The sequence below is a fragment of the Ciconia boyciana genome, chromosome 4, assembly GCF_034638445.1.
Source record: "Ciconia boyciana chromosome 4, ASM3463844v1, whole genome shotgun sequence".
Classification (NCBI taxonomy): domain Eukaryota; kingdom Metazoa; phylum Chordata; class Aves; order Ciconiiformes; family Ciconiidae; genus Ciconia; species Ciconia boyciana.
Genome location: NC_132937.1, coordinates 83,470,967 through 83,615,145, shown reverse-complemented (window position 1 = coordinate 83,615,145; position 144,179 = coordinate 83,470,967). Strand labels below are relative to the sequence as shown.

General features: G+C 39.3%; 2 protein-coding genes across 4 annotated transcripts; one reads left to right on the top strand and one right to left on the bottom strand.

Moving 5' to 3' along the window:
- The first annotated feature begins 36,013 nt into the window (after positions 1–36,013).
- SRFBP1 (serum response factor binding protein 1) lies at positions 36,014–120,644 on the top strand. The gene is made up of 8 exons (XM_072860433.1): positions 36,014–36,219; positions 64,638–64,726; positions 65,691–65,763; positions 93,728–93,799; positions 114,959–115,040; positions 115,984–116,722; positions 117,146–117,183; positions 118,057–120,644. The coding sequence occupies exons 1-8, from the start codon at positions 36,031–36,033 to the stop codon at positions 118,242–118,244; spliced, it is 1,470 nt and encodes a 489-aa protein (XP_072716534.1). The 5' UTR covers positions 36,014–36,030; the 3' UTR covers positions 118,245–120,644.
- Positions 120,645–123,075: 2,431 nt separating this feature from the next.
- Positions 123,076–136,756, bottom strand: LOX (lysyl oxidase). 3 transcript variants are annotated; one of them, XM_072860424.1, is made up of 7 exons: positions 135,712–136,594; positions 135,136–135,244; positions 133,704–133,841; positions 131,222–131,378; positions 128,715–128,810; positions 128,459–128,574; positions 123,076–126,910 (listed from the first exon to the last, which is right to left on the bottom strand). In XM_072860424.1, the coding sequence occupies exons 1-7, from the start codon at positions 136,457–136,459 to the stop codon at positions 126,904–126,906; spliced, it is 1,371 nt and encodes a 456-aa protein (XP_072716525.1). In that variant the 5' UTR covers positions 136,460–136,594; the 3' UTR covers positions 123,076–126,903. The 3 variants fall into 3 exon arrangements, with proteins under 3 accessions (XP_072716525.1, XP_072716526.1, XP_072716527.1); XM_072860425.1 differs by lacking the exon at positions 128,459–128,574; XM_072860426.1 differs by lacking the exon at positions 123,076–126,910 and having other exon boundaries at positions 128,455–128,574; positions 135,712–136,756.
- Between the last annotated feature and the right edge of the window lie 7,423 nt (positions 136,757–144,179).

The window sequence follows — 144,179 nt, the reverse complement described above, 5'->3', positions numbered from 1 at the left end:
TGCCTACCCCCAGCCTCCTCGCTGGTCGGGCAGAGTGAGAGACAGAGGAGGCATTGACACTGTGCAAACCCGGCTCAGCAATAGCCAAAACATTAGTGTTATCAACGCTGTTTTGGTAACAAATCCAAAACACAGCACCATAAGGGCTGCTATGAAGAAAATCAACTCCACCCCAGCCAGATCCAGAAGAGTTGTAATTCCAGGAAAAAAAAGAAAGAAAAACGTCCAATTCACAACACATAGAATTAAAATAAATGTAAAAAATAGATTGTGATTGCTTATGCATCAAAGCACTGTTAGATAATTTTTCAAGTAAAACTGAGCCTGTCCAATAAAAACCAGAAAGTGTGAAGAGGAGGCTGCACCAAGACCTAGACTCTAATATCTTTCCACGGACTAAGACTCATGATCCAGCAGTTTTTTTCTAGTCTTACTTCCCATGAGTAGTACCTGTTCCACATATTGTTTATTTCAGTGGGAGTACTTGTAAAGCTTTCTTCTTTCAATCAAGGCAATAGAATTTTTCCTACATGGGATCCAACCTAAGATCCAAAATCAGTTGTGAGAAATTATTTTTTGATCTGTGCCACAGTCTAGCATGAACTATTACCAACCTACAGCTCAGTGAGTGGCCTCTGCTAAGTTAATCAGATCTGATCAACACTGTTACACATTAACAGACCACATAATACCTCCTCTGATCAGATCTGAAGTACTCTAATAACATAACATTGTCTTGTTGCTTCTAATTTCCTATCTATTCAACTCATATGCAAGGCTGTTTGTCAATGATGCTGATATAGAACCTCTTTGCAATATTAAATTCTTTTAGAGAAATGTGAATTAATGCCTGACCATTTAGTTGTTATTCTGTTTGGTAAACCTTTATGGGATTCTTAAATAATAGCTGAATGAATAATGGAGTTCATCTAGAAAAGAGTAATTTGCTAATTTATTTTAAAGTGGCATTTACCAGAATTATATTAGTGAAAAGCACATTATTGTATTAGTTTTTCCTTGACAGTATACTGAAATATAAAGTACTCTTTGGAGAGGTCAATAACATTTCACTTTGTTCAGTTAAATTGATTTGATTTCTGATTTGACAGTTGCTCTCCACGCCTTAACAACTAAGCTTATCCAACTGTATCATAGCAGGCAGGCTTTTAAACTGACAGTCTAAGGAACAGAATGTAAATATCTTCATATTTTCCATTCAAACATACACAGTGAGTGATATACACGACTGCCGAGATGCAAGGATATTCTGAGAAACATGTAACAGAGCTTCAGTACCAAAATTGATTTGAATTCTTGTCAATTTATGTAACAATGTATATAATTTATGCTTTATATAGTATTTCATGAATAGGGGAATAATTCTGGGGACATTCTTGTTTACTTGCCAGAGCTGACCTACATACTACTATCCTCAAAATCCCCAGAGCATCCAAGTGTAGTCTCAGTTATCCTCATAAACAGCACTGTTCCCTCTGAACACGATTTGTCTTAATTGTCTTTGCTTTTGAAAACTGTCAGGTATATAACAAATGAACATCATTATTAGCATCATAACTCTGCCAGGATGATTGAACACTGAATAATGTAGAAATATCATGCATGAGTCTCATTTAAGTCTCCATTTATTACATCCAGTCTGCCCAAGATCTATTTGCAAAGACTGTATGAGCCATTTCCAGTGTTAGGGGGGAAATGTCAACCTTTCTAATTGCCATTTAGAAGCACAAAAGAAGCAGGGGTGGGGGGAGGAATGCCACCATAGAAATCTTGCTATACACCTATCCTCCCAAATTCTGGCTGCTTTGGAAAAATAGACTTTCAGACTCTCTCATCTCAGTTATTTAAAGTGCATAGAGACTTCAGAAGTAATGAATATTCTTCTCCAAGTAAAGCCAGCGAAAGTTGAAGATGTTCAAAGATGCAGCCTAGCATTTTATAGGATGAAGCTGAAGGGCACCTCACTGTGCAGCAATAAGGCAGGCATCCCTCTTGGAAATGGGTTACTGTAAGCTGACTCCAAATAACACAAGCAGCTTTGTCAGACCTGTCCACATTCTCTCTTCTACCTAAGATTCCTCACTCATAAGCTTTGGCAATTTGCAATGGGACAGTTTAAGAATTTACCCTTCTTGTTGTTTTTCCCTGCCCCTGTGCCTTGCCAGAGCCAACAAAATGGACAGTCTGTATGAGGACCACAGGATCATTCTGGTGGGAAGGAAATTCAAGACTCTGTCAGCCTCCTCGTTGCCCACCCTGACACTACACAGTCTGCTCACCTCTTCCACAGCTTCCTCCTCTGCAACTCCACCAGGACCAGCATCTCCTCCAGAGGAGGAGAGGCAACAGGCAATTCCTGAACCCCAAGACCTGGACAGCAACATCCTCCTTCCACAGCTCCAGCTAGGTAAATGCCTCTGATGTGTCAGGACAGCTTCTCTAGCTGGTGCTGGGATCATCCTGGCACATCAGCACTGCATCACTGCACAGTGTCAAGCAATCCCATGCTGTCTAAAGCAGAGTTTCTAGTGCCCTTTACATTGACCTTCACTGCCAAAGTCACTATTAGTTGTTCCTGTTTGCTGGACTCCTGTTAACAAGAGAAATGCTCCCACACAGCCAGTCATCTGATATATGCAAATCATGCATTAGCTAAGTCTAAAGATGGAGACTTTCCTTAATCAAGAGCCAGATAATCAGGAAACACCTAACAGGAGCCATTAGATGCAGATTCACCCAGAAGCAACTAAAAGCAGAAGTCCAAATCTAAATAAAGCAAGAGCTAGTGGGCTGCAGCATGGAGCATGCCCCAAACCCTTGCAGAAAGGTTGGAAGTTCCTGGAGGAGAGATCCCCCTCTGCAGCCATCCTCAGCCCGGCACCTGCCTATCCTGCACAAAACATTGAGACTTCAGTGAGGGCCAAAGCTGTGTGTGGGCTCCAGCAGGGCCCACAGTTCAGGAGAGATGCCTGCAGTGGACTTTGGAGGCAAGCAGCCTTGTGTAACCATTGCCAGTCTTTCTCACAATTGGGCAGATCCAGGTTGAAGGCCACTTCCAAGACGGTCAGTCTCTCATGTTGACTGCAACACTGTGCTTTCCAGGTAGCCACTCTGCCCCTACACTGAGAGGGCTGCCATCCTGTACCTGGCCTAGTGTCCACCTCGCTGTGCAAGCAATGCTGGCCCTGCTCCTCCCAGGACTCCATGTGCTTGGGCTTTTGCAGCCAGACCCCAGGAGGGCTCTGCCCATCCCTTCTTCCATCTCCTTCCCTTCTTGTTCCTGGCCATCTCCTTTCCACCGTCTGCGGAGCTGAGCTGGCTATGTGGCAAACTGGCTACATGGCAAGTAAAAAAGTCAGATTACTTTATTGCTTACTTAGTGAAGAAGGGGATGGGAAGACGTGGCTGGTATCAGAAAGAAGACAACAGTAAAGACAAAAGGAGCATCATCTTGGGATCTGTTTCATGGCATTACACTTGTGAATCTTCTGTCTTCCTTGTTATCCAAAGAGCATCTGCATTTTTCAACTCAGACCTGGCAAAAACTTTGCTAGTTTTTTATTTGCGACGGTGTGCTTCCCCTGCCCCAACCTTTGTCTCCTGCAACCCTGCTTAGGTGATAATCACCAGTGATGATTGTAATGGATGCATCTGGTCACCATCGGCTCAAAGTGGATTCAGGAGACAGATAACAACACAATAGCCTAGGGCTATTGTGCAATGCATCCACCGAAGAAACTAAAACCTGTGGTCGGCATGCAAATATGACTATGGGTCAATCATCTTATCCCCCATAAATAGTGAGCAGCCCAAGAGCCCTTTGAGCTCTCCTGCACAGCAGCGGGCTGCACGCCAGGATCTCCCCTTGAGCAGGGACACCTCTCAAGGTTATTCCTTGAGGTTGAGAGATTCCTTGCTGCAACAGATCCTCGGTAAGTGACTAACAGCATGCTAAACTTTGAAATCTTAGCTCAGTGATATAAAGGATTGATTGCGCACACATATAATCCTTTAGATATAAACCGTTGACCAAGTCTGGGACTAGGACTGGATCTAGCCGCACCTAGACTCCTCTCTGAGAAGGAGTTTAGAAAGCAAGGGGATCTTTTTCCAAACCTCATGACTCAACGGGAGGGTCTCCCTGTCAGTTTTGTCTGACTCTGTCCTCTATGCAGTAAATAATCAAGTGTGCCTCGCCATCGAATCTTGTTAAAACACTGTCGCATTGAACTTTGTTAACTCCCTATTCTGTATCAATAAACTATATTTTTACTTCTCTCTTACGAGTGAAGTGTACCCTCACTCCATCCGCGACATTATTACACCTCACATGGCTGTTGTGGGAGCAGTATGTATGAAGTATGGAGGGTTAAACATTTGCCCCTTTTGCTCTGACTGTGGTTACAGCCAAATTTTTGTGTTCCATGCAGAAAAAAATAGTCAATACTTACCATGAATCTGCAATGCCCACTTAGGAATACATATCCTAGGGCATTCTTCTGCAAGAGGTTCTTCATGCCTCCTTGTTTCCGATACATAAGAAGAAATTACATTGGAATTTGCCTTGTTCTAAATTTGATAGAGATTTATCTATGTGTGAATGAACAAATGAAGAAAACAGGGTGATGTACTCTTTCCTAGTGAAATCCCTGCTTTAAAAAAAAGTGTTTAACAAATTTGTATACAACATTTATGCATTAGTCAATATTCGGTCATGGTGACTTATGATGAGAATCATCTGTTAACAGTCTTCAACAGCTATCAGAAACACTAGATTAGGTGGCTTGACATAATACTGTTTGTGTAAATACATAATTAAAGAGCACTAGAGATTTCAAGAATGTATAAATCAGCTTTAGCAGATAACTGGGACAATTATACCCTCAGCAAAAGATGAATTGAGAATATAACACAAATTATTTAATGCTGGTTTTGTGAAGGGTTTTGGTATGTCAATTTGTGACGAACAAAATACTTGAACAAAATACAACAAAGTTTCTCTCTTCAGGCTGCACAAAATTGTGTATCAGTCTTAGATATTTGTTTCTTAACATCTCCCTTCTAGAGATCTGATTATTCCTGAAGCCACAGTCTCCATGCAGATCTAGTGATTTTACCAGATTGGCGACATAGAGCTTCTAATTAAATTCCAGTACAATCAAAATCTTTATAACCATAAACATTTGATAGATGAACTCAGGAAAAGACATTACTCTCCATAAACAGAAACATGCCGATCATCTGTAGTTTAAGATCTGATATTGTCTATCCAAAATAACTGGCTCAGCACGTTCCTTGCCAGTGAACACACTAATAGGCAGTGCCCATCTATCACTCCATACTTTCAGTGCTTGCATAAAGCAGTCACCATGATTTTAATTGACAAACACCACTTGTAAAACATCCAAGTTGCACTGATGTAGCAGTACCATTATAGCTGGAAAAGGAAAATCTGCCAAAATATAAATGCAGTTTTATGGTACAAAAGGTTTTCTGAGTGGATGTGTATTCTCAGAACACAGAGGGATAAAGCACTGCATTCATACTAGCGATCATAGTTGTAACTGAGTAAAATAGCACATCCACAACTCTGATAATCACACCAATCTAAAATGTATACATTATCTCAAGGACTAAAAACTTTTTGATTATTTTCATATATAGATTAAATTTGGGTGCAAAACGTACTGTTCTGCAACATGAGAGGAGACAAGCTGGACTAATTTCTACAGAAATTTGAATTGAATGCATTGGTTCCACCAGCTGCTTACAAGAAATAAGGAAATTTGGTCCCAGTTACTTCTTTGTTTTCTTATTCTAACTTAATGGTATTATTTTTAAAAGTAGAGTTAAAATGCAGTTCTATTCTGAAAAGGAAATCTGTAAATATTATTTTATTATGTTTCTCTAACTGCAAACTATGCTTTTATTCTTTCTAATCAACAGCAATAATATAACCTATCTGAGATTCATTTTAAGGCAAAATAGGTTTGCTGCAAGGTTTGTATGCTGCTAAGTTACCATTCCGCAACTGAAAGTTAGTCAATACCTAAGACGAAATACAAACTGATTTGCAGATCCACATCACTCCAGACCACTTCCCTGTAGTTTTAACTATGCATTATTAGCAAACATTAAAAAGCCCTTATTTCTGTAAATAAAGAGACAAAGCTTAGAACTCATGTAGATAATAAAAAAACATTGCTTTACTGAGACTTAATTTAGAATAGAAGTATACTTAAGTTTACTCAAAATGGAGCTAATAATGATTTGTTCATATGTGGAGTTTCATGCAGTTACACAATTGCAACTTCTTTATTTATTCAGCAGAGCGTCCTCTACAATGTCTAATGGCAATTATAACTGCTGGAGGAAAAAAAGACCTGGGGGTTGAGCATGAAATGTGTGAACACATGAGAACCATAAAGAGAAATTGAAGCACCATGCAAAACCAGCAATGATGAAAACTTAGCAGTCCATATTTCAATGAAAACAGCTTGCACTCTACACTTGTCCTTGGGATATACATCTAAATACACACTTGAAATCAGCAAAGTGAACAAAGACCTGACACCATATCTGAATTTATAAGCTTGCGGTGTCAGAGCCCGGGCTGAGGTGCAGAGCAGCCTCTACCCTCTCCCAGGGGTTCGTACTCACGGCCAGCCCTGGCAAGGTGCAGCCCCATGGCCTTGGGGCAGCCTGCTGGGAAAGAGCTGGGAGGAAAAACCTGCGAGGAACCTCCCTGGGGCCTCCCTGACTTCACTCAGAAGATGCATTTCAGCTCAGGCCCTCATTCTTTGCCTGCTTGTTCCCAGCCTAGTGCCTTGCTGACCCCGACCCGCTGGCTCGGCTTCCTGGCTTGGCCTTGGACCTGCTCCTTGGCTGGGGCTGGTGTGGTGGTCACAGGTCCCTTGGCTGTCCCTGGTCATTGTCCTGACCTCGCACCGCTCTCCTCGCTGGGGTGGTGGGCCTGCACCCTTGTTGGTGTGGCATGGCGCTGCCGGCCTCCTTGTCCTTGTGGAGCTGCCAGCTGTCTTGCTGCCTGATACCTGTATTCAAAACAGATCTGGTCTTACATGCTCAAAAGCAGTTAGGTCTGGACTTTTTATTTATGACTGTTAGAGATATGACAAGTTAGGATAAAATCCAAAATCACATGCTGGAAGTACACGGGTTTAAATTAATCTCCCATATGTCAACATTAAACACAGGCCTGTAGTCAACAGAAAAAATGTGTACAATTTCAACTGGTCCACACTTCCAGTATCTACAATAACAAGAATCAAAAAGACCCTTGGGGCTCACAGAAATGCAGCATGTTTGCTTGCGCCACTGCATGTGTTTTTGCTGCCGCTATAATGAACGGTGAGAACTCAAAACCCATGACAGGCACAGGACTTTCTTAAGCAAACTGTGGACCTTTTCTATGGCATTGTCAAAATTCACTATACCTTTAATTCAAGAAATGTTTTTATCTAGACTATTCTAGAACTCAAAACTTGCCAAAGTGCCAAATGATAACGAGCCAGAATTAATGCACATAATTCATGCACTCTTGTTCAGTTCACATTTTCACTCGTGGATCTCAGCTACCCAAAGTGGGTAAGTAACTATTTTCAGAATCATGGTGTCACAACTAGGTCAGGGCCCAGGATCTCGGAAGAAGAAGAAATCAAACCCAGTAGCTTTGTAGGAAAAAACTCCACAAATGTAATAAAGGTCAAATAATGCAAATGAGATTAATATCATAACTTCACAAAGATTTAACTGACCGTTGCAGCACAGAATGTCACTACGCTGTCACCCAAGAAAATTCCTGTGACTGATTGGAAAAGAAGTTCATTTTTATCTCCTGCCATGAACTATTAAAGCATTATAATAAGCTATGTAAGCAGTAAAGAGACTGTTCAGCTTTGTCAGTTTTGACAGCTAAACCCAGGAAGCGTTTGCTTCCACGATAATTGGATGTTCTCATTACTTTGCTGTTTATACAATTTTTTATCTTAATCAGCTCTCCCTGAGCTCTCCAAAGGTGCCACCTTTACAAAATATCAAATATATTACAATATGTAGTCAGTATTTAGCAAGAGTTTGCAGTGTTATGCCTAATTCAAACAGAAAGTTTTAACATGTTTCAACAGTCAATAGAGCTCTTCTGTAGAGCTCCTTAACTACAATCTTTTTGTTGTCTCCTCTCCCATATCCAGTCTGCTGTTGTTTGCTTTTAACTTCCTCAAAACTCAGGGTATTTTGTAATCTCTACGATTAAAACTCTCCTGCCAGATGTTGGTCATCTTCTATAACAATTGTACTGCCACTTGTCTAGGTTATTATTACCTTTGTTTGTCCCTTTTCAGTTTAGAAAGTCACTATCAGAATTATCTTTCACACGTACAAATCAGAGGACATCTTTCTTTTTACCTGTTTATTGGCTTCTTACCTCTTGTGATACAATTTCTGACTTCTCATAAGCCTATGTCATCCTCCTTAATTTCCTTTCTTGTTTGTTCTTCCCCAGTAACATCACTATCTTTCCAATTCTTCAGGGTTACATCTTTGCCTGCTTAAGCCTTCATGCCTTCCAACACATGGCTCCAACACCAGTCCTAATCTACTGAAAAATGCCACCTCAGACAAATGAGTGCAATAGTACATATATGATCTATAACTGTCTGTGCATGACAACTGGCCATTAAACCCATTCTGCATATTTGAAATGTGCCAGATAGCACATCTGTGCTTCAAACACCTAGAAGAGTCAGCCTGTTCTCCTGTACCTTGCAAACTGACTGCACATCCTCATGTTCTTCATTGCTGTTCTGAGTTATGTAGCGAATTCTCATGTCTTGTGTAAATCACAAAATCTTTGGAACAAGAAGCACACACTTTACTCACGTTGATAAAAGTATCATTTATAATGGCCCTACACAGATGTGCTGATCGTGATTATTTACTAAGGTCTTAGGTGAGATCTTCAAGCTTATGTCATTTGCGGTGAGCTGTAATGCAAAATTTAACACTCACTGTAAGTTCCTCTGCTGGCTTTAATCAGCATTTGATTCTGGACTTGGCTATAGACATGAAAGGATTAAGTTCTTTTCTAACCTACCTTTTCTATCTGAACCTCTGTAACTACTGCTAAAAAATGACTCTGCATAAATCAGCACAGTTTCACAAAATGTGAATTTGGCCCCTAATGTTTTGCATGGTCTTTTACTCAGGATGAACATTAAGCAAGTGGAAAAGTTATTCTGTCATATGCTTTCCTAGTTGATATTCTTGCCATGACTCATTCTTTCTTACCTTCTAATATTAAATCATAGTAAGCAAGCCTAAAATACTAATTTTTTATTCCATAAGTACATATATACTTTTTTTAAAAAAAACCCACCAATTTAAAAAAGTATATGCATTTACTGACATTTATGTTACTCTGTTTCACTGTACCTCCTTTGTCACCTATGCTTTATTACCCACGAAGCCAGTATGGTTTAGTCATGTCTTCCCTCTGGGGAAAATTAGATTTAATACTGTAACCATTTAATTTTTTACTATCCCCTTCAATTTAATTTAGATTTCACCTTGAATTCTTACTAACTTCTTCCCTTTACTCATTTGCACTTAAATAATGGCAGAAAGTTAACTGGCAATGTGATGTCATTTCTTGACTTCTGCCTTTGTTCTTTCATTTTAATCTGCTTCACTTGTTTTATTTTTTTTACTTTGAAACTGTTTAATATTCTTTTTCAAGGCTCTGTTTAGCTAGCAATTAATAAATAAATTAATTAATTAACAATGTTTGATGGTGTTTTGGTTAATGTGTTTGCTTTTTGCAGTAGTCTTCTTAGTGAAGAAAAAGAATCCAAATGAATGAAAGCATACAGGGAACAACTTGTAGTGGATTTACCTTTTATAGAAAGGTGTTCTTTGAAAGGAGTGATACACTCATTAAATCTCATACATGACAGTAAAACAAAGGCTGAATTAATCCCTCAGCAAAGACTGCCAAGAAACCTCTAAGATTAGTCAGAATTGAGCATTTCAAAATAAGAAGCAAAACGCAATAGTTCCTCCACTGCTTGAGTTTATTCCCTATGTAGCATGTTCAGAGTCTAATAACTCAGAGAAGACTGAATGGATTTGTATTTAAATTCATCAGCCAGAAGTGAAATATGCAATCGCTAAGATACTACAATTATGTTCAAAAAATTACAGGAATTTAAACTTTTCTTACAAATTCCATGTAGATAGATGGAAAAAATAGATAGATATAGCAGCATGGGAGTTTAGTTTTCCAGTATCCATGAGATCATCAGCTATTTTTAAAGTAAAGTAGTGTCTTACCGGGACTACTGGCAATGGTAATTAGCTAAAATTGACAAGGTACTCATTGTGACATATTATGACAGGGAAGAATTGTATCACATGTCTACTTTAGCACTTCAACATATTATAATAAATTAGCCTCATGGCCTCAAAAGGATATTCGAGTTTCCTCTCTTTTAATGTTTTGTAAATAAATCTATAATTTTTTCTAGTGTATTACTATAAGTTTTATACCAGCAAGCTGTTTATAGGACTCTTTCCATAAAATATGGTTTACATCTCCTAACCACTGACTTGATGACTTTTACCTCAATACACAGGTACATACAAGAGTTCTCGCTAAAGCAGAAAAATATTGCAGCATAATTTCCTGTTTACCTTGAAATACAAGAATTCTTTGACACTTCAGAAGGAGTACTCATTCTAAGTATTGGGCTTTTGATTTATTATTTGTTTGGGAATTATGAAGTTTTGATCTTTTTGCTTTTGTTAGTACTGCATTTTGGTGCATTTCTGAGAGAGAGAGCAAAAGAGTTTAGGAGCACGTTAAAACTGACTCAATACTTTATAACCTGTGCTTGCTTGAAGCTATTAATGACACATCATCAGAAACACTAGATGCCTGCCTAAACTTTACACTAATGCCTCCTAGATGAAAGGATTTTTTTACATGCAAAACAGCACAGGCACGCAGCCTAAGAGTAACTGCAAGAGAATACTGCATTTTGCTTAATTTTTTTTTTTAAATTGGTTTCTAAAGAAAAATGTGTCTTCCTGACTTTGATAATTATGCACCAGTGGAGGGACAAGTGAAAAGTGCTCTTTCCTTCAACAGTAGTCACAAATCCTATTAACATACACACTGTGGAAGTCTTCAAAACCTCCTATAAGCTACTGTTATTCAAGCAATAGTTCAGTGTCCTTGGCTGAACTGGAAGCTCTCCAACACAGGCAATGTGCAATCAAGTATTTAAGGAAGTTAATAAGACAAACACATCTTCTGCTTTTTAAAACTTAGAGCCCATGGAACATGGATACATCTTTGTTCTGTGCCAGATTTTTTATAATTCAACAGCTTTCTATGAAAATTTCCACTTAAAAATCTTGATAGATATAAAAAAATTACAATTCATAACTGTAAACATACAGCATGTAATATCTAAGAGTTTATTTTGGCTCTATGCAATAGTCTAGCCCAATTATAAGAGAATTGCTTCAGTGGTACTTTATGTGCTCATTAAATGCACAGGAACATAAATGGAGGGCAATCTCCTTTTAGCATTCGTTTGTCTTAATAATAAATCACAAACCCTAGATTCTCTGAATAAAAAGACTGTACTTGGGTAGCATCAGCACTATCTTTTCATGCACACTCTGCACAGGGCTGTCAGTTCATTTCTTTCCAAAAACTAGTAAAGCAGCTCTTCAACAGGAGGAAGGCCAGGAGAAATTCTAGGTGATGCTGCTAAACCTCTTTCCATAGCTCTACCTCACAAAAGTCAGCTTTGCAACACATATCTTGTTTTAAAATCACATTCTTCTCCATGGCATACTAAATGCTAAAGTAGAAAAAGTCACCATTTGTGTTTCAGATCCTGTGTGAGAATTTTACGTTTCCAGTGATACGACTGGCACCATCTGGAAAGCTGTCATACAACAGTCTGAGCAGAACTGCTGATGGGGTCTCTGAAAACACTGCTAGTCTGCACTAGGCAGTAATAAAATTCAGAATTTCAAGATGCTAAGTCTGATAACATTACACTTACAGCACTGAGCAAGGAAGTTCCTGCACACAATAACAGTAGCCTCAATGGCACATGCCACTAGTTTAGTCTGTGGTGTAGTACGTCCCAGACTTTGATCACATAGTATTTTCACAACAGCTACTGAGACCTGAACTATTGAAGCAAGTTTTCTTTAAAAGTCTTTTTACTCTTTCTTTACTGTATCCTTCCAGTGTTTTTGTCCTGATGTCCATCCAGTAACACAGGATGTGCAAGTCGGCCCACACATTACCTTCAGGAGATTCAGACCTAACAGAAAAAGTTTGAAGTAATTAACTAATCAAAACAACTTTTTTCTTTCTTCAGCTCTGTACTAAGAAAACACCCAGAAGTAGGAGATACAGTCTCAGAAAGATCTTCCTCCTGTTAAGGCAAAGGACTGGAATTCAACAAATTTCAGTCTTTTCCCTAGCTCTGTCTCAGATCCTTCATAACCTTGGGATGTTTTCCACACCTGAACAATGATGATCATAACTGCCTAACAGCCTCAAAAAGTACTCATGAGGTTTTATTCTTCAGTGCTATTAAGAGCAATGAAGTGTTTCTCAGAAGGCAATGAAGTACACAACACTATCCTTTCACATGGAGTGGACTGTAAGAACCATGACATCTGGCAGGATGACCACTTTTCCTTCTGGGTTCATGCCTACTAGTATTTGAGACTGACGCCTTGGCCTCTCCTATTTTTAACAATTTTTGAAATACCACTTCAGTTCTCTGCTTCTCTGAGCAGAAAATGAGAAGGCCCTACCTGCTCTCCACAGGATTTTCTCTATTTTATAGCAGTAAGGTAGGATTACTGACCACTGGTAAAATCATTTAACCTTGTCTGCTATTGTTTCCAAACTGTGCAGATGACTTTTAATATACAGTTGTTGGCACACCTCTACAGAGGACAGTATTGTCTTGCTTGCAAGACAGTACTGTGAAAACAAAGTTGCAGAGTGTAGGTGTATAAATTGGTCCACATTTGAGCACGAAACTAGGCAGATGCCATCTATGGAACTGACTGAGTAGCAGTTCAGAATCTGATTATTGCCTGAAAAGATCAGCTTCTAGTTAAAAACACTTTCAGACTAAGTAGTTGTAGAGGAAATAATGACTACAAATGCTTCAAGATCAAAATTTGGAAGAACTGAATTCTGTAAGTAGGGGCTGAGAGCAGGGGGGAAAGGAAAGGCTGTGATTCATTGGTTTTGCATGTTTATGGTTGACATGCAAGACTCTTCTCTTTTCCATGCAGTGTAAGTATTCACAATGCTCATAGTATAAACATGTCTATGACAGAAATTGTATGTAGTCTTTAGAAATAAGTTCCTTATTGATTTTTACTAGAAAGAACACGACTGATGTTAGATCACCAGTTTCTACTGAAATGTTGATCTTCCTGAAGGCTGTTGGATTCAATTAAAAATTTACTAAAGCTACCACAGCTCCATGTTTAGTGAATAAACAGGTTTTTAATTAATATTAATACTAAAGCTCATTGTGAATTTTTCACATGAATGATTTTACCTAAAACCTGATTTTCTGATGTAAAGTCAAAATCAAATATTTCATTGTAGGTCTCTCTGACTCATACATTTTATACTGCACCAAAAAGGACATTCTTATTTTTGAAATAACAAAATATTAAATAGCATTTCCCAGGCACCATACTGCGTTACGGAAAGTATATGTCAGGCTTCCATTCCATTTTGGCAGAGGCTCTCAAAATAACATTTCCCACAATGCAATATGAACTTTTCTGTTTGAGCTGTCTGGTGCTACATGAGAGAAAAATTTGAAGTCATTGTAGAAGGAACTGGAAAACAGAAAAGACCCTGGATGCAAAGGCATTGCATAATGTGTTCAAATTAGTCTTTTCTTCCCTTGTTGACTACTGGAACACTGAAATACCACCATATAGTAGTTTGAAAAAAAAAGCTGAGAGCTGACTGGTATCTCTCAAAGCAGTGTCTATCTGAACAAAACAGTTGCTAGCCTCCATTTGTCTTCTCTTACTATACTTTGTGCATAGTACACTCTTTTAACTCCTAGTGCAGATTTCACTTTCTGTGTTGGACCATGCCGCAAATACACCAACTTTGCTATCACTTAAGTGCATTCTTAGTGTCAGAGTAGTTCATGTCAGACTCCCAGTGTCAGAGTCCTTTTTCTTGGCAGCCCATGAGTGACCTGACAATGTGCTTTAAAGAAATTTCAGCTTCACAGAATTCTACGAAAAAATTTCACTCTTTTAGAAAAATATCCTATACAGTTTTATTCTTGTACCCCATTTATATGTAAAAACTATTTAGAATTTTCTGATAATACTCATCTGCTTTTTTTTTTTTTTTAAGAAAATCCAGAGACATGTCAGTTTCACAAAATCTCCTTGAGAAACAACATGTTCCTAAAATGTTTCCACTGGACACTTGATGAGGTGGGACATGGGTAGTACTGCAAGTTCTTTTCAGTGAAACCTGGACCAGCTCTAGCAGAGTGCCACGTCCTGACAGCTCTTCGGAGCAAAAGCTGGACCAGCTCTAGCAGAGTGCCACGTCCTGACAACTCTTCGGAGCATCTTGGCTCTTCTGAGGTAAGCGCTCTGAAAAGGATTGCTGCCCACTGAGTCCTGGTAAGTGATTTTCCTGTGAAGGATGACTTAGTCCAAATCAATAGACTGGCAGATCTATTGGCTAGAGTTTTTCCTGAGAGAAAAAATGTAGAAAAAAAGATAAGCACACATTCGCATGTCTGGTGGTGTGAAAAGAAAATATTGCAGAACATTGTTGCCTGACCACAGTTTCAGGGGACCAGAAACTTCTTTTTATTTCTTTTTCCTTTTGGCAGCTCCATTTCACAGTGAGGCCCAGACGGGGCAGGGAAATAAGGGAGTACAGAAAGTTCAAATAAGAAACAGATGTTGGGAAAAAGTGTTGAAACAATATTCAATGTCCCAACAACTCTTTGTTTCAGCACCCTGAATACCCCAAGAATGTCATGAAAATATATTATAACAAAGCATGTATCAGTATGGTGATGGAAATTAGTAACACATCAGTGTTTAAAAGTAACCTTATGAAGTACTGAAAACAGTATTCCGTATGTAAGTAATTACTTATTAACTAATTAATTTATGATTTACATAATTACATTATAATCTAATAATACAGAGCTTGGTAATACAATTTTGAAAGTTATTAGACAGCAAATCATTCTGAAATTAAATTCATAGGCAAAAACATAACTAAAATGAGAGTTAGCAATGAAATGCTAACTTTCCAGCAGCTCCAGCAGGAGCTTTTGTGACTACCATGGTTTTAGTACCTGTAAAGTAAACTAAATACCATAATATTAAATCACTAATGACCACTAAGACTTTTCTGAACTGAAAGTCCTATTTTGTTTCAAAAGTTGCAATGTAGACTGACCCAACTAAGGATACTCGTGCACCGTTTTTATACAGGCAAGCTAACTGCCCATTTTAGTTAGATGAATTCAGTGACGTCTCCAGTAAGGATCTCAGAGCATGTATAGCAAGACAGCTTTTCTATCACACCATTATATATACTTCCTGCTCCATACAATACATGAGTTTGGGAAGAGAACATGCCCTATGGAATACTTGCTCCTTCATTTTCTCCCCTTGCAAGAGGACTCTGTTATATTATGTTGCATCCAGGTGACTGCAGGTCATTGGTTAGGCTGTCCTAAGGGGTTTTCAAGGGCACTTTGTCCAGTTATATTTTTCTGAAGGGAATGCCACCTCAGTCCCATTACTGCTTGCTATCATAGCTTCTAAAGAATTAAAAAGGAACAACTGAAGAAACATATTTCTTACCTTGGTTGAGCTGTATCTGGTTATATATCTGACTACTTCATATACACATTCATATATTTATTATACTGGTTAAACTGTATTACAGGATATATCTCACTACTTCATATATTACAAATCTTGAGTTTTGCCACCTTTTCTGCAGTAGTGAAGAGGCCTGCTCTAAAAAAGTTCAAACATTTGAGTAATTTTTAAACTCTACCTTCTAACTTCAGCTGCTGTAATCCGATGATGCAATTTTGCTTTCAGCCCATCATATTCTTTGCCACAAACCATATTGGCAACAATCATTTGTAATAACAGCTCTCCTACAGAAGGCTGCTGCAATAATCACCCTGGTATCAAGCAATTTGGAGTGAATCAACAGTAATATTATTGTTAGTACAATTCTGTTCCTCACATTTCTTGTTGTGTCGAGAACTAGAGATTAGACATGAGCTGGTGTTCACAGCTAAACCTGAATAACAGTGGCTTGTAGATAGAAGGATCAATTTTACATATTTTAGAAAATCCCAAAGTTCTAGCTGTAATTTATTTTTACTTATAAGGAGGTGAATATTAAACTAACCTTTAGACAAACTTTCGTGGACTTTTTAAAGAAAACTTTTCTATTCCCAAGAAAGCACAGGATTTAAGGATGTATATACAAAACTAATTTCTACCAACATACAAAGCTATAAGGCCTTCATGAAAGAAAGCAGTTTTACAACTAAGTCCCTCCCTATTCATAAAAACTGTGAAATACATCCTTAAAGTCAAGATCATACCTAAGCACTACATTACATGCATACATGTATTTTATACATATGTGCTTATATATACATATGTAAATATTATATATTCTAAATAAAACAGAGCCTAAATTTTGGAAGAAAAAATGTTAAACTTGTAATATTAGAGAATATTTACTTTTAAAACAAAGTAAAAACACATGACCGGTTTCTCATAACTTTAAATAATATCAAGGATCTTGTGATTGAATTAAACTTTCAACAAATTATTCATAGATTTTTAATTTACTCAGATATTTTCTGGGTCTCAGATATTAAACAGTTAAGAGAAAAACTCCAGGGCAGTAAAATCAGCTAATGATACACAAGTGTTAAGAGTTTTGTTAACTTAAAAAAGGCATTTCTCGTGAACTGAACATCTCTGCATCTCACCCCTGCTGTCAAGATTTCCCTTGAAGACTGAAAAATAAATAATTCTCTTAAACAGTGTGAACTTTCAGAAAAATAGTGTAAACTTTTAGAAAGCTGTCCCTTCTAGCAGTACCAAGTCCTTGAATAACTTCAACAATAGTCTTAATTTTCTTTCTTATAAATAAAAATAAAAGGCTTTCAGTATCAACACAACAAGAGATGGGACACACCTAAAAGTGTCCTTCAATCAGTGAATATTTCCTTCCCAAAGGTGCTTCCAGGTTTTGGTGGTAGAAGACAGGCTGTTTATTTGTTAGTGGGCAAAATTTATAAGAACAGCTGTAATACATGATTAGATCTGACTGTTGAGTGATGTCTGAAGGCATTGCTCAGTGATATTAAAAGCTGGAGAACTTCTCCTTCCATATCCACCTTAATTAGTAGTTGCATAACATAAAGTTACAAATATCAGCTTTACATTTTTACTCTATTTTGTAAGAGAAATAAAACACATACTGTTCCAGTACATGTGGTGTGCCCCATGGCCGTACCATGCAGCTAACTATTTTCACAAGCTAATATTCCTATCATGTAGAATTACCACACATCAGACACGTGACATAACACCTGTTCACCATATGTTAACAAGCACTTTCATGGATTTGTATTCATAAAGCAGACAGAATTTGGCCAGTATTCCTTTAAAATTATTATAAACTACATTCTCTCTGCTGACTTAAGCAGACTGAAAATCCATTGCATCAAGGCATCAATAAAAATATGCTACAAAATGTATCTGAACATCCATGTAAATGAATGTGGGTGTTTTTTGGACCTCCTACTGATAATAGCCAATAACAAACTCTGTAGGATTTCTTCATTTAGATGCATTATCCTAATTGCAAATCAGCCTTCTGGGAGTCCTGTAAAATAAGTTTTTGCAAGATTTGTGCATTTTTTCAGCTTTTAAACCATTAGAGGAAGTACTGACTTCTGCTGCCAGTACAATCATTCTTCAATTTACTGAACATGTTCAAAATGCATTTAACACTTCTTGCCATTTGAACTGACAAACATAACAACAAAAGAGGTTTAGTTACAGAGGCTCTAAATGACATGCTGCAGGGATGACCAAATTTTAATAAATTATTTGCTGAAAAAATCCAGCTGTAGCCAACTCGGAGCTATCAAAAAATTTGGGTTAAACTTACTTATTTCAAATAAGAAAAATGGAGGAATAGAAACTGGAGTTCAGAAACCAAGGGAGAAGAGATTGTATCGTTTACTCAAAGTCCAATGGTTGCATCTATTTCTACTTTATCCTTCACCACAGGCACCAGAACAGCTATTTCCTACGATAGTATTCTAAACATCATGTTAGGATACATTCCAAAGTGGACTTTTTTCTTTTTGAAGTTGCTCCATTATCATGGTCTAACCCCAGCCAGCAACTAAGCCCCACACAGCTGCTGACTCAATCCCCCCTGGCGGGATGGGGAAGAGAATGAGAAGGGTAAAAGTGAGAAAAATCATGGGTTGAGTTAAAGGCAGTTTAAGAGGTAAAGCAAAAGCTGCACATGCTAGCAAAGCAAAGCAAGGAATTCATTCACTACTTCCCATGGGCAGGCAGGTGTTCAGCCATCTCCAGGAAAGCAGGGCTCCATCACACATAACAGTTCATTGGGAAGACAAACACCATCACTCCAAATGTCTCCCCTTCCTTCTTCTTCCTCACCTTTATATACTGAGCATGACATCATGTGGTATGGAATAGCCCTTTGGCCAGTTTGGGTCAGCTGTCCCAGCTGTGCCCCCTCCCAACTTCCTGTGCACCTGGCAGAGCAGGGGAAGCTGGAAAGTCCTTGGCTAGTGCAAAAATTACTTAGCAACAACTAAAACATCCCTTTGTTATCAACACTGTTTTCAGCACGAATCCAAAACATAGCCCCATACCAGCTACTATAAAGAAAATTAACTATCCCAGCCAAAACCAGCACATCCATGAATGTTTTTATTGGGTCAGAGAGACAGAGAAAGTGAGAGACAGAGAAGACTCTATAGCCCATTCCTTAAGGAATATAGCACAGAGAATACCAAAACCTGGACTCTAGACCTTGCTGTACTGAACAGTAAATTTGTATCACTTCAGAAGGCAGATACGAGATCAATTCATAGAATAGCTTAGAAGTTCATATACAAGAACTATGAGGACAAGCCAAGAGAAACTGCAATTCCTAATGCATGATCAAATAAAAAATTAAGTTGCTATAACAGACTTGATGGAAGTATTCAAATGACTGGAATATTAATGTTATTAATATTAATGTTAACGAAGAATGTGAGGAGATATCTTCTTGTGTATCAAGAACACATATGCTTTCTCTAATGTTCAGGATGCAATGGGAAACCTGCTGAAAATATCTACATTTTGATAAAATCAGAAAATGAGAATTTATCACTCAGTAGTGACAATGTTACAAGAGCAATCTACCACAAACAACCAAAATCAGGGACCTCAGGTGGAGCAGGCATTTTATGAGTCAATAATAGAACCATTCAAAGCATCACACATGGCAGCAACTGGGGAATTTTAACCATTCAGACATCCGTTGCGAAAACAATATGGCAAAACAAAGACTGTACAGCAACATCTTTGAACAAAGTGGTGGTAATTTATTGATAACTTTTCAATAATTTGTCAGACAATAATAAAAAAAAAGGTGTAGCAAGAAAAAATTTTCTTTTCTAGATGCTCTTCCAAATGCTATTCTACACAATAGGAAAGATGTAGTTTAAATGGGGAGTGCAAAATTGATGTAGTTGACCACTATTTTAAATTTATAATCAGGTAATTTTGAACTTTTTTCCTTTGAGTTCCCAGGTTTGACATCAGGCCACAAAAATAAATTATTCACACAGCATTTTTCAGGCTGTGCATGCAAGGTGAATCTCCTCATTCCTTTTGCTGTATTTGCATAGTCCATGGAGGCTCATGTATTACTTTAATGACTTTATAATCATTCAAAAAGCAGTGTGGAAATTGGCTTCTGGTCTTTTTCACCGATTTTTCATTTTAATGGTATCATAAACAAACTCATCATCTCTAAAAGAAATACCTCCTAGAGATAGTAGAAAAATCCCATCGGTCAGGTCATTATAATGAGACTAACCTTCTGCCCCTCCCAAACCACTCAGGATTCTAGAGTAATCTTAATCAGTGAGCTTTAACAAGAGACTTGAAATTAATTTGTATAAAAAAGGTCTGGCTAAGTGGATGAATTACTTACATGAGCTGAAGCTAAACTCTTTATGTGTGAAGCCTACGCACAAGGGTGCTTATGCGCTGCAGATTTCAGCTACACTGATTTCAGCCTAGATTTTCTGGTTCCCAGTTGAGCTATGCTCAGCAATGAGTTTTTGCCAGTTTTGAACTTCCAGCAGCCCTGCAATTGGCTTACTTGACCCTCACATAAATTAAAGCATCCTGATAGCCTGCTGCCAGTAACTGCAGAGAACAATTCAGTGGCTAAGGACTATCCTGACCTTTCTTCCTTTCCCCAAGAGCTTCCATGTCAGGGTGAAGAGTACAATCAGAATCCATTAGCATTCTTTACCCCCCTAGAAGTCATGCAGAGAAGTCATGGAGGCTGAGCAATCAACTTTCTATCTACTTTCCAAAACAATTGCATTGTACAACAGTCATGCAGAGTCAGGCCTTTCACCTATAAATAAAATAATGAGGAACCGGAAGAAGGACTGACATAACCTTCCTTTGGAAACCAGTGGTTCAAATGTTGTTAATGCAGTAGATAGGCCATGAAGCTGACAAAGAAAAACCAAATTTATTTCCTTGGCTTGATCAAAAATTTGAGCAAGAACTTTGAACAAGCCACTGAGGACCTTAACAAGTTAAATTCTTAAACCCTGAGTAGTCTGAAAAGACCTTCTTAACATGTCCGTTATGGCTGTCCTTCTCTCTAAAATTATCCCAGAGGTGGGTATGCATCATTGGACAGCAAGAAATCAGAGGATGTGAAATAATTTCACAGGATTTCTTATTCATATATTCATTTGAAAATTGCTCTTGAAATGTGCTTCTTTCTGATTGGAACAAACTGAATATACTTGTTCATTTTCCAGGCATGACTGCCATGAATGGAAGAATTACGATCAGGTATTAATCAAGATACTATTACAGGCTGTAAGGATTTTGTACGTTCATTGGCAGAGAACCAGACAAGATCACTATGTGCATGCATTTCTTCATAAAATAACTGCTATTCATTCAGAGCCTTGTATCACCATAACTGCCATCCACATATGGATATTCACTTATGGTGACCATTTTCAGGAGAACTTATATGCTTATTTACTTACTATATCAAGCCAGTCACTGGTTTCCAAAACTAATAAAAACCAAAAGCCTACAACCAGTCCCAAAATATTGTGACTGAACAATTGCCTGCCACTGTTGCCAACACTTTTGGGAGTTTTCTGTTGCAACAGAAGCAACAGAGAGGCCAAGGAATTCACTTAGCTCCTCTCCTATTCTATTTGCTTCAAAAGAAAAAAAACCTGAGCAGAGCCGTGTCTGCACTAACTCAGCTACGCAGATGCTGCTGAACCAGCCTTATGAAGACCTTGTGAATGAATTCCTGTAAATTTTTCTCAGTAGTACAAAAGACTTTTCTCTTTATTCTCTCATGTAGTATCAAAACAAAGCCACGGGTCCATGGGGCACATGTGCACACATACACAGAAGTAAAACAGTGATAAAAAAGAAACACTAATGTATGATAACGTATTTATTAGCAGGCTTAACAAATTTGCTAATGCTACAAAATCAAGAAAAAAAGCAAATAAGAAATTAGAATATCCTTCCTACAGTTATTATAAATTAAAATGAAGAGCTTAATAAACTTGCTGGAGTGCTAGCTGAAAACTTCAATGCATTTGCAAGAGAAAATGAAAAAAACCCCAACAGACGTTACCACTTACACATTCTGTTTCACAGCTTATTGCATCAAAGACAGGGTTCTGTTACAGAAATGAAAGATAGAGCAAGTTAGAACCAAGACCAGATGTGTATAATTTAGGCTATTTGAAAAGACAGGAAGAAAAAGCAAGAAATCCCTGACAATCACCAGGCAGAGCCTGTACTCAGTCTACTCTTCAATGACTGAAAAGCCAGGCCTAATTCAGAGAATGTGAAGAAAACCGTGGCAGGTGCCCAAACTATTTATGCAGTAATACTGTCCCTGAGTCTTACATGTTCTAGCATATTCCTCCACTCACTTGCTACAGAAAGGAAAGTCCACCTTCTTAGAAAATTATGTGTCAGAAAATGAAAAATCAGAAACAGGAATGCATTCTCTTTTGTACAAATCATTCAAGTCTGTTGACTAGCATCTCTTTAACATTCTAGCAGAAAGCCAGATGACCAAAATACTAGATTCTACCTCTGATGTGTTCCCCCAATATATGACATTAAAATTGCTCAAAAAACCCCAAAGAATTGAGACTTGCATCATGAACACTGATCAGTTAGGAACGGCATAGAACCTTTTTTCCATCACTTACCTATGCTCTGTTACAAAATAGAAAAATAAACACCTAAAACTTACTTATACACAGGATTTTGTTATTATTACCAGTTTGTGCCCACTGTCTCCTATCCTATCAGTGGGCACCACTACTTCCATCAGGTATTTATACACCTTGATAAGATTCCCCTGAACCTTCTCAAGGCTGAACAGTACCAGCTCTCTCACCTGCTCCTTGATGCTCTAGTCCCATAATCATCCTCATGACCCTTCACTTGACTTGATCTAGGATGTCCTTATCTTTCTTGCGCTGGGGAGCCCAGAACTGGACCAAGCACTTCAGATGTCTCTCACCAGCGCTGAGTACAGGGGAAGGATCACCACCCTCAGCCTACTGGCAACACCTTCCCTAATCTAAGCCACGAGAGTGCTGGCCTTCTTTGCCATGAGGCTGCATTGTTTGCTCATGGTCAGCTAGTGTTCACCAGGACACCAAGGTCCTTTCCTGTACAGTTGCTTTCCAGCCCGTCAGCCCCCAGCACAGATGGGTGCAAGGGTTTACTGCTACCCAGGGGCAACACTTGACATTCTCCTTCACTAAACTGCATGAGATTTCCGCTCTGTCCATTTCTCCAGCCTGTCCATGTCCCTCTGAATGGCAGTACAACCATCTGGTGTACTCTTCCCAATTTTTTATCTTCTGCAAACTTGTTGAGCACGTGCTCTGTCCTATCCTTAGTGAAGACGTTAAATACTATTGTCCCCAGTATTGAACTCTGCACTAGACCACCAGTTACTGGCCTCCAGTTAGGCGGTCTTTGTGCTGCTATCAAAACCCTTTTGCTCAGCAGTCCAGCCAGTTTTGATCCACTTCACTGTCCCTCTGCCTAGTCCCCACTACTTCAGTTTGTCTGTGAGGATGTTACAGGGATACGGTATCAAAAGCTTTACTGAAGTCGAGATAAACAGCCACCGTTCATCTTGCCCGCCAAGCTAGTCACCTCACTGTAGAAGGCTATGAAGCTAGTCAAACCTCATTTCCTCATTGGAAATCCATGCTGACTGTGCCCAATCAGCTGCCTGTCCTTTATATTTTTGTAAATGGTTTTCAGTATTATTTGCTCCGTTCATCACCTCAGCAATTGAGGAGAGGCTGCCCAGCCTGCAGTACCTCTGATTTTCCGTCTTGCCTTTCCTGAAGATAGGAGTGACGTTTGCTTCTTCCCAGCTCTCAGGAATCTTCCCCCCGCTCCCCCACCCCCCAGGCTGGTCCTGCCAGGACCTTTCAAAAATGACTGAGACTGGTGACAATGGCCACCTTCCTCATCAGCTCTGAGTGCATTCCAACAGGTCCCATGGACTTGCGTACGTCCACTTGGTTTAAATGTTCCCTAACCTGATCCTCCTCCAGCACGGGCAAGTCTTCCTTGGTCTGGATTTTCCCACTGGTTTCAGGGACCCGGGATTCCTGAAGGCTGCTCTTACCGCTAAAGACTGCAATGAAGAATGATTGATTACCTTGGCCTTCTTAATGTCCTTTATCAGAAATCTCCTGTCCACCCATCAGGGGTGGACATTTTCCCTAGTGTTCCTTTGGCTGCTCATATTCCTGCAGAAGTCTTTTGTGTTGCCCTTTAGGTGCCTCGCCATATTCAACTACAGGTGCGCACCTGGACAGTGTCTCTATATTCTTCCCAGACCATCTGTTTCCTCTGTTTCCACCTTGTACGCTTCCCGTTTACATTTGAGTTGGTCATGATCTCTTTGTTCATCCTGCAGGCCTCCTGCTGCCTTTGCCTGACTTCCTTTGTGTTGGAATGGTTCATTCTTGAGGTTGGAGGTGGTGATACCTCACAAATCAACCTCTCCTGGACTCCCCTCCAGGACTGTATCCCCAGGAGATTCTTCCAAGCGGCTGCCTGAGAAGGCCAAATGCTGCTCTCCTCAAGGCCAGGGTTGTGATCCTGCTTAGTTTTTTTGTTCCCTTCTCTCAGGATCCTGAATTTCACCATCTCGTGGTCACTGCTAGCAACGCTGCCCCGACCTTCAGCTTGCTCACCCGTTCTTCCTTGCTGGTGTATATCAGGTCCAGCAGAGCATCCTCCATCATTGGCTCCTCAATCACCTGTGTTACAGAATTAACATCAGCGCCCTCCAAAAATCTCCTGGAGTGCTTGACAGCTGCGGTTTATATCGCTGCAGCAGATAGTGGGGCAATTCAAGTCTGCAAGAGGCTGTGGACATGAGGCTTCTTTTAGTTGTCTGGAGAAGGCTTCACCTATGCCCCAGGGAGGGTGTGCGCAGCCATGGGGGAAGGCTGGTGGTGGGGAATGCAGGGCCAGGGCGGGGTGGGGGGGCTTAGGCCAGCACTGCTGCCAGCACTGGCAGGGGACAGTGTGTGCAGCCACACTACCCTTAATGTGCCCAGTCTTGAAAACTAAGCAGGGTCGGGCCCAGTTAGTACTGGGATGGGAGACTGCCTGGGGACACCCTTTTGGCTCTGCCTCTTTCCACTTGGGGTTCTTCCTCTTCCTCTCGTGTCCCGGATTTTGTTGTCCTCCTTCTAAAGCCTCCTCACACATGATGTGGGAATTGGCCCGATGGGTGCTAATGGGTGCAGGGCCATCTCCCACCTCCTTTTTGTCCTGCCAGCATCGCGGTCGGCAGCATCGGTGCCTCCAGTGCTGGCCCGTAGGCTGGCAGACGCATCTTCCACCTCCTTGGGGTGGGGTGGACGGAGGCATGAGGAGGTCTTTCTGCCCCGCCAAGGTGGCAGGGGGGGCTTCCTTTGTCCCCTCTGAGGGGCTGGAGCAAGTCCCCAGACCTGGGCCGGATGGAGCAGGCGATGTCCTGGGAGGTGGTGGGAGGCAAGGGCAGGAGGAGGCAGGCAGGGCACTGATGGCAGAGCGCCAATGCTGTGGGTGCTGGTGGGGAGCACAGGGGAAATGGGACACTAACCAGGGCTGGGCCTTGCTGGTACACGGCACCCTGGGAGGGCAGCCTGCTACGGTGCTTTGGCCCGCAGCGCAGGGCATGCGCGCACCGCCGTGGGCAGCCTTTGCGTGGCAGGAGCTGTGTAACATGGGGAAGTTGTGCTTTGCGGAGGGGATGGGGTGTGTGAAGTCATCTGGAAGGGGGTCCTCATCTTGTATCAGAAATAGCGTGGCCAGCAGGACCAGGGAAGTGATCGTGCCCCTGTACTCGGCACTGGTGAGCCTGCACATCGAATACTGTTTGGTTTTGGGCCCCTCACTCCAAGAGAGACATTGAGGTGCTGGAGCGTGTCCAGAGAAGGGCAGCAAAGCTGGTGAAGGCTCTAGAGCACAAGTCTGATGAGGAGTGGCTGAGGGAACTGGGGTTGTTTAGCCTGGAGAAAAGGAGGAAAGGGTTCTCAAGGGTTCCCACCAAACCCACCAAAAGGGTTCTCAAGCACTGGAACAGGCTGCCCAGGGAAGTGGTTGAGTCATGATCTCTGGAGGTATTTAAAAGACGTGTAGACGTGGTGTCACCGAAATCTGGAATCAAACTCCTTAACACCAATGTAGTATTAAGAAGCAGGCATTCTTTATTACGGCGCCAGATGCACGGGGGATCGTTCCACCTAGCGTGCATACCGCAGGTTGCATCAGACGAAACTTATATTGTCCAATTACATACATATGCATCAAATTTCCCGGAATGACCATACATATTCACTCTATTTCCTGGAACTAATTATCATATTTGCATGGTCATTGTGCATGCGTCCTTGAGCTCTGAGGGGCTTCTGTGGGGGTCTCTGGTGGTCCTTGGTGGTCGTACAGGTGTGTCCTTTAGTTGACCCCTTCTTCTGGACAAGCGCAATCCCACCCTGCTTATGTAACTTGCTTCCCTTCTTCATGGTGCGTGGTCCTTAACAATGATTTGGCACCCTTAACAAACCAGTTATTCTAACCTCCCTCGACTCGTTGTCAAGATAGGCTGGGGCTGTACTGGGATAGCAGCATGACCGTACTACTCCTCATCCAATTGTCTGTGGGCATAGTAGCATATCCATAGCCACAGGTGTACAAACACAACATTAAAGTATTGTCTAAACTGCTCCTATCTCTATGCTGCTTAGTTACAAAGAACGAACTAATCATTTTGGTTACATCTGGTTACAGTGGCCCTTGGGGACATGGTTTAGTGGTGGAGCTGGCAATGTTTACTATTGGACTTTATGATCTTAAGGGTCTTTTCCAGCCTAAATGATTCTATGATTCTATTAATTACCTAGAGAACAAACCCCAAAACTGAAAAAACAATGCTGCCTACCTCAGGAGTCATGTAGCTATATTCAGAATCCATGCTCCAATGTTCATGAATCCCAGAACAGTTCTCTCTTTGTGACATTAAAGAAGTTTTTTTTTTCCTAATTGGAAATTTCTGAAAGATTCTTTTAAAAACAACTCTGCATTTTTTGGTTTCTGCTGGTAATACTGAAAGTGAGTAAAAGTTTAGTGAGTTTGTTAATGTGTGACTTTGCTAGATTCTCAAAAGCAGCCAAATCCAAAAGAAAAGTATAACCAAAAGATTTAATTATCTCACCAATTGGAAGTAATCAGTGGAACAGATTAAGAAATACAAGTTGTTTATTGCTAGAAATTTTGTACATAACTTCCCACAAAGAATTAATTTTTTCAGTGAAAACACAACAAAACTGAAACATGAAGTCACCACCATAAATTTCCTGGAAGCTCAAAAATAAGGAATATCTGTGTCTGTAGCATAAATATTACAGCAGTGATTCCCTTATCATCACTTTCAAACCAAAACCACTTCTACTCAAACTGAATACAGAAACTAGCGTGTAACCACTGATGTTACTTTGAAACATTGCTGTAACAGAGAAAAGATGTATTTGAAGTTAACAATAATATATATTAAGTCTTCGGAATTCAGGAAATTATGTCCAGTTTTTACTGGTTTCACAGCAAACATTCAACAATTGCTTCAACATTAGAAACACAGCAGATTTTTTCCATCATTTTGTGGCTTGAAAGCTCAGTAAGTTTAATCTTTGCCAAAGGATCACATGTTACATAAACTCTGGGTATATCACATAATGTACTCTTTTGCAATGATACAGAGTGCTTTTAAATGAAACCCTTTTTGCTGGTTCGACAACCTTGTAAATTAAGAAGACATTCATTTTTCATCTGTATTTTTCAACTCCATTTATAAAAACCTCAAAACACGATTCTGCTAACGCTGCTGCAGTTACAGATTCATCAGTCAGCATTTCCACTACACACTGTTGCTCTCAAAGCTACATCATGAAACTGTGTTTATGTATTAACATTAGCTTCAGATTGCTTTCTAAGACAAATTGTAAACTACTTCTAAGCCAGGACCACACACAAAAAAATTGAAAGCATAAAGTCTCCCAGTTTTTTTGTTCCTGTAAGTTGCATAAAACAAAAAGCAGCCTGTTTTATAAACCGCATTTTGAAGAGAGTTTATCCAAAATTTACTTTTAACCTTTTGCTCATTTTAATGAAATAAATTATGCATTCATCTTTGAAAACTTGTTACTACAAATGAGTATCCATTGATTGGACTCACATGCTTACAAGTAGAACTTACTGCTCTGAAGTTGCTACAATCCATCTGTTATATTATACATATCTTTGAATTGACTAGTAATGTACTTTCCTATTCAAAGTTGCACCAGATGGCCAGGTGAAGACATACAAGGGCAGTTTATGAAATATGTATGAGAACATAAAATACAGTATGCACCTAATACTGCAACTTTTACTCATGTCCTTAGCTAATCAAATTTTTTTAGAACATCCTTTAGTTCTGTGATTATGCTCAAAAGTGCTAGCAGCTGTTTCTTTAAAGCCAGAAGACCAGTGACAGAAAATGTGATCGTTCCAAGAACTACTGTGAATAACTAATTACTTTAAGAAGACTTATACTGCATTCTAGACTTTTATTTACATTTTGCTGATTTTTTCTTTGGAAAAAATGTGATTTTTTTTTCTAGTATAAATTTACTTTGAGAACAGCATATGAGGTAACAATCCCTTTAAGAAGCTTAGGTTAAAATGCAACAATCCTTTGCACATTCTGGTAAAAGCAAGTGTTAATGAGTAGACTGAAAGAAATTCAGGGAACTTACACCATTACAAATTTGTTCTTGTACGGCTGTTATCGATATAGTAAAACTATTCTTAGCATATTGTGCAAATACACAATTCCAAAGCAGTACTCCTCTAAACTCTGATTATGAAAAACTCTAACAGTTTGAGTTACCAAACTAAGGCTTCACTTAAAAAGCGAGCAGGCTCCACCAGACAGCTTTAAGTCACCTTCTAGTCTGTGGAGTTTGATGAGTTCCTTTGACCCAACTCCTCTGAGGGAGGAATCTTGGCTGAATTCTGCTCAGCTCCACAGACTTAACTCCTAGACCAGTTTTAAAGGGGAAAGAAAACAGAGAGCAAGCTTTATTAGTCAGATGCCACTTGGATTACACTGTAAGACTCCAATCCCCCAACTGCTTTTGTACATTAACCTGATGAAAGATGACACTGACTCAAACAGTGACTTTTAATTACCACTGGGAGTACTCAAGAAACACCTTGTGATATCTGGAGTAAATCATATCTGTTTAGGATTTCAGACTTAGGTAGACAGTAAATATCAACAACACTTTTCAAATTTTTGAGCTTTTCTTCACAACTACAAGTATATCCATGCCACCAAGATTCATCCTACCTAACTAATCTTTAATTGAGGCATTTAAGTTAAGAATCTAGTCACCCTAGACTTCTATTATCCTCAGCAGCAAGATCTTAGATAAGCTTAAGTGCTCTCTGGAAGTGTCCCTCTGTCTCCCTCTGAAGGGAATAGAAGGGACAATTAATGCTGATTTGACTCCTGATTAAGCATCCTGTTTGAAAGCCTAACATTGGGCGTGATGAACTTTGGCCTTCGGACTTTTCTATACAGAAAATTTATGCTTATAAAATTTAAATTCTGGAATAAAATAATTTCTGAATTGTCAGAGTACAATTAAACTATGACGCTTTGCTTTATATTTTCACATAAGTAACTAACATTCTATGGATGCTAAATTCGCTTTCATTTTATCCAAGAAGTTTCTCATCTACTCGCCTATTCACACCTCTACATTTGCTCTAATGACCCTATGCTATTCCCGATACCACTTACTTTCCATTTCGTACTACAATTTATCCTTTCCTTGCCCACTCATTCTCTGCAGCTTTTTCTTTACAAAAGTCAGCAGACAGCCCCACTAATCCCATCAGTCACTCCAGCTACTATCCCATAGACCCTTTCCCCATCCATCTCCAAGCTCCATCGCCCACTTCCAAATTCCCTTCCAGGGACTCAGTATTAGGACTCATCCTATATAGCTTTCACCCTAGATGCCACATACACTCCCAGTGCATCTTTTACTATGAATTCCAACAACCTCTCTCTGAGCAAGTCAGACCCACTTCTCCACTCTCATCTTTCCCAGCTTGTCAGTTGTTTGTGTGCTGTGACCCACAGTTATTGTTTGTGCGCAAGACCCACAGTTAATTTTGACCCTGTATGCTCACGCAGCTTCTGCGTATGGGACCTCTAATTTAGAGTGCTTCTGCAGCTTAATTTTCAAGTGATCCTCCTGCAAGGCACTGGAAAGAACTCGGTCTTTTGTCCTTTTCTCCCCCTGCATCTTATCTTTGAGTAATCTTTTCTGCTATCACAAATTCAGCAGTCTGACTGAAACATACATCTAGACTGAAACGTACAGATGTAGCTTTCTACTCCAAACTTGCCCCTCAGTCAAACTCAGGTTTCAGCCTGTCTTCCTGCTATCTTGTCAGGTCTAATCATCAACTAGGCTACTACCCTAATTTTACCCTCCGGCCATTTCTCCCACATCCTTCTCGAATCAACAATGACAGCAGCACCATCCTTTCAATAGACATATACTGGGCATCAGAGCCCATATACTGGGCCTTGAATATTCAGAGACCTTTGTTGTCTAAGGCATAATGATTCTTCCTTCAACATATGGTCTTTCCTATCCACTCATGGAGCTGGTATGCTCATCAAGGTTTCTGTTACCACTTTTGTATTACAGTTATTGCCACATCATAGTCCATGGCTTTGACTAATACAGTTCTGTACCTTTGCACTGTATGCATAGATCATCTTCTTAGAAGGTAATTTTCACCTTACCACTCTTCTCTTTTCAGCCTTCCTTATGCATTAAATACAAGCTTCTTATCTTTGCTTTCAAGATCTTAATATTCTTTCTAAGACACTACTGGAGTCAACAGAAAACTGTGTATAGACAGTTATCACGTCTATACATAGGTGAGGTGAGGGAGCAAGCAGTGTCAAACCTGAAGGCTGTCTCTCAGTGCTGCTCACTAGTGCAAGCAAACAACAGTGCCAATAAATATCACATTCACATGGCTTCTGGACAACTCAGAGCAAAATAAGCTTGAGTCTGCTTTGAATGTGAGCAAACAGTATTTGAAATGGGGGAACAGCACTTTCATGTCTGTTCACAATGCATTGTGTATTTACAAAGTAGTATGAAAAGGAGGACAAAGATACTCTAAAATGGCATTAAACTAGGAAATGCAAGAAGGCAATAATCCTTTGCAGAAAACCAATCATTATATGCTCTTTCTTCTCTGTCAAATGTCAAACTACTTTTATACGTCGAAGATTCTCGATTTGTTAGTATTATTTGAAAAAGCATATTAATATATTTTGAAATAGGCTTTTTACTGTCTTGGAAACATTATTAAAATGCTGGCATCTTTCTCTGAAGAAGTTTTGCTCTATGCCTTTGCAATCACTGCCACTGTTCTGGAATACCTTTTAACAGCAGCTTCAGTTGGATACACTGACAGAATCCACCCTTCGCAAAGCAGCTGCAAAAACTGCTATACCAGAAAATGTACCTCCTCTGGTGGAGTGTTTTAGACTCTCCCGTATTTAATATTTTAAACTTTTACAAAGTCTTAGCCCATAATATAAAAAAAAGAAGATTATGCTTAACATGTGAAATGCTTTCCATTTAGGTTTCTTGTATGATATTCTCAACACACAGAATCTACCATGCCGTACATGTATGTATGAGCCCAGTTATAGCTAGATCTTATTCCAGTCAAGCCAACATGCCACAAAATGCTCGTTTCATTATTTCTGTAAGGGTGTGTTTTGTGAATACCATGTAGTTGCTGTAATATGGGTGATTTAATGACACTAATTCACACCAAAAATCCAGTGAACATGCTCTTTAGAAAAAGATTCATCAGAAAATGCAACTGACCTTGTTTTTAAAACATTAACAAGCCATATATGAATATATCATTAAGCTGGTTAATAATTTAATTATTGTATTAAAATGTGAATTCTTATTTACATCAGAAAAAGATTGAAAAATATATATTAAAAAATTGCTTGGTAGTCCATAAAAATGTTTTATGAAATTAGTTATTTTGACTTTTAGGACACAATAGAAAAATTGCCTCTTGTTATTGCAGACTCATTTTCTTATTACTTTCTTCACTTCTAAAAATTTTTGTGTCTTCATACAGGCCTACCAGCTACTGCCCTTGTTATGTACACACTAGAACATGCTCTTTAATGAAATTCGCTGTATTTCAATCCTAAGTGATCACATCCTTCTGTTATTAAAGAAACAGAATTAACTTTGAGATTGCTTCCTACTTAGAATCCATTCAATGTTCAGACACACTGTGAGCACTTAAATTTCAAAAGTATTTCTGAATTTAATGAATATTTTAATGTATATGAAAAACAGAGCCTGCAAAGATGATTTTGTGGTGAACTCCATCCTGAGACATTAAGTTTAAACGAGTAATGCACATTGTTTTCTTCTGCAGCCCATCATAAATCACTTAATAATTCCTATATCCTATATTTTCCTTTTATAATAAGCAATTTCAGTAGTTCACCTGGCTATTTCAGTTGCTTGTTGTGTGATGCTGAAATTTTCTCTTACTACAGATACATAGAGAGGTATGTAAAAAACAGGATCCTAATGTCAGCTAGATCCTTTAAGTTTTATTATAATTTCAAAAAAATAATGTAATTTCCAATAAAAGAAAGGGAGCAAGCCCAGAACAGATGCCTTGGTATGAGTGAAAAGAAACTCCTCTGGGAAAAGTCAGAGCACAAGCTGCTATACAAGAAGCTACAAGTTGCAGAACACCTTCTGGTTTTGTGGTCCTCAACATCTAGTTAACATGATTGGCACTTTCATTCTGTGAAACTTCTAAAATTCTTAAATTTGTTTCACCAAACATGAACAATTAATTGAAATTGCTGAAATTTACTTATTGTCATTTTCAATACAAAACACAATGCATATTTCATTATGTCTGTACTGTGCAAGTGAGTGCAAGTGCCTGCAATAATCACAAATTTCAGTAAGTACTCAAAAAATATTACCTACATGCATGGCCTCTGGGATCAAGGCCAGATGTATCTCCAAGATGGTCTGCACAGCTGCTACCACATCACGTAAGCCTGGAAAGTGCCAAAATAAAGGGAGGGAAATGGGACCCAGTCGTAACCTCCTTTTTCCTTAAATAGCTTACCACTCCAACTCCCCTGTATTGTTCTGCAACATATTACGTCCTACAAATACATGCTGCCCTGCCACGTGCTCACACAGCCAGCTGTTCTCAAAGTAGAGAAGATGGTCCAGAAAAATGTGTTCAAACACTGAGAAAGCATGCCAAAATGTCTGAGTGAAATGCTGACATGAAAGGAAGAAAGGTCAGAACAAAGCATCAAAGTATGAAAGTGTTATATAGGGCAATGCCTGAAAGCATCCTGACTGTGACAAGCTGACAAGAAAATCTTGACTTGAATGAATTTAAGTCAAAAAATAGTATGACAAAGAGCCAATGAACCAGCTGTGAGGCACAGTAATTCTAAACGCTGGAAGGCCACTGAAGTTTAAAAAGATGAAAGCAACAAAAATACATATTTTCATCAGTGACTGACTGAGTAACAAGAAAACAAAATTGTTGGATGAAGATAGGCCAGAAGTATGCCATCAGGGTCTACGAGAAACTTCCAAAGCAAGATATTTCAGTGTCCAGAGGAAATGGAAAGGAAAATTGAAGTTATGACCCAGTAGGCTACACAGACAGGGAACAACTCTAATTGATGTGAGGCCAGGCTGGCACTGGTTCAAGTCACAGAACCGCAGCTGTCTCCCTGGTCCCACTTTTGTCTTTCTCTTTACTAAGATGCACAACGGAATTTAAGACTGGCATATCTAGGAATTAGTTTTGCATGAAAGATCAAGACAAAGGGCAGCACCTCTTTATTTTCCTTGGAAGATCTTTCCTTATTGAGTTTCTGATCCCAATTTTACACTCAGTGCATACAAATCCAATCTAGATATGAGATCATATTCTTTAATTTTTAAAAATATATTGACGGTATTGAGTGCATCACTTCCAAGACTGATTTATATGCAGACATAATCAAATGCAGCTATTTCTCATGTAGAACACTATAGCTGCTTGCCATCAGTGGTACTAAAAAGCAAATAATACTCTATGAGGGTCAGCTTACTTTAGGTAGGCTGGATATAACTGCCCAAGTCAGAATTTTTCCAAAACAGCAGCTGTGGGAAATACCCTTCACCTGCAGTTAGAGCCAAAGCATTCCCAGCAACTATGTATGTTTAACCTGAAATTCAGCTCTGGTTGCAACAAAATACCTTTACTACATTATGAAGGGATGGGTTCAAAGTAGTTTCAGTTGGCTCTTTATTGATCCAATTGAAACCTAGACTGCTATTGAACAACCAGTACCACTTTCTGAAACACCCTAAATGGAACTCGGAAGTTTTACTTTGAAGGACTAGCCTGGCTTGATCCCACTTGCATGTAAGACCTGATAAAAATTACAGCCAAAGGTGATTTAGCTGCAGTTCCTGTACAGCAGATGCCTGAGCACCAGTTAGAAATCAAATATTAAAATGTAACAAGATCTAAATGCTCGATCCTGCAGACAAAATGCATTAGAGACAGCTGACAACAGTTGTATTTGTTTAAATATTCAGACTTCAAAGCAGAAGAATTCCAGGCACAACAGTGCCATCCAGGGGCCAGCTAATCGCTGGTGAACGTTCAAAGAATTTCCTGAAACCGATTTTATTCATATAAACAAAAAGGTTTTATATTTAAAACAATTTCCCCAAATATTTTCAAATATGATCTCAGTTCTTTTGAATACTGCAACAGATAAACAGGAATCTGAAACAATAACTGATTCATTCTCTAGACATGCTAAGACTTGCTTACATTTAGGCATGAGTTTTGTAAAAGTCCTGTTTCAGTAAAATAGAAAAATATTTATAACAATTTAAATCAACAATTCCTTCTAGCACAATAAACTGGAAATCATGAGGAAAAGGTATCATGAAACTTTGCCAAACTTTTCAGACTGAGACCTTGCAAAGTCCAAAACACATGCTCAGCCCCACTTTGCTACAGCTACTTAAAATTAATTGTGTATATATTTTACAGTGCTAAAGCTTCAGACGACTTAACTTCTGCACAATCCATACTCTGCCTTCTGCAGAAATGGAAAAATCAATCTTAAAACTTTAAAGCAGTTTGAAAATGGAGGCCGCTTTTGTGTCATAGGGAAAAGGGGGGCAGGGGCAGAGTCTAGAAATACAGCACTGTTCACCCTTTACTCTTGTCATCTTTTTTAGGCTAGTTCCGTAACGGCAGCAACAAGACGAGAAAAGCAAGAATCCCAGATTATTTCTAAGATTATAAACTATTTGGAGGGGCAGATGACTCTTTAGTTTAAGGATTCCGAGGTGGTCATCTTTTCAGGTCTTTGATTCAGCCAGCTGATGATGCAGTGCAGCAGCATAACATGCAAGACAACAGTGAGAAGTTTCAGGTTTAACCTCATGCGAGGCGAGCTCTTGCCAAGAGCTGCCCCTGACGCGCCTCAGACAGGTCAGGCTCGGATCCTCTTCCTGCCCACGTCGCTTATCACCCGCGAGAACCAGAAGGAACCCTCTTTACCCCCATTTCTAAAGGAAACGGGACTCCAGGCTGGCGGGGCAGGCGGGTGCGGGGCGGCGGGACCCCCAGGGCCTGCCGGCCGCCTCAGACCGGGAGCCGGGGGGGGACTCCGGAGAGACACCGGGCAAGGCCCCGGGGGCGGCGGGGCCGCCGCGGAGCAAGACGTGCACGCGTCACCCGGGTGCCGCGCGGGTAGGGCGGAGTCGGAGGACCAAGGCCTTCGAGGCTCTCCCCCTAGAGCCTAGAGAGGCTCTACCCATTGAGCGTCAGCCTAGAGCGGGCCTGCCACGGCACGCGCAGCGCATGCGCGCAGTTTCGCTTCGCTTTGCCTGTGCAACGGCGTGGAGAGAGCTCGGAGGGGCGGCGGCGGCGGCGCGGGCCAGGCCAGGCCAGACCAGACCAGACCAGGCCGGGCCGGGCCGGGCCGGCGGAACTCTGCGGGCAGGGGCTGGCGCCGGCGCCATGGCTCCCGTACTGAACCTCAACAACGAGGTGAGCCACCCGCCCCCGTGTCCTCTGGGGTGGCGGTCGGAGCAGGCCGGCGGGGGCAGTTGGGGAGGCTTGGGCCGGGGAGGGCCTGGCGGGGCAGGTGGAGGTAGCGGCCGTTGGAGGGGGCCGGGGCACCGGTAGGGGAGGGACGTGGCAGAGCTGGGCGGCAGCGTGTCACCCTGCGAGCGGGCCGGGCCGGGCCAGACCCGACCCTTCCCAGGGCCGGCGTGGCTTCCTGGAGCGGTGGGGAAGGCCCCGGGGCGGCCCCGGCCGCAGCTGTCGCCATGTGGCCTGGGACGGCTGCCGCCGTCCCCCTGGGAAACGCTGCGCACCGTGTTGGCTCTTAGCGAAAGGGTTATGTGATGAAAATAAAGATCTGTGTCGCGAAGATAAACTACTTCTAGGGTGGTGCTACGCAATTGTCGACATGTGTGCTTTGGTTCAACATCCTGTCGTTGAGTGCACATCATCATCGTATCATGTCATGTCTTACTCTGTTTTTGTTTACACTGAAGTCTTGTAGGTGATTCTAGCGGACCTACCAAGCCTCAGCTGCCAGTCTCCTGGATAGCAAAGATATGATGTTCCCTGTTTTCTTGAAGGTGGAGGGGCTGAGAATGAGAAATTAATGGGTTAGAGCTAACTTTTTCCTGTTCTGTAGGAAGTTTGGTATTTTGTATTTCTTGCAGAATTTTTTTCCTGCTCTATAGCATGAGTTAAGTTATTTAGGTGTGTTTCACTTGTGATAGGTTTTGACAACAGATTTGCAAAATCATTGTGTACAATAAGTCTGACACAACTAAACGAGCCTCTTTAAACTGTTGCTGCGATGTCTAAAGAGTAGCTGACAGTTCTGCTAAGTATGTGTTGTATCAGCTTCTGCAGATGGCATTGTGCACTTCCAAGATTCCTAGATAATTCACAGTATGGTTAAAGTTACTGTTTGTTATGAGCAGAGCCAAAATGAGAGATTATACAAGCATTCAGAGATTATCCTTGTATTTAAAGTAAGTTTATGTTCTAGGCATATAGTAACTCTGAGAGAGGTTGATTTGCAAGTCAAGAATTTAGTGAGAGGTAGCCTATTTGTCAGAAAAAACGTAGTTTGATATTACGTAAAATATAGATATTTACTGGGTAATTTGTTACAAGCTTTTGGTCCCTGCTAGTAACAAATGTAAGGTCAAATATGAGTGATTTCACATTGAAATATGCTAGTTAATCACTAAAGAAAAAAGAGAGTATTTCATTCATTGTTGAAGCAGGGATTTTTTTGATTGATCAAGTTCAGGTGGTGATTCATAGTCTTTCACCAAAGAGGTACTTGTATAACAAGGGATGAAAAAAGCAGCATTATTTGACTGAGGAATGACCAAACAGTTCTTCAGAAAAAGATAGAATACAATGAGTTTCTGTACAAAAGATTGAAACATTTCAGTAAGAACATTGGGGATGCTGTTCCTTCTTATAGTTCAAACACCACCCTGTCCTAAGAGGAAACTGAAGGTAAATTCTTAGGTTTTCTGGAGGTGGGAGCTTTCGTCAGAGCTCAAACAAAAGGTAGGCACTCTCTAATAACAGGTCTGTCTGAGACATAAGGTAGTACAGAGACTGAAATCCTGGATGCCATCTCATCAAGCAGGACAGAAGGTCAGGCTGGCTAAGAGTAGGATGGAGACCTAGTGTGAATATATTAAACAATTTTTTTCCATTTCTACACATATGCTTTTTCATAAACATCAGAGCTGTATTAATTACTATGGTGACTAGTCATGAAATCTGAAATAAATATTTTCTTTACCAATACCTGGATATCCTCTGTGTATTTATTACTGAGATGGCCTTATAAGAATGCATTTTACTGGTAAGAAATATTTATATTCCTCTAATAAAGGTGAAATTGTGGAATTTGAGCATGACTAAAGTAATGATTTTAGAAAGTATAATGTTCTAAACAAACTATTGGATTTTTCTTGTGTATTCTTCCAAGTTGCTAAGGGAAAGATTTACTGTGATTGCAAAACAGCTCTATACTATGCACCTTTGGGTTTCCACAATCAACCAATGCTAGGGATCATACGAATTTCTTCCGCCATTAGGCTGTATCAAATAGGCATGATGGTAGTTGTTGCAGAAAGAACTTTGTGACCCTTATATAGTTGGTAAACTTAATTTGTCTGAGGTGGATTTACAGTAGTTCTGTGTAAGGCCTTGTAAATTCAGCTGTGTTATATTTATGTATTCCAGGTTTTAATTCTGGCAAAGGTAGACTTCTGCTATTAATTAATATCATAAACTATAATGGCCTGCTAAATGATGGAGTCTTAAGAAATTCTAGGATGATAGGTTTCAAAATTTTTTTTACTGGTTCATATTTTGTTTACAGGAAGAACAAATAGTTTAAGACCAGTGTTTCTCAGTAACATAAATTGCCACCTTTCTTAATGTTAATTGACCTTTATTTTCATTACTTCCCGTTACATGTTTGATACTAGTAATTAACAAAACAAATCGTTATTAATGTCCAAAAACTTCTTTGTTCTGGAGCGTTGTCATGGTTTAGCCCCAGCCGGGAACTAAGCACCACGCAGCTGCTCGCTCACGCCCCCCCGGTGGGATGGGGGAGAAAATCAGAAGAGAAAAAGTAGGAAAACTCGAGGGTTGAGATAAAGGCAGTTTAATAGGGAAAGCAAAAGCCGCGCACGCAAGCAAAGCAAAGCAAGGAATTCATTCACTACTTCCCATGGGCAGGCAGGTGTTCAGCCATCTCCAGGAAAGCAGGGCTCCATCACACGTTAACGGTTACTTGGGAAGACAAACACCATCACTCCAAATGTCCCCCCCTTCCTTCTTCTTCCCCATCTTTATATACTGAGCATGACATCATGTGGTATGGAATAGCTCTTTGGTCAGTTTGGGTCAACTATCCTGGCTGTGTCCCCTCCCAGCTTCTTCTGCACCTGGCAGAGCATGGGAAGCTGAAAAGTCCTTGACTAGTGCAGCAACAACTAAAACATCCCTGTATTATCAACACTGTTTTCAGCACAAGTCCAAAACATAGCCCCACACCAGCCACTATAAAGAAAATTTACTCTTATCTCAGCTGATACCAGGACAAGCGTCTTCAGCGTTCCTTTAAACTGTATTGTCATAGGTAAAAGTTGCACAGCATCTGCTTTGTACAGATAAGATATACTTGTTTAGCTTATTTCTGACTGGGAAGGATAATTACTTACCACTTGAGTAGGTAGCTTCAGTTCAGTGTACTTCAATGGTAGGAGTTGTTCTGGTATTATGGTCCTGGTGAAAACAAAAAAACCACTTCACACTCTTAACGGAGAGTTTTGTTAGTACAGTGTAAAAATCAAGTCTTTGGTTCTTATATTATAATGAAGTAAAGTGTATACGTGTTTTGAAATTAAAGGACATTTAATTGGGTGATGATTTAACTTATCACCAAAGAAACTTTGGTTGAATATTATTATTATAAATTATTACAGTTGAATATTATTATATTGAATATTATTATTATGAAAATCTAGTCCTCCAAGGAAGTGAGATAAAGGACTGTGATGTGTGTCTCCTTTCTGACAGCTTTTGAATTCATTGGCTAATTTCAGAGAATTTGGAAAGGAGTAGACACCTCAAAAGTTGGATTGGTTGTTTTTTTTTTTTAAATTATCATTTGGTTGAAGAATAGTGCCTCTGAAGTGACATGCTCTCAACTGTTCTGATCTAATACAGAACAAAGAATGAAAATGTCTGTTTAGGTGACTGTATGAATGGGATCTGAAGTTACTGTAGGGTGGTAAGGGTCCTGGGTGGAAATAAGAGGGAATAGCGGTTGTTGTGGTGAGATGAAATGAGACAGAAAAATATAAGAATTCAGTCATAACTATTCAGCTATTCACAGAATAATTAGTTTAGACATTCACTTCATCATTTATTTCATTTTTTCATGTAAAGTTTTTTTATATCAGTGTAATAGCTTCAGAAACTCACATTATTTCCATGTTAACAAGTGAGTATTGTGCCAGAAGTGTATAAATGTTCTTTTTCTCTAATTGCATCTATACCTAGATAATAACAGAAAAAAGGCAAGATGTTGGCAGAACTCACAGTTAGCAAGGTCCAGTAATTTTAAGAAGCCATCATCTTGCTGCTGGCAAATAACGTGGTACAGTTTCAGTGTGACTGCATGACTGAAAAATTAACTTTGAAGAGAGTTAAAACACACAAATGTTTTTCTAATTTAGACATCCCATTCCTGTATGGGATTATTGCATTTTGATTTCTGTGCCCAAGGAAGAGTTGGGGTGGAGGAAGTAAAGACTGTTGAAAGTTAGAACAAAGTGAAACAGTGAAGACTAGAGTTTTTGAGAAAGAAGAGGAAAATGCAGTATTTCTTACCATTTCCTACTCATCACGTTCTTTTATACAAGGGAAAACATAATTTGTAGAATGAAAAAGTTCAGTTTTGCAGTTGTATCAACTGCATATGATCATGCTTTTGCAGGGTTTGTCTGTTTTAAGCCTAATTGTATTCTCATCTCATGCTTAATTTTTTAAGCATGCAGGCTGAAGGAATCTTTTTTAAAAACTATAGCTGTCTTGTATATGTTTCCTACTTCAAAAAGCTTTCTAAGGATTTTCAGATGTCTTGTCACAGAGTATCTTCCAAAGTTAAACTTTTCTGGAAACATTTGCTAGATGGCAGCACATAATAGTCAACTGCCATGGACAGGGTAAGTTTAAAGGGAGATAGCTCATGTTTAGTGTGAAAATTCATTATTGTTGATCAGCAATATACAGTAGTATGAAACTGAAGCTTTTGAATAGGAATCAACTCAGATTTGTATTTTTTCAGAACCCGTGCCTCTTAAATTTTGTTATTCTGTTTTTACATATTCTGCTACCTATATTGTATGATTACAACGAATACAGTTATCTCACAATAAATACAGTTATCTCTCTGCCCCTCTTTTTTCTTTTTTTGGAATTAAATTCTGCTTACAACTACCTCAAGGAATTAAGCTGCAGAAAGCCCATGAAGCTAATGCAAATGATGTCTGTATGAATTGTTTTAAAAATAAGTGTTCTAATGTGTATCTATATGAGTGCTGTAATGGCTGCAGTTGAATATTAGTAAGGCATCATATTATGTAAAGGAAACTTAAGTCATCTTAGAGTTGAGAATTGTTTCTGTCCATGGGACATATGAATTGAATTTGACAAACTTGTTTGGGTATGGAAACTTTGGTATCAGGTGAATTTTTTTCTTAAATTTGTATTTAATAATCAATTGCATGTATCCAAAGTAATTTCTGTCTATAAAAATGTTACTGACCTCTTACTGAATTAGAAAAGGTTGGGCTTTATTTACAAGGCTATGGTTTTTAGGTAGTAAAAGCTGATATCTACATAATGCTTGTCATCCACAATTGAAGCATTCTTTTTTTTTCCTAAAAGGTAGAGTGAAGATAAAAGTGTATCTTCAGAGTAATATGTGTGTACATACATTTTTCAGTCTGCTAAACAAAGTGCAGATTTTAAAAATATTATGTAGGGAGCTTAGTAATGAAGCTCAAGGTGGTGGATCCAGTAGTGTTTTGGGTCGCAAAACTTTGTATTGTGGTAGTCAATGTGACAATACTCAGGCCCTTTTACTCTTTAGATTTAGGACTGATATACTGACCTCTGTGTTATCTGGACTGCAGTTTAGATGAGTAGCATGTTCAGAAAGCAATCTGAACATGTGGCTAAGGATTTACACTGGTGTACAGCAAAGCCAAAGATGGATAGCGTGGCTGATTATGAAAAAAATTGGACAAAAAGCCATGGGAAATAACCCTAACTTGTGAAGAAAGACTGACATACAGTCTCTGAAAGTCTGAAACTGCAGTCTGAGTTATATCTGTAATTCTGTGAAATTTGTGTCTTTTATCACAGTGCAACCAGAAGTAAATGTGTGTTTGGAGATGCTTATATAAAGGCTGAGTTGGCCTGGTGTGGCATGGGTAGGTGTTGTGTTTGTCATTAGGTGGTCAGACAGAGCTAAGATAACAAATGTAATTAGGAAAACAGTTACTGAAATGGCATTTATACGTGCCTTCACTCACAAATTGCTGAAGGGCCAATACATGCTTTTAATCGTAAATCACTTTTGGTGACCAAAGTTTCTGTAGAGCAGTGAAAAAAACATGGTCTGACTGGGATATCAGGTGGAATTGTTAAAGAATGGGGAAGGGGAAATTTTAGAGGGTCATGCTTTCCTCCTGAAGCTGAATTGACTTGTATAGCCAGGAACTGCATCATGATTTTTATAAGGTGCATTAAATGTGAAAAACCTGATTACTTTCCCATGCTAGTCCTTAGTGCATTATATATTTCTGTTATTGATACAGTAGGTCCAGCATGCTTCTGTAAATGTTAATTTTAAATTGATCCCAAATGAAATAACTTAAAAGTTTTTTTTGTCATTGAATGATCACCATTTTTGCAGAGAAGCATTCCATACAAAGTGAGTTAAGACTTCTCCATGGTATTTATTTGCAGTTACTTAAGATCTTCCTTATTTTCAGCCTTATTCAGCATTATGACTGCCACATCACTGAGATGTAATACGCGCCTCTGCGTTTTCATTGACTTATGATGACAATTTAGACATGTATTTCAAGATTGTGTTTATTAATGACTTTTTTCCCCCCACATTTTAGACTATAGGAACTGGGACAGTTTTTAACATTGAAAGGCCTTTAATATAAGGCTTTTTGTGAAGAATTGCTTTGCTTTTCAATGTGTGGTGTTTCAGACACATGCAATGTGCCGCCAAAGGGGTGAGATTCTCCGACTGTGGTTTCGTGGGCAGCTGGACTCACTGCTTCTGAAGCTGGGGCTTCTCACTCTCCTTGCTCCTCACCCGTTCCAGCCACATGGTCCTGCCTCCCTCTTCTGTGAGCAGAATAAATTTTTTGCTAGAGTAGTTTTCTGCTGCTGATTCAAGGTAGCAGGGTCTTACAGAGAGTGACAGCAGCAGAAACATGGGACCAGGGATGAATGGGAGGGGTATGGAGGAGGGGTGGAGACTCGTCCCCCTTCCACCACAGCGAGCAGTTCAGTTGGCTTGTGGGGCTGGTAGAACTGTGCTGTTCTTCATCTCATTTAAGTGCTTGTCTTTAGGCAGTGGCATTTCTGTGAAATGAGCATGAGATTTGGGGAGGGTGTTCAACCAGCAAAACCTAAAGTAGTCAGGATGATTATATGATATGCGATTATGTTGTCTGTCAGGTGTTTATGTTATGGAAATTAACTAGTGGTCAAGGCTATAAGCGCAGAAGAACTAGCGGGTTCAAAGAGGAAGCCAAAGGATCCCTTATATTTATCTGATCTTGTTAATGTTACATAATGAGTTAACTGGAGAGTAGTTACAAATCAGCTTGAAAGAAGAATCTTATAATTTCACTGTTATTCTTAAATAAGTTTATTTTTGGAAAATGTGACCAAGGGTATATCAAGGGGGGGAAAAAAACCTGGTCTCTTACCTGTTGCAAAAGAACTCTTAAAACAAGTTGCAGTCCAGTAATAAGTAAAGCAAAATATAATTTTCAGGAGTTGTATTTCCCACAGTAATCAGAGAAATGAATACTTAGGCCTTATTTCTTGGGTTTTCTTTAAAATTGCTTTTCACTATCATGAACAAGCTGATGTGAGCATTCAATTTTTTAGTGTATTATATCCAAATGGCTAGTGTTACCTAAGGTATGTTCTGATATTCCTGGACCTTCTTTACCAATGATAAAAAAGTACATTCCTGGAACTTCTTTACCAGTGATAAAAACGAATCCTAGATGGAAAGTTTCAAAATAACAGTGACTGAGTGCTGTAGGCATTACAGTGTTTAAAGCAGTCTGAAATACTGGGCAGCCAGCCCAGTGCAGTGATCCAGGCTTCTATTTGAAATAAAGTAGCTACCCCTAAAGATCTATTTCGTGTGCTATCCCCTGGGCTATGTGGGAATCTAGGAGTTCCTGTAGGGCAATTTAATATTCCTGTGTGCTGACTTTATAGCTGCCTAAAGGGGACGTGAGGCATGAGGTGAGGTATCTGACCAGTTATCTGGTATTGGACTGAGCTGTAAGATGTCTTACTGCTCATAATTTGAAATGTCATGCCTTCTTTCAAAGCATGCCTCTGTCTGATGGAGAAAATGCTTAATTTTTTATTTAATGGCTTAGTTGATAGAAAACTTCCTAGTAGTTGAGAAAGCTGGTGTATAGGTTCCCTCAGTCTGAGATGAGTTGAATCCTGTGATCTCAATGACCAGCAGAGTGCACTAATCACAAATACTAATGCTGGGCTACTGTCCACCAAAGAAGGGAGATTTTACGGGGAGAGGGAAGCCTGGTCACGCATTTCACCAGTGGGAGTATTTCCATAGGAAAGGTCATTGGCAGTGGTCCAAAGGCTGCTTATCCAACAATTAGCATAAAATACATGAGCTCCCTCAAAGGAAATACTGGAACTCAGAACTCTTTACCCCTGAGGAAATTCTTCTTGCTGGTCTACAGATGAGTTCCCTTTTGCTGTTTTGTCTCTGGCTTATGAGCCTTGTTTGTTCCAGCACCTATCCAGCATGCTGGCCAAGCCACTCTCTTGAAGCAGAAGCATTTGTCCTAGACTCCCTCACACTGAAGACAGTCTGTAAGTTTAGGCTTTTCAGTTCTGGTAAGTGCCCCAACATCTAGACTGTTCCTCAGGTGGGGGATACCAGTTCTAGTACTGTTCTGAGCTATTTGCCAGTATGGTTAAGCTATATCAGAGAGACTCTGTCTCTTGGGCAACTTAAGTCAGCTTTAGGTTAATTTGTGACCACTTCAAAATTATTCTTAAGGTGAAGTGGTTAGCACTTAGATACTTTTGAAAAAGTACAGCTCCCTAGGATGCTCTGTGGTCAAAATTGAAGCTGTGGCTGAATTCTGGCACTGTGAAGATCTGCATATCCCTCGCTTGCACGTGGTCTTAAATACTTCCTTGAAGATGGTCGTACAGTTATATGTCACTGAAATTGGTCTAAAGTCTTGGAAAGGCATATAAACAAGTTATGAGAACTGAGAAAAAACAAATTTCTACACAATTCAAAACCAAATAGCTAATCTATTCCATCAGTTCATTTCTCAGTACACTGGCATCTACTTTTTTCTGTAAATTATAAGTCTGTGCGAAGTTAGAAAGCAAACAGGACTTTCTCTTTAAACTCTGGAGTACTTGGCAGCAGTCATTTTAGCTCTATGGAAATGCATGTAAAAATTCTTGCGTTACTTGTGTTACTAATAAATAATTCTAAGCACAACAGTTTCTTGAAGGAGAAGAAAATTGTGCTAGATTGGGCTTGAATTCTGCTTCAAACAGTTCAAGTGTTAAATTACTGACATTCTTTTACAGACCATGCAAATGTCCTAAGGAAAAGGTCTTTTGAAAGCTTATGAAATTTCCAAACTTATACTCTGTGAGATAGAATTCTGAGGAATTGTGGCTTTTTTTTTTCCTCCTCTCTCTCCCTAGGAACTGTTCCAGCAGCTGTTTCTAAAGTTTCTGGAGTTGCCACATCATCAGTTACACTAATATTAACAGCAAATTCTGATCTGCTGTTCACACAGATTTTGTTTCAGCAGATTACTGAAGCAATTAAACATGGCAAACTACACAGTTTTTTGCTTCTGGCAATATTGTATACAGCCGTTATCAAACTACTGTACTTCAGGACAGAAATGAAAACTTTTCCTTAGCTCAAGTGGTTTATATAAAGTGTGTGTGGTAGGCCACGTAGACTGGTAAGATGCTCTCATAAAACAAAACATCTGTGGTTCCTTGGTGTGGTAGTGTACAATAATGAAAAAAACATGCAAACACAGTCATGGGAAACTTTGTAACTTTTATTTTAAAGGAACTGTGAGATACTTGCAGTACACAGTATAGTCTTTTATCAAATGTAATTTATGGGTATATATGCATGCATAAAATACAATTTTAAAAAATGGTTCTGTTACAGTAAATATGCTTAATTGCTTACTGCTGTCATTGCAGACATCTTTCTGCAACCTTTGCATTGCTGGGCCTGAAGCTTGCTGCCAAATGAAGAAGGAAGCAAGGCTGAAATAGGTGTAGAAGGGCAGGGGTGGTGTTGGATTTTTTCCTAATAGAATTTGGGGGCTTGGGGGAGTGGGGGTTCCTCGAAGGAGAATAGTAATCAATTGTGAGTTCATTGCGAATCGCCATTTGGTATGGCAATGATAAAATTCCTTTCAGTTTGTCTTATGCTGTGGAGGTCAGTAGTGAAGAGCAATTAAGGGAAAAGTTTTTTAGTTAGGGTTTTCAGAACAAAAGTGGCCAGCTACTAAATTTTGATTGTCCTTTAAATCACATAAGAGAAAGGGATTTTAAATTTTTGTACTGATTTTATATGAAAAAAATTACCATTACATTATTTCCGTTGCAAAGATGGGTCACAATGAGACATGTTTATTCATATGGCATTTAATACCGAATGAAGTGTGTGTGTATATATTCAAAACTAACTACTTAGAATGTAAATCAGTTATCATTTGTTTAGAATGCAAATATTCTGTTCATTTTTATTCTGGTGTATTTTCTGTTCTGTAATCACCTGACTTAGAGTCATGCTTTTCTGTTCTGTAATTTTTGTGTTGAGTAAACAGGTCAAAATAGGGTCCAGCAGAGTATTTGTGTAATGGCTCTTAGAGAACTTCCACTTTAATCACCAGTAAGCTTGATACTGAGATCTCCATGACACCAAAAATAAGCTAGGGGCTCCAATTCACAAATTTAAGTTTGACTGTGCTATTTAGCGATCTGGTTGGATTCATTCAGTTGTGTTGGAAGGTAGTTTATTGTATGTTTGTAGTCTTGCTTAAATTCTTTTTGTCTGTGGTCAAGCAAACACTGGATATAAAGTGGCTCTCAGCAGTTGAATTGGACAACTATCAATTTAAGATATAGTGGCTTGGCAGGGTGAGAAGTTAGATTGCAAGGTCTTTAAAATTGATACAATGTGAAAGAGTTCAATCTCAAAAATTCATTACCCTGACTAGGAGCAGAAATGAGTAATATTCCAGTAGGAGCAGGAGCTCAGAGTGAGGAATAAAATGTGAGGGACTTTTTGTTTCCCGTTTCTAATGAGTTAAATGTTGGAATTAAGGCTTGTCTTTCTCCTAAAAGATACTGTGTGTTAAGGTAAGGTGCAAATACAAGCAGTGAATCTGGAATAGCTCTTTGTTTGGAAGCTATTTTAGAAAAAGAGTGCCATCTTATGATTTGGCTTATTCAGTTGCCAAATAACTGTAATAATGAGAATAAGCCGGTTTCAAATAAAAATCTCCAAACATGCTCTAAAATGGCTATAAAATTGTGTTTATTCCTTCGTTATTTCTGTTCTCTTTTTAATTCTGCAATTCAGGAGTTCTTAGCTCATTTCCCTAGATTCTGACCTTGATAATTTCAATAGAGAATGAAAACTAACCAGCAAAATAGAATTGACCAATGGAAAACAAAACTTATTCCTCAGGGTATGACTCTTGGTATTTTTTAAACTAAAAATATTGAAATAACATTTATTTTGTTCTGAAAGAAAGTGTTCACAAGAAAGCCCACCCCTTTTAAAGAAAACAAATTATTTAAAGGTAATGGTGGAGCAGGGCAAACAGAAATGAGATTTTTTTATATAAGCAATACATACAGTATACCACTGGCATAGAGCTACCAGTAAATGCTGAGTATGTATATCTGAATCTCTAAGTGTTAGGGGAACATTTTCCATTAAATTTGTATCTATTATGATGTGTCAGGTAGATGACATCTCAAAATTTTTACTGTGATAACAGGCTATCTTCATTATTTTCAGAATCAGCTATACCCTTGGCATCCACCCAGGGGTACTGAGGGAGCTGGCGGAAGTGCTCACCAAGCCACTTTCAATCCTTCACCAGCAGTCCTGGCTAACCGGGGAGGTCCCAGTTGACTGGAGGTTAGCAAATATGACACCCATCTACAAGAAGGGCCAAAAAGAAGATCTGGGGAACTACAGGCCCATCAGTCTGACCTTATGGCGGGGAAGGTTATGGAGCAGATCATCTTGAGTGCCATCACATGGCACGTACACAACAACCAGGTGATCAGGCCCAGCCAGCATGGGTTTATGAAAGGCAGGTCCTGCTTGACTAACCTGATCTCCTTCTATGACAAGGTGACGCGCTTAGTGGATGAGGAAAAGGCTGTGGATGTTGTCTACCAGACTTTAGTAAAGCCTTTTACACCATTTCCCACAGAATTCTCCTGGAGAAACTGGCTGCTTATGGCTTGGACTGGTGTACTCTTCACTGGGTAAAGAACTGGCAGGGGTCTGGACATGCTGGATCGATGGGCCAAGGCCAGTTGTATGAGGTTCAACAGGGCCAAGTGTCAAGTCCTGCACTTGGGTCACAACAACCCCATGCAAGGCTACAGGCTTGGGGAAGAGTGGCTGGAGAGCTACCTGTTGGAAAAGGACCTGGGGGTGTTTGTCAACAGCTGGCTGAATATGAGCTGGCAGTGTGCCCAGGTGGCCAAGAAAGCCAATGGCATCCTGGCTTGTATCAAAAATACTGTGGCCAGCAGGACCAGGGAAGTGATCGTGCCCCTGTACTCAGCACTGGTGAGGCCACACCTCGAATCCTGTGTTCAGTGTTGGGCCCCTCACTACAAGAGAGACATTGAGGTGCTGGAGCGTGTCCAAAGAAGGGCAACGAAGCTGGTGAAGGGTCTAGAGCACAAGTCTGATGAGGAGCGGCTGAGAGAACTGGGGTTGTTTAGCCTGGAGAAAAGGAGGCTGAGGGGAGACCTTATCGCTCTCTACAACTACCTGAAAGGAGGTTGTAGTGAGGTGGGTGTGGGTCTCTTTTCCCAAGTAACAAGTGATAGGACAAGAGGAAATGGCCTCAAGTTGCGCCAGGGAAGGTTTAGGATATTGGGAAAAAATTCTTCACCAAAAGGGTTGTCAAGCACTGGAACAGGCTGCCCAGGGAAGTGATTGAGTCATCATTCCTGGAGGTATTTAGAAGACATGTAGACGTGGCGCTTAGGGACATGGTTTAGTGGTGGAGTTGGTAGTGTTAGGTTTACAGTTGGACTCGATGATCTTAAGGGTCTTTTCCAACCTAAAGGATTCTATGATTCCTCTTTGCTGTTTTATGAGAGCACATCAGAAAAAGTCTGAGGTCATGTACAGATATGCTAATGTAGGAAGGAATGAGTGAATAGTGACTGGTTGCATGAGAGGCTGGTAAGAACTTGTTTTGAATAGCAACTGGTTCAAAGGAATGAATAAGGGATTTCATCCAGAGGCAGAAATCACTGGGGGAGTGCTGCAAAGGAAATGAGTAGCATAGGAGCAGGAGAGCATAACTTACACTTAGTTGCATGATAAAACAGGAATTCCAGATGACATAAAGCAAAAGGGCAGTTAAGGTGATTGCTTGCTTGTGCAGCAGTTCAGAAATAATGAGAATGATGGAAGGAAGGGAAAAGAGATAGCTGGTAATTCTTTAAATATTGCAACAGTCAAAAATGATAGGTGGGTAATGAGGTGTGTTGGACAAGAGGAAATAGGATGAGGAATGAGGAGAGCTCATAAGGAGGGGAAACGTGTGTTTGGTATGAAAAAGCTGGAGACTGAAGAAGAGAGTAGCAACCTCCAGAAGAAGGGAATCCCCCAACAGAACCATCACTTGGTGTGGGAGAGAAGTTCTAAATGACTGGACAATAAACATACCATACCTAAAATAGATGGGTAATGTGAGAGCACTTGTTCTGTTACAATAAAGAAGATTTTGCAGGAACTTTCGAGCACTGCTGTAAGTTGTTAGTAACTAATACTGGAGTAGTTACACAACCTTTTGTAGATCTGGTGTCTTGGCAACTGCCTGATGGAGAACTAATTGCTTGAAGGTATAGTTTTTAAACAAAAGAATAGTGTCTGTCAGACATCTGGCAGGGATATTTTAAGCTCTTTATTCCTGCTACTTTTCATACTTGTCCTTTTCCCCAGTTTCTATTTTATGTCATGAGGAAACTTCCAGGAAGAATGCAGATTATTAGATTTTTCTTTTTTTTTTTTTTTTTCCCAAACACTGACTTTTCCATGTGTTTGTGTTTATGAAAAATTCTCATAATGAAATTGATTTTTTTTTTTTAAACTGTTCTCGGGGAATAAAGAACATTACCTGGTGTAGCAAGGTAATTCTCCATTCCTGCTAGAAAGTATTCTTCCTGTCCTTCCAAAAAGACTGAAAAGTAAGGTATATGGTAGTGCTGTTAAAATACCTCACTTTTTAAGATTTTGGGGTTTTTTGGCTTAATCTGTAACTGCTATGTGAGAGAAAGAGTTCCCACAGAAAAGATAAGTCATAGAGACATGATAGCAAAAATCACCTTAATGGAAGAGCAGGTTTTTTGTGGGAAGCAATATACTGTTTGAGAATCTGGCAGGCCAATAATATTGAAGCATGTTTGAAGCATGTTTGAAGCCAACAGAAGCTCACCTCACATTCTGATGATTCTAGTAGTCTTTTACACAGGCTGAATGTTCCTCCTGTTTGAGTAAGTCAGAAAAGTCTGTGATGCAAATTTGGATTTCCCTTATATCACTGGTTATCAGGGTGTGGTCCCTGAGGCCATGGCTTTTGCCCGTCACTGGAATACCCTAGCTCTGAACAGGGGTTGTACTCATTGGATGTGTTGATATGTATATTTTATATGCATGCAAAGTGGCCTTGTGCTAGGGGTAGCATAGGGCACATGAAAAGCCTTACGCTAGACTTTATAGTCCATTAGTAGCAGTCTGAAATCTGCTTTTGTTAGCATTTTTTAAATAAGGAGAAGACAGTTTTTGTAAGGAGGTGTGCCAAGGTACCAAATATTTTGAAAGTGTAAAACTACATACGCGTCTTTTCTGTTCCTTCCCTGTTTTCTTGTTCTCTCTTTTTTTTAACAGAGGATTTCTTCCTTTGAAAAAGTGAATGTTAAATCCTTAGTACGTATTTATCGCCACGGCTTTTTTTTCCAGGCATAGAAAAAAAAGTGCTTATGATTTTTTTTCTCCCCCCTCCTACCCCCCCAGGAACTTCACTCACTGAAACTTTTATTTGACCATTTTATTGGACTAGACATCATTCCTTGCTTTCCTTACATTCCCTCATTCCATGACGTGCTTCTCTACTTACCTCCAGTGTGATAGTTTTTGTTATGATACTGTGACACTAGTTACATAGAATTTTGTTTTCCTGTCTAAACTTTAGAAGTGTCATATTTGAGCATCAGACAAGAAAGTAGACACTTTTGGGAGTTACAGATCAGAGACAGGAGAAAATTTTATTGTTAGTTTAAAGTATACTTGCATGGTAGAAATTTCTTCAGCTTGTGAGGAGAGTGTAGTACAGGGAGAGCTGCTTATTCCTCCAAAATACATTGGTACTGGTGATACTTACTCATATGATGAAAATTAGCTTTAACTGTTGCAAGATGTAACTTGAGGTGTGGTTTGCTTCTATCCAAAAGTTAATTAAACTTAATATTGAGTTTCACTTTAGCAGCAGCAGTTGATAGTTGAGACCTTCCCCGAATTTTCACATCCTTAAAGAATCTTCTTGCTTTTTGGTTTCCTAGTACTTATTCCTCTTCTTACACGTATGGACAGGGACAAGCTTTACTGAGGAGGAGTTTGAAGAAAAATAGTTTAGATTTTAAAACAAAAAGGTTGTTTTTCTTATCATAGTAAGATCAGTTACCTTTATTTTCAGTTTTCACAAAAACAGGTTATACATACTATATCGACAATCTAAAAATCGTGGTGTTTAGTTCACTTTTTTATCCTTCAGATTTATAGAGAAATTATTTAATAGATATTTCTCCAACTTGATCACTCCTCAGCTGATACTGAGTTTTGTTTAATGAACTTTAAACCATTTTTCCTTTATGATTCCTTTATGCCTGCATAATAACAACTATATAGTGACATTGAAACAGAAATTTCTAAGTGGATGAGTCTTAGTACAAAATGAGTGGTTGTGTTGAATGACAGATTCACAAAAATAGTGCATTTTCTGGTAATATTAAGATATGAATATTTGACAAATATTATGCTGCTGTAATGTTGCACAGGCTTCCTGTTCTTTCCCTGGCTGCTTAGCATGTGAGACTAGTGTAAGCTGAAGGTAGCTGAAGTAACTATAAAAATATCTCTTTTTACATGAACTATCTTGCACAGAAGAACTTCTCCTATCCAGCTGAGCAAGCTGTCAGTGTTCTAATTTCCTCTGAAGCTTCAATCACCAGATTAAAAACATCAGTCCAAAGAATGTGATAAGCATAAAACATATTGTATGTTCAAGTTGCAGAACCAGTGATGCCTGGCATCTTCCAGCTTTGAGTCTAGTATTCCTTAAAACTTCATACCAGTATCCTCAATAATTCCTCTGTCTCTACAGTTTTTTAGTGTATTATCCTTGGAGTTGCTCTCTTTGAGTGCTAATCAGTAACTGTAGTTATGGCTCGTGTTTCCCACCTGTTTGGCCAATCAGGAGATGTGACTGGTGTTCTGTGGCTGGTTCAGAGCCAGATGTGCTGGCAAATGAGTATGCATGTACTAAATGACAGCCAAAATGGAAAAGATTTGAATTCTGCTTGTGTATTTCTTCCATGCTAGGCATGCTAATTTTAGTCCTTATCTCCTACTTGGCTACCAGTTTTCACAAAATGTGTAGGAGCTCTGGCCTGTGCTGATTTGTCAAATTTGGTTTCTGTTTAGTAAGCCCAAAAGTTACTGGGGAGGGATACTGACAGGCAAACAATGTGCTGACAAACTTAATTTCCTCAGAAACAAGGTTAACAAATTTAAGTCCAGAATACACACAGTTTTAATGTTCCACTCTTTCAGGATAGCTGAGAAAAGTTGTAATGTATTGGCTCTCAGGGTTCTTGAGGTTTTTCTCTGGTGACCTAGGAGGCGAATACCACCATCTCTTTGCAAAAATGATCGTTAATAAACTCAATTGAGAACACTGAGCCACAAACAAATTTTGAAAATCTAAATTTTAAAACAAAGTGGAGAAAGTGGGACTTTTAAGATGACGTGGACACTATGTTTTAAAAGTAGGATAGGATATGTTTTCCTTCATTTTTTGAGCACATAAATAAAGTAATTTATCATAACATCAGTGTTACATAAAAGTAGTTACACAAATTGATGTAATGTTCAAAGAACTTAAAGTCTAAATAAACTATTGAAAAGCAAAATGATACATAGAAGAATCAGTTTGGCTGGCAGTCTTCAGAATTTCCATCTTAAGCTTTGAGTCAGCTCAGGTTCTGATTCTCTGCTTGCTTTTAAAGCCCATCATAAACTGTGCCACCTTTCTGGATCCAAATAATTGCTTTCAGTGGATGTTGTCCAAAGCACTTCCAAAACAAATGAATGCATGAATAATATGAGATCAGTTCTACCAGTGCAAAAAGAAGGGGCAGCATGCATTCTTGTAGGGCTAACTGGCATACAACTGCCACTGTCCCTATTGCCCCATTCCCATCCCACCCCCAATTAGTACCGTAGCGCGGCAGACTGACCTTCTTACAGCTGGAGCTGAGCGGCTTTGTTGTGGTTTGAAAATTAATTTTGATGCTTCAGTTAATGACAAAGCACACTTGCATGCTAATCAGAGTGAGGCAGTATGACAGTTGACCTGCTGACTGTTTGGCCATAGGACGTTGGAGGCCTGTTGATGTGGGATGGATGCTCCATGAATGCCGAAGTCACGTAGTTCCTTGAAAGTGAACTATAGCATGTAAAGAGCAGCTAGTTGGCCAGAAGAATGGTACAAGGATGCTTGAAATGAACATTTAGTCAAGTGCAATTTACTAGTCCGTTATTTTGAACCTCATGAGGTTCAACAAGGCCAAGTGCAAGGTCCTGCACCTGGGTCGGGGCAACTCCCACTATCATTACAGGCTGGGAGATGAACGGATTGAGAGCAGCCCTGCCGGAAGGACTTGGTGGATGAAAAACTGGACATGAGCTGGCAATGTGTGCTTGCAGCCTAGAAAGCCAACCATATCCTGGGCTGCATCAAAAGAAGCGTGGCCAGCAGGTTGAGGGAGGTGATTCTGCCCCTCTGCTCTGCTCTTGTGAGACCCCACCTGGAGTACTGCGTCCAGCTCTGGAGCCCTCAGCACAGGAAAGACATGGACCTGTTAGAGCAGGTCCAGAGGAGGGCCACAAAAATGATGCAATGGCTGGAACACCTCTCCTATGGAGAAAGGCTGAGAGAGTTGGGGTTGTTCAGCCTGGAGAAAAGAAGGCTCCAAGGAGACCTTATTGTGACCTTTCAATACTTAAAGGGGGCTTATAAGAAAGATGGGGACACAGACTTTTTAGTAGGGCCTGTAGTGATAGGACAAGAGGTAATGGTTTTAAACTGAAAGAGGGTAGATTCAGACTAGGTATAAGGAAGAATTTTTTTATGATGAGGGTGGTGAAACACTGGAAGAGGTTGCCCAGAGGCATGGTATATGTCCCATCCCTGGAAACATTCAAGGTCAGGTTGGACGGGCCTCTGAGCAACCTCTTCTAGTTGAAGAAGTCCCTGCTTATTGCAGGGGTTTGGACTAGATGACCTTTAAAGGTCCCTTCCAACCCAAACTATTCTATGATTCTATGAATACTCAACAGGCAAGTGCTATGTGGAAGTAAATGTAAATGGGGGAAGGTAGAGAAGCATATAAGGGAAACAGCGCTGTGTTTACAGTTTGCCAAAGTTTATTTACTCTTTTACCATTCCCCTCTTGTAAACATTTCTACAGTGCACTTTTTCAAATCACTGATACCCCATGACTGAAGCAGTCAAACTGAGGTAGAATAAGGGAAAATGATCTGATGCACTGGTTTGTCCTTTTAGTTGAGCTGCTAACTGGTTGTTCTGCTGCTGCTTTTCTTGCAAGATGGAGTGATATCTATTAAAATGCTTCAGTTTTACATTCTATTGCAAAGGAGTTGGTACTTACCAGACCTCTCACTGGCTTACGTAGCAAGGAGTCTTGCATCTCTTGGTTCTGTCAGACAAACCCATCGCTTGATGTTTTGGGGCTTTGTCCGACGGACTGAATTTAACTTGCATTTAAAGCTCTTGCTGATCTGGTACCAGGCAGTCAGAAGAGACACTGGTGGTTAGGCTAATACTGTTGTTTATGAATTGAGGTAAGTGAAAGGGTGGTGAGTGCTTAACAGCATTACTCAGGCTCATTTTTAGATAAAAGGAGGTTAATCTTTAAAAACTATACCTTAACCTGAGTCATGTTATATTTTTTCAAATATCCTCAGAACAGGGGTGTAAGTTTGTAAGCCTCTTTTGACTGTCTCTTTTTTTAACAACTGTACAGTTTCCTCAGAAAGATGCCTATCTTACTTAAACTGGAAGAAGAGGAAGTAGCAACATGACAGTGCCTCTTTAAAGGAAAAAAAAAAAAAAAGGAATAACAATTCCAAGCCAAACCAATCACACCACCACCCCAAATTAATACTGGCAATGCTGTTGTTGCATTTGTGACTTCATTATGTGAAAGGTGTCATACCCAGTTTTGCCACAATTTTCTTTTCATGATAGCAGTTCAACTCTACGGGTTTGGATAATGTTTGTGATTTGTATAATTAATGCAAAAAATGACACACATTGTTTGCGAGTCAGTATAGTCAAGGTATGGTGTTGTGCTTCAGATTATGCAAGTAATGTAGAGGTTCATAATGTTGCCATGGGAGCAGTGCTCTCTTTATTTCATCTGCTTTTAAAAAGTTCACCATTTGAAGAGAAAAAGGGAAAAAACCTCTCACCACTCTCTCATTATTTATTCACATGTGTTCATCCTGATAATTCTTATGTCACTACTGTAGCTTCTGCTATTACTTTCTTCCTTGTGAAATGAAAGCATAAGGGGGCGTGAAATTCACATGTGTCTTCTAGCTAGAGCTCTGCTCTAATTAAGAAATCCTAGGCATAGAAATCCATTGATTTGAGCTTGGCTGCATTGACTGCCTTGATCACATCCCCCTGCAACATTCCATGGAAATATTTTTAGCAGAGTGCTAGCTGAGGGTTTTCAAACTCATGTCCAGCTGATCAGTTAAATACAGGGTTAGAAATCGCCATCAGGTTGTCCTCTGTTTTGGAAGACTTGTGTAATTTTTATTTCCAGGTGGTGACCTATGCGCTCATTTATGTAATATAGCATCTTTGGGCTATTTTATCACAGTTATTTCTTATCTGGACATTTACAACTACTGCTGTTTATTTAGGGTTTAGAAATGTGTCTAGCCAGCTCATGGTCCTGGTTTGGACTTGAGAGCTCGAATGCTTTCTGAAGTACTATATAGAGCCTGACTCCATACAGCGAGACACCAACTTTGAAGCAGTAAATCCATTAAATTTTGGTCTTTGGCAATAAGCAAGTAATTCTAGACTAGTCTTACTCCCTCCCAACTATCTGAGATATTTGGAATTGCTTTTCAAAACCTTCGGATGAAAATGAAATCTTTGCTAGCAGTCCGAGTACTCATTGTGGTTTCCACTTGGAGAAATTATGCTAGAAATGACAACTGTTCTCCATGCAGGAGGAAATACGGTGCTATATTGAAAAAAGAAACTCGTATTTCAGTGCTTCAGTTGAGAAAGTACAAAGAAAGCAGCATGGGCAGTCTGTGGAGGAAGGGTTTGACAGTAACTCACAAAGAGTGTGGCATTACTTTTCCTGTGAGAAAGGTGGAAACATTCCCAAGTGGGTAGTGTGCTTTTTCCCATTCATCCTTAGCAGCCACCCTCAGGAACCCAACAGGTTGAGTGTCCAGAGGCCTGAGAGGCTACGGGTGTTTTGTTTTGCGGGTGCCTCCAGCTAGTGATGGCACTTCTGCCTGCTTTGGGCAGCAGGGTGCTATATTTTAATCCAGAAAAAGTTGCCTCATGTTTCATTTACTTGTCTAAATTTTGTTAGATGTATTGTGGTATAATCCAGTCCACTTGGTTCAAAGCTGTTTGCATGTAGCCGAAGATGGCAAAGGCAAGATTAACGCTACATTGGTATGGCACAGACACTAGCTGAAGAAACTGTGAGTTCCTTAGCACTCTCTATGCTGGGATATGATCCTTATATTAAATACAGGGATAGCTCACTGATCGTAGTCTGGTTTGTTGTAGCCCATCTCTCTGTCTCCTTCTGTACATCCTCACTTCGTTCTTTTGCCCTGGAACTAGCTAGCGTTCATGTGACCATAAGGGGAAACAGTTCAGGAAACTGATCTGGCTGAAAACTCACCTTGTTGTGGTTTTTGTAGGGTTAGGATGTGTGAGGTTTCTCTTTTTTGTGGATATATATTTGTGTAAAACTGTGCTCAAAATGAACAACTGAACCCTGATACTCCACTGTAGGTGCGTTTACGTTGTTCCTGCTGCCTTTACCTCCCTACTTATATATGTTTTTATAATACAAATATATGAAGCTGTAATAAGTCTGAGACTGGCTATTTCCAGAGGTATTTTGACATGTGGAAAATATATACTGTAATATAGTGATTCTTTTTCTAAAAAAGAAAAAAAAAGTAAACTTGGCAATTCTTAACTTTTCCTAAGAATCTAAAAATCGTTAGATCTTTCAAGCTGACATTCCAGATAATAGAGAGAAATATTTGTAATGAAGTTCCAGAAACATTTTTTCACTTAGATTATTCACTCAAAAGATTATGTACTATTGTTAGTTCTGGCTAATACGTGCTAAAGCTGCAGGTGTTTTGAATTTTAAAACTCTCTGTTGCCAAATAGCACCAAAAATTAACATTTAGAATACTCTGTTGCCATGGTAATTTCTTGGTTAGAAGACTGCCAAGTAACTATAAAATGAAACCAATGCTTTTGGTGTGCCCTAAAATGAGGAAAGGAAAGAACATCAGTGAGAACTGACACATTACTTAGTTCCATGTTTTTCTTGTAGGTATTGAAAAGACCGTGAATATGCAACTTAAATACGTTTCACTTTTTTTTTTAAAGTTGGATTTCTTGCTCTGACATTTGTTGATGCATAATTTAAGCAACATTCACAACTGGTTTTGGTGTGGTTTTTAATGACTTTTTCCCTTTCTACTTTAGCAGTGCTGCTTAAAGTTGAGAGGGTTCAGAAGCAAATTTCTTAATGTAGTAAAATCAAAAAGCTATTGCATACCTTTGGGCACATGTAAATAGTATTTTTCCTTTTGCTTTGACCTGTTTTGCTCTTAATGGATCAGACTATGATTTCAACCTGCAAGGGTTCTCTTGGCATGGAAGGGCTTCACTAGGACTGTAGTATAGTTTGTACTTAGGATTTCATTTATCACTATCATTCATTCACTAGACCTAGTTTGTGCAGGTATGTGGTAATTTGTTGATAGTGATATGATCAGGTATATTTAAAATAGATTCTTTCCTGAGACAGAGTTTACAAGGTAGATTCTTGATGTTTTCTCATTGTCATCCCACTCTCAGGTGTGACCTTCATGTCAGATAAAGCCTGTTAGCCTTGAGAGCACGGGAAGAAATTGAAGCAGAAAAGCAAACTCAGAACTACCCTCTTTTTTTTCAGGCATCAAGTGATAGAAAAGACATACAAGATCTTATATTCCAAAGTGGATTTGGACATGTCTATGTAAAATTACAGAACATTGCTTAAGAATAATACCTTCAAACCATAAATGAAATTTTTTTGCAATTGTGGTGAACCTTGAAGACAGTCTTTATATAGGAGAGAATTCACCATGTCGGGGGAGAGGAGGGAGGCCTCTGTTTAATGGATGTGTGTTTGTATAACATTATGGATATTTTAGAACACTATAAACTCTTATAATGAGTTTTTTCACTGGATGAGGTTAGGTATAGTGTCCTTCCTTGAGAAGAACAGAATTATTTGTCTCTTCTGGTTACTTGTACAAGAACTAGGAGTAGACTGTGTGCTGGCATAAAGCAGAAGTGGCTGAAGAAACTCCAGTCTGTCTAGTGCTGGTTGTTTAAGGATTTAATAATTTGTTTAAGTGCATTATTGGTTCAGGACCAACATGTTCGGCACCTCATGGGCTGAAGCCCAAGTTGCATGTGCTTCAGGCTGCTCTGAGGAAAAAGGCATGGCCATCAGTTTATTGGCTTTTATGCATTTTGGATAGCTGGGGCTGACTGCATAAGTAAACTTTTATTAACTTTGAGTTAAGAAGAATTTAAGACATTCTGGGTCTTTCAGGTATTTTCATGTACAGTACTAGCTTTTGTACATGGTAACATGAAAAAAACACTTTATGTTTCATATTGTAAACCTACACAGTTCTTCTAGTATTTCAGTGTTTTTGAATAGAATATATTAAGCAAGCCATGGGCAGAAACATGTTATTGCTTATTTTTTCTCTAAATCCATTGGATTAATATTTCTTTGAAGAATGGCTTGGTTTTGGGGGATATTTTTTGGTCAAATATAGTTGATACTATAGTTCAGAGTAGACACGTACCTTTCTTGATACATCTACAAATCTTTAGTCACACTTTCCTTTATTTTTTTCTAACTGGCTGAACACTAGCTTAGTTTGGAGGCATGTTGCCTGTACAGACCTCAAAACAAGTTTCAGAAGTGGCCAAGTATAACATTTTATTCTAATGTAGTATTCCTTTGAGAACTTTGCTGCTGTTGTCTTAAAAATGTGAAGGCAAATACCTTTGACTAGTCATGTGAATTTGAATGTAATATTGCACCTATAGTGTCGTTTTGTCCACATTGCTTCATGTGGTTTTGTTGCCATCACCAATATAAGGACTGTTCCGTAGTGATTTAGATTTTTGGAACCTAACCCAGATATTTTTTTGGTTCTTTCCTCTAAAAATACCTTCGGTTTCTCTTCAAGAAACTTGAAAATTTTCATAAAAGGTTTTTTGCAACAGCTTAATTGTGTGCGAGGCTCTTAAAATAACTTTCTATTACACATGTATTTTTGTCTTTATTATATACAATAACCATGTCCCATTAATTTAAAAGGGATAATGTATGTGATCAGAAGCCCTTTCCAGTAAGTCCAACACTGATTCAGGCACTGATTCAGCCCTTCCAAGGTTCTTGTTAGTTGAAATTAAGTAATTGGTAACTATGACTGAAATACCAGTATTCAAATGAAACTCTTTTCTTGCAAAAAAACCTAGAAGGAAACTTAGAGATCAAAGGTACGATTAAACGATCCTGTGTTAGTTTCTCTCCCTTTATTCCCCCTGCTTGGGCATGAGAAGGGCTTGGACATGCTGAGGACTGGGGAAGGCTTCACTGGACTACCACATGAGGACAAATCTCTGGGAATAGTTACCTTGCAGAGCCAGGAGAAACCTGGAATAAGAAGGCAAAGTGGCCAAAGCTGTTGGTTTCTCCCTTCCTCAGCTGTGAATATAGTTCTTGTGATGCCTTTAAACACACACTTGTTAGACGCGTTGTTCGCTGGAAATCACCCTCTTGGTTTGACATATACCCTCTTGTTCCTTTGTACGATGTGCAAGTGTACCCATCCACCCAAATCAGGGCTCTTTTTATTGCCAGGTACTACTGCTACTAGCAGTGAGTACCAGGGCTATTTAGTGTAGGTTGTGCTGAAGTCAGCAATTCCTGTTGTAATCCCTCTCAGTAATGTGCAGTAATGGGCAGAGGTGAATCGCAGGAGAGAGATTCTAGTTCTTGTCTAGCTAGTAATCTGCAGATCCCATATTGTGCTCTTTGTTTGCCCTTTCTCTCTTGAAACAGCAGCAGCTATTGTCTGCCTATGGCTTGAAATGGCTTGTGTGCAGTTGGCTGGTACATGTCATGTTTTGTGGCAATGCTTACTGTAGGTTGCAAGCTGTTGGGGTGATGAAAGCCTCTTTTTGTGGAATACCTGCAGCCATGGAATTTTTTTGCATTTTGTCTTTGTTTGGGATCTGTAGTAATATAAATACTTAGAACATACTATGGAAGACACAGTGCAGAATGGATGTGATTTTTATTCCTAACCATAGCTTTTGAAACATGCTCATGTGCTTTCAGGCTAGTACGTGTTAGTACCTAGGCTTGTTTTTAAAAGTAAGTTCATTTCCCCTATGGTTTCTTTTAGATTTGATAATGTATATATTATCTATATCTAGTCTTAGATTTTATATTCTTTTATATTATCTAGTCTTACTGTTTAAGAATTGTAATTAACATATATGTATTAATCATTAATAAACATGGATATTTGTTAGTATTAATAAATAGTGATGGCTTAATTGCCGTGTAGATAATGTTTTCCTACACAATAAAGAAATGTCTTCAACAAAGTAAAGCATCTCTTGTTCTTTTGTTGCAAGGAATCTTTGAAGTGGTTATTTCCACTTACAATTACAGGCTTCCTGAATTTCCAGGAATCCTAGAATGTGTGCCTATTGATAGAAGAAATTGTTTGCTTTGAGTTTTGCCTGTGTTTATTCTTTTGTATTTACTGCGACCTCTAAGTAGATTAAAAATCCTTATTGCCTGGTCTTAAAGCATTGATAAATCTGACCCTGACTTATACTGCAGCCTTTCTAAGTTTCAGTACAAAGACTTATCTTTTTCTTGTTGTCTTTTCTTAACCTATTTATAAAAAAACACCTTACTTATTAGGAGTAAATATTTCTTATTATTTTTCAAAATCTACTACTGTTTGGGGGGAAGTATTTTTTTTTTATTCAAGAGGAACTTGCCTATCTCACTTTGTAACACAAGAGACGGGTCGTCCACTAAGTCCTAGGAGCCACCCTGGTGGTCTAAGCCCCATTGTTTCAGGCACACTGTAAATCTAAAGCAAAAGTTTTTTGATTTCTGTCCCAAAGAGCTGACTGCTTTCTTGAGAACTTTATGAGTACTTCCAAGAACATAGTTGATGCATACTGTCCCGTGTGAAAGAAATGACTGTGGATTACATAAATTGATATTCCTAGTCTGCCAAAGAGCGAATACCTTCCCTCATTCCTGCTGTCATATGTCTATACAGCCTTCATTGGCTGGCAGCAGTGGAGGCTGGGTTTTGGCTCTTGTAGGCCCCGGAAACATGCTGTGTCTGCATGAATATTTCTATTAAAAAATACATTACAAAGTATTTTTTGAGAGGAAGTTAAATATACTGTGTGTTTGGATACACAGTAACTAATATGTAAAGTACAAGTTATTTACATTCAAATATATTTGTAGCTTGTGGATGTTTTTGATGGTTATTTTAAAAAAAAAACCAAAACAAAAGAAACAACCCCCCCTCCCCAAACTTTCTAAGAAGGCGTACCCAGTTTGCAACTGAAGTGCCAAACTCTTTGAACGTACGTAGTATATAAGATGCATTCAACCAGAAGATGCTTTATTTTCTTTCTTCCATTTAGAAGATGATGTAATATAGGAAGCTATGATAATTTTATTCAATGTCTTACAAAAAGAAATGTTTACATGCTCAGATGGCAAATGGTAATGTTAAGGATTTCTTCCTTAGTGCATGGAGACTTGAGCAGTGGTGCTGTCTAGCAAGAGACTTGGCACAGGTGCTTTTTGGCACATGGTTTCTGCTCTTAACTGGAGTAGAAATGTTTGTAGGTAGACCTGTGTGCAGTTATTTTCACTAGGTTAACTGAGGTAAGTACTGACCTTTGCTGTACAAATTTTAGAACAGGAGACCAATTTTAAGTCAGTCATTCTTGTCCCAGAAACTTTCTTTGCCTTTTCCCTTCTCTCTGTGCAAGTTGCCAGGAACGCTGCCCCAGTACAATTCTCCTCCCCTACTTTTTGGGGGAGTGCTGCTCCACATGCTCCTTCTCTGCCCTGGCAGGGGTGGGGCTGGCCATCACCATGTGCCCCTCTCTAGAAATTGTTTTGCTCTGACTGATTCAGCCTTCGGTAGAGCCACTGCTGAGTACAGTTCAAGGCTTAACCGCTCGTTTGTGTCGGTAACCTAGCTACAAACATAATCAGGTGTGCAAAATATGTGGGGTTTTTTTGTTGTTTTAAATAAATGATATAGGCTCACCTTTATGGTCTCTGCACAGGGGATATATACTAGCTAGCCAGGCTTCCCATCATAGGTGTGAAATGTTCCTGTGTGAGCTTTGGAGATTTATTTTTTCTCTTTTTTTGGTCAAGCTTGATGCAGGTTTATAGTACTAATATTCCTGGTTGAACTGACTTGATGGTGCAATTACCATCAAGCAATCATTTTGGTGTTATCTCTGAGAAATCATAAGACAAAATAGAAATCTGAGGTAAAGAACTTCCTTGAGAAAGAGGTGCCAACTTATTTTGAAGCTTATTCCACTGGATAAATTTAAGAGAAATTTGGATTTTTGCCAGGAAGACTGATTTTTTTGTTTGTTTGTTTTAATATTTCGTATTTTCTGAGTTTAACTGTTAAATGCAAAAATCTTAATAGTGGTAGTAAGATGTATCTGAATAAATAAGGAGGTTTTTTCAGTTATAAAAAAGCAAGGCTATAAGTCGCTATTGACTCCCTGTATCTCCAAAATGTGCATCATTGACAAGATAATGCCTAGGCTTAGGGTTTCCCACAATGGAATTTAATAGCAAGAGATTCCAAAGATTTGTCTGTTTGTACTATCTGTCTAATAATAATTAGAATTGTGTCTTTTATTTTGGGGTGAGAAATAAGACCAAAACATCATTATCAAGTTTTCTTTAATACTGTCTACTTTGAAATACATTTTGGGAACAGAGTACTGGGTAGGATAGGAAGTTGAAAGAGACTGTAGTGAGTTGGAAATCACTTTGATTTTATTTTCAACAAAAATCAATTAAAATATGTAAAAAGATTTTCATATCTCAAATTCTGTTCTATAATAACTAATGTTTAGTTTGGGACTCTTTCCTTAATCTTTCACAATGTTTCATAGTGAAAATGCTTTTACATATTAGGTACTAATGGTAAAGTACTGGTGCTGTTTCACCAGCGCAAAAATAAACAAAGTGAAGGGAAAAGGTGAGTCTTTTCAAATCTCTAGCTCAGTCTAGCTCTAAGAGTAATATTAAAATATGGCTAGTTAGGAATGTGTTGTCTTCTCTTTAGACCTCAGACACATTTTTAGGCTGTTGGTTGTTCTTCCTCTCATGTTTATGGAGGTAGTTTGATTTTAGATGAAATCTGAATTCATTTGAACTGGTTAGCAGGGGAATGCACTCTTTTCAAAAATAGTTCTTTTTGTTTAACTAATTTCTAAAATTTAAGTCAATGTCATGAATGTATGGAAACTAACGAAGAAAAACAAGCTTTATAATATATTCCATCTTTCTGACAGGTTGTGAAGATGAGAAAAGACGTGAAGAAGGCCAGAGTCCTGACTATTCGCAGACTGACCAGACACATTGGGAAATTAAAGATGAAAAAGTTAGTTTTAAATATCACTGTTCTTGTTTGTGTGTTTATAAATGAGACAGTATCTTAATTGTTTTCCCAAAAATGAAGTATGTATCACATTTAAAACTCAAGGCACTTTAACGCGTAAATTCTATTTGTCTTATTTTTACATCACTTAAGGTAGACTAAAAATACTAACTAAAAAGCAGTTCCATAAGCAGAATTGGGATAACATTTTTTTTAAAGGTATTTAGTGTATTGGAAGCTAATCCAAATCACTTACAGAACCTTTTACAGCACTTTTTAGTGTCAGACTTGAACTTTTAGGTTATTCTGCTGTTGAACCTAAGTTGGGCAACATTTTCTCATTGCAGTTGTCTGCAAGGTTCTATAGCAAAACATATTGTTCTGTTTGCATAGACATACAGGTCACACTTGATTTTTAATAATTAGTATTAATTAATATTTAAGTAAATAGTTAAATAATCTACATAATCTCATTTTGTAGATTATGGTTTTAAAGATAACTGGCCCAAAGTAACTTGTGACTTGTCATATTGGAGATGGTGTAAGATGCATGTTACTGTGTTCAAAGTGTAAACTGAGCATACTCTTCTCCCACAATTTTAGCACATTGTGCAAAATAAGAAGCAAGCCCAATGATCTCTTATATTTAAATATTACAGATCTTAAAATGTAATTATATTTGAGATATCAGAGTCTCCTATGTATTGTTGATAGGAATTGTAGTTACTATTTTCTAATAAAGTAACATTTGTCTTTCTTATTATTCTGGTAAATCCTCCGTGTTTTTTCTTCTGTTCAGAACAGCAGAAGCATTAGATTATGTTTGCTAAAATGTTCATTTAACAACAAGGGAATGTGTTTATGCTCACTCTTGTGATATTTTTATTTTGCTACTTAGTACTAGCCTACAGGGAACTACAGTGAACAAAACCGAGATTTTTTTAATAAAGACAGACTTAATTTGCAGGGGTTCAGAAGACTTGAAATTAAAGAACCAAAAACGAGTTGAGAGATTAATAGAAGAAATCCATGCCATGAAGGTAATACCATGTCCAGATATTTAAATATTAGAGGCAATTAATTTTAGTAACAAAAAGCTTTGTCTGTTTTTGCTGCATCTGTCAAGGTGTTAGACAATTTGAGTCTTAAGCTTGCCAGGGTAAACATGAATTTGCTTAGAAATGTGCGGTGCTTGAAGTTTTTCGTGTAACAGTTAAAGTGCAGAAATTAAACTTCTCATGCTGCTCAGGAGTATGGAAGGCATTTTGTGTGCCTGACAATAAATACAGTATCCTTGTTGTCAGATCCCGTAGCTTTAAGTGTGATGTGACTTGTATTTTACTTTCAACTTCTAAGTTCTGTCGTAGTTTGAAATTTTAGCTGCAAGGAACTGGTAACGCTTGAGTCAGACCTTTTTTTAATCTTCAGCCTTGCCATCAATCAATATAGTTTTTGTATCTTATACATTATGATATATCAGCAAATGCTTCAGAAACTTTTATAACTTTGTAATGTTTTGTACTGGTTATATGTCAGTTTTAATTGATACTGCTTAATATTGTGTGTGTTGAAATGAGGTACAAATTCCAGTCATAAGGCTTGAGCACAAGAGTCCTATATAGACCAAGAAAACTGTTTTCACATAAAATGTCTGTTTAGTTTGTTTTTCCTTGATGACTGTAGTGATTAAATCACTCTTACTGTTGTGTGGTTCTGGGGGGTTATTTTTTGTTTGTTTGTTTGTTTTTTAATGTTTCCTTTTTTTTCTTTCCTGATCCTTGCACAGATCTTAGTCTTCAAAAAAGCTGGTAACTGGAAAGGCTTCATTGACCCATTTAGATGTGCTTTGTGCCAGATTCATCAAGTGGAATCATAGGGGGTTTTAGCACAGTACTTACAGAACAAGAGTCCTCACAAATCAGTAAAGGGGAAAAGAAAATGGGCAGCACTGTATTAAAGGGTAAAGCACTGGTCAAGCAACATGGCAGTCATATCGAGGCATTCTGCTTTTCTGGCTTGCCATCAGTCTTAAACTTGGTCTTGTAATTGCACTTTTTTTTTTTTTTTTTTAATGACACATTTATGTGTCTGATGGAGCACGATGAGGATTCTGGAAACTTTTCTCAATTTGTAAAAGTATATATCAAGTGACCAGGTGTGGTGCAGCACTGAGCTCACAAACCTGTGTTTTATGGGGCTTCTGTGAGTGCTCCTGAGAGGGTTTCACTGCAAGATCCATTCCGCACACCTCTCCCAGAAGTGTTCGCTTTGTCCACATTGTGGTTTTCCTTCCAGGATTGGCTCATGCAGACATCGTAAAGGCTGTCTGCACTCAGGACTGTGTTGAAGTACATTCAAGCTGTTTCTCCACCAGGCATTAAGGAGTGCAGGACTTGGAAGTGTTAACTTTTAAGAGCGATTGTCAAGGGAGGATAGATTTGTAATCTGGAGAGCTGAAGGCAAACAAATTTTGCTTTGAAATAGTTTATAGAAAGGGAGGAGTCTTCGAAGTGAGCAGCTGAGAAAGAGGAAAAGCTCTTCCACTTCTCAGGCCAATAGCTAGTAAATACGCTCAGTTATCAGAAATTGTGCTGTAAGTGGTCTTTATTATTAAAAATATAAATGCACCCTTATATTAATACTTTTATAGCAAAAATGTTGGTTTTCTTGGGGTTTTTTAGTCTTTAAAATGAACAAATAGACACTTACTAGCTCTACAGTGTATTTGTTTCTTTGACAAAAGAAAAATTCCTGTTTCCTATGAATCACAGCCTAAAAGGCACTAGTTGTTTACATATTTTTTCACCACTGTTGATTTCTAGACTAAGAGAGCTTTTTAGAGTTGGCATAGAAATATTCCTCATTCAGCATAGAAGAGTGACAAGACAGCTTTCACAGAAATCATTGATATTATTTGAGATAGTAGGAGATTTTATATTGGTATAGTGTCACTCCCAGCAACCTTTTGTCTCAAGTTGTTGATCATAGGATTCATAAAGAACTCTTTGCATAACCTGAATGTATATTTTAGAATCTTTAGGAAAGAATGGACAGAATAGAAATGGTTAATAAGGTAAATTGGTAAGCCGTCTACAAAGTTTCAACTTAGAGCAGGCTTGTATTATCCAGACTGTTCTATCAGTTTCAGTGTATGGATCCCAAGCACTTGTCCGAGGAGGTGCAGATCCTTTCAAAACTGATTGACTATCTGTGTGCAGAATATAGGAATTGGTCACTTTCCATGTAACATGCAGGAATAGTCCATAAACTTCTACTTGCATGTCTTATGTAAGAAAAAAGTGGCTGCCTTCTCTCTTACTGAATGTTTAGTCTTGGGGAGTATAGCAAGTTGCAAAGAGAAGTTCAGTTGAAAAGACAAAAAACAACAAAAATAATTATACCAGCCAAAGTGGTTTGGAGCCAGAAAGTGGATGTTACACCAGAGTCTGGCAGCATTTGTGTTTTCAGATTAGAAGATTTCTTGAGATGGCTACTTACAAGTTCTAGAACTTCTTTATTGGTTGGACAAACACACGAAGGTTTGCTGTCGACTGAAGAAAATGCATCTCTGAAAGAAAAGGAAAATAATACAATTTTTTTCTGAGTGTTTCCTGGTTGCCACAGACAGCACACCTCTCTAAATAGGCATTTTTCTTCCATCAGTCAAGAACAGGCCCAGATTACCTTTCCCGAACCACATATCCAGAAAAAAAAAGCCTTCTAGGGACTGCTGGCATGAGCAGGGCCTTTTGTGAAGGACTTTATGTATCCTGGTAACCTCAGAAGGCACGAGAGGAAGATTCCATTTCACAGGGAATTTGTTTCAAGCTCAGGGAAGAGAGACTGAAATTCTGGAACCTTGACACAGTTGTCTGTCTTACTGAAGTTTTTAATGCGATGGCTTAAGTTTCTCTTACTCAGGAAAAAATCTGAGTCATTGAAAGCCCAATAAGGGAGAATTCCTTGCTGCCTTAAGAATTACATTTCTGCATTCAGCTGCCTGTAAACCCACAAACCTTTTGTACTAGTTCATTTACTTGGGGAATCTGTTTCTTTGTCAGCATAGTATTTCAATATGGCTGCTGCCACTTCATGGTACAACTGTTATCTTTCATCCAGACTGTAACAAAAAAAAAAAAATAATCAATTGGTGCATCTGTTGTTAGAGGCTGGCTGCCTGCAGCTCAGCAGGACTTCTAAGAGCTGCTGTCCTGAATGACACAAATGTGAAGTTTCAGTTACAAGATCTTAACTTCTCATTCTAGTGTGGATCTTTACTAATTACAATCTGATATTACAGGAAGGAGAAAATGCTTGCTATTATTTGATAACTTGTCTTATTATTAACTCTTGGGGATGCTTTTTTCCTGTCTTCAAGTAGACTCTAAACAGACACTGCTGGCATAATTCACTGTAAATATACTGTTTCCTAGGAGTGGGACAGAATTAGATGCTCACTTTTCAGGTTAAATAGTGTGTCTGTGTTTACTTTTTTTTGTATCCTATACATACTCACACATGGCCCAGTTCTGCATATATTGAAAACCTAGGAAGTGTTGGTGCTGGGCTGTATTAAGAAACTTTTTGTTATTTGAATTTGCAAATAACATATATTGTTGTGTTATTGTTGGAATGACATTTAATTTTTTATTCTATATGTTTTCATTGTTAGAACTGGAGATTAAAAATAACTTAATTGGCAAATAAAATTCATAATGTCTCAAACACAACAATCAGAAGTAAACATTGTGGGAAATGAGAGCAGTTAAAAATTCCAGCTACGTGGATGCAGGAACTGGGTTAATTGTTTGCAGGAGTTCTCAAAGCTATTGGAATAGTACACTGTTTTTTGAGTTCTTCAGATTTCATTTTGCCAAAACCGTATAAAATATTGAACAGTTCATGAAAGATGGGGGAAAAAAGAACAGTGTGATCCTTTCTAGTCCTCCTACTATGATACTACTTTTTAAAAATATAAAATTGTGTTTACTTACAGGAATTTTTTTACTTGTTTGTCAGGCTTGATGATACTATCAAAATGGATTAATTATCCATTGTAGAGTACTTCTTATTTAGGAACCATATTTAGGAACCGTATTTAGGTACTATATTTAGGTACCATAGAGTACCATATTTAGGAAGCTATGATATTTTAAAAAGTTTATTTACACAAAAATAACTGATTGTCTAGTGATTTCTTAGCAACATGTAGCTTATCTTGAATTGTTTAAATTTCTTGGCTGAAATTAGGTCTTAATACAACTTTATGTCATTGTTTTACTGTGTATTTAGGAGTAGGTTTTGCCTTTATCTTACAACAAAAACCTTGGTGTTATGGCAGGTGTTGCTATAGCAGTATCGCGTTTGGAGGATGCCCATTGATGAGATGTGGCAGAAAGACTATTTGCAGTGCTTGAAGGGAAAATGTCTTCCAGTTGTTGGGAATGAGCAGCAGTTGGTTACAACCATTGTGAAATGGCATGGAAAGATACATTCTCTACCCCGAAAGTTACCATTGGAGAAACAGATAAGTCAATACAATGTTTTTGTTTCAATACACTTAAACCACAATATTTATCACAGAATAATGAGTTTAGTACAAGAGCTAAAGGAAAAAATAATGCTTTACTCTAAATTATGTTCTCTCAACTTTATATTTTAGCAAGATATGAACAGAAGTAGAGTTAAGTATGAACTCTAATACTACTGTCAAGCTTTTGAAAGCCAGATTGTTTTGTAAAGGTAGAGCTTCAGTCTGAAGGATGTTTTCACAATCTTTGGCCTTGGAACAAAAATCATCTGGTTTCATGAAAGTAATAGTGATACGGGTGAGAGAGGGCTTTTGCTCACCCATGATTTTAGAGTAGGTCAGCCTAAGGAGCTTGATGGATCTTTCTTTTAGTATGTTCTTTTTGCATTGAATTTTTGTATCCTGAAATACCAGGCTTTTTCAAAAAGCCTTATCATTTTCTTCTAACAGTAATGGTTTATTTTTTGGTTAATGCTTTCATCTTCTGTAGCCTTGGTTTCAGTTAACATCTCACTGTAGAATTGTCTTAAGTAAGAGTGAGGACTAATGCACTTTTTCGCAGTTTTGCTTTTTCTTTCTCCTGGCATATGTTTCCAACAACAGTCTTGCGTATATTCTTTCATAATAGATAGCAGACTTTCATATTAATGTTATAGAATCTTTAACTTTTAAAGGTTTTTGAAAGAGTGATGGGGAGCTCTTAAATTCTAGTGTAATTAGCTTAGGAAGTGTCCCTGATGCTTCTCAACAAAAGACAGATGCAGGCGTGGTCCAGCTTCCAAAATGGTATGGGCCAGATGCCACTTATAGACCATTTCAGGGAAGGAAGAAGGGGTAGAACTCGAAGTCGTTCAGCCCTCCTTCGATGGAACAGTGCAGATCCTTGCTTTGGCAAGTGTCTGACTTGTTATCCATGTGATGCATTTCTCTGCAGTAATGGAGGAAGCTTGGTGCTTTGAGTGGTGGATAGATCCATGTGTGCATTACTCAAGCATACATGTGCAAGAAGTCAGGCACTTTTAGGAAACAATGAATCTTACTGCTTGTGTTCTCAACAGCACATTCTACTTTGTCAATGGCATTATGTGGCTCTTCTAAGTAATGTATGCCCTAGTAAGGCAGATTATTTTTGTTATACAAACTCTGAATATTCATTTAATGGATATCTCAAATTCTGTCAGGACTGTAGTAGAAAGCTCTTCCAAATAGGAAACACAACATAAAGAGCACCTAACGTAATGCAGAAGAAGACAGCAAGGATAAACAGTGGGTTCCTGAGCCCATACACAAAAAGGATGTCCACCAAAGGTGGAAGCAAGAACAGACTGCCTGGGAGGAATGTAGAGACATTGCCTGAATGCACACAGATAGTGTTAGAAAATACAAAACTCAGATGGATTTCCAGCTAGCGAGGAATGTGAAGGTCTGCAGGAATGGCTTCTGTAAGTTCACTGGAAGCAACAGTAAAGTGAAAGGAAAATAAAGGTCCACAGCTTAGTGAAAGGATATGGAACAGGGTGAGGTATTCAGTGCTTTTTTTTTTTTTCCTCTTGGTTTTTACTGGAGAGTTCTGCCCTTTGGCTTCTCGGTTTCCAGAGCCTACAAGCAGAGTCTGTGGGAGGGAAGTGTGACCCACAGCAGAAAATGATGCTGTTAAGGAATGCATAAGTCAATTGGACACATACAAGTCCATGGGACCAGATACCTTGTACTTGGGGTGAGAAGGAGCTGACTGATGTCATGATGCTTTCATCACTTTTGAAAGGTCACAGTAATTGAAAAATGTTACTGACATTTGGAAAAAGGCAAACATCATGCTTGACTTCAGGAAGGAGGATCTGAGCAAATACAGGCTGGTCTGCCTCGACTTAATCTCTGAGAAGGTTATGGAGCAAGTCGTTCTGGAATCGAATTCCAGAAAAGGAAGGACTGGGAATAGCCAGAATGGATTTACCAAGGGTGAATTCTGCCTGACTGACCTGGTTACCTTCTGTGCTGAGATGACTGTATGGACAAGAAGGAGACAGCAGATGTTGTATACCTTAACTTGAGCAAAGTATGTGACACAATCTGCTGTAATCTCCTTATAGCCAAACTAGGAAGGCCTGGAAGACAAGGAAGGGAAAATTACCCTTTTTGTGAGACAGCAGGAGGAATTCATGGAACTCTGCCTTGGGATGGATAATGAGCCAATTAAAAGCATAAGGGTCAGCATTACCAGGCAGACCAACAAGGGCAGTATTATTGTGAGCATCTGCTACACGCTTCCTGATCAGAAACAGATAATAGAATCATAGAATCTCTTAGGTTGGAGAAGACCCTTAAGATCATCAAGTCCAACCATAAACCTAACACTGCCAACTCCGCCACTAAACCATGTCCCTAAGCGCCACGTCTACACGTCTTTTAAATACCTCCAGGGATCATGACTCAACCACTTCCCTGGGCAGCCTGTTCCAGTGCTTGAGAACCCTTTTGGTGGGTTTGGTGGGAACCCTTGAGAACCCTTTCCTCCTTTTCTCCAGGCTAAACAACCCCAGTTCCCTCAGCCACTCCTCATCAGACTTGTGCTCTAGAGCCTTCTCCAGCTTCGTTGCCCTTCTCTGGACACGCTCCAGCACCTCAATGTCTCTCTTGGAGTGAGGGGCCCAAAACCAAACAGTATTCGATGTGCAGGCTCACCAGTGCCGAGTACAGGGGCACGATCACTTCCCTGGTCCTGCTGGCCACGCTATTTCTGATACAAGATGAGGACCCCCTTCCAGATGACTTCACACACCCCATCCCCTCCGCAAAGCACAACTTCCCCATGTTACACAGCTCCTGCCACGCAAAGGCTGCCCACGGCGGTGCGCGCATGCCCTGCGCTGCGGGCCAAAGCACCGTAGCAGGCTGCCCTCCCAGGGTGCCGTGTACCAGCAAGGCCCAGCCCTGGTTAGTGTCCCATTTCCCCTGTGCTCCCCACCAGCACCCACAGCATTGGCGCTCTGCCATCAGTGCCCTGCCTGCCTCCTCCTGCCCTTGCCTCCCACCACCTCCCAGGACATCGCCTGCTCCATCCGGCCCAGGTCTGGGGACTTGCTCCAGCCCCTCAGAGGGGACAAAGGAAGCCCCCCCTGCCACCTTGGCGGGGCAGAAAGACCTCCTCATGCCTCCGTCCACCCCACCCCAAGGAGGTGGAAGATGCGTCTGCCAGCCTACGGGCCAGCACTGGAGGCACCGATGCTGCCGACCGCGATGCTGGCAGGACAAAAAGGAGGTGGGAGATGGCCCTGCACCCATTAGCACCCATCGGGCCAATTCCCACATCATGTGTGAGGAGGCTTTAGAAGGAGGACAACAAAATCCGGGACACGAGAGGAAGAGGAAGAACCCCAAGTGGAAAGAGGCAGAGCCAAAAGGGTGTCCCCAGGCAGTCTCCCATCCCAGTACTAACTGGGCCCGACCCTGCTTAGTTTTCAAGACTGGGCACATTAAGGGTAGTGTGGCTGCACACACTGTCCCCTGCCAGTGCTGGCAGCAGTGCTGGCCTAAGCCCCCCCACCCCGCCCTGGCCCTGCATTCCCCACCACCAGCCTTCCCCCATGGCTGCGCACACCCTCCCTGGGGCATAGGTGAAGCCTTCTCCAGACAACTAAAAGAAGCCTCATGTCCACAGCCTCTTGCAGACTTGAATTGCCCCACTATCTGCTGCAGCGATATAAACCGCAGCTGTCAAGCACTCCAGGAGATTTTTGGAGGGCGCTGATGTTAATTCTGTAACACAGGTGATTGAGGAGCCAATGATGGAGGATGCTCTGCTGGACCTGATATACACCAGCAAGGAAGAACGGGTGAGCAAGCTGAAGGTCGGGGCAGCGTTGCTAGCAGTGACCACGAGATGGTGAAATTCAGGATCCTGAGAGAAGGGAACAAAAAAACTAAGCAGGATCACAACCCTGGCCTTGAGGAGAGCAGCATTTGGCCTTCTCAGGCAGCCGCTTGGAAGAATCTCCTGGGGATACAGTCCTGGAGGGGAGTCCAGGAGAGGTTGATTTGTGAGGTATCACCACCTCCAACCTCAAGAATGAACCATTCCAACACAAAGGAAGTCAGGCAAAGGCAGCAGGAGGCCTGCAGGATGAACAAAGAGATCATGACCAACTCAAATGTAAACGGGAAGCGTACAAGGTGGAAACAGAGGAAACAGATGGTCTGGGAAGAATATAGAGACACTGTCCAGGTGCGCACCTGTAGTTGAATATGGCGAGGCACCTAAAGGGCAACACAAAAGACTTCTGCAGGAATATGAGCAGCCAAAGGAACACTAGGGAAAATGTCCACCCCCTGATGGGTGGACAGGAGATTTCTGATAAAGGACATTAAGAAGGCCAAGGTAATCAATCATTCTTCATTGCAGTCTTTAGCGGTAAGAGCAGCCTTCAGGAATCCCGGGTCCCTGAAACCAGTGGGAAAATCCAGACCAAGGAAGACTTGCCCGTGCTGGAGGAGGATCAGGTTAGGGAACATTTAAACCAAGTGGACGTACGCAAGTCCATGGGACCTGTTGGAATGCACTCAGAGCTGATGAGGAAGGTGGCCATTGTCACCAGTCTCAGTCATTTTTGAAAGGTCCTGGCAGGACCAGCCTGGGGGGTGGGGGAGCGGGGGGAAGATTCCTGAGAGCTGGGAAGAAGCAAACGTCACTCCTATCTTCAGGAAAGGCAAGACGGAAAATCAGAGGTACTGCAGGCTGGGCAGCCTCTCCTCAATTGCTGAGGTGATGAACGGAGCAAATAATACTGAAAACCATTTACAAAAATATAAAGGACAGGCAGCTGATTGGGCACAGTCAGCATGGATTTCCAATGAGGAAATGAGGTTTGACTAGCTTCATAGCCTTCTACAGTGAGGTGACTAGCTTGGCGGGCAAGATGAACGGTGGCTGTTTATCTCGACTTCAGTAAAGCTTTTGATACCGTATCCCTGTAACATCCTCACAGACAAACTGAAGTAGTGGGGACTAGGCAGAGGGACAGTGAAGTGGATCAAAAACTGGCTGGACTGCTGAGCAAAAAGGGTTTTGATAGCAGCACAAAGACCGCCTAACTGGAGGCCAGTAACTGGTGGTCTAGTGCAGAGTTCAATACTGGGGACAATAGTATTTAACGTCTTCACTAAGGATAGGACAGAGCACGTGCTCAACAAGTTTGCAGAAGATAAAAAATTGGGAAGAGTACACCAGATGGTTGTACTGCCATTCAGAGGGACATGGACAGGCTGGAGAAATGGACAGAGCGGAAATCTCATGCAGTTTAGTGAAGGAGAATGTCAAGTGTTGCCCCTGGGTAGCAGTAAACCCTTGCACCCATCTGTGCTGGGGGCTGACGGGCTGGAAAGCAACTGTACAGGAAAGGACCTTGGTGTCCTGGTGAACACTAGCTGACCATGAGCAAACAATGCAGCCTCATGGCAAAGAAGGCCAGCACTCTCGTGGCTTAGATTAGGGAAGGTGTTGCCAGTAGGCTGAGGGTGGTGATCCTTCCCCTGTACTCAGCGCTGGTGAGAGACATCTGAAGTGCTTGGTCCAGTTCTGGGCTCCCCAGCGCAAGAAAGATAAGGACATCCTAGATCAAGTCAAGTGAAGGGTCATGAGGATGATTATGGGACTAGAGCATCAAGGAGCAGGTGAGAGAGCTGGTACTGTTCAGCCTTGAGAAGGTTCAGGGGGATCTTATCAAGGTGTATAAATACCTGATGGAAGTAGTGGTGCCCACTGATAGGACAAGAGGCAGTGGGCCCAAACTGAAATACAAGAAACTCTGTTTAAACTTAAGAGGAAACTTTTTCACTGTAAGAGTGATTAATCACTAGAAGAGGTTGCCCACAGAGTTTGTGAAGTCTACATCTTTGGAAATACTCAAAACCTGTCTGGACATAGCCCCAGTGAATGTTTTCTAGTTGACCTGGTTGAGGAGGCTGGATCTCTAGTCCAACCCTCCTCTAGCTGGAGTAGTACTCCAGAGGTTCCCTTCCAAACTCTACAGTTCTGTGATTCTATGGAGAGAGATGAAGTGGACAACTGGGCAATAAGAGTGGATGAAAAACTGTCAGGTTCAAAAGGTTATAATCAGTGGTAGTATATCCAACTGGTTGCTGGTTACAAGTAGTGTCCCTTAGTGGTCTGTACTAGTACCAGTACTGTTTAATGTGGTAGTAGTGCCATAAATGATGATATGGGGTGCATTCTCTGCAGGTTTATAGATGATACCAAATTGGAGGATATGAATGATATGCCTGAGGCCGGGCTGCCATTCAGAGGGATTTGTGCAGGGTAGAAAAATGAGCTGGGAGGAACCACATGTAGTTCAAGAAAAGCGAATACGTAGTCTTGTATCTGGAATGGAATAGCTCCATGCAGCAGTCCAGGCTGGGGACCAGTTGGCTAGAAAGCAGCTTTTTGGAAAAGACCTGGGTGTCCTGGTGGACAAGAAGTTGCACATAAGGCAAAAAAGTGCCCCTGTGGAAAAGAACACCAGCTACATTATATTGTGGGCTACATTAGTGTAGCTGGCAGACCCAGGGCAGTGGTCTTTCCCCTCTGTTTGATTGTGGTGGGACTGCAGCTGGAGTGCTGTGTCTAGTTCTGGGATTCCCAGTACAGGAAAGACATGGACATACTGGAGCAAGTCCAGCAGAGGGCCACCAAGTTGTTTAGGGGCTGGAGTATATGATGTACAAGGTAAGAGAACTGTGTTTGCTCACTCTTAATGAAAAAAGGCTAAGGACAAACCTTATTACTATCTGTAGCTGCCTAGGAAGATGGAGCCATTCTTTCTTCATAGGTGTCCAGTGGAAGGATAGTGGGCATAAGCTGCGTCCTGGAGAATTCTGACTTGCTGTGTGGGGACGAGGGGAGGAATTCACCACTGGGGTGATAAAATGCTGAAACAGGTTGCAAAGAGAGGGTGTGGGATCTCAGTCCTTGGAGATGTTCAAAACTCAAGGGCCCTGAACAGCCTTCTGTGTCTAGAGCTGCTACGGGCAGAAGGTTGCACTAGATCTGGAGGTCTCTTCCAGCCTACGTAAGTCTATGTTTACACAATCATAAGTATGAGGGATTTTAAAGTTAGGAACAGTAAAACTGTAGATGTACAATAAAATATTCTCGCTTTAGTTAGGAGTGAAAACCATCTCATTCAGTAAGTTGTTATTTTTCCTCTGTAAGAAATAGGTTTGGGAATAAGTCAATAGAGTTGCATGCCTAGGTTTTGATATATATGAGTAACTGTTCTATATTGTATGTTTACCTTCCAAAGAGTGTGTGGAAGAGCATCATAAACAGTATTAAATGTAAGTACTAGGTCAAGTGCTTGAGAATATACTGTGTGGAGCCGTACCGTACCTCTACTTGTCTGGACAATGGAATTTAATACCGCTTTAATTTATAAACTTACAGATATTCTGTTCTGTGCTAGTTTGGTAGTACCAGTTCAGTGATATAGTAAATAGACCTGGTTCAGAGAAGATGTAAACAAGTGGCCGTGAGTACATTTTCCATGCAAAAATGGCAAAGATATTTGTATAACAATCAATGTCTCATGACTGGAGGTGGGGAAGAGAGCATCATGTATTTCTGTATTTAATTGGTTGTGGCGTAGTGTTTTATCATCCTTTCCATATGAATATTAAAGCATTTTGGGCATTGGATTAGAAAGGAAAAAGGGTTGGTTGCTGTAACTTCAAGGTCAGAGTTTTATCTCTTTCACTTTTACAATATGCTCTCTCTCCAGGTCATCTGTCAAGACTATCATGATAGGTCGTTGAATGTGCTTACTGATACCTTTTACTTTTTTCTAATAATGAAGTTCCATGGAATTCCTCTTCTGTGATATTCTTGTAGGAGATAATTCATCAGTAATTAATGAGCATTTTGCTTCACAAGTATTATGGCTTTTTGATACTGAACAAATTCTTACTTGAAAAAACTTCTTTCCTTCTGTTTCTGAAATTAAAAACATTACATTAACATTGAAAAAATGAGCAAAGACAATGTTACACTTCCAGAGAGAAGTAAGAGAGTCTGAACAAATACAAATTGTTTCTGGAGCAAATGCTGGTGTATGTAATTGCTCTCCAGTCAAGACAGTAAGGTTGTTGCTTCTGAAAGGAATTTACTTCATGGAAATTTTGCTTACGCCCGTCTACCAATATGTACACGCACTTTTCCTTAGAAGTGAATGATGACAACTTTTTTATCAAAACACAAATGTTTTGGTCTTCATAGCTGAGGTGAAGTAAAAGTATACAGAAGAAGTGATGGCCATCTGTTGGTATGCCTTTCTCAGTGTTTATGAGGTCTGAGGCTTGGCTCTTGATATTCTTGATTAATAAGAATGAGGGAGGAACACCTTGTCAGAAGACTATGTAACCATGTCTCTTCAGTATACCCACTTTCCTTGAATATTCCTACCTACCACCTTTTTCTGACACAATTCTTGAAATAGTGAAGAAGGCACGTTGGTATATACTCACTGACTTGAGTTCTGTTCTGTTCTTAACCTTCATAGCATTTCATATTATTTTCACTGATACATTGCTTCCATTCCATGTTTATGCTAAAATGAGAAACCCCATATTTAATATAACTGTTTTCCCAAGTCAGTCTCCTGTTTGCTCCTCTTGCAGGGTCAAAATATCTTAACTGAGCAAGCTTAATAATCTCAGCGTGAGAAAGCTGTAGAATATGATACATTTTTTTCTAGATAGCCAGCATAAAATTAAATTAGGATTGTAAGGAAAACTGAGAGAAAAATGGGGGGGGAATCTTGTACTGTGCAATTTTAATTGGGAATGAGAAAACAACTGACAGCCATTCCTACTGTTTTATTTCATTATGATAACAAAAGTAATGATTTTTTTACACCAAATACTGCTTTGGATTGCATAAAAAAAGATGGACTGCTTTTCTTACATATAAAAGTCAGTAAAAATATCATCAGCATCATTTTCAAGACTTCATCGCTGACCAGATACTTAAATAGAAGCAGTTATGTGCTTTTTTTTCTTATGCACTAGATTCTTAGTTACAAAGTGAAAACAGATCACAAAGGCAGCTTTTTGTTGGATTTGAGAAACTTAAGGAAAATATTAAAGTAGATTCTAAGTAAAGGTTGTCAGCTATCTTAAAAATGTGGCTTGCAGATGAAGCTTTTTCCTCTTGAGTCTTGTGTAAGAATTTTAGTATCTTATTTTTTTTGTAAGGATGCAAAATAAGCTATTTTCACTTTTAAAAAAATATGGCTTGCAGATGAGACTCCATCTCCTTTCTGAATTCTGCATAAGTATTTTTATTGTTTATTTTAATAAAGAGGCAACCTTTGCAGTAGTACAAAAAACAAATTAATGCAACCCATATGCCTTATTATGTGAAAATTGAGCAGTGACAGCAAACCAAAACACTTGTTATTATTCAAAATAACGACAGAAGTGTCAGCATGTTTCTGCGCTCATTTTGAAAATATTTGTGCGTGTTCCAAATAGATACTTTTTTTGTTGTTGACTTCTTTTATCATCCCAACATGTATTTCACTTTAGTGCACCAATTTGGGCCTCTTCGTTAACCTTCTCCGAAATTCATCTGAACCTGAGATAGAAAAGAATGTTTCTGTAAGCACTGCATACCTTTTCTTTACATTTTGGCCATCCCATGCTGAGGTGTACTAATAGTTGCCAAATAAGATGGTCCTTGCAAGATCTCTGAGGCAGTTCTAGTTAATTTCTTGCTGTATACTATCTGGTCTTTGTACTTAATGTATTCTGGAGAAGCTAAGAAGAATATCTCCAGTAAACAGTGAATCTACTTAGTATGGTGGATCAATATTAAACTGTCTTAATATCCTTAATTTACTGTTCTTTTTGGGACTCTTTCTTCTGAAGAAATTTCCCACAGAAATTAGGTCTTCGGTTCTTCACAGCTATAAAAGAAATTATTTTTGAATATTGTAGTAAAGTTTTTATTCTTATTTATTCTAATTTGAGGGGTTGGAGGGGGGAGACATTGGAGGCCTACTGTAAATATCTTTATAGTCACTTGGAAACTAATTTAATCCAGAATGGTGACTGCAGCTGCTATGACTCCTTATTCCAATTCATGCTTTTGTGTGTAAAATCTTATTTCCCCCATGGTTGCCTCCTGCTTACAAAAAAAATATATAAAGTCTATTCTGGGAATGTAATACTAATGTAAATATTACTTCAGTGCTGGACAGACTCATTGGCACTTTAATAAAAGAATGGATTTAGCGAACACATGGATGAATAGGATGAGGCAGAATAATTGTACCTTTAGGAGATGAAAGTCATGCCTTGCAAATCAGTGGGAGTTCTTTGAAGGAATAAATACATACAGTGGATGTTGCTGATTGAGTCTGTGTATTGTTTTAAATTTCCAAAAGCCATTGTCCAGCTTTCACCATTTTTTGTCTTTTAAAAAAAGCTGTTCATGGATATGAGTTTTCTTCTTTTAGTCACAGAGTTAAACATAAGAAGTGGAAGAGAGGAATAGATGGTTAGCTTTTATAGTGTTGGAAAGCTAACAGTGGATTTTTGTGGCAGTCAGTGCTGGAAATGATTCAGAAAAAGAGAATGAATGACAGAGCTTGATGATCCAAAATTTCAGGGTAGTGAAGATACAAACACTAAGACACTGCAGAATAATATTACAAAACTGGGCAATAAAATGACTAAAGACATTCAAGAGTGATAAATGCAAAGTAATGCATGTGGTGGTGAGAATTACATTTCCAATGGTTCATTTTCACTGGATCGAAACTGGCTATTACCAGTGAGGAGGTCAATATTGGAGTTACCATAGATACCTATGTGAAAATGCTATATTGCTATTCAGTGTCTTCAGACAGAAGACAATCTGTTGCTATTTAAATCAATTGTTTTACTGTATACTGCATAAGTTTTCTTAGCGTATTTAAAAAAAAAAAGAAAACTAGTAGAAGTATAAAGAAAAGTGTCGAGGATGATCAGAGATCTGGCATAGCATCTACAGAAGGTGTAACAAAATTGAAATAGGATTCCTCAGGATACAAGGTGAACTACTGATGTTGGAGGTTTACACAGTTCATGTATTGGTCCTGGATAGTTCTTTTGCACTTTATATACCAATATTTTGCTCAGGAGCTTTTAGCAGCCAATTTGGAAATCTACAGGTACTGAAAAAAATAGTATTTTTCACGTTTTGTTGCCAGATCTCTTCTTTCCACCTTTAACCCTGACCTTGGGTAAATGAGATACCAGGTTTGCCTTGCTCAAGTTTCAAGACCTCTAGGAAAGGACAAGAAGTAATTTATTTTCTTCACCAGGTGCTTTAAGAAAAGACTGGCGGAGGAGTACTTTCCCGGAGATAGTGCATACTGGGAAGAGGAATTGAAAAAGAAAATTATTCCTTTCTCCATTCTGTCTGATCTTTGAACCCTCTTTTATGCCCTCTGGAAGCAGACAAAGGGGCCGTGTGCATGGCTCTGAGTATTCATGCAGTTCTGCCTTTTTCTGCATCTCTCCAGGTTCTTCTGTCTTCATTATTCATTTCTGTTTCCATATCTGTTTCAAACCAACATCTAGCGGGTGGGGATTATTAGCTGGATTGCACCCATTTGTCAGTCACTGTCTTCATTGGGAATGTTGTGAGAATATAGCACATGCTTTTCCTGGCTGCTTTGGTGGCAGTCTTGCTGGCTCAAGCTCCTGCTGAGAGAAAAGAGGCTACACTGAGAAAGAGGTGGCTTTCTGCTAGTTGTGCATAGCGTCCCCTTCTGGCAAGTAACGCTGTTTTTCTTTAATTTTTACAAAAACAGTTCATCTGGCAACCAGCAATACTGGCAACGGTTGTGAATACCGGGGATAGTAATTCAAAACCGAAGATAGGTCCAGCCAACACAGGACTGCTTGGAAATATGTTAACCCTGAAATTGCATGTGGTTGTTATTTTAATATTAGAAAAGCAGCGTGGAACAAATTGCCAGTACAGAGTGAAATTACAGATTGTACCAGTCCAAATGAACACTGACATTAAGAACTAAAAGATGTTTGAAGAAAAAAGAATATTCAAATCACGATAACATTGGCATCATCATGCTTGCTGTACTGAATAATCCAGTGAGCTTGGTTTTTTCCTTTTTGTAACTTTTCTTTTGAATGCTTGTAATTGTAGTTTACTTTCATAATACCTTCTATTTCTGAAATTGTCACAAGATTACAGACTTGCTAACTTTTTTTTTTTATCCTATGGTGAAAACAGTGACTGTTGCTCCCTGAATGTGGCTACTGAATCAGATGGGAACCTCCAAAATTAAACAATTCATTTAGTCTAATTGACTAAATAAAATGCCAAGTTCACAGTGTTCATCTCGGTAGACTGATGTAATTGCTGGCATTTGACTTGCATACCTCTTGAAATATTAAATTAGTTTATAAACGTGGCAGAAAAGAGCAGCCTATACTTGCCAAATAAAGTTTGGGTATTTTACAACAGCTTAAACAAACTAGCAGTGTTAACTCTTCTTTTGGGGAGTTGTTTTTTCATTTTGTTTTGTTATTAAACTGCATGAATAAGTAGTCTTTGCCTCAGCTGCGTGCTCTGCTTTTAAGAGAGCTTGTACAGCGTAGCAGAATAAGGATATTTAGCTAGAGAAAGGTAACGATTTGAACAACACTATGCTTATAGGAATATTGTGTAGTTTTGTTTGAGTATTTTAATAACTTTAATTTTTCAGAGAACAATAAAAACAGAAAACTATAAAATTTTGTAGTGTGAAACTTAGTAGATGAAAACTCACAGGTTGACATTGAATTTCACTTGGATCTAAACTGAGACAGTAATACTGTAGACATTTAGTAATGTTTAAAATTGGTGCCAGCAAAAACCTGACACCAGTGTAGTTTACAAAAAGAACAATTGCTAGGCAAGTTCCACTTGAAATACATTCTTGTGTTCTCAATGATTAACTGTAATTTTGGAGTGCTCTTTTTTTAATAGGTTAGTAATAGTTAATGCCCATCAAAATCAACTACCATATATTCATCTAAAGTGAGATGGTTGTACAGCTTTTGATTTTTTGGGAAGTTCTGTTCTGATCATTTCCTCTAGTGACTTCTTTGGTTTTGTTATTTTAAAATGAGAATTAAGTTTTACTATTTTTTCTTAATCTGTTCTGTAGTATTCCTGCCCAAGTTGTTATTAATCCAACAAGGGTGAAAATGAATGATTTTGAGGAAGATTATTTTATCTTCTGAGAAGTCATATATTAAAATAAAAGGCAAGTTAAAACAACATTAAATTCTATAAAGCTTTTGAAAATGTAAGGCAATCGATGAAACATGCAAAGTCATTAAAAAATACATGACATTTTCTATAGTGTATACTTTAGGAAAATTAGGAACTGTAGAACCCTTTCTTTTTATGCTTTCCTTCCTCTTTGTAATACAGAATCTAGATATTTGATAAGTGAAAAATACTATAATTACTGTAGGACATAATAATAATCTTAAACCCTAATGATACAGGGGAATGTATTTAAATTATAATTCACTTAATTTGTCTGCAATTAGAGAGAAAATGTCTTCATTTCTACTGGATAAAACCTCTGGTTTCAGTATGTGATGATATAGAACAAGTCATCCAGTCAGGTTGCTGGGGAAAACTTCATTGGCTAGACTGGTGGAACAAAAAAAGATCTATGGAATCCTTTTTTGTTGTGGTTTTGCTTTCCTGTAGTTGTCTGTTCTTTATGACACAGGTATTTACTGTAAAAGTTGGCTTCTGTGGAAAGCTAAATCTGTACATCCGCATACTTTGAACTTTTATCAGGCTTACTACATTGGCGGTAAGCTTAGCACAAGTTTAACTTCTTGAAGTCATTTATTAAAAGAAGATGTCATTCCTGAAAATGTGCAAACTTCTGAAATAGTATTTATTCAAACAGTATTAGTAAATATTTGTAAGACAGATAGTATGAAAATAGTTCAATAGTCAGAAGTTCCCACTACATGCAGAGCATTGCAAATTGGAAAGACATTCCTACCCCCATTGTAATGTGACCTGTCATTTTCACTTAGAAAAAAGCATACATTAGTAATATGCTGATTTATTTGTCTTGTTTATATTAATTTTGAGTGCAGTTATGCCTCAACACACAGTGTTTACTCTGTCAGTATATTATGTTATACTAGATGAAAACGACTGGGAATCCATCTTCTCAAACACATTCACCCTTCAGTCGTTAATTATTGTCTTTTATGGTCTCTGTTACCACCCAGCAGACTACTGTGTATTTTTATAAGCTTTACATGTTTGCACCACTTAGATTCTGTGTCCATCTGTAATTCAAAAAACAAAGGTTTATGCCAGCGAGGTGCCAGTGAGTCACCAAAGAAACCATGACAGTAGCTCCCAAAGAGACTCCCTCACTGTCTCTATCTGAAAGGTGGAGGCTGTGGCATAAATATGGAGAAACATTGAAAATCCTGAGTGTCGCTTTACCAGGAAGAACGGCGAGTCAACCTGAGCAAAGCAGAGAGATCTTTAACCTTAGTGTGAGTGGATTAAGCATGTCTTGTCTTTAATTTCTTTACCTAAGCATTTTATAAATGTTTCTATGTCTGTTTCGAGTATTACAAATAAATGTTTTTAATTGCATTTTATTTAAATCTAGCATGAACTGAGTGTGACTTGGGAGGCATAGCAAGGCATTTCTCTGTGTAATATGGGGGGATTCTGCAAACTGGGAGAGCTGAAGTGCTGAAGTTTCCCAGCACATCCTCTGCCCTGAGCCCCAACTGTGATTCACCCAAGAACCCCAAGAATGAATCCCCATTTCAGCTGCATAGGCCAGCGGATGAGCTGACACTTCGGGGAGTGGTGGGTGCAGGCTTTTTCCAAATGACTGTTCAGGAAAGCTTTTAGCACAGAGATACCTAATTACTTACTTGACTCATGAAGGGCAATAATATTCTGAACAAGTGACTTGGCAGTCTGTATACCTTCGTAATTTTCTGGGCATCAGTCAAATTGAGACATGTGACAGAGATGGCCCTAACAGCACCATCCTAGACTCCCTGTGAGTCAATCTACCTCCGATGAGACTGTTATCAGCCCTCACTGGATTCTCACCTGTGGGTTGAAAACCTCAGTCCTCCTCAGCAGTAATTTGAAACTCTTGGTAACTGTGGCATAATGCTTTCACATCCACAGATGTGAAAGCATTACGTAAAGCGTCTGTTTGCAGTCTGCTGCAACAGGAGGCAATGTCAGGCCTTTTTAGAATTGAAATGCTGAAATGCTGGATTGAATTCCTGATGAAAAAAATCTGGTTTTTACTTGCCACGCTTTCAGATTGTGCTGTATTTTTGGTAGAAATATATGGGTGTGAAGAGTGGAGATTTCTAGGGGCTGCTAGCAACAGAATTTTTAGTATCAAAGTAGTGCTACTATATCCATTTAAATTAATGTATCAACTTATATTTTTGTTAATTAGGAATTAAACATTTTAATGATTATCCAGCCTATTTCTTAGCACCAGGTGCGGTTGCACCATTCAGGTATTCTCATGTTGTCATTTGGCCAGAGGAGATAAATGGGTTTTTGGGATTACTTGTCACAGTCAACAAAGCAGGAAATCATTAAAAGAAAAGTCTGAGTCTTTAGGTGTCAAAAGCTTTACTGCAAAAGGTACAGTCACAAAGAAGTAGCAAATACAGTATTCTGAGTTTACCTAACACCAGGTTATAGTTAGGGAAATTTCAGACAAATCAGTAGACCTCTCTGGAAGGATTTTATGTAATTTAAAGGTGGTGGATAAAGATGAGAGTGACCTGGATTGCCTGGATTCCATTGAGGAAAAATGTAAAGCCAAATGGAAGATTAAATTTCCTGGACTAAGGAAGACTACAGGCTCTTTGTCTAGAATGAGAGTTCTCTTCTTCTGTATGATATTACCAAGACAGATACTGCATCCCATTTTATTCCTATTTTAAAAATCGTAGTTAAAAAATGAGAACAAATGCAGAAAAGAATTACAGAGGTTACATACAGACAAATTTTCATTCTGTGGTAGATGAAGTGCAGGACATTTAATTACTCAAAAGGAGGCTGGAGAGGTGACTTGGTAATAGTTTGTAAGTACTGTCAGGAAGGCAGCCAGCTGCTTGAAAGTGCTTAATTTCGTCTGTTGGTAAAATTACATAGTGATTTTATAATAAAGCAGATATCTGTGTAGTGCTGATCCATTTAATAAACTTATTAATAAGCTTAAGCCACACTTAACTAGACAATATCAGATTTTTACTTACCAGTTTAAATTTTTTGTCCTACTGTTCTGTTTATTAATTTTATCCAAATTCCCCTTCTGGCAATACTATTCATCTTGGTTTCACATCTGGTAAAATGGGGGCTTGGGGTGACATGGCTTAGGGGGTGGATTTATTTTATTTTTTTGCATAGGCAGAGTGCCATTTAGTTTGTTATGGCGGTCCACTAATGAGACTTACATCTGTAGAAATTCTCGTGAGAGTATGTGTGTGTGTATCTATATATATTTGGGTCAGAGTTACTGACAAAGGATTTGGATTTGTAAACTGTCAGGGGAAAAAAGTGTCACTTTTTCTTCATAATCAGTTTGGTATAATCAATTAGAGTACTGCATTTCTTGAAAACAGGCCTTCATAGCTGAAACAAACTTGTACTCTTATCATGGATTTAGTTTCTTTTTGAAAAGCATAAATGTTCAGGTGAACCATGGCTGATTTATTTCACTGCTTTGAAGCTATCCCGCTTGTAAGTGCATGGATCCCATTTTTGTATACTTTCACTATGGTAGTATTTACACTGAGTCAAAGACTACTTTTGCTCTGAACGACTAAAATACTGACCTTTTACAGACTTAGTGGAACAAATTGGTTATGACAGGAAGCCATGCAGTGATTAAATTATAGAAAAAAGAAGGTGAAGACCTGTTCTGAAATGAGGTTTGGGGTTTTTTCCTATCCCTTTTTCCTCTCTTAGGAACCTAGAAAAATGACAGAAAACAGCAAAATAAGACTGAATGCTGTGGAAAAATATAAGAAACTTTGTAAGACAGTAGTTCAAACACCTGTTCAAGGGTAAAAATTATGATAATGTTTTAAAAGATGTAAGTGCAGCAATGGGTAACAAACTACAGCTGAGATTTCACCAGATATATTTGATTTTTGGTATAGGTGTTCTGTTATGTACTTGTATATACCCTGATTCTATTACTTATTTTTTACAGAAATTCCTCCATTTTCAGACAAAAATCATCTTACAAAGATGGTGTATACAGAGTGATTTCATAAGGAAAGGCTTAACACTCATACAGCTGAGAAAATGTGAAAAAATAATGAGGAAAATTAATGAATTGCATGATAAAGGTAAAAAGGAAAATACTAGTCCAAACAGAATTGACATTGGGTAGTTTTTAATAGTGTGAGGACTCCTAAATTGCTTCCACAGGCCACTACTGGCAAACTTTTTTTTTTCTGAGTCATCTAAAACTGCCTTAGACAGCATAGCTGGGAATACATTTTATGTGAATAATCTTGCATTTCTAAGCTGTGTCAAAGCCTCATCTGACAGGGTTTTTTTGTCTTTCCTGTCTTCCGAAGGCTGTTTGATAAATTACATTTCCATACCCATTAAGTTAGAAACTGTATCTTCTTCAGTATCACTTGGATATAGTGTCATCTGAGCAACCACGATCAATATTGGCATTAAATTGTATTTTCAGATGCCATTTATGCTTGACATACTTCTGTTCAATACAGTCTTGCCTTTCTGTGTAAGGCAGTTATGGTTTATTTAAACAAGTTCATAATTTGAAAAACCAAAAAACCAAACTTTGCTGTTCTAAGTTTCTGTAAGTAGTGGGGCAAGCTCACTGTCTCTGATACTGGCGTGAGCTCACTGCCTCTGGTACTGGCATTCACTTCAGAGCTGCATGGCTGCCCCACAGCTACCCACGCTGCGCACCGCCATATCCCTTCCTGTGCTCCAGCACTTCCTTTTCCCAGCCCAGGCCAGTCTTTCCCCACCAATACTTAACTTTTTCCCCGAATTTGGTATTTTAGTGTGACGTCGTAGGCAGTCTTAGCTTCGTGTGCTATTACCAGGACATTTACCTGGCAAGATGTGTCCCCTGCCGAAAGCTGCCCTGTACTCCAACCTTTCTATGGAGCTTGTCTGTTTTTCACAGATCTGGATCTGTAAAATCCAGCCACTCTGTCAGCTTCTCGTGTTATCTGTCACATCCAGCAGTTTTCTTATGTCACGTCCAGTAGTTTTTCACGTCCTGTTTATTCAGCTTAATCTCAGGCCAAGGCCTAGTCGTCTGCCTACAGCCATGATGAGGTCCAAGTGGCTATGGGGTCGGTTCACCTGATGTCCCCCCGCTGCCCACCGGAGCGTGGAGCAGCTGCTTGAGCAGCAAATGCCTGGAGGAGCCTCGATCTCCACATTGTGAAAATTGTTGAAAAATTGTGCAAATCCCAGCTCTGAAAGTCAGGCTGGTCATGCTGCTGCTGCTCTGTCACCTTCGACACCTCCTTCCAGTCTCATCTTGGTTGCTCCTGTGGCAGTTGTTGGCTCGGCTCAGGCACCAGGACAAAGAGAGCTACGCTGTAGTGCTTTGTGTCATGTACATCAGCCTGCAGAGTGTTACCTTGCTCACGTCCCTGTCTCTTAAAAGGGTTTTGTAACAGAAGTTGAGGTAGGGGTGCAGTCTATAATTAAAAGAAAACGATCTGTTCCCCTTGTTGCTTACTACCCATTACCCATCAGTGCTGGCAGTGTATCTGAAAGTCAGTAGCTCTTGTTGTAATTGTAGTCTCTTTCCCACAAGAGAAAACATGGTCAGCATGCAAGGGAGAAGGGTCTGTTGATCCCGACAGTTGTTTTTCATCATCCCTCAAGAGGCAGTCAGTACTTCAACACCTTATTTTTAAGGCTTTTATTTTTTAGGTATTTGGGGGTTGTTTAAAATGTTTGTCAGAGATGATTTTCAAGGAGAGTAGGAGAGGGTTGGTTGGTAGGGGGCTTTGTCCGTATTTACCTAATCTGGGATTATTGTGGGCCTGATACCTCATAAGGTAGCATACTTATCTCATTCCCTCTTAACTTTTGTATTCCCTCTTCACTTGGAACATAACACCTCATTAATCTTAGAAATTTACTGGCACAGGGTGTTACAATACCAAGTATTAACATGGAAAACAGCTATAATCTGTGAGGGCATGTGGAAGGTGGTGAGGGCATGTGGAAGGTGGTGAGAGCATTCTTCATTATGAGCCTCCAGCAGTGGACCTTTTCATTGCTAAGGGGATAATAAGTGAAGCAGGGAAGGGGTGAACATACACACAGAGAGGAACAGAGCTGGTGGACAAGGGGTAACCGAGACAGTGACAAAGCCAAGAAGTCTCCAGTCACTAAGTAATGGGCCATTAAGAAACTACTGGTATTGCTTTGGGAAAGGCCAACCTGGCCTTTGTAACTGATAAGAAGGGGAAACAAGATGAACATGAGGATTTGGGGATATGAGGGGACTTCTGGACTATGCAAAACTTACTAAACAATGTTTAGGGGGCATAGGTGGGACTGGGTATCGGAGGGACTGGTCCCAACCAGTGCCAGTCAGTACACTTACCTGACCAAGCCCTGTGTCTGATCACCACAGGCTGTCTTATTTTTATAAAATCTTTTCTTAACTCTCTGTGTAATCTGATCCTTTATCCTGTATGTGCACGTGCTTTAAGGACTAGGTGCCAGCTATTAGGGGGACCGGCATGAGTGGATACAGGACCAGCAACTGGAGTCAGACCAGGGATGTAGGTGCCCCAAGCCTATGGTGGCAGCAGCAAGAGCAAGTGAGGGTCTCAGCTCCAGCCACAGGGGCAGGAGCAGCACGTGTCCCAGCTGGGAGGACAGGGATAGTGTGTGTCCTGGGCACAGCTATGGGTGAGACTGGGGCGAGTGAAGCAAATGAGGCGTTCAGCGAAGCATCTGGACTGGGACTGCAGGTGGCAGCCTGCGTGCCTGGTGCCTGCTGCTGACAGGGGCAGGCAGAGTGTCTGTATTTTCACGTGGTTTGACCCCACACGTGTGTCTCTTTGGCATGTGTAATTCACTAGCGAACTTCAAGTTGGACTGGCAGCGAGTAGGAGGCGCTGGGTCCAGGCAGGGGTATCAGGTGTATGGAGGGACCTGTGAGTGTGGGGTGCCTGTAAGACAAGAGTGTGAGTGCATGCATCTGCCTGCTAGTGACTTGCTGCCAGACAGCAAGTAGGAGGCCCATGAGATGGATAAAAGGGCTCTGGACCCAGGCAGAGGGGTATTAGATGGAAAGAGGAACATGCTGTGCTGATACTTGAGGAATCCATGAAAGTGCATGTGCTCATGAATCTAGAGGGAGTGGGAGGGGGCATACTCTCAATAGTGAGCTTCAATCCTGACCAGATGAAAAGGAGGAAGAGGTCTTGGCTGGCTGTACTTAGGTTCATGTGAGTCCTGGGAGTGTTACATGTGGGTGCTGTCAAAGGCAGTGCCTTGCCCCTGGCAGCTAGCTGCATAGCTGAGCTTCACTACTGGTTGAACCTGCCAATAAGAAAGCAACTGCTGCATTTATGGACCTGGGATGCAATGAACCTGGGATGCAGACCTCTGAACTTGGGCTCCAGCAGCAAGGCAGGGGGAATCCCTGGATTGGTCCCGGAGATGCTGAAGGTGGCAGCTGCTTATAACATCCCTTAACATAGTTGGTGAAAGAAGATTTCATAATAGATATTCAATACAAAGGTTCTCTTTGTGAGTCAGGAGTTGTTGAGCTACATACATCTCAAAGTTGAGAAAACTGTGCCGGGAAAAATATCACTAGATCCTTTTTCTATTTCCTTGTCTGCTGCTGACCATTAATAGACACAGAAGAAAGGTCTATTTATTCCAATAACTTGATTTATATGGCTGCTTTTACAAAACCAGGGTGCTGCTGAAGACGGTGTAAGTCAAAAATGCTTGTTTTGCCTTAAATCTAAGAGAAGTGAAGGAGATGCTTTATAAATTTGGGGGTTTAAGCCTTAACAGGAGGTTCTTGGCCTCATTCTGTGTGGTAAGCATTTCAGTGAGGCTCCATTCATGACTTCACATTCCAAACTGTAACTCTTCCTCCATTATTATGAATGATTCTGCAATGTTAAGGGAATTCTGTAATGTTGTCATATAAAAATTAAACCTTTGACATTCTAGTGTAGGGATTGCTGAAGTTTACCTGCCTCCCCTCTGAACAAGGTTGCTGCATTCAAATCCTAAAGAGGCAGGAAATAGGCAGTTTTACTTGGCATTAAGATCGTATAAATTATCTTTTTTTTTAATAAAGCAGCAGCTTGATGTAATGAATAGTATTGGGTTCCAGAGCTTCATTCATAGCTCCCAACCAACTATGTGACAGTAAGCATGTCGCTTAACCACCGTGTCCTACTTTCACCATCTGTGAAACACTTTGGAAAGTCATGGAAAACTGAATCGTAGGTCTTTTCCATCTCTAGATTCTATTAGGTCATCCAACTGTCCATCTGCCAGTAGAAGATTGTTTCCTACATCCACCAGTGTTTTTCCAGTCTGGATTCTGTCCTCCAAGTGGCTTCCACCAGTACCTTTGGGAGACAATTTTGCAGACTTCTAGACCTCATTGTCAGGAAGCTCTTCTGACATTCACAAAAAGGGATTTTGTTGTTGTTGTTGTTGTTGTTAATTTAATTTCGTTCTGTTACTTTATTCCCATTATTATATGCTTGCTTATAGTTTTAAGACATATGCAATTTACGCAACACCTTAAAGATCTAGGTAAGATGCAAACTCTCTGTAAGGTATCTAATATATAGAAGGAAGGACAACATAAGGTTTTGAAACACAAGGTATGACCGTCTATTAGAAAGTAAGCTTCTTGGTTCTTCCAGAAATTACATCCAAGGAAGTGCGCAGACTGCTCCAGATTTAGGACAGAAACAGGGTAGAATATGGAAACTTAACAGTGGAGCAGGATGTTAAATGAAAGTGTTGGAATACTTATCAAGGATGATAAAGTAGGGAAAAAGAGAGAAAGGAACAACTATAATTTAGTTGTTGAACATGAAGGTCTTTCCCTATTATGTAGTACATTTTTTTCTAGACATTTGTAAATTATGTCTCCCATAATTTGATTTGCATTTGAATCTTTGCTAATACATTAATTATTCTGAGCCAATAGTTACAGTAGTTGTGTTTAAGGGTTTTCAGTTAGCATCTGTCTTGTCCAGATCTGAACATAATGTTACCTACAGGTACAGCCCAAGCACCTGGACATGTCTTATGTTCTCAAACTATATTACTTTGCATGGACATTTCCAATTTAGGTTTTCTTTTTCCTCATTGGCCACAAATTTGTGGCCAATATGTTGCAAATTTATGTTGCAAAATTACTGTATTTTATGTTTAAGCCATCTACTTTCCTGGAGTTTTAGAAAATCAGCAGATAGTTTTCTTCAGGTTTTGAAGCCACCAGCATTGTGATATAGGCTAGATCTAGATGAAAGCTATCAGAATAACTAGGTTTCTTTGTACAAAGTTTTTCATTTTTCAGACCTATGAATGTGTGGAATTTATTTAGACTCTGCATAACAGTAGTTAAACTGCTTTTAAAATGGCCATCTGGCAAACAACTGGTATGTAACATGATTTATTTGACACAGTGCCCTAGGAGGAAAAAGCCAATATTCAGTGCATTCAATTGATAAAGTTAATAGGGCATTTTGTAATACAACATATATAAAGTACATATTTTAAAATAATGAGAAATCTATCGTGGGGGCATGTTTTGTAAAATATTCAACTTCTGACAAAATCCACTTGACCAGGATTTTCATACCTCTATTTCAGCTGCCAATGGAAATTCTTAAGTCCAGGAATGAAAAATGCATGTGTAGTCAGTCTCTTCAGAAAAGAGAATATTTTTTTTCTCAACTTCATTTTCATTGTCTTAAACTTATATATTCACATATGTTGATAAGTTCTGATGTAACTTTGGAGTCTAAGATAAGTGGGGCATTTCAAACCTTCAAAAGTTTATTTGTAGCACAGCAATAAAGGCAATTTAAACATTTCTGTAAATAAAATCACCCTTCTGCATACTTTGCTGTTGAAAATCTCTATTGCCCTCAGTAGTAGTAGATACAGTCAGATTAGGTGTAAATAATGTTTTGGAAGTCAGTAAATGTAGCGTCTACATACACAAAAAAACCCCTCTATATAGCAAACTAATTTTCTTCCTTTAAGAGATCAGTGGGAGATGCCATGAAATTAGAATGTTTATGAGGAAGGTGAACCTTAGAAAGATTTTGTAAAGACTGATCATAAAAAGAATAAATATATCTTTCATCCACAGGAAATAAAGCCAGATGAAGTTACCAGACTTGCTCTTAGGACGGAAGTTAATTTTGAAAGTGTCTGCAAAAAGGTAAGGTTTGTTGTTTTTTGTTTTCTTTCCCCTGCTTCTGTGACTGTGAGCGCGCTCCTTAGGAAGAGGTGCGTATGCAAGTGGAAGTACGTGCATGTGCACAGTGTGTTCTATATGTTATATTGCGTCTTCATTGTAGACCTTATTTCTTTTTTCTAAGGAAATTTATCCACTAGGTCATATCTACAAAAAATTGTATAGCTGTTCAGTGCAAGTGGCTTGTCATCTAGGCTGGTGTGCTAATCCCTAGTAACTGGAATAGAATACCAGGAAGCATAGTAGTGGGTTTTGAGTCTTTATAAATAGATTTGGTTTCTTTATATAGTACATATGCATGGTTCAATTAGTGTAAATAATCTAAGCTTTCAACAACAGTTGGGAAAAGGCTCTAAATACTTTTAGATGCAGAGAGAAGTTTCCACATGTGAAAAAACATGACAAACGTTAGCCTGAAATAAAGGTGGAATTTTAACACCCCTGTGGCTCATTAATTTCAGTGCAGTGTTTCTCCTGAAGCACACTGATGGTATATTATTAAATATTAACTGTCTAACTCATTATGTCTAAAAGATTAACAAAAGACATACAAGTGGGAAGATGCTTGTTGAAATAAGCAGTCGAGGTTGAGAGCAGACAGGACACTCTAAAAGAGGAGTGAATCAGAGCAGAAATAAGTACTGTCTTAAGGGATGTGCTGCAGAAGTGATGCCAGATAGCAATTCTGAATCAATACATGAAATTGTGTATTTTCCTCCCATTATCCTAAATTCCTGTGGGTAGTCCATGGAGGGAGTCTGAAATTGGAAATGCTTATAGTCCACAGGGCTAAGTTTTAATGTAGAATTGGGTCATTTACTCCTATAATGGCATCATTAGTTTGTAATATAACTATGCTATTGCAAAGCATAGTCATGTGTGATGTAGTTCAGCTCTTAGCATAGTGTGCAGCAGGATTTCCATGCTTCATGTGAGCAAGCTCAAGTTAATAGGAAAATATCATAGGAATTTGGTATTTCTGAAGCAGTGTTTGGATGGAAGCATCTTATTGCTTTTCCTTCTCTTAATGATAGAAGAGACTAAGGAAAAAGTCACAGATATACTGACATACAGCTAAAAAGCAGCATTCTTCTTTTAAATTTATTTGACCAAGACTTTCCAGTCTGAAGGTAAGCTAGTCAGAAACTGGTTACTGTAATGTTAGAAATGATGCAGAAGTGAAGATTCTGGATGTGTGAGGACACATGGAGAGGGATTTCATGCTTGAAGAGGGATGCTAAATTCAAACAGTAGGATATTTTGTCACTTCCTGTAGGAGATTCTTCTGCCAAGAATTCAAATGCATCAGGCTTATGCTGGTTGCTTGCATAAAGTATAGGAGCCCCAAAATGAAATAATTGATGGTATTGTTTTAAAAGAGCTTACAGTTGGAATTTTATTTTCTAAGAGGACAATTTTATTGCCAAGAATACAGAAGGAATATTATTAATCTTACTAGTTTTTGTCCCATTATTTTTTTATGTATTCATAGTCATGGCTGACTGTATGCTTTCCATATTTACTTAAAATAGGCTTTCATTTAGCTGTAATCCTTGAAAACAGATAATACAGGTGTCTTCGTGGAATTGTTTTGGGTTTTAGAACTGTTGTTATTTCTGTTACTTTCTGCTGCTGGTCCTGTTTTTCAGTGGTATGAAAGTCTGTTAATCTCACACCTTGTCGTGAACGGGTCTCGTTTGAAATCAAGTTTATGGATGGGTACTGATGCTTTTTTAAACCCATAGAGGGTTTTTAACCTCACTGCAGTAGAAGAACATGTACAATTAATTATTACAGTACTGTTGACAAGTGGTGGCTAAGCCATCATAACGTTATTGGTTGCTGTTGGTTGGCCATAGCATATCCCCAACTAAAGAAGGTATCCCTTTAGTGCTTTAACAAAAGTTAATTTTCCAATATATTATTTCTTCTTTTCCCACAGTTAGTTATTATACATACAAAAAAAAAGTCATTGATTTTCTATCCCTAGCAATATTCTGTAGGTCACATGAAACGCAGACCACACTGTTTACCTTTTCATTAACTTGAGTTTCGAAATATTTGAAGGAAAACATCCTGTGGCTGTTTTCATTTTCCGAATAGGTTTGTTTTCATTGATAAAAGGCAATCTGCTTTTAATTCACCGTGGAATGCTGAATATTAGTTTTGCATAGTGGACATGTAGTCAAGATACTTCTGCCCACTGAGATTTTATGTTCCATTACTATGTTTCCCCATATATTTTTCAGAATAAGATAAGCATACTTTTCTATTTAAAAAGAGTTTGTGTAGATTTCAGTCAAGTATATTAAAATTGTGCTAAGTGTTTAGCAAGTGTCACTCTAACTTGAGTTCTTATGATTTAGCTGTCAATATTGCTGTACTGATGGTTGCTAATTGACGGTTCCAGTTGGTTGGTTCCAGTTGGCGGCCGGTCACAAGCGGTGTTCCCCAGGGGTCTGTGTTGGGGCCAGTTCTGTTTAATATCTTTATCAATGATCTGGATGAAGGGATCGAGTGCACCCTCAGTACGTTTGCAGATGACACCAAGGTGTGCAGGAGTGTTGATCTGCTTGAGGGTAGGAAGGCTCTGCAGAGGGACCTGGACAGGCTAGATCGATGAGACGAGGTCAATTGTATGAGGTTTAACAAGGCCGAGTGCAAGGTCCTGCACTTGGGCCACAGCAACCCCATGCAACGCTACAGGCTTGGGGAAGAGTGGCTGGAAAGCTGCCTGGTGGAAAAGGACCTGGGGGTGTTGGTCGACAGCTGGCTGAACATGAGCCGGCAGTGTGCCCAGGTGGCCAAGAAGGCCAATAGCTTCCTGGCTTGTATCAAAAATAGTGTGGCCAGCAGGACCAGGGAAGTGATCGTCCCCATGTACTCGGCACTGGTGAGGCCACACCTCGAATCCTGTGTTCAGTTTTGGGCCCCTCACTACAAGAGAAACATTGAGGTGCTGCAGCGTGTCCAGAGAAGGGCAATGAAGCTGGTGAAGGGTCTGGAGAACAAGTCTGGAGAACAAGGCTGAGGGAACTGAGGTTGTTTAGCCTGGAGAAAAGGAGGCTGAGGGGAGACCTTATCGCTCTCTACAACTCCCTGAAAGGAGGTTGTAGAGAGGTGGGGGTCGGTCTCTTCTTCCAGGTAACAAGTGATAGGACAAGACGAAATGGCCTCAAGTTGCGCCAGGGGAGGCTTAGACTGGATATTAGGAAATTTTACTTCACTGAAAGGGTTATCAAGCATTGGAACAGGCTGCCCAGGGAAGTGGTTGAGTTGCCATCCCTGGAGGTATTTAAAAGGCGTTTGGATGAGGTGCTTAGGGACATGGTGTAGTGGTGGTCTTGGTAGTGTTAGGTTTACGGTTGGACTCGATGATCTTAAAGGTCTTTTCCAACCTATACGATTCTGTGATTCTGTAATAAGCCAATAAGATTTGATAGCTGCAGAGTGAGTTGGCAAGAGTCACCAGCCACATGACACAAGACTTCTTCCTTTTCTAATGTATAAAAATGTTATAGGGCTTAGTGCGTTACTGTAAGACAAGCAGTAGGTGAACAGTTCTTCCTTGTGCACCTCTGTTGAAATATTTTTAATCCATTTTAATATGGCTGCAGCTGGCACCATTGCTATCAACAGGTGATAAATTCTATTGCAAGTATTGTGATGAATGTTGCCATGCAACTTTAACTAGGCTTTATGTTGTTGGTGCTTAGTTACAGCTTTTGAATAATGGAACCTGTATTTTCTAGGTTTCGACTAAGTTTTTGTGCACTTTCTGTACACAGTTGTGTACTGTCTGCAACAAATATGTTTGCCGGCCATTAATAAAATTAAAAAACATGTTGCAGATCTGTTGTCTAATGTTTTTTTAAACTAGTATTACCAGCTGTGATTGTATTTTGAAGTGTTCTTTACAGCATATGTATCTGAATTATTATAGGAGGCTTGGTTCATTAGTGTTGTGCTCCAGCACACTGAAGTTATAAATCGGAAGCTAATCCTAAAAATGGTGTTCATTATATGCAGGAAACTGACTTGGGAACTGGCAAAGATCTTAACTGTTATCTTCAACTTATTGCTAGCATAGGTTTAAGGTAACTTAGGTTAAGATAGGCAGGATAGATAGATTAATATGTATTAATATTTTTCCAGTATTAGAGAAATTATATGTATCATCTGTGCTGTTTCTCCAGAAAAGGGGACATTGGTCCACCAGTGAACACCTTCATCATAACTGCAGTTGGTTTTGTTGCCTTTGCACTAGTGCTAACAGATTGTGGCACCGCTAACTTATTGTGGCATCTCATTTAGTTTTTCTTCCAATAAGTCTTTGGTATGTAGGATATGAGAAAAAAACCCCTGTGTTTTAAACACTGAGAATGACAGAATTCTGCTCCAGCATAATGGAACTTTCTACTACAAGCAACGGTCTGGAGTGCCATCTTGCCTTAAGTCAAAATACTTCTTATTTTTTCTAAATAATAAAGTCTATATGCTTCAAAATTCAGCGACTTTCAGATTTGGGGGCGGGAAGGGGGGATTGAAACTGAAACTGTGAAGAACTGTCTTTTTTTTTTTTTGAGTGAAGAATAGAGTGCCACTATACATTATTGTCAGAGCTTGAATTGAGCATATGCTTCTGACTTGCAGAAATACCAACAAATATTTGCAGATGATAAATACATCCTCTGTTTTTTGCTTCTAGATACAATCTTCACGTAACCTTAGTAGTATAGTTTTCCTTCTTTTGCACTGAGCTCTAATCTGTGGTCCCTGAGAAGAGCGCCACCTTTTCCTGCTATGTTCTATATTTTCACCTGTTTCTCCAATCCCGTCATGTTTTAATCATGCAGATGCTTGTCTGCAAAGAGGATTCTGCACAGCAAATTTTGAGTATACTGTGATCTTCAAAGTTTGGGGCCATGCCACATCCGTCTGAGTCTCAAGATTACTGAAAAGCTTGCCACAAGTTCTAAGTGTGTTGAGAAATTCCTTCTAGACCAGAAATGTAAGCCATTACTAGCTCTTAGAAGCTTTTTTTTTTTGCTAATGTAAGGCCTGGTGAGCTTATTTTGGAGTGCTTCATGTCCAGGAACCAACTTTGTAGTGTTTGGAATTTAAAAGGAATTCAAAGGCTTTTAGAAACAGGATCTCAGGCAGCTCATACACGGCTATAGAGAGACGTGCCAGGATTTGTCTGAGCAGCCTAGTGCACAGTATGATTTTGGTCATTAAAAATCTAAGCTGCCTGATGAGGACAGCTGTACTTAACATGATGTTGGAGGGATGACATTAGTGCTGTCTAGCTTCAGGTCCAGATATTGTTAACGGATGCCCAAAGGCTGTTATGCTACAGTTAAAGTTCTGGGCATTATTTCAGGAGTAAGTGAATTTAATATCTATGGCTCTTTACCTATATGGCTCAAATGAATTTGGGATTGGGGAACCAGCTAAAATACTAACAGTAATAAGAAAAGGTTTTCTGTGATTTATCAAATGAGAATTCTTCTGCTTCACACATGAGAAGACCCTGTTTCACCTCCTAAACTCCTCCGTGAATTCACTGGATCTCTGGTGTGGGACTAAGGAAGTCCTTGGGCACGAAGGACATGAGAAAGAGGTAGAAAGGTCTTTCTGCCCAGGACAGACAGGAACAAAAAGTATGAAGTTACAGGACTGGTTATGTATTACCTTTGTTTCTTTCAAAAGAGTGTTTAAATCACATTATCAAAATAGCATTTCTCAGATTCATATCACCTTCTTTTTAAACTATGCAGGTGATGGCCTGAGATTAGTCTGTTTATCAGTCCACAACTTCTCTCTCACCAGTAACTAAAAAAAGAGCAAGGATAAGGTAGTCACAGTGCTTGTGTTGTTTTATGTTCTTCTTTCCAGATTTACACTGAAACCATGTTTCACACCAACAATCTGTGAAAGGCAATTTATGAAAGGCTACTCACTTTGAGGCATTAATTAACAGTCAGTACGTAATTATTTGGAGCATCAGGTTCCCTGGAGTATATCACTAGATGGTAATCTTTGCTACAAGACACTAACACATACAAGACATGGTTACACAACCAATAACAAATGCATAACATTTATTCTAATGGATACAGTTATTTATTAAGGGAATTTTAAATTTGATACTGCTAGTACTTTTTAACTGTGTGACAGGGAAAGGAAGGAAGGTGTAATTTCCGAATCAAGTAGAACTTTTGATTAAGCACATCTGCATCTGAGGAGGAACAGTCATACCTGTATTTTCTAACTTTGAAAAATAGAAAGATTTATATTTTAGCTGACAATCCTAAATGTACACTTCTGATCTTTGCCTTAATTTATTTTAAAAATGTACTTTCTAGTGGAAAATATATAAAAACAAAACCTCTGTATTCTCTGTGGATTTAATCTGAGGAAATGCTCTAAATCATAAAAGGGGTCTGATGCTAAGTCTCTTGCAGTTTAATTGAAGACTTTCTGTTAACATCAAAGGCTTTGGATCAGGCACAGAATGGTTGCTGTCTTTCATTTGGGCTTTGGGGGATTTTTCCACAACCTCCTCCCTTCTCCCCAGCCCCCACACACACACCCCCCGCCAAGCCCCCCTGAAGAATTCTACTCACTACAAAAACATTCTGATTAGGATAGATGTTATTATTGATATAAAACTTCTGTTTCTGTTGTTAGTGCATTTAATAGCAGCATAACTAGATAATTACTTATGTGGATTTTTAACATTCTTTGCTTATGAAAATATTTTGTTTGCAATCCATAAACCATAGGGAGAGGACTACTGTATGAATCAGACTTTTGTGTAATACTGAAGCGATAGTCTATCAGCTTTGTATAATATGCTTGTCATTAATTCTTTGCACTTTGGTGTTTTGTGGTTTGATTTTTGGCAATGTTGGGGCGAATGGCTGGTGTTTTTGAGGGACCCATTAAAAACTTTATTCACTTTTGTTATCTAAATTCTGGTTGTTACACCCTTCTTAAATTAAAAATCATGTATAGATAATCAGAGCATAATTATAAGAAGAATACGTGATGATTTTGATAATCATCATGCTTCACAATTCATGCTTCTTATCATCACGCTTCATAATAGCTTTATGATCACCTACCCCTACTCTGTTAACAATCTCCATTTCTGCCCCCCCTTCTTTCTAAGTATCAATTATTGGAAACGTTATCAACCTTACTTGCATTTGCTTCAGAATGAACGTGTTACCTTGTACCTACAAAGATGTTTCCATTCTCCAACAATGTGTTTATGCTGAGAACAGTAAAATAATAATACTCCATTTATTTTCCTACGTGTTAAAATGTTATGTTCCTTTCTTATTTCAGTATGGAAATAAAGGTATTCATTTGCATATCAGGTACCAGATATACTTTTCTCTATGTAATAGTTGCATCTGTCAACATCTTGTGTTTTTGGAAATGTTTTGCATTGATTTAATAGCACAATTTCCTGTAACACAGGCTAAAATAATTGGCTTGATGCTGGGAATCAGTGTTGCAGAGTTGAATTCTTTTTGTCCTGAGTATTTCAACTCTGTTTGAATGGAAGTTACACTAAATGTATGAAGCCACTGTTTCCTGAGAATTTTCCATGTCAAACAACAGATGTTAACGTTAAACAAGAATGTCTGTGGTCTTCCTAAGACTACTGAGGAAGTGAAGAATTTTGCATTCGGTGATGAATATCACATTCAGGCGTAAATACTTTCTCTGTGAGACTGATTTGTTTTTTGTTTTCTTTTCCTGAAGGTTCCTCATCTTCCAGATTTGATCACTTGAACTGCGAGCTGTTTAGCATGTCTTTTACATATACTCCTCGATATTTTAGAGCCTAGAATCCATTGCTATGGCTGCAACTGAAGTTCTATGTCAGTATAAAACTAAGTGTCAATTTTTGACAAATCTTTCTCTACTCTTCTCCCACCTACTTCTCCACGCAGTTGTCCATCTGTCTGCTAGCCCAGGCAGATGGTTAGCCATTGTTATGGTTAGCCATTGTATGGTTAGCCATTCCTCCCCCACCCCCCCTCTTCCCCTTACTTTCTCTGGGGCAGTTTGTAGATCTCTTCTCCATTAACCTCTTTGCATTTAAACTAGGCTGCCACACATGGGCCTCAGTAGAGTCACCATTTGAGAGCAAGGAGATAGACTAGACCAAAGTTACCACCATCATCTTCAACAGCGGAGTAGCAATTGCAGTGATCTCAGTTTAATTAGCTTAATTAGATCTCAGCTTGGATTTTGTCCATTCTGGAAAGAATCTTTTTAAAGTGCAGTATTGAAATAAACTGCTAGGAATTTGGCAGTTTTTCACAGAGATACTATGTTTATCTCTGTGAAATAGAGATTGGAATACTATAAGATAGAGATAGGATACTATGTTTATCTCTGTAAAATAGGCTGTATCCTGTCAAATTTTAAATTACTAGTCCAAGGATCTTTCTACCACTCATTTGCATTCCTATGAAGCTGTATTACTTCATTGTGTTGCCTGGCTGAACGGATTGTTCAGGATTATTAAAGTGTATTCCTGTCTTTAGACAAGGCTCAATCTCAAAAGCGATGCGATTGCTTTTGATTTGAATATGCTCATTTCAATTATTTGGTGTGTCAGACCAGAATGTGAGCAAGCATATTGTTGTCAATAAAGTTCAGAGGGAGTCAATTCACATTTTTGTAAGCGATATTTGGCTGGGATCATCTACGTAGTTCAGACACAATAAACACAGTTGCAAGAGCATAAATGAACAAAAAGGTAGGTAGGGAAGAGCAGTGTTTTTAAATTCAGATATGCCTGTGGTAGTGATGTTGTGATCCATGGTGCTTGACATGCACATGGCTGTAGTTTTTCAGTCCCAGAAAGATTTATATCACAGCACTCATGAAACACAAGCAACTCTCAAGTTTCATTCCTATTTTAAATGAGTATTTAAGTGATGTGTATAAATATCTTACTGGATATGAGCTGTCATGGGAACAGTGGAGGAAAATGTTAGAAGTAGTCTTGTTTTTATGCTTTCCTTGAAGAAATTGCAGGAAAAAAAAGTAGTGTAACAAGAGGTTCTCCAGGTGTGGTGGTTGTTTTGGTGGGTTTTTGTTGTTTTTTTTTTTTTAAATAAAGGAAGGCCAAGTTACTGATTTCCAGAACCTCTTTGGTATCCTTCTCCAAAATATTGTTCAGACTTACATCAGACTTGCATAGTCTTGGGCAGACTTACATCAGACCGCCCAAGAGGCAGGCAGAGGTCCAGAATCTCAATGCATGGATGAGAGTATGGTATAAAAAGGAGAGATTTAGGTGTTTGGGGAACGTTTGGGGCAAGAGGAAGCTGGAAGGATGGAGGCTGCATCATAATCAAAATTGTGCGAGGCTGCTGGCACTGAAAATTGTAAAGGTCATAAAGGAATACTTAAACTAAAAGCAGGGGGAAGACTATGTGTATGGAGGAACATCTGATTCACAGTGACATGACCAGCAGGGGACATGTGGCTACTTTTCAGGATGTCTCTTAAAGGCTGAGGAGGGAACAGTTTGGTCCAATAAATACTGAAGGTAAATCAGACTACCTACAGTGCCAGTTGATTGGCACCTCCAATACTAAGCTACAGAGAAAGGTTGTAGATTATGAATGCTTCCATACCAATCCTTGAACCAAAAAAATTAATGGGGGGAAACTAGAATGCCTGACATATAACGTCATCAGATATAATAGATATCCTCCTTCCACCAGGTCTTCAAGATAATTAATTAAAGGTACCATCTTTACAGGGATAATGAGGTAGGATGTGCATGAGAGCGGTGCTGTGTTGTGAAGCACTGACTGTATTTTAAGTCTAACAGCACAAATGTGTTACAGGAAAAGAGAAGCACTAAGAAGCCTTTTGAATGGAAGTTCCAACTGTTGTGAAAGTTTGGTATTAGTAATGTGCTACAGCCTCCAGTCAGAATGATAATGGTGAACAGAAAATCTTAAATGATATTAGAGAAGCTACAAATTTAGGACATTTAGGATATTAATAGTGAGAGTTCTCAGTTAACCCTTAATTCTTTTGGGTGCTAAAGAGAGAATCTTTAAATTGCATCCTTTATGTATCCATAGGAAAAGTAATCAGTTTATAAAGTTGATCCACATAAAGAGGCAGGGAGAAGGGTTTGCTCAACCAAATGAGAAAGCAAAATGTTTTCCCTGTCTTGTCATCTATCTATCTGCTAATCCTCTAAGTATTGGTACTCATTGAGCAATTTCAACCAAGGTTACTGGAGGTGGTTTTGAAAGCATTAACTTCCAACAGGTTGTTTTTTGTGTGAGAAACCAAGATCAGTGTACCGCTGAGGGGAAAGGTGGCCATGGTTCATTACCTCTTGATCTTGTTTTGAGAAGCACCATAGAGTTGGCACAGAAGATAATCCCAAGGAGAGAGAACGTAAGATAGAACATAGAAGAGTTGGAATCTTTCATTATTTTGGTTGCTTAGAGAACTTAAAGTGTTAAGATGTCTTTAATATTATATAAACTATTGTAATCACTTATGTTAAAGACTGACAGCTACTCACACATTACTAGCTGGAAAAGCTCTTTCTGTATATATGCTTTGTAGTGTGACTCAGAATTGCATTACAAAATCAGAAAAAAAAAAATCTGACATTCCTGATATTTCTAAAAATGAAAAACAGCTGCTGCTCTCTCTTGCTCCTTTTACAAAAGAAACTCTACCAGCTTTTCATTACATATCATATAAAAATAAAGTACAAAACCATTCTGATTTCTTCCCCCCTTTCCTATTCAGATCAGTTTTTAAAGTGCTGCAACTCAGAATTAAGAAATTGAGATTTATAAAAATGAAAACTAAAAAAAAGAAGTTATGGAATTCGGAGGGCTCTTTTAGCTCAATATGAAGCCCATCAGTCTGTTAACACTGGAAAAATCAGATGAAAAGTGCTGGAGGCACTATTGCTTGAACTTTTTAAAACTTAACTGTAGAAGGAGAAAAATTAGATGTTCTTGAATTATTGGAATCCTGTTTAAAGAAAAATCTCATATATTGGGATCTCAATGAATGTAGCTGCTAAGACCAGCTACCTTGTTACAGCTTGGTAAAATGAGAGCATAAGTTTACAGCCTATTGCCCCTCTATGGCAAGATTACTAGGTAAGAGAAAGTATGGGAAACATGAGGTAACTAGTCATTTAGTGAAAGTATAACAGCTTTAAATTTAAAGGGTGATGGTCTAGGTTTTTTTGGGTTTGGAATACAAATAACTGCATGACGATTGAAATGGTTGAGTGATTACACATGAGGAAAATTCTGCATTCCAAAGTTCAGTAATAATAATGTAATGGCCTAGAAGATGCCCGAGAGCCTCTAAGGTGATTGTTCTGTGTGCCATATGGTGAAATACCTGCTATATAATGTGAACATCCAGGATTTCCATTTATTTTACATCCATCATCTACTGATATGCTCAAGTAATATCAGGGCTTCCATATATATCTGACATGTGTTTATCATTAGAGTGAGTTTTGAATGCATATACTCCCTCAATAGACTTAATGATGGAAAATCTACATTTTGGTGCCAAAGAACTGGTATGTTTATCTCAGATGTTTTAATAGTTTTTCAGTGAACAGAATTTGTATTTCCATTGTCTTTTTCAGAAAGTGGATGAAAAACATATAGATTAAAATAAAGCTGTTTTCAATTGTGCACGAAAATTGCAATGCGGTATGCCAAGAAATTCTGTCTTGTTTTGATTTGCATATTATAACATGGCCTAGCCATGGTTAGTGTGTGCAGTGTTCGTGAAGTCTTTAAGTCATCTGTGCCTCCAAATCCCTGGCTCTCATATTTAGTTCCTTCAGCAGTGCTCTGAACATAAATACATCTCTCCTGGGAGTTTTATCCGAAGACATTGACCTGACAATACTTTAGTTATATATAGGTGTGTTCCCTGGTGGTAAAAAGTGAAGGTCTGAGCAAGACAGGGTTAGTTGGCAGGGATAAATCTTTTACCTTTACATTATAAATTATCTGAAGTATACCTGATTAAATTGGAGCTTGTTTTTCAAATGTTAACTAGTTTTGAGGCTTTGCATGTGTTCTAAATTTGGTCTCAATTGTGTCTACTTTCTCTGTTATAAACTTTCATATGTGCTTATACATATGGTGCTGTATCAGGCTGCATCTGACAAGTGATAATTTGCGGTTTGAGCATCTGGTTTACAGTGAAATACTGTAAGGATGTCTCAAGATTACATCCCTGAAAGTTCGTTACAGAGTTTTGTCACCAAATTGACTTCACAAGGAGAGTGGTGGATATCTCAATTCTGAAACTTCTCAGGTTCATCCAAGGCAGAATACTGTGAACTTCTTGGTCCATTAAATAGTTTTAATAATATGGATCTCATCGCTGTATTTTGCCAGTTTATTTGCTACCATCTGCTTCCACTCAGTCTTTGGACATGCCCTTGATGCACAGCAGGATCTTGGGAGCTCAGATGCATTCAGGTCGTAGTGAACTTGGACAATTCTGTTTCCTGCTCAGCTTGCAGCACTGCTTGAGTATTGGTCTACTTTGCGTTTGTGCTCTCTTTTCTATAACGAATAAGTATAAGTAATCAATTTTTAAAATGTTGTTTTCCCAAACAGTGATTGTTTCAGATTTCATTTTGAGATTGGCCAGCTTAAGTCCCTGTTCAGAATTAATAAACAACTGCCTATTTTGAGTATCCAGACCCTCATTCTAGATAGCCAGTTACGAGCAAACGATCTGTCAACTTCAGTTTTCTGCAAAAGTCAGTTGTGGTTTCAGATCTGATATATAGTGGTTGTCAAACTAACTTATATATGACCTTTCCTCCAAATTTCATTATGTTCTCTGAATAAGTATGTGAATTTTATGGCAAAGGCCTTTCTCTTTGTATTGTTCACAGCTACTCCCTGTTATACGAGATGCATTTTGTTTCTATTCCCCTTGAAGTACATTTTTTTGCTTCAGGGTTTCTATTTCATCATATTTTGCTTTCCAGTTTACTTTTTCAATATGATTGTCTTTTGCCTGATTTGGGTTGGGGAGGGGGGTTGGTTGGTTTTTTTGTGGGGTTTGTTTTCTGTTTTTACTGGCATCTATTTTACTGTGCTGTGTGCCAAATTTTTTTATTCAGTTTGGCAAGACGCGTGTATTTTATAGTAGTGTAGTGCCGCAACTGTTCAATGTCAAAATATGTGAAATGCATATATTTTATACACAATGCATTTATTTTATACAGAAAGCAAAACCACGTAGCCGTTATACTGTTATGTTTTTATGTGTTTGGTTTTGCATTGCTATAAGTCAGAACTGTACATATTTTATACTGGTTAATGGTACTGGATGTACAATTCAAATTATGTAATATTTTCACATTAGATATTTCTTAATAATTTATTTAGAATCTAATATGAAGTTTTCCACTGGGAATTTGTCCGCATCATAGACACATTTGTCCATAGCATAAAGTAACGTTCAGCGTGCTTCTAGGTTTTCTCAAAGGCCAGCAGAGGTTTCAGTGTTGGTAGTCACAATGAGTTAGTTGGCACTGTGCTCACTTTGTCCTCTTTCATAAATTTAAGAAGTTAACACTTTTTTCTTAAAAAATGTGTGCATTGTTTGTGTGGGATGCCAAACAAGAGAGGATTATAGACACATATTCTTACTAGCCCTGGAAGAAGTGAAGAAGAATTAGCAGCATTTGAGTTTTCCCATGATCTTGTTGTTTCAGCTTACACCTAGAGTTGACCCTGTTCTCCATGAGGAGGTAATTAAGAATCCATGCCTGCTTTATTCAGGATTTTTTTTGCTCAGACTGTTCTTTATTGAAACAATCATAGGACTTATTTTATGCATAAAGAGAAGACGGAAGGAATTAGTAGAAGATTAAGTACATAATTTGTACTTGGGCAGGTCTGGGGTTTATGCCAAGCTCTGCTGTAGATCACTGTGGTAGTTTGGGATGAAACACTCCATTTCTCTTTGACCATTTCCCAATCTGAAAAATAAGCATTTACCTCACACTTGTATGGTTGGCTAAATTAGTTGTGAGAGGTTAATCCAGAGAAACTCTATTGACTGTCTTATACTCTAATTATATATGGTCTTCTAACATGTAAAGTGCTAGGCTTCTTAAAGGGCCTTTAAACTTTTTCAAATGCTTGGATAGTAGGTATTTTTTATCATGCAGCAAAGAACACCAAGAAATCTATTTTTGTTCGAATTTATGGCCTATTTTGAAATTCTTACTTTAAAAGGAGACAATGATAGAAACAAGTTTATACTTCATACTCCTTTTTCATAAAAGAGAAGCCAAACTGGATGTAGGAGTGAAGGTAAATCCAAGTGAACAAATTATGGGGAAAAGAATAGCTTTGGTCCAGACATAAAAAAGAAATTAGGGCAATGCAAGCACCTTGATAGTATTTAGAAGAATCTCATGCTTCTCCGTGATGCTGGATTCAAGAGTCTGCAGAAGTCAGTGATGAGTTGACAGTCAGTGCTACTGCCGTCAATGCAAGGTCAGCTAGATTCTCCAGACCTTTACTTTCTATTGTGTGCAGTTCTGCAGATGAGCAAAAAGATTGTCCAGAGTACCCAATGTTGCAATGGGTCATCTTCTTGGAAGCATAATGCTTGCAAGATAAATAAAGTAAACATACAAATATTTTTGTGGTTGAATTACCATGATAACAGAAAACAATGTAAACCAATATAAACTGTGGCAAGAGTTGAATAATAAACAAGAAGCCAAGGGGAACTTCAGGTTTACTTGTGTATCTTGATGTTTTGTAAGAAATTGTTCAGTTTTTCTTTTATTATTCTATTACAAGACATTATTGTGCTGAGGTTTTTTGCAAAGGCTTTAGATGTTTACATACACTTTAGCTTCAATTGGAAATTTTTCATCAGTCTATGTGAAAAACTGCATGTAGTCCAATAAAAAAAGATCTGTTGAAACTTGCATGATTTCCTGAGATCCATACAGAAGTAATAGCCATAAGAACTTCTGACCTGTCTTACTATTAAGCTTGTATAGTTACTTCTTCATAACACCTGTACCATAATTTTGATGTTACATGGAAGACTGGGAAAGCTTGAGTAAGAACTGAGTAAAAGTTGATTATAAATCTGACAGATTTTGGCTATCCATTTCCAGTGCAGAGTCTGAAGCATTTAGTGCTGACGTTTCTCTCCTTTGAATACTATGGGATTGCTCTCTGTTATTTCTGTATTTGGGAGAACTGCTCTCTTTTAAACTCTTGCCAAATCCAACAGAGACCTGTTTACTGCATTCCCTACTTGATCCATTCTCCTATTATCAAGGTGAGTGTATTGGGTTTGCATGGCAGGGTTTGGGGGGGGGGGGGAGGAGGCAGGGAGGGGGGCTAAAAGAGTGGCTTCTGTGAGAAGCTGCTAGAAGCTTCCCCTATGTCCAATAGAGCCAATGCCAGCCAGCTCCAAGATGGACCCGCTGCTGGCCAAGGCTGAGGCAGTCGGCGACGGTGGTAGTGCCTCTGGGATAACATATTTAAGAAGGGGAAAAAAACTGTACAACTGCAGCCAGGGAGGAGAGTTGAGAGTATGTGAGAGAAACAACTCTGCAGACACCAAGGTCAGTGAAGAAGGAGGGGGAGGAGGTGCTCCAGGTGCCGGACCAGAGATGCCCCTGCAGTCCGTGGTGAAGACCATGGTGAGGCAGGCTGTCCCCTTACAGCCCATGGAGGTCCATGGTGGAGCAGATATCCACCTGCAGCCCATGGAGGACCCATACCAGAGGAGGCTGATTTGCCCAGAGGAGGCTGTGACCCCGTGGGAAGCCCATGCTGGAGCAGGCTCCTGGCAGGACCTGTGGACCTGAGGAGAGAGGAGGCCACACTGTAGCAGGTTTGCTGGCAGGACTTGTGACCCTGTGGGGGACCCACACTGGAGCAATCTGTTCCTGAAGGACTGCATCCCGTGGAAAGGACCCACGTTGGAGCAGTTCTTGAAGAACTGCAGCCTGTGGGAAGGACTCCACATTGGAGAAGTTCATGGAGGACTGTCTCCCATGGGGGCGCCCCATGCTGGAGCAGGGGAAGAATGTATAGCGACAGTGTGCCCCTGTCCAGTTGAGGAGGAGGAGTGATAGAATGGCTTTGGTGAGCACCTGGTGTCCAGCCAGTCAATGCACCACAGTCAACAAACAATCTCTTGCTGTCAGAAGCTGAGAGACAACAATGCTGCCACAAGTGATACCAATAACCGATTGCCTCTCATACCAAAATCGTCACCATGTCTGATGGCCACAAATCACATACTGTGTATCTTAGAGCCATAAAGGAAGAGGGAGAACTAGCAGCATTTCACAGTCAGAAAGTAACTTTTCTCAAGGGTCTTATTCCAAAGCAGTGTGAGGTCATGGGATGGTCTTGGGTGGCAGCCGTGATCTGGCACCTTCAGCCACCCTGTGACTCCATATTAACCACATCTGCTATTATGAAGGACAGCTGTAACTAGTTAGAGCTCTGGGAAGAATGTGTGGATTAACAGGTTTTCTGGGTTTGGTGGGTTGTTTTTTTCAGTAGAGAGACAGCTCTTCTGCTAAGCTTCTAAAAAGGGTATTACAATGACATCTTGTTTTGGCCCAAATTGGGGATTTTATTTTTTTTTATGCTTACCCTGGTTAGCATTATCTCTGCCTTTTTTTTTGCTTAAAATCAGGCTGTTGTTACACTTGACATGAAACTAACTGGAAGTGCAGTTTAGAAACTTGAGTATGACATGCTTCAAGGTTACTTTGTGTTGTGGCTTTTGCCATGTACAGCATACTTGTCAGTGGGGTTTCTGACTGTCTCCATTTGAACGTTATTATTTTAAATAACTGAGAGATTATCTAAAGTGACAGATGCAGAGCCACCAAGCATTACCAGTTTGGTAGCACTGTCCTTTGACCCTGTTTAAATTCTGGTAGTAGTCTTTGTAGTAGTATACTCTTCTAGTAGCAGTCTTGTTTCTGGTGAGACCTGTAACAAGGCAATCTCCTTTTGTACAAAAGTTAATTGAAGAATAAAAGTATGACCTCTTTCTTTCCTATTATTTATTATAATTATAGCAGAGAGGGTATGAACAAAGGTAGACTTGAACAGGAAGAGTAATCAGAATGAAGTGATGGTCAGAAGTCTCCCATTTCATGTTCTCAAGTTAATCCCAGTTTTCTGTCCCTTAATTCTTCCTGTAGCTCTACTGTCTCAAGCATGCTAACAAGGTATCCCTTTCAACTCCTGCAATCCCATCTGCCCCAAGGCCCTGAGACACTCAGTTTCTCGTTCTGACTTTACCACCTGTGTTGTATGAAGCAGGTGCTACCCACACAACTTCTGCCTTTTTTTACCCAGTGCTGACAGCTGTCAGAGCCATTCCATACTTCTTTTGACCCCTATTCCAGCACATCTCAAAACTTGCATTGTGAATCTGTTTTTATCTTAGCAAGTTTGTAATATCCATTCTCTTCCCAATCATTGCACAAAGTGTCTCCCTTAATGTGGGGCATGCATGTGTTTTTGCACATGTGTAAGTTATACAACTGCTGCTTTATTATGCTATAACTAACAAGTTATGTTTTGAAGTTTGTGCATCTGTATGTGCATCTACCATTCAGGATGAAGAATGCTTGCTTACATAGTTTGGGTTTCTTTTCATTTTAAGAGATTTGAAAATATAGAAATCAGTGCAGTTAATTCAGTTAAATGTCCATATGGAGTTTAATGAAACATGTCAGTGATGATAGATAGACGTCTTTAATACTATATAAAGAAATAATGCATCACTTACCAAGATAAAAAGTTCGAGGAGACTCTGACTTTCAGGTGGTTCTGTATGTAGCTTACAACTTCTCAATGAAAAGTGTGACTATACACTGCTCAGTTGCTTTGTTTGCTTTGCAGCGCCTCAGTTGCACACTGAATGAGGGAGAGTGTTCCTATGGAAAGTACTAGGACATTCTTGCATGAAAAAATGAATCGTGCAAAATAATACACAAAGTAGCAGCAACATGTGAGAATAAATGTGTACCATTCCACTGCCTGCGTAATTAAACATACTGGGGGCAGGAGGAGGGGGAAAGGGTGTTCTTGCTGTAAATACAGTTGACGTTTTTCTGTTAAATTTTTTCTGCCAAGGTTTTATATACTGGAAAATACTTGAGGAAAAATAAATTGAGCATTGGATTTGCCAAAAAAACAGAAGAATAGGAAATTTTGAAGAATGTGAATGTTATATTGTATGTTTGTTGGCTACTGTCTATCAGCATGAGTAGTGTTTGTGAAGTATTTTGCTATAAGGAAAAAATGTGGTTATTCCATATGCATTGGCATGTATATGCTTAAACCCTTTCTATAAATATTTGAATTAAAGGACACCAGATGTTGCACAGAAGCTGCTGCTGCTTTCTGAACTTCATGGTATATTCTTTCAAAACCCACAGGAAGTAGCTGAGGGAAAAAGTGTATTAATTAAGTTCAGAAATAGATTTTCCAGCTATAGAAAAATCTCCAAAGAAAATAGCGTTTGATGTTCAGAAATGTGAGCTTGCTGTCCCAGGAATCTGGTGGCAGCATGCAGCACTGTCACATGGGGATCAAAATTCAGATTTCAAGTTCTCAGAGTTAGGCTAGCCTGAAAGTAAGCCAATCTGTGGCCCTTGGAAATGGACCCATCTTTTGACCTGTCTCCTCTGGCCAGTGTTCATAGTTCTGTAGACAGTCTACAGAGAAAGCATTTTTCCAGTTTTTCTTGACCTGAAGAAATAACATTGTAATAGCAGAGACTTGAGAAGAAAGGAAAGTACTAGAATCCCCAGATGCTCTGCACTTCAAACATGAAACATGAACAGACATACCCAGAGAGTATTTTGTAAGCTCTAGAACTACAGCAAAAGAAATAAAAATGGGATTTGCTTTGCACTGGTTGAGGAACAAGATTTATGTTTTGCAAACCAATTAAATGTTTCTGCATTTAGAAGTACTGGCTCAGCTGTAGCTGTAGTGTCATCTTCTGCTCTGTTTCCTTCAGACCAAAGTACTGAAAGTGACTCTCCTGCACTAGTAGTTGGCATGAAGTGTCCATCTATCTTTATGCAATGAATACATAACTGTTTATACTAAGTGGCATAATTCTGCTGGAAGAAAATGTACATACAAACAAGTAAGATTCCCCACTAAGCACTCTTATGTCAAGCAAATCGGTTACTTTAAACATGCATTGCTCATGTATTAGGTAGTGTTTGTGTCATGGTTTGACCCCAGCCAGCAGCTGCTCACTCACCCCACCCCTGCATGATGGGGATAGCATCAGAAGAGCAAAAGTGAGAAAAACTCATGGCTTGAGATAAAGAGTTCAATAAGTGAAGCAAAGCTGTGTGTACAAACAAAAGAAAAAAAAGAATTTATTCACTACTTCCCATTGGTGGGCGGATGTTTAGCCACATCCCGGAAAGCAGGGCTTCATTTCATGTAACAGTTACTTGGGAAGACAAATGCCATAACCACAAACATTCTCCACCCCCCCCACCCCCCCCCCTTCCTTTTCCTTTCCTTGAGCATTTATTGCTGAACACAACTTGATATGGAATGGAATATCCTTTTGGTCAATTTTGATCAGCTGTCCCAGGTGTGTTTCCTTCCCAAGCTCTTGCCAATCCCCTGCCTGCTTGTTGGGAGGGCTGAATGAGAAACAGAGAAGGCCTTGATGCTGTGCAAGCACTGTTCAACAATAGCTAAAACATTGGTGTTTTACCAACTCTAAAATGTTTTAGTCACAAATCCAAAGCACAGCACCATCTTGGCTCCTTAAGAAAGTTAACTCCATCCCAGGGCAGACCCAGTACAATCTCCACCCTATATTCCCTACCATTAACATACCTGTGATTTGGGCTCCATCTGTTGCCGTGGTCGCTCAGGACAGGAGTGGCAGCATGTTGTGTTGAGTTGTTGGGCACCAAAACCAGCTCAGGTTGGGTCATCAGGCACTTGCACAGTTCTTTATGAGACTCATCATCTGTTGGTTCAGGTGGCTTCTGCTGTAGTAATTCCTGTAGCATATAGGTCAAATCACAGGTAGCAACAATTTAAACATATATCCATTACAGTACCACTAGGAGGAAGGGAGGAAAGTGTGTCTTTTCTCCTCTCTCCCAAAGAATTCTACTGCAGGCTTTAAGAAATCTTCCTGCTAAATTTGTGTTTTACAAGCCTCTTACACCCCCTTTCCCGCCCTTAAAAAAAAAGAAGACAAAGCTGTCTTTGGAAAAGTCTTAGATGCCTCTCATTTTGTTCTTCAAGCAGAGTGATGACAAGAACCTGAAAAAGAGATAGCTTTTACAATGTGTTGTGACTGCGACTTCTAATATATAAAAGAGGAAGTCAGATATGGAAGCAATTCCTACTTTTCTCCTTTTTATTCAAATTAAAGCATGAAGATCATTTTTGTTCTTTGAATCAGTCTACAAAGTTTCAGTATTCTACCACATCAAATTCAAGGTTGTTTGTCTTTAAGATCAGGTTAGACCTTGCCTCTCATCCACATTTGATATATATTCCTTCAATACCTGCTATGTCATTTTGCCTGCTTTTATGGCATCCATACTGCACTTCTTGTAAGCTGCTGTATTCCTTCATGCAGAGTGCCTTCTACCAATATGATGTTCTTTATTCAGGGGGTTCATGAATTTGCTTTGCGTGTGTAAGAAACAGTGAATGTAAAATCAGCATGTTGGCTCTGAAAGATGTGTCTGGTATGCTTTTAAAATAAAAATCATGTTATCCCTATTCAGTAACTGAGAAATAGCAGATTTACATGTCTGTTACATTTCTGTCAATGCTTGGGCAGTCAGATTTTTCCTCATTTTGAATGACAGTAATACAGGAAAAATCAGAAATATTCAAATGTTATAGTGTCATAAGCTTTTCCTCTTGTTCAGTTAATAGTCCAGAATCACATTAGTATGCATTGTAGCATAACTGATATAGATGTATGTAAGTATTCACTGTTCTATTGACTTCATGCCTTTGAATTTATTTTATATAGCCAAATTGTACTGCAACTGAGCGAGCCATTGCAAGACTTGCAACACATCCCATCTTGAAACCCAGATTTGTTCAACTTAAAGGTATGAAATACTATATTAACTTGTTTATGACTTCAGTAGCTTACTGGTGTGTTACCTTGTTCCTGTATATTCCTGACTTGAACAACCATTATAAAAAGAAAAGTAAAAAACCAAAAGCTCCTGTAATTACCTTAACTAGCTGCAGTGAACCAAGTGTCATAAGCTTGTAGTCATTTATATTGGTTGAAATAGGCTTATACGTGACAGTATGCTGTATGACATTTAAGATGCAGGGTGTAGGACAAACAGAGCTCATAATGGGAACTCTAAAAATTGAATGGATATAATGGAGTATCTCTAAATTAAATAGGACTGAACTGTCAATGAGCACAATAACATGCAGATACAAAGGTAGAAGGAGCATTACAACTGGGTTTCCAAAGGCAGCTAAAAGGTTTTGCAAATTACTTCCTTAAACTTCGCTGGAAACTGTCCCCAGAATCCTTAGGGAATCTTTCCTGGATCTTTAGGTTATCTCCTGTTCTCTTTAAACTCAGATTTTCCAACTAAAATTGGAAAGGGTCAAGAACTAGTAATAATGTCCCAAAGTTACTTTGTTAATAACAGAGCATGTCAAATACCTATTTAATTATATCTGATCAATTTACTATTTGATTGCAGTTTTTACACACAAAGTAATGCCTTAAATGAACATGATAATCAGCTGCAGATTGTTTGCTGAAAGGGAAGTTCACAGATAAACCCAAGTTTAACAGTGTATTCAGTTGGTAACAATTTCAAGTTCCTTTCCTTAGCTTTGTTGATGCTGTACTCTATGGTATTTCTTGCCCCATGTGTTCAGTAAATGATTGATAAGGACATTCAAAATACGCTTACTCAATACAACATATTTAACCTGAAAAAATGTTTTATTATATTAAAATAACTTATGTAAACTCAAGTGTAGTTGCAACAAAAGATTTTTCTTCTGCCCCTTGTATAGCTGCTGTAAAAGCTTTTAAGGATGCAAGAAAGAACCCAGCCAAAGCCACTCCTTCGAAAAAGTCAGAAGAACAGCCTAAATCAGCGCAACATTTCAATAGCAATTTGGATGACCAAGCTCTTAAACTAGCTCAAAAACAGCAAGGATGTGAACATAAGACAAAAATTAGTATGAAAGTAGAAACTGACAGGGTGGCTGAAGAACCGTGTGAGAGTGAATCTGAGCAGAAAACTGTGGAAATGGAGAGAGCATATGCTCCAGAAGAATCTTCATTTCAGGCAGTAGAAATGCAAGCAGTCACTCAGAATAAAACAGGAAAGAAACTTGGCCATCAAAAAAGGAAAGAAAATATGAGCATGAACAAATTAAATGCAACAAAAGAAATAATTAATGATAATAGTGACCAGGAACATCCTAATGAAGAGGAGTACTTTGATGATAGTACTGAAGAGAGGTTTTATAACCAGTCATCAGATTCTGACAGTGACAGCAATGATGATTTCTTCATTGGAAAAGTAAAAAGAAAGAAAAAGATAGCAGCAGTTACTGATGTTTCTTCAGCAAAAGAAAAGGATAGACTTCCGAAAAACATAGTGAAGAAAGAAAAGAACACAGCACCTGGGACAGCACAAGATTTGATCATGGAAGAAGGAAAGCCACATGGAAAAGCAAGCAAGCTAGAATCAATGTTCTGCAGTTCTTTGTCTACCTCTAATCAGAAATCTCAAAACAGAAGAAGGTAAACGTTTTCCCCTTGTTATATTCTCCATTCCCTCCCTCCTTCCCAGTAAAGAAATTGTTGTGATTTTTAGTAGCCCTTACCAAACAAGGAGAGTTTCAGCCAATTACAGCTTAGAACATTTTCACATAAACTACTCTGCAGTCTTCTTGTGCTTTCTTGACACTTAGGTATTTTTCATATTCACATTAGCACTAACATATACATAGTATTCCTAATTAGACCTGCATCCACATTAAATCTCTACTGAATACTTCTATTTTTACTTCTTTATTAACAAAGAGGAAACAATATATAAGGGGTTTACACGTTATGCTTGAAAAGTCATTGCACGAGTGTTTTGGTGATTATGATTCTTTATTCACAGGTGTTTGTCATCTTACAAGTTTCTTGAAAAATCCTAAATTCTCTTTTTATTTTTAGAAATACTAAAGACCAGCCTCTCAAAAATGGAAGAACAGGTATGTATTACTTAACCTGGTAAAGTTATAAGAGTAAAAACATCTTGAGATTTTGTTGCTTCTGCGGTCTAATAATGATAGGCTGGTTTTTGTTTCATTTCAATTTTGTGGCACATATTTTAACATTTGTTAAAAATTACATTTTTACATTTTTACATTTGTTAAAATGTAAAAATTACATTTTTACATTTTTACATTTGTTAAAATGTAAAAATTACATTTTTACATTTTTAACATTTGTTAAAAATGTTAAAAATTTTAACATTTGTTAAATGGTCAAATTGTTGAGTTTTCATTTTAATCTGTGGACATTGTTTGCTCTTTCCTATTTTTGAATATTAGAAATACTTAAAGTAGGATTTACACAGGAAAGCACTTTTCCGTCTCTCTTCATGTTGAGCAGTTAGAGTTACCTGTGCACAGGGAAAGGTGTCAGATGATTATGATATTTAACAAGTAGTTTATCTCATTAGTAATTCCTTCAATAGCTCCTTCAATATTTTATTCCATTTTTAGTATATGGTTCCATTTTAGAATTCATTGGATCAAGGATATCATTTCAGTCACATTGAGTTACATTGTGTAATATCTCACTGGTTTATTGTGAAGAAAAAAGTTGAGACTGTGCTGAATATTTGTCTACACAAATTTTGAATGTGGTCAGTAATAATAAATCTTAACTATCTGCAGTCTACCAAGTGACAATTAGTGGGCTGCAAGATGAGGAAATCTTGCTGTGAACATTCAGATGAATGTGTTCCCCATGGCTCATTAAGAAATTCTTGAAAATATCTGCAATCCCAAGGTAGTTTTAGCATATTTTTATGAAGGTTCATTATATAGTTAATGTTTTATTTTGTACTTCTTGCACAGCTCTTCTTAAAAAGGAACCACAGCTCAAGAAGCAACCATTTGCAAAAGCTGCAGGTATTAAATGCGACAGTAAGAAAGCATGTTTGGAGCAGCCTCTTCATCCATCATGGGAAGCAAGCAAGAGACGCCGGGAACAAATGTCTCAAATTACAGCATTCCAAGGGAAGAAGATTAAATTTGATGACTAGACTATATGTAAATTGAGATTTTTGAAAAAAGATTCTTGCAGATTTGCATCCCGTGGTATTTTCTTACGAAGTAACAACTGCTGTTTGAACTTTTTTGTTATACTGTCCTTATCCTTTGCAACCTGTAAAATAGCAACTGCTAGAACTTAACCATCTGTTAATAATGAAGATTGCTTCATTTATTCTATGTGCTGTCTGTTGATTAATGTATGGTCATATGGTGTTGGTTCCTAAGTCTCATTACATAGTGCCACCATTTATGAAATACACCCTAACATGAATGAATGTTTTTTAGGAACATCATTTGTACCCTGTAGGAATAGTACAGATTCTTTGGAGGGGTTTTTTTTGTGTAAAAATGTACTTTAAATTATATGAGGAGCTGGATGTCAAAAGAGAGGGGAAAATACAAAATATTGAGGTGATAATCCTAGGACTATATTATCAACTACATCTCAACTGAGAAAAGTAAGAGATTCTTGAACTTGAACAGACTTCACAAATTCTTGAATGTATCAGGTAGCTGGAAAAGCCGATCAGTACTATGCATGATATAAAAATTTCTGGAAAGCAATAAAGTATTGGCCTGTTAAATTGTGATCTCTGTCCTTTGATTATACTGATGATTTGAAGAACTGACAGAGTGTCTTTAATACTGTTGTCCTGGTGGATATATCTGGGTGCTCCAACATGTCTGTCTTGCACTTTCTGAAAGAATGCTGAAAAAGTGAAAGGTCGTTGTATAGTAAGAGACATTTGACTTTTAAGTGCCATTCTGAGTTTGGGAGTTCAGTTGATTGGGACATGAGGTAAAATATTCATTGTATTTTTCTTCAGGGGCTTTTCCTACTGCTTAATTGGAACAAGTTCTGAACTTTAATTAGTCTTTAACAGTGTTATTTAAATATAGTTATCTTTCATAATCAAATTAATTCAAAAACTGGGTAAATTACTGCAGTGGGTGTAAGATAATACACTGTACAATTCATGTAGCATTTTGTAATGCCTAAGAATAGCCCTGCATCAGACTAAAGGTCCATCTAGCCTAATATCTTCAACAGTAGTCAAAAAGGGTTGGTTTAAGCATAGGGGTAGAGGAAGCACACAGTGATACATCATCCAACTTCCAACTTGTCAAGGTTCCAGTTTTATAGCTCAGGGACATCTTGTGATATTGTAGCTTATTGTGTTTAATAATCCTCAGTGGATTTCTTTTCTGTAGATTTGCCTGCTCTTAAATCCAGGTCAACTTGTGGAATCTGTAACCCCTTAAGATGTAGAAGTCCTTCCTACGTATTACACTCTTATGAAAAACAGTCTTTTTCTATGTCTCAGCAAAGAAGGCCAGCAGCCTCCTGGGCTACATTAGAAAGAGTGTTGCCAGCAGGACGAGGGAGGTGATCCTTGCCCTGTACTCAGCACTAGTGAGGCCACATCTGAAGTGCTGGGTTCAGTTCTGGGCTCCCCAGTACATGAGGGACAAGGACAGACTGGAATGTGTCCAGCAAAGGGTGACCAAGATGATTAAGGGCTTGAAGTATAGGACATATGAGTAGAGACTGAGAGAGCTGGGACTGTTCAGGAGAAGAGAAGGCTAGGGGAGATCTTGTCAACATGTATAAATACAGGGGAAGAGGGGAGGAGTGTAAAGAAAATCTAGGCAGACTCTTCTCAGTGCTGTCGAGTGGCAGGACAAGAGGCAGTGGGCACAAATTGAAATACAAGAAATTCTGCTTAAACAAGAAGAACCTTTTTCACTGTGAGGGTGACAGAGCACTGGCACAGGTGCCCAGAAAGATTGTGGAGTGTCCATCCTTCCAGATGCTCAGAACCTGACTGGACACAGTCCTGGGTAACTGTGTCAAGGTGGCCCTGCTTGGACAGTGGGTTTGAACTAAATGATATCCAGAGGTCTCTTCCCACCTCATCTACTGCTTGTGATGTTGTATACTTAGGACTGAGTCAAGCAATGACTCCCTAACCATCAGCGGCTCCACAGGGGAGTAACTGGATGTGTCTAAAATGTGTAGTCACTGGTAATACCTCAGTGTTTTCCACTTGGGATGACATTAGAGTCAAATGGCAGGAACAAGTTTAGTTTTTTTAGTGTAGTGTTTAGTTTTAGTGTAGTGTGTTGCTGGTATGGCCACCTCTCTCTCCTGCAGACTTTGTATCTTAATATTTATAGCCCAGCAATTTCTGCCCATTCTCCTGTCCTGTGTTAAGTTCCTGAAGGCTAAAAGTTCCAGTTGATCTATTTTGTATTATTATCTAGGCCTGTCTTTGCCCCACTCAGTTAGGCTTTCTTTTCTGCATCCTAAACAAATGTCAGTACACATGGTATTATGTTCCTGAATGGCATTGCCACTCAGAGGAATTAGAAATTCAAATAAACTTCCATTTCCCAGTTTTTTGTTGTTGTTATTTTCATTGTACCATATGGAACAACATTTAAAGCCAGAAGCATCAAAATAAAACATGGAAACATGTTTACTCTGGTTTTGTAGGGAAGGATCATATTTTGTAGAAAAAGCCATGCATTTACATGCTATATACAAACTCTTTTAAGTTTTCCAGATGCAAATGCTAATCCTTAATGCTTTAAATAAATAAGTAAATAAATCCTAGCCGAATGCTACACCAAACAAATGTTTGGTATGTGACTTCTCTGGTTCCAATAAAAAGCAAGAAAAATTTCTCTCGGTAGATGTCATCAGCTGTAATACAGTTTTTCATGGACAGCTTATGTTTCTTTTAACAGATGAGCACCCTATTTTAAGGGTTGATTCACATTAAAGACCAAAAAGTTAAAGATTGCAAATAGTTTGGGAAAGAAAAAAAAAAATACTTTAAGGAGCTTATGTTTTAACGTGCTTTTTTGCATGTGCTTAGAGATCTAGGAGCATTGGTTTATCTTGGCATTTGAGCAAGTTTCTTACTCCATTCTTACAGCTGTAATTTGTGGCCATAGAAGTCTTCCTGAAGGAAGCCTGACTTATCAAAACATCTCTTTCTTCGTCTTCAAAAACACTTCTGAGCTCTTACTTTAAAGAAAACAAGAAAGATAATATATGCTGAACATGAATGAGAGAAGAGAGATCAGGTTGCTGGCATTGCTCCATATTTTAATGGTTTACTACTACTTTTAGCTGGTGCTTTGTGACTCACCTGGATCACAGCCTTAATGCACTAAAACAAGTAGTGATGGTTGAGACTTGATAATATTTTTTATGTGCAACTGGGCAATTTTTTGTGAAGTGATAAACCCAATGAACTTGCCTGGAGGTTGCTGATAAAGTTCAGAACATTTTCTCATTATAACAACATAACATTGTCAGTATATGCATGATTTTAACATAACTTGTATCTGTAATAATACTGTTTAGACAGAGACCACTCACAAAGTACTACCAATTTATAGTGATATGAAAAGTTATTACATTCTATGATGATTAGATTTAAAAAACCTTGAGAACCATGCTTTCCCGTTCAGTACCATCCCATAGAAGAAATGTTCTCAGTTGGGGTACATACTGTCAGATACTAGTAGGGTGCTTCAGGTGCACAATTTTTTCACTTCAGACACGGACAAAACAATCTCGGATTTTTCAGTATCTTTTAAGAGAGTCAATATTAGTTTAAATGTGATTTTTTTAAAAAGAAAGACAGCTGTACTATTGATACCACCAATTTGAAGATTTCCAAACAGGCATAAGTATTTCTCTCATCAGTTTTTATGGACTGATTAGATCAGAAATAGGTCTTGAATGAAAATTCAGTTACAGCAATACTTTCTTAACCAAAAGCATTGCGCTGCTTTCTAATTGTAGACTGGTGATAGATCATTTTGTGATACTAGGCAGGTGATCTAATGTGAAAATGAGATAGTAGAATAGCAGGTAGAATTGGAAGCTAGGAGGTGCTTTATTTTCAATAAATTTCAATATACTCTGCAATAATTGTATACATTTTTGACTGTATTTTTCTATTTGCATGGATTCTGATCCACGCTGAGTTCTGTGCTCTAGGGATAGCACTTGCAGGAATTATCTGTTTGAAGCTCTTAGCTCTAATATGTAGTAGTATAGGAATAATTTTATTAAATAAATTATAGAAACATCATCACAACATTTTTCATATCTGAAATAATTCTACATTGATTCTACGAATTTTAAAAGATATTACATTGTTTTTGTCTCCATTTACTCAAAGACAAGAGTGCCATTAGTTGATATTTAAGTGTTTGACAGCCTCTTACTAGAGTGAACATTCCAAAGTTTTTAACCATGCTCTTCTGTATTAATCCCTCAGTGAAGGGACAAGGGATGCTTCACAATTCAGCCTATTTCATCAGTTTAGCATACAGATTGAAGAGGCAGCAGGACATTGGTTTGTACTCAGAGAATGTAAATAAAGGATAAAATGTTTTTGGAGTAACTGAATGTTAAATGTGTTAGTCAATTTTCTAGTGTATGTGGACTTTCTGCCATGGACTGCTCAAATGTTTTTTCCATGAAAGTGAAGTTTTTGGAGCAGAAATTCTGAAAGTGGTTTCTAAGTTCCTCTTCCTACAGAGACAGCTGATATGGTAAGGAAATCTTCTGTCCAGATGAACCATACCTCATTCTGTTATGCCTTCACATGTTAAGCCTTTGTGTAGCATGAGGTAAGTTATCATGCCTTGCAACTTTTTCTTTCTTGTTTCTAACAGGTTGTGGCATTTTTCCTGAGACCATGTCAGCATGACAGTATCTTCCTCTTTTTCATATGAAACTCTCTCACTGAGAGATGGATCTGGCCTATGCATTAAGTATAATACTTCGACAAGTAGAACGCTTGAAACATTTTATTCAAGTCATTTTCACATAAACTTGCAACCATAATACGGGCATGTAACACAAGAATATGAAAGTGCAATGAAGAATACAAAGCTAGTGCCTGAATATTATAAATTAGAGCTCTTCAGATAAAGATGCAAAGTTACTGAAATTAAGACTCTTGGAAGAAAAGTGAAGGAAATAATGAAAAACCTTCAAAAAAGTTGCAAAAAAAAGTGGCATTTCACTGTATCTGTAGCATTTAGTTGCATAATAAAAACCTCCCAATAACATACTCTTTGCTTTTAATTCAAGTTAAAATCTTTCAGCACCTTTTAGGATTTGGAGAAAATGAAAATGCCTTATCGGCATAAATGTGAGACACAGGATAAACCACCTTTCAATGTCTCATTTATGAAATTCACCCTGCTGGTTTTGAATGAGTACACTGCAAACAATGCATGAATGACTACAGGAAGGTACATTTGGTTTTGCACTCATTCGACACTGCATAGTAAACTCTGGAGCAGAGAGAAAATGAGTAGACTTTTACTAACACAAAAACATCATCTACACAATATGTTGGTTCCATTGGTGACCAATCTGTCATTTTTGTTACACTTCTGTCTAGAAATAAGCTAATATCAAATGTATTTCAGGATTAAAAAAAATACATAACAAACCCCTCCTGTAATGAGCCTGACATACAATATGTTCCTTATGTGCAACTTTTATCTAAAGATCTGAAATGTGGGAGGTAATTGCTTCACACACATTTTTACGATTTGGCTTTTGAAAGGAAATTTGAGACTGCAAGACAGCAAATTCGTACTAGAATTCTCACAAAATTTAAATCTGATTTTTCTCCCACTAAGACCAATGGCAAGATGCCTTTCAAAGATGATGGGAATAAGCCCAATGTCTGGTAAAAAGGATTTCAAAACAGAATTTGCTGTATAAAATAAGCTTTTAACAAAACAGTTTTTATAAATGTTTTTCAACAAAAATGCACATGATCCCATAAATATATTCCAGTATGAAAAAAGTAAGTTAAGGTGTCTGGGTCAAAACTGCAGAGCCAAGATACTGAAAATACTGGTTGGCACTCCCCTATTTAGAACTACTTCTACACATGCTATATAATAAACTCTTCTACTACTGCATTGTGATTTACTATAGGTAAACAGGGGAAGTTAAAGTCACATTCCTTCATTTTTTTTAATCCTAAAATCCCTTGTTTTTCTAAATAGACTGTTCATGTTATCTTAGGCAATTTTTGTGCTATTGTACATCACTGTCATGTTGCTTAAAACACATTTCAAAACAAATACAATATTTTGCTACGGAAAAAAAAGCTACATTTTTGTAGCTACAATATCCCCAAAATTCAAAGTTATGGCGTTCAACACCTTTCCGAACCAGGCCATTCCCACTGAAAGGACTAAGTCCAGTATTACAACTTGCTCCACCTACACAGATGCTCAAGGTCCTCTGGCTCCTTGCTGACTTCAGTGGAGTTCTGCAAGTAGTTTGGGTACAGACATGTGAGCAGGTTACTGCCTCATAAGCCGAGGGATAAACTCAATTTCTGTGGCTGCTCTGTGTCCAGTTAGTGCTCTCTTATCCCACGTTCAGCATCAGGCACAATGAGGTACAAGCACACAACCTCTTAGCAGGAAGCAGCCTGTGCCCACAGCCTAGCTTCCATTACAGTAGCTTTTGTGTCCATTGCCCAAGCTGCTATCAGGACTTTCACCTCAATTTTGACCTAAGTCTATAGAAAGGTGAATGCACTTGCATCCCTTAACACCTCTTAATCTTAAAAACTCTTTGGGCTGAGATTTCAGAAGCCTAGACTTTAAACAGACCCTCATTTTTGCAGACATATGTAATAAATGGCTTTCTAATAAATGTAGTTTCCAAATTTTGCTTCTGTTCATTGCCCATACTGGTGACTGCTAAAATGGATCTCTCAGCAAACAAAAAGGGACCTGCAGGTATAAATGGTATTCATTCTGCACCCACTCCCAATGCTGGGTAGTAATCACTGGGTTGCTGGTTCTTAGATTCTTTTTAAGTATACATACTAGTTGTGCAAATTTGTAACCAGGTTATGATTAAGGTGGAAATACTTTACAATCGTGAAATAAGCTTAAATATATGTAGTAACGAACATGTTGATCCTTAAAGGATATTACGATAATTCATAAAACTTCCAAATTAAATCCATAGGGTTCTATTGCATAAAATACTTCCAAATACTGCCTGAAGTATTCTCAATAGTGATAATAAAACCTCTCCATACTCCTCAGATTTTTCATTTTTTAACTATACTGAATAGCACATGTATTTTTCAATTTTTTAAAAAGATATTGAGCTTTCCATGTTTCATTAGGTGTTTTGAACTGCTGATTAAACTTAACCACTACCAATCAGTATTTCTAGGTCCCTTTGTTTCAAAAGTAGATCCTTCATTTTACATGATCAGAAATATTCTGAAGAAAACGCCAGATCCCCTTGTGATATGTTATTTCACAGTTTAAAAACAAAGTCACAGCTACTGTAGCTTACAGCAGGGTGCACTGCAAAAGCAAAATAATTTGGGGATGGGAGGAGGAGTGGTGTACCCAGCACCAGTTAAGCAGTTCAGCAAAAACTTTAATTTGAGCTGGAAGTTTTTCCCCTTAACAATGTTGTATTTGGTTCCTGAACAGCCTAAAGTAGGATGTTAAATACATTGACTTTTGTTCTCCCTCTATATATAGTATATTTTCAACTTCATTGTTTGAATACTGAGATATACATTTTTAAAGTCAAATACAGTACTTAAGGGGGAAGCAGGTAGTAGGCTTTTTCATGATAAAAATACTTTGTTAGAGATTCTGACCTACTTCTGTTTGTGGCACCACCTGAGTTAATTGCCTGTATTATTTTGATGGTTAACCTGTTCAAGTTGGATGTTTTTCATGGATGACTACATCAGGGACTCTTCGTCGTCTCCAAGAGACCTTTTCTTGACAGGTCTTGACATTTTTATCCACATTAAGTTTGCAGAAGTCTTTTAAAAGCCCCACCTTGAAAAATCTCTTGAACATAGAAAGGTGGATAAGTTCTTTAATTCATTTCCACAGATGAAAGGTTTCTTTCAAAACCCCATCTGTTTTTTACTTTAAAAAATGGAAAAACTTCTAATGTATTAAAAATGTAAACATAACTTTTCTTGCAGGGGTATAACTGATATATATAGATATATATGTATTTCTCTGCTATATGTTAATATTCCTTGAAAACTGAACATACTTTTCTCATTCATATCAACATGTCCTAGGCAAGTTTTATTTTAATGGTACCGTAGCGCTACTCTTAAGCTGTTTTTCATTCTGGTATTTTCTGAGATAGCTGACATTAGGACTTTCTATTGCATTTTATTTAATTCATTTTACATAAATTTTTGCTACCTTTTAAAACACGTTCAAATGATTCACCAGTAATATTCCCACTGAAGTCTATTATCACCTAAACTCCAAATTTTCAGGAGTGAAGAAATGCTCATGTTTTTATGAATGAGTTAGATTTTCAAAATTTAAAGTATCTGTGCATGAATCACCAGTTCCACACATTTCAATAGTAATAAAAGTAATGCCAATTTAAACGCTTAAAATCCAGTTACAGATTTGTTTGAGAAGCAGCTGAAGTGCTTCAAAATCACATAAGGTGTGTGGGTGTATGTGTGTATGTTCTGTAGTTTTGTTTCTATAGTGTTTACATCCTATTGAAGTTTATATAATGATACTTCAGTTCAAAACATTTGGCACCGTCTCATCCATTTTCTTGCGTCTTTCTCAATATCTGTCAAAAGAAAAGAAACGATGTTAAGCAGATGGCCAAGAGATACAAAAAGAGTATCTGCTAAATACCCTTTTGTCAGTTCAAAGGCGCAGGTCAACAAACAGTAACAGAAACTTTGTTTCCTCACCCTGCATGAATATATTTACTTGATAAAATTTACAGAGGTAAGATGGGGAAACTAAAAGTTAAAGGCATGAAGCATAAATTTCCCTTCCACGTGAAGGTGAGGAGAAACGGTGTTCCTAGAAGTAGCAATTAGTCAGTCCTGTTACAGAGAAATGCTTTAGAAGCTCCTGCCCAGGTCTGCCAAAAATAATCACTCATGACCTGCAGGACGCCTGGTGTTCTTTTTCCTCAGTTTCCTGCAAGTCTGACCACCACACAGTGAGAACAAATAGAGGATTTTGCTGAAGCCATTTAACTTGTTGCGTTTATGACCAAAGTGTGATAATAAATGCGGTTCTCCACACTACTGTGAAAAAATGCTTCTCATTTTAGCCTTATTTAACTACTGGTGTCCTAATACAAAGTAAGGAATGAATATTTTAAAGGCTAGTTAAGCAATAGTCACATTAATTCAGTATGTTTGTTTCACTGATGCTGCTATAGCAGACTATACTGGTCATTTATTTTACTTTTCATTTACTGCTCTGGAATTTATCTCACATGAACCTCTATACTATGCAATCCAAATGAAACTATTTGATAAATATTTTGTATGAGCAACTAATATATTATCCTGAGAACTGCCTACCTCTGTGTTACAGAAGATTGAGTACTTTTTGTGTGTATGTTTCACAGATACTAAGCTACAGTAGATCTACCATGAGAACATTAATTAAATGAATTTGCCCTTTTGGGGGAAAAAAAAAGAAGGCAGAATTGTGGCATTGTTTAAACTTTTAAAGAACTAAACTGTAAATGGAGTGTGTCTGGAGAAACTGTTTCAGGGAGCATGGCTGCTGTGTCAGCAGCAGCAGCAAAGTAACATACATGTGTGGGATTCTGCAGAATGTTTTAAGAGCTCTGTAACTGCTCAACAGTTCTGTGTGGATGCTATAAATGGGTATTGAATAAGCACAGAAAGGTTTTAGTGTAAACACAAAGAAGGCATGAGCCAGAGGTAGTTATCTAGCAGCCCAGACAGTAGCAGCAATTTTGAAATTCAAGAGCACAATTTCAAGAGCAAAATTCTCACTTATGATTGTTTTTAAAGACTAAATAATTTTTAAAAATCAGTGCTAGCCTTACAGAAATAGTTTAATTACCAGAGGTCAGGATTTGAAAGCTATGCAGTTATCAACAGCGAAGCAACTGTTCCCATCATTCCTGCCAAGAAAGACCTTTGAAAAGTACCATCTGAATTTTGAATTAACACACTAGATCCTGAAACCCAAGAGACAACGTACTGAAGAAATTTATATCACTAGAGTTAATGGTGGAAGGCTTTTTTTCAATATAAAGTAAATCTCTAAGCTTTATAAATCTGTTTGTCACCTTTAGTACTATGAATATAGAACAGTTGCAAAGACAAAGGAATGTACTTACGGTGAAATTGTACAGCCAGAGGCATATGCATGGTGGCCTGTATAGCGTATATCGCAGCGTACTATATTGTTGGAGTAATCGGATTCAGGCACCAAATAGCTGGGGTTTACACTCACCTTAAGGGGAGAAAGCACAGTGTTGTCTACTTCCAGGTCTGAGTTGATAACTTACATTCAAAAGGATGTATGTATATGATTTGCTTCTTTAAAAAAAATTTTAAAAACCCCGCAAACCTCCCCACTCCCAATACCCTTACCTTCAGAATGTAATTTCCAGGTTTTACATCTGTAATATCGATCCACTGGCAATCTATATCAGCATTGTAAGTGTCGTAGCAGCCAGGGCTCAGTCCCTTAAAAATGATGGATGTCAAAAAATCATTAGGAATAGTAATATTCTAGACATTAGGGACACTTAGACTGAAGTTCACTTAACCATCCCATTTCACTAAGAAAATTAGCTCAGGAAATGAGGCTTATTTTTTCTTGGCATTTTATTTGAATATCTAAACTAGAACAGGTAAGTCTAATATATCACTTTTATATACAGCACTGTATTACTACTGCATAAGAAACACCTATGCTACTGACAGTTGTTCATCGGTGAGATATCTGTTTTTCATCTGTATTTTATTATCATTTGTTACAGTACTCCTTTTATGTAAATATTATTGATGCTATTACTCACTGTTCTTTACAAAAGGTAAGAATAAAATCAAAACTGACCAAAGACTCGACCTAAATATCTGTATTTGAGTACAAACTTGATCACTGTGTTGGAACCTGTCTCTACCCTTAGGAATGATGCAACTTTTTGCTATAGGTGGACTCTGCCAAAGTGCCATCTTTAAATAGGCCAGAGTCTAGGGCCATTTTCACACTGAGTTTTGCACACAAATGACGTCTCTTCAGGCAAATAGTGACACAAGAATCTGAGAGAACTGAAAATGTAGCCTTTCTTCCAGATGAATCTTTTCTGAAAACTTCTTCACTGTTAAACATTAGTAAGAATCTCCATATATGAATATATCGGTAGTTCAAATGTGGTGTCTTTAACCGTGGCTGATACAGATTGCTCTATGCAAAGCTGATCTGTATCAGCAACACACAGAGTGCACAAAACCCAAGTCCTGCAGACATTCCCTCTTGACCCAGCTGGTGATCAGCTCAGACTCTTGCATGTATGTGCCAAGTCTGAGGCTAGAGGAAAGTTTTACAGTCCAATTACAAACCCCTGAAATATGGGCTTCCAGTGGAAACGCTGACACAGCCATGATTCTAGTGACACAAATACTCCAGCTGTAAAATATGTATGTTGCTTAGTTAGATGTCATAGTCTACAGGAGAAAAGATATTTATAAAACCTCTTCAAAGCCTTTATGTATTGCAGATCATTCATTATATTTAAAATTCAAATGTGGAGGACACGTCAGCCAGTGAAGCATAGCTGTCATTTCTCTGTGATAAAATAACTACCTCCTAGATTAAAAACTGCAGAATAAGGGATACAAGTTTATGTATAAGTATGGTCACACTGAGTTAAACCACAGATCCATCAAGCTCAGTGTCATGTCTCTGACAGTGGTCAGCAGCAGATGCTTGGGGAGAAAAGAACATAAGAAATGGGATGTGCAATGTCCTTTACCCAGGAAAATTCTTTCCACCAGGCATTTAACTGTATTTAAGACATGGGGTACCATCAGATTTTTGTGTTTAATAGCCTCCATTACTTTGTCTGAATTTTTTTTGAACCCATGTAGATATTTTTGATCTCTGCAACATCCTATGGCAAGGAATTTAATACTTCATTCATATGTCAAAAGAACACTCCTCTCTTGTTTTAAAGCTGTTGTCTGATAGTTCTTTTGGATATCCTTAAATTCTTGTACTGTGAGAAACAGTGAATATCACCAATTTCCTCTTTTCACCCAGGACCCCTCAAGATTTGGTATTATTTCTGGTTTTCCAAATGGAATAGTTTATGAAATCTCTTAGTGTGGTAACCATACTACACTGCTGATCCTTGTTCTCCTAGGGTTGGGTTGGGTTTTTAAGCTTTTCTGTAGCAGTTTTGAGAGGTGTTGACCAGAACTCCATGCAATATTCAAAGTAGGAGTCTATCATGGATTTGTATAGTATCATAATGGTACATTCCATTTTTATCTATTCCCTTACTAAGCCCTAATATCTTGCTTTACATTTGTATATGACCTGTCATAATGTTCACATGGCTGCCATTCTCTTTAACAGCCTTCTATACATGCATAAATCTATGCTGTAAGTTTTCTGTGTTGGACTGCAAGCTGGTAGCTATAGGTATTAAGGGAATTCAGCACCTTGCAGCCTCATGCTCTGCAAGGGAGAAAATACTAGCTATGAACTCTGGGACCAGCCAAGGACATCACCGAGCCGTTTGTGGGGGATTAACACTGGAAATGATTTCTTTACTGACTCTGTCTTGAGTTCCCTTTAGCTTGCTTGACCAGTCCTATAATCACAACAACTTGTGGTGTGTTTTAATATAGTTCAGTTACCAGTGATGCTAGGCTAATGAGTGTCCCTGCATTTTAATGAGACACCCATATTTAGCAGCACCTGGGTAAATTATAAGTCTCCAAGTTGCTATCCTGGCCTCTGTGATGGAGAATTTCAGAGCTAGTTAGGGCATCAGGTAATTTTGGGCATCAGATTATTGGTAGAAAAAATATCCAAAGATAAATCAGAGGGGGAAAAGAAACTTGGTTGTCTCCAAACCAACTCTTACCTGCGTATGCGCTGTACATGCGTACCGTCTATAATATCCATAATCACAGGAGGTATCTTCAAGACAGAAACTTGCTTTGTGTCCTTCAGCAACTTTTCTGTGTGAGCTTGCATCCAATAAGTCATAGTGGCTGAATTCATCCATGCTGTGATAATGTCTGTTAACCCATAGATACATTATTAAAGAAGGATCAGATCTTATCAATAACATTTTAACATATTCCTATTTGATCTACCTTTTGTTAGATCTCGCGAAATTTTATTTATTACACAGAACTTGTGTGTTAGTATACTTTCCTATTACTGGCCATTCAATTAAGTTTTATTTTCATTATTCTAATTCTCAATGACTATAAAAATGCCATCTTCTATAAATAAATAATAGATTTTAAGTTGTTAAGGGAAAGACTCCATAGCAGCGCTGTTTTTCCAAAATTTCCTGTTTCAGCTCTTTTCCAATAACAATAGCAAGTATTAAGTAGTTCATATTTGAGTTGTACATCTTATACCTGCCTTTAGCCAGAGTTCACTAGGAATGCTTACCTTACATACTGTAAATTCCAGGAAAGTTTGCTACTTGCTAGCAAAAAAGCTACTTGTTGCAAAACCCCAACAATTTACTTTCACATTTCCATGGCCCTCAATCAATGTAACACATTGGTAACATTAGTGAAAACAAAAGCTGCATAAAGAAATCAGCTTCTGTGTACTGGCAATGCAGATCTTGTCCGATGTCAATGATTTTTGTAGTCTACACATAATGTAGACTCTATCTCAAAAGTGCTTTTGATCTGGGCACAGTGATGCATTTTTCTTGCTCTCACACAAAGTGAGTTCTAGCTCTTACTGTGGACTTGAACACTGCTTATTCTTGTAATTTCACTTTTTCCAAATATGTGGAAAACCAAACTTGTACTATCTACCTGCACTTTGTCTGTGCAGCATTTGGCTGCTGTTACTTATGAATGCTTTCAGCTCAAGAGGTATATGAAAAAGATATAATTAAACAGAATTCAAACGTATTGTTAAAATGAAGAGAAGCACACAAGTCTCACAAGCATGCATGTCAAGAACGCTAAAGCCAGTCCACAGATGATGATGACTAACACTGAAGTCTGATAGCTAGCCAAACTAATTGGCAGTTCTAGTTAATTTCCAAATGAGCTTGTTTCACTGTCATGGAAATGATCACGAGATACATTTTTTTTGTAGGCAATGTATTTTCTGTCCAAGAACTGAATCAACATCAGAGACACTTTGCATCTGGATAGTGATAGCTGGGCTATAATGGCAGAGTAAGAAACTGCTTTTCTACAAATGGAAGATTTCAATTGCTCTCTATCCATTTCATCCATTTACCAACTTTGTAAGCACCAGGGTTGCAGACTTTTTATTGTTGGTGATGTTTTTTTTTCAGGGGTGGGGGTTAACTAAAGCATTTATGGAGGCTTTTTTTGTTTGGTTTGATTTAGTTTTAGCTTTTTGATCCTTACAAGATTTATAAACTGGTAATATCAGTCTTTTTTTGAAAGAATTTGTGCTAATGATACTGATTTTTCATTCAAAGCTTAAAGCCTCTGAAACTAGAGAGAAATATTCCATTGACTCCAGGGGCCTTTAGATCAAGCCCACATTACAGATTATTTTTTAAATAGAATAATATTAAGTTATCACTTATGTACCCATAACAGCAGAACTGTATTTTTAGTAAGGTGGAAGTAAGGTAAGCTTTCTAGTATTTTACAATTGGTCCTGCTATGAAATAGCAAAAACTGGAACAAACTTGCAAACTATTGCATGTGAATTTTCTGAAAAGGTAAAAGTTTGCAGTGTTACCTGCTCCCAAAATGTTGAAAAAGTTCTACTACATTTGCCTTGCCACGTGTCCAGCAATTTTGCTATTTCTAGAGCAATACTGCTATGTGAAAGTATCACAATACAATAAGGATATTGATAATGGGATCAGTCAACTCAGTATCTTCTCTTTTCCATATTGACCAGACCATTCCTTGTCAAGAACTAACCCATGAAATTCAGGTCAAGAAGTATGGGTCAATGTTTACAATCATGTCTTACAGAGAACATGCTAGTAAATGTACATTTTGGGGTTTCCACAGTTATTTTAACATGACTGGGACTTTTATTTGGTGGTTACACTTAAATGTAACTGGACTATAACCTATGTAAAATATACTTAAAGGGAGAAGGTGCCACTGTCAAAACTGATTTGAGACTTGTATTTATAATGAATTTATACTTGTAAGAGTTTTATACTTATAGATAAGCTTCATATCCATTTTGGTTTCATGTGGCTATATAAAGAGTAATTACCACTACCATAAAATTAATCAGACAGTAAAAGGCTAAAGTTTCCCCATGGCTTCCCCATACTTCACTGCAGTTTTAGAAAATGTCACCTTACAAGTGATAATTTGTTAGTGAAAAAGATAATTAGAAGGTACCATACTGAGCACTTCACTCACTGGTGACAGCTGTGCCACTCCCATGAATAACGGGGTCTGCTGGGCAGAAAATCTGATGTGCCTTGATTTTTCACTCTTTGGGGGAATCTCAGGAGCACCCGATTGTCATAGTCTCTAACATCTGCTCGATAAGCTGAACTGTAATAATGCAAAAAAGAGCCGTAAGCATATGCAAGGAACACTTTAAAAAAACTTTATATTGTCTCAGAAGTAACTGATAGCATAGATCTTTTCAGCCCCCTTAAAGCTGATGCATCGGAGACGCACAAGATTTCCACATGGTGTGCTCAGAAGTGCCTGGTGTCAGACCAAGACGTGAATAAGATTCAGATCTGCTTTTAATAATATAAACAGGAGTTTGACCACTGACTCTCTGCTCCTGCCTCTGAAGCAGATCACCGCTTAGCTGTAAAATTACTCTCGTACCAAAAATACAATTTCATTAGTTGCTGTTAACCAAAATAATTCACTGTGTATCACACAACAGATGTTTGTTTCTGTTGTAACAAAAATGAATAAATATATGCCTCAGGCTATATTTTCCTATTTCACACAGCTATTATCTACAGCCTTTTAAATACTGGAATATTTTAATCGATTGATAGCCAGCAAGAACATTTCAATTAGTTTTCACTGTAAAGCTAGCATAAAAAAACTGCTTCTTATGCCATGTTTTCTTTTTCCAGCAAGTGAAGAAAGAACATGATGCTGGAAACAGTCTGACATCAATTAATGATGCTGGTAAATAAATAAATCTGTTTTGCATGATAAGGTATCAAACAAGTTAAAATGGTTAAAAACAGACATGTTGATTCCTTTCCAAACAAAACAGGAAAAATCCCTCGTTGCCAACTGGATAGGACCTAACTTCATAGGAAAGCTGTTTTTTCAATCCTTTAAAAGACTTTGAAACACTTTTCAGGGAGATTTTAGTCTTAAGAGACATTATAAGGCATAGGCCCAGAAACAATTAGCCTGCTATAACTTTAATAGAAAATTGTGCTGGTTAAGCATAGTTTGTTGTTTGGGTTTTTTTTTAAATGGAGTAGAACATGATCTACAGAACAGGTTGGATTAGAGGAGGGAGATGAAAATCACCAGATTCAAGTGGGTTTTTTAGGGGCCTCCATTTTGCAAAATTCAGATATGTTCAAATGAGCCTGATAATGGAAAAGTGCAATATAACTTTTCACAAAATGTAGGTTCTTCAAAGCACCCGTAGTTTGTCTCTCCAATATGGCGGTATTGTTTTCGTACGTGCACACCCTACCATCTGCCTCAGGCTTAGAAAAAGGTTACAAACTGGGCTACGTTTCCTCAGGCCCTCCAGCCTCACTTTTCTCCACTCTTCACCGTGTCCTCAGGTACTCCGCGATGGGCGCAGGAGCACAAGAACCCACAGTGAACAGGCAGAAGCCGGGGTGATGCCTACCTTGCCAGGCAGTTCTCCTCGGCAGCACATCTCAAGTTATACATGGACATCCTCTGGACATACGTGGACGCCTGGATGTAATAGGGATCCGGGACTAAGTCAGGGAGACCTGCAGTTCATCAAACCAACCACATAACAGCAAGATCAACCCAGGACACGTCTGCAAATACTTGGCTTCCATCCCAGTCGTTAGGAGCCGTCGTTTTGCTACGGACCCCTGCCCCCCATTAAGCTCGCTCTCCCTTTTGCTCAGGCCCTTCGGCTTTTCTCAAAGACCGCATCACACGCACGACGCCCAGACCCCCGCAGAGGGCTTCCCGCCGTGCCCCCCGCAGCTCGGCCCCCCCAGCCGCCCACCCGGCTCCCCGCGGGCCGGGCGGCCCGCAAGCGCCTGCCCGGACACGCTTTGCCCCGAGCGAGGGGCAGGCAGGGCCGCCGGCCCCCGCACCGCCTCCGGTCGGGACGCGCCGCGCTGGCACCGGCGTGCGCGGGAGCGAGCGAGCGAGCGGCGGGGCCGGGGCGGGCGGGGGGAGCGGAGGGAAGGGACGGGACGGGACGGGACGGGAGGGCTCTTACCATACTGGAAGTAGCCGGTGCCGTAGCCGGGTCTGTACCTGCTGCCCTGGCGGGGCCTCTCGTAGGTGTCGTAGTAGTTGTAATAGGGGTTATCGTCCGTGTACTTGTAGGGGTTGTAGGGGTCGTCTCCTACCATGACATCTTCCCGCCCGGGTCTGAAGCTGCTGAGGGGCGGCAGGCCGCCGGCCCCGGTGCTGCTCCGGTTGCCGTCGGCCCCGGTGCCGCCGGCGGGGCTGGTGGGAGCGCTGGGTCGCGACGCCCCCGAGGAGACGCTCCGGGCCGCCCCGGCGGCCGCGGGGGTGGCGGCCCCCTGGCTGCGCTGCCCGTCGGCGGCGCGACCCCCGGAGGGAGCCTGGTAGCCGGCCTGGAACCAGTGCCGTGCGCCGGAGCCCCCCCGGCTGCCGGCGGCGGGCTGGGGCTGCGCGGCGGCGGGCTGGGGCTGCGCGGCGGCGGCGGCTCGGGCGGCGGCTCCCCGCGGCAGCGTGCCGTTGTTCCGCAGCAGCAGGATGGGGCTGCCCGCCGCCCCCGCCGCCTGCCTGCGCCGGGGGGGCTGGTACTGGGAGCCGAGGCTGAGCAGGCTGTACACCTGCCCGTTGTTCTCCCACTGGATCCGCTGCCTCCAGGCGGCGGGCGGCGGCGGGGGCTCGCGGCGCGGCGGCGGCTGCTGGCAGCCGGCGGGCCACAGGCAGCTCCAGTAGATGCACGCGTGGAGCTGGGCGAGCAGGAGCCCCGGCGGCGCGAAATGCATCTTCTCCTCTCTCCTGGGTGCCGGCGGGGGAGAGAAACGGGCGAAACCGAGGGGCGAGCGGAGAGCGAGGGGCGCCTTCCTGCCCGGGATGGGGCGGGGGGGTGCGGGGAGGCCGGGGGGTGCGGGCTGCGCCTCTGGAAGGGTTAGGCGGGCAGCGGGGTCTCAGGCGCGGCGGCACCCGGGCGGTGCCATCGGGCAGGTCGGGCCGTCGGGAAGGAAACCCGGCCCGGGGGAGGCGGCGGGAGCGGCTTTTCTTCTCCCTGGTATTTATAGGCGAGGGGGATGCGAATGGGAGCCGGAGCAAACAATCAGCCTCTCATCGTCCTCCGGCCCGCGCTGGTGTCTGGAGCGAGGGAAGGAGGAGGAGGAGGAGGAGAGACCAGGGACTTTAAACTTGCTGGCACGCTCGCAAAGTTACACAAGCCCCGCTGGCTGGGCTGGCTGCGCCCCCGCCATTTGTTCACGTAATGCGGCTGGAAACGTGCGGCCCTGACAGTTCCCCCACGGCCGCCCCCCGCCCGCCGCCGCCGCCGCCGCCCGCCCCGCGCGGGGGCGGCCCGGGGGGGACGGGGCGGCGAGGGCCGGCGGGGCGGGCGGCGGCGGGGGCTCCCCATCCTCCCTCCCTCCCTCGCTGCCTGCCCGCCTGCCTCCCCCCGCGCCCCGAGCCGCGCCGAGCCGAGCCGAGCCGAGCCTGCGGCGGGCGGGCGCGCTCAGACACACGTAGGCTGCCAGAGTATGCCGTGGGGCAGCGCCAAAGTATGCAAAGGAAAAATGCTATTAGCTCATCAGCGCTGGAGAGACTAGAAACGGGGTGGCGGGGAGGGGGAAGGGGCCGCTAGCGAGAGAGGAAACATGTTTCTGGAAAATGTGCTGGCCGGCACCTCTCCCGGGCTGGAGCAGCTGCTGGGGTCCTTCGTCTCAGCGCTGAGTAACAGTCGGATCCCCTTAATGACCTCTTAATTAGCAGAAAACCTCCACCAAATAAACTCTTGCCTATTGACTTCTGGGTTATCTGCGTATGAGTCACACGAGAAATATACTGGCGGTGCTCCTCCTGGAGTAAGTTTTCATTGAAAAGTGAAATTTCACATGGGAGAGGCTTAGCCTCATCACCAGAACAAATAAACCTGGCTCGGGCAGCGTCTCCCCAAAACCGTGCTAGAGAAGGGGAGCAGGCTGTGGCCCAAAAGCCTCTCCCTCCCTTCCTGCTTTTACAAGAGTTCCCCAACACTGTGTTTTGATAAGTCCAATCACCCAGCGAGGCAAACGAATTAAGGTCCGTGGATTTCAGCCAAAACTCCTTTTGGGTATATTTTTCCAAGGGCTGTTTGCTTATGAATCCTTGCAAAGGAATGGAGGAGAATACACAAAAGTTCTCCTTCACCGAAAGTTTGGTGGTGAGGATATTTCTTAAGTGATTCTGGTCAAAGATGATCAGCCCAGGCTGGAAGTTTTTACCCTACTGAGGTAGGTGCAAGGCACCTTCCCCCCACTGCCGGCTTCCCCAGGTCAGGTTAACAGTCCAGACGCTACTGGCCGAGCAGATATTTGCCACTGCATTTTTATGTTCTTGATACAGTTCTCCTGTCGTTTTTTGTGTTGTGATTTATTTTAATTGCGTATTACTTCAAACGGTTCACAGTTAATTGAAATCCTGCAAAAAGTGGTCCTGCACTTTGTGGCTGTGATGGACTGTGAATGCTGATTTACACTGCTATCCAATTAGTAGTAGTAGTACTTATCTTTGAAGTAGCTCTTTATAGCCCCTGAAATCAGTGGTGCCATCCTGGGCGTCGAAGTTACCGCTGTGGACAGGTGGGTGAGAGGCTGTGACCGGGGCTTGGTACAGGCTGCTCACGAGGCCAGGCTTGCTTGCTCTGCTCTTGATCTGGGGAGACCTGTGCTGCAGGCAAGTGTGCAGCCTAGTGGACTTACCCAAGCAGTGTTCACTTCCCTGCAGCCACCCAAACAACCTAGAGGGCTAAAATCACTGGGAAATCAGCAGTTAACTGTAAAAATTCCCAGTCTGGAGAACACTGGGGAGCACAGGGCAGGTATGCATCGAAGACAGCAAAGTCTTCTTACTTGGGAATAACCCCAATAGCAAAGTGGGTGTTATCACTGCTAGCCAGCACCAGGCTGGTGGGGAGCACCTGCTGGACTGGGCCCCCAACCAGAACCAGTAACTGGTGTCTTTCCCCAAGCAGGTTGTGCCTGACGCTCTAGTTAGTACTAGTCTGGGCAGCCTGCTACAGAGGTGGTTTGGGTTCTCTTATTCATCATATTTGCAGACTGCTCATCCCCTCTGATCTTTCTTATTGTGGCTTTGAAAATATTCTCCATTTAAGGGTTTGCCTGGAACAATCAATGACTAAGACTGAGTAAAATGGAAAGGTTGAAGATAGGGAAAATACAACACTGAAGGAATGAGGTTTCTGTCTTTCTAATCTTCCTCTAAATCTTACTAGAGTTACAAACAGCAGGTTGTTGCCCAATGTGTGACATTAGACAATGTTTCCACACAGTGGGATTCTAGCCATTTTTTTTTTTCCTGATTAAGTAACTATTTTTCATGAAACTGAAGAAAGCATAGTTGAAGCTAGTCCTTCCCATTTATCAGCCACTCACATTGTTTGCCATTTTTTCCATAGCATGAGTTTTATTTGTTAATTACTGTATGTTTCATAAAGTGTGAAAAGCACTATCAGCATCCCTAGAGAGTCACATCCTTCACTTATCATTAGGTGCCTATGTCCATTCAACTACTGTCCTCTCCTCACAGGTTGCCTAATTATACCTAGCTTTTATACCTTGGGTCTGTCTAGACCGTCAAAAAGCCCACCAGTATCTGTAACCAGAGGTATGGAGGTAAAAATCTCTGCAATACCTTACCTCTTGTAAGCAAGCCAGGGACTGTGATTGCTTTAAAAATGCCTTAAAACTGTTGAGTACTCTGGTAATAAGTTTTCTTATGGGGTTAATACAGCTTCTTTGTAAAGCCCAGTTCTGATACTGGATCGCAGTTACTTTGGTTACTCAAGCATTTGCCTATCTCTTTCTTTTTTGCCTGGACTGACTAGTGTGCATAGGTACTTGTTGGACTCAGGATTTTGATTTCTGCCACCTACAGAAATAAATACAGTCTATATCAACTGAGAAATTAAATTTTCCCTCACCAGAAAATTACACTAATTGAAGCAGATATCAGTAAGTAATCATAGTAATTTCTCAAAACCTGAGATCAGGAGGTATTTTATATTTAAATTTAATTGCTAGATTGTTGCAAAAGTTACAAATGGAAAAATGTCTTCAATGGCGTGTGTAGCATTTGGAGTCCTCCTTATGTGTACATCACTATTAAGCAGCAGTTGTGAATCTTGAAAATGGAAAAAGATTAACCTGTTCTTCAAAAAAAACAACAAAAAAACCCCTCCAAGCAGAACCAAAGCTATTTGAATTTGGCATGTCTTAGTACATGTCCTAAGAAAGACATTTTAAGGTTCTCTAAGCTTACTGTTTAGTGTGTGGATGAAAAAAGTGCGATAGTGTAGAAAAGGCGAAGTTATTTCAAATGAGAGAGAGTTTACACCAATCACCTTATTTGTTACTTTTAATGTTATTTTTAAAAAATCATCAGTTCTGTTGTTATAGGATGGCTAATTTGTGTTCTTGTTTAGTGTTAAATTGGAATGCTTAGCAAGCATCACATATGTGAAGCAAGAAATACAAATAATTTTATAAAATCCTAACATGAAACTAGACAAACTTAATATGTGTTAAGTATATTTATTTGAAGCTGGTATTTATTTGTTTGGGATCGAAGGGTTGGTTATTGAGGAGTCGCTATGAGAAAAAGCTTGAAGAGCAGTGGTTGGTTTCAGCTTTCTGTATCTGAGAAAAATTTAGTTTACTCATCTGTGTTATGCTTGGCTAGACAAAGGACTGATTTTTCTGTTTGCGTAAACACTGAGTTGCAACTAGATTATTCAAATTTATCTTGTTTTGCAGATCTTACTTATAATATTTTTTATAACTTGTAATTTTTTGCATTCAAATATTCAAAATTGGGTAATTGTGTTGCACACTAGAACACTGTGGATTTTTCTAAAGCACATCTTACAGCAGGTCTAGGTGTCTTTATGTAGAAACTCGCTTGTCAGTACATTGGGATAAGGTTTCCTAATTGTAATGAATTCCCCTTATAGCTGGAATTAAGATGTTAAGATATTCTTTACAGTATGTGAACTTCACTAGAAACTAAGAAAACTGAGTATTTTCAGATTTGGGTGTGTAATGAAATTATTTTTTTTTTAACAAACCAACTTAATTAGAGACCAGGGTTGTAGACTTTTTCTGACATCAGTAGTCTTTGGAGCAGACTGTAAGAATTTATTTTCACAAAAATTAATCTTCTAGTTAAATTTAGCTACCATTTGTAGGTCTGATAATGAAGTCTCTAATCAGGAAGCTTCCTATGACCATAAGTAAAGTGCAAAAGTAACCTTTAAGGCTTTTTTCTGCTCTGAGTTTATAAAGGAACACATAGACTGTTGTTGCTTCAGTGAACTTGTCAATTTGTTGAACAAAGAAAATGGTTAGAATTTTATTAGTAGGTAATCTCCTCAATTCAGAATGCCACCTGGCCCCTAATGTTTTGGGTTTATCTATCTGCATTACAAAACTAGTTTGTAGTTACTTTGTTTTATACACTGTGGGTAGAGCTACTGAATTGCACATAACTTCACCAGATGAAGGAAGTCAAGCACACTTGTCTATCTCTGCAGGATCTGACATCATCAAGAAAAGCAGCTACAGGACCTGAGGTAGTTGTTGTTCTTTTTTTGTGTGAGACCTGAAGACAAAAGCCTCCTGATGTCAGTGGATTTTTTGTCAAATCAGGGTTTTGCAATGAGGCTTCAATAGCAGTATTTTTTAAGTTTAGAGTGCTGATGTGTTGGTAAAGCTGAATATGAATGGTTTCACAGCATGCAGTTACATGGTATCTTACTTGAACCTAGATTTTAAAAGAGCATAGTGAAAATTAAAGAAAAAGCCTCTCCTCTCTTGAATTTATATTATGTTTCATCTCTGAATATTGCTTTCTAACTTTCCTATTTGTTTCCTATTTGTTTTCTGTTGGTGTCTTCTGTTGGCCTCCCAAAGGTTTCTATAACAAGTGAGATTTCTAAAAAAGTGAGATAAATAGATAAATAGGCAGCTACTGCAAATTCAATCAGAGATTTGAAAATCCACCAAAGTTATTTATTTTCTTACACATCCAGTATCTGTAATGGAAGCTTCCCTAACTATTGTCTTTGAAGTATTCATTGCAATGGTATGCAAAACTTACCATCAGTAATATAACCAGGTATGTTTGTTTTGATTTCAGTAAGTTGTCTGATGACACGTACAAAGGAATAGAAGTCCAAGACATTGAAAGCAGAGAGGCCACTAGCTGTGCATTAATGCCTGTGATAGGTACCAGTTAGTTTCATTTAGCAAGGTTAATAAAATTAAAATTAGATTTGTACAGTGCATGTGTAAACAGTAATTTTTTGTTTAGGGAGTTCAGTCCTGAATTGTCTTCATAAGCAGAGCATGTGCTCAAGAACTGCCTACCACCTCAGACACAACTACCTCATTTTATTGAAGTTTTTGAACACCGAGAAGAGGTTATCATGATAGACTTGAAAAACTGAAGTAAATTCAGAAAAAGCAAATATTTGGCTGAACAGTTCTATACACAGGCATGTCTTTGTTGTGGCAGGGCTGCAATATGAGTCTTCCCTTCTGCGTATTTTGCACAAAAGCAAAAGAAACCCAGCTAGTAAGTCCAAGCTGAGGAAGACTTGAGAAAACAATTAGTTTTGAATTGAAGCATTCACCAGACTGTTCTGAGATTAAGAACATTATGTATGAGGGGAGAGGAATGGATAACATTTCAAATCTGTCATTTTCCTTTCCTCTTCAGCAGGGGAGAAGCCTTGTAAATCTTTCTCAAAGTGTAACACTGTGCAACACAATGTAAGAGCAGTACACGTTGGCAGAAATTTTGGAACATGATTTTACTATGCATCTCATCAAAGATAGTTAGACAGTGCAGCAGTGGTATCTCTAAAACAAAGCTAACTTTGTAAATATAGCATAAAGGACTTCCAGATTCAGTGTGTCTTCTTCATCATATGTAGGTTGTTTAGTTTACAAGTAGATATAATTCCTAACTCTCCGATATACCTGGATCTGATAGTTCTTTTCCATTTAGTGTATAGCATCTTCATCTTCATAACCATCCCTGAATTTGCACGGCTGTCACAAAGACAGGTAATTTTCTTTGTGGAACTTTGATGTCTGATGGAAAAATACCAGAGAAGAGCCCATTTTCAAATCCTGAGGTGAATTTTCATAATTGACATTGGAAAAGAATTCTGTGTTATACTGATGAGGTGCATACAAAGGCTCAATTAAAATAACAATCAATAATGCCGTTCATAATGCAAATGTGAATGCATAAAAGGTGAGACAATGATGAAAGTAATAAAGAACTGGCAGAGGAACTCCCATATCTCTATGACTAGGATTTTAATTGTCTGCTACTTTGTTTTCACTGAAGAATACATACACAGTAAACAACAAACAAAAAATCCCTTATCTTTGCATTAGAGAGAATGTTTTAGAGGTGAGTATCAAGGACATTGGAAATACAGTTTGCAGTGTGTATTCAAAAAGAAATGAGGGAAGAATAGAAACAGATGGATGGGCCAACTTCTCCACAGTGAGATCTGGTTCTAGCAGGACACAGAAACCTACCTGACAAAAGGTCTTCTGATAGAGATGCAGGTTCAGACTTAAAAAGTACCTTATATTAGCCAAGTTCCCATAGAAAAACAGTATAATTTAGGCATCTATCAGCCCTTAATCCCTCCTAGATGTCTCCAGCAGTGTTTTGCTGTATCTGATATTGTCAAAATGTAAATGTCTGATCAGGGGGCAGGATGTTTCTAAAATAAATACCCTCAAATTTGCAACTCAGTCCTGGTTCCTAGTTTGGTATTGGCAAGCAAATGTTTGATATTAAGACGCATTGGCTCTATTTTGCTTATCAGACAGTTATGTGTAGAAAGTTTCATCTGTAAACCTTGAAAAAGGTTTTCTGTGTGGATTACATGAACAGATGTGGTGCATCCTCCTGGAAGCTATGTCAAGCTATATGCATGACAGAGAGGTAATCAGAAACAGCCAACGTGGCTTCACCAAGGGCAAAATCCAAAGAGTTGCAGTCAACAGCTCAATGTCCAAAGGAAGATCAATAACAAGGGGTGTCCCTCAGGGGTCCATACTGGGACCAGTACTGCTCAATATCTGTGTTAATGACACAGACAGTGGGATTGAGTGCACCCTCAGAAAGTTTGCAGATGACACCAAGCTGAATGGTGCAGTTGATTTGCTTGAGGCAGAGGATGTCATCAAGAGGGACCTTGACAAGCTTGAGGAATAGGCCCATGTGAACCTCATGAAGTTCAGCAAGGCCAAGTGCAAGAGGTGGGGCAATCCCCAGTATCAATACAGACTGGAGCGTGAATGGATTTAGAGCAGCCCTGCGGAGAAAGAGTTGGGGACAGTGGTAGATGAAAAATGGGACATCAGCCAGCAACATGAGCTCACAGCCCAGAAAGCCAACTGTATCCTGGGCTGCATCAAAAGGAGGGTGGCCAGCAGGTCA

Coding starts and splice junctions, on each gene's coding strand:
- SRFBP1 (XM_072860433.1), top strand. CDS start 36,031: ATGCGCGCAGTTTCGCTTCGCTTTGCCTGTGCAACGGCGTGGAGAGAG. Junction 65,764..93,727: donor AAGAAATCCATGCCATGAAG/GTAATACCATGT, acceptor TTTCATCCACAG/GAAATAAAGCCAGATGAAGT. Junction 117,184..118,056: donor TCTCAAAAATGGAAGAACAG/GTATGTATTACT, acceptor CTTCTTGCACAG/CTCTTCTTAAAAAGGAACCA.
- LOX (XM_072860424.1), bottom strand. CDS start 136,459: ATGCATTTCGCGCCGCCGGGGCTCCTGCTCGCCCAGCTCCACGCGTGC. Junction 131,379..133,703: donor GAGTGGCACAGCTGTCACCA/GTGAGTGAAGTG, acceptor ATGGGTTAACAG/ACATTATCACAGCATGGATG. Junction 128,811..131,221: donor CATGTACAGCGCATACGCAG/GTAAGAGTTGGT, acceptor ATCATTTTTAAG/GGACTGAGCCCTGGCTGCTA.